At 38.1% G+C, this 136,925-nt stretch overlaps 6 protein-coding genes and 1 long non-coding RNA gene across 12 annotated transcripts; all 7 read right to left on the bottom strand.

Moving 5' to 3' along the window:
• Positions 1-16,932: 16,932 nt before the first annotated feature.
• LOC139117929 (fibrillin-1-like) lies at positions 16,933-76,267 on the bottom strand. Its single transcript, XM_070681167.1, has 56 exons — positions 76,103-76,267; positions 75,016-75,247; positions 74,425-74,532; positions 73,658-73,771; positions 72,686-72,814; positions 71,679-71,801; positions 67,584-67,694; positions 63,979-64,089; positions 62,194-62,307; positions 60,854-60,964; positions 60,324-60,461; positions 57,577-57,699; positions 55,120-55,280; positions 54,397-54,573; positions 51,740-51,973; positions 49,950-50,459; positions 49,454-49,619; positions 48,893-49,012; positions 46,139-46,344; positions 45,794-45,878; positions 44,910-45,107; positions 44,325-44,435; positions 43,551-43,817; positions 43,293-43,451; positions 42,999-43,180; positions 41,396-41,537; positions 40,818-40,949; positions 40,462-40,584; positions 39,574-39,825; positions 38,658-38,783; positions 38,093-38,218; positions 37,706-37,822; positions 37,296-37,412; positions 36,809-36,948; positions 36,017-36,155; positions 35,365-35,490; positions 34,959-35,081; positions 34,405-34,527; positions 33,344-33,469; positions 30,755-30,892; positions 30,231-30,476; positions 29,548-29,796; positions 28,555-28,821; positions 27,843-27,968; positions 27,070-27,324; positions 26,471-26,584; positions 25,582-25,709; positions 24,749-24,962; positions 24,558-24,656; positions 24,226-24,295; positions 23,913-23,965; positions 23,517-23,586; positions 22,652-22,704; positions 22,025-22,365; positions 20,877-20,996; positions 16,933-18,939 (listed from the first exon to the last, which is right to left on the bottom strand). Exons 1-56 carry the CDS (start codon positions 76,265-76,267, stop codon positions 18,865-18,867), a joined length of 8,685 nt encoding a protein of 2,894 aa, XP_070537268.1. The 3' UTR covers positions 16,933-18,864.
• Positions 76,268-76,509: 242 nt separating this feature from the next.
• On the bottom strand, positions 76,510-77,085 carry LOC139117928 (uncharacterized). The gene has a single exon (XM_070681166.1). It carries the CDS (start codon positions 77,083-77,085, stop codon positions 76,510-76,512), a length of 576 nt encoding a protein of 191 aa, XP_070537267.1.
• A 7,784-nt stretch (positions 77,086-84,869) lies between these two features.
• On the bottom strand, positions 84,870-88,850 carry LOC139116804 (uncharacterized). 6 transcript variants are annotated; one of them, XR_011548386.1, is made up of 4 exons: positions 88,423-88,850; positions 87,402-87,501; positions 85,461-85,509; positions 84,876-85,006 (listed from the first exon to the last, which is right to left on the bottom strand). It is a non-coding gene; the product is annotated as an uncharacterized lncRNA (long non-coding RNA). The 6 variants fall into 6 exon arrangements; XR_011548389.1 differs by having other exon boundaries at positions 84,876-84,999; XR_011548387.1 differs by having other exon boundaries at positions 85,461-85,505.
• Positions 88,851-102,780: 13,930 nt separating this feature from the next.
• Positions 102,781-113,357, bottom strand: LOC139117927 (hyalin-like). Its single transcript, XM_070681165.1, has 8 exons — positions 113,255-113,357; positions 110,155-110,250; positions 109,675-109,914; positions 106,584-106,823; positions 106,099-106,343; positions 105,587-105,824; positions 104,422-104,647; positions 102,781-103,141 (listed from the first exon to the last, which is right to left on the bottom strand). The coding sequence occupies exons 1-8, from the start codon at positions 113,355-113,357 to the stop codon at positions 102,781-102,783; spliced, it is 1,749 nt and encodes a 582-aa protein (XP_070537266.1).
• Positions 113,358-119,713: 6,356 nt separating this feature from the next.
• Positions 119,714-124,598, bottom strand: LOC139117926 (hyalin-like). The gene is made up of 5 exons (XM_070681163.1): positions 124,586-124,598; positions 124,053-124,292; positions 122,413-122,652; positions 120,255-120,494; positions 119,714-119,973 (listed from the first exon to the last, which is right to left on the bottom strand). The coding sequence occupies exons 1-5, from the start codon at positions 124,596-124,598 to the stop codon at positions 119,714-119,716; spliced, it is 993 nt and encodes a 330-aa protein (XP_070537264.1).
• Positions 124,599-125,157: 559 nt separating this feature from the next.
• Positions 125,158-127,996, bottom strand: LOC139117925 (hyalin-like). The gene is made up of 4 exons (XM_070681162.1): positions 127,726-127,996; positions 126,061-126,300; positions 125,545-125,784; positions 125,158-125,276 (listed from the first exon to the last, which is right to left on the bottom strand). The coding sequence occupies exons 1-4, from the start codon at positions 127,994-127,996 to the stop codon at positions 125,158-125,160; spliced, it is 870 nt and encodes a 289-aa protein (XP_070537263.1).
• Positions 127,997-130,671: 2,675 nt separating this feature from the next.
• On the bottom strand, positions 130,672-136,219 carry LOC139117924 (hyalin-like). Its single transcript, XM_070681161.1, has 6 exons — positions 136,066-136,219; positions 133,166-133,360; positions 132,200-132,439; positions 131,696-131,935; positions 131,230-131,469; positions 130,672-130,952 (listed from the first exon to the last, which is right to left on the bottom strand). The coding sequence occupies exons 1-6, from the start codon at positions 136,217-136,219 to the stop codon at positions 130,672-130,674; spliced, it is 1,350 nt and encodes a 449-aa protein (XP_070537262.1).
• Positions 136,220-136,925: the final 706 nt, after the last annotated feature.

The following is a 136,925-nucleotide window of genomic DNA, read 5'->3' as shown; positions in this document are numbered from 1 at the left end:
ACCTTCAAGCACAATGCATAAGGTATTTAACAGATATGTACGAAAGTTATTTTTAAAATGGAATGAAGGCCGAAAAGTAATAAATCAATGTCTACGTCATAATTGCCAAGCTTACAAGTTCATAGGGCAGTACAATAACAAAAAAAAATTGACTTTCAAATTGTAATGAAAATTTTATCATTCAATGATGGATATTAATAATATATCACTTAGGCAGATGATTGAAGATTGTATCAGTGATGTAGCTATAAAGAATCGGCCATTCCGATGTGAACGTGACATCGATTGATGTATGACACGCGGAAAATGTGCAGAACGATGCGCTTACAATTTTCGAAACAGCTGACATTACTTTTTGGTTGATGTTATGCCACGGGTCCATACATTTTTCTACCGCGAAGTTGACATTTTTGCTTATGATGTGTACGTGAAATTTTTGTTGTTCATGTTGTGCTGTTTCCTAGTTTTCTGTCCGGCCATATTAATTATCGTTTTTGAACTGCTGATTTGGGATGCTTGATGGGTATTGAAGTTATCTTCTCGTATAGAAGTTATGTCATCTCAAAGAAACTATATTATCAGTTTTAAAGATGAGAGCGGAGGATTTATGAAGAAAGTACACTTTTACCAGGCACGGGATGGAGGTCTTCAAAATAATTACTTATGCAAAATCGGTCATCATTTCATCAATGTACAGTTATCCCTAGAAAGACACATTCTGAATTTGAAAGCCATGACGATGTTTTACCAAATATTGAAGTAAGAACCCTTCAAATTTAAATCTGCAATTCCCCAATTTTTATCGAAAATGGAGGAGGTTTTTTTTGAGGAACCAACATCTAAAATCCCAAGACTGTGCAACCGGTACTCACGGAAAAACAAGTTTTGCCATATCCTGAAAAAAAATGGCTCATAAACTGGCTATATGCCAGTTTTATCTCAGTTCCAACAAATGTCAATAAAGTCAACTATGGATAAAATATACATATTTCATCCCTAGGCCCTTTCAGATAAGTAACTTTGGAGAAGATTTTAGAAGTTCTTTAATGAAAAAAGGACAAATTTGAGCAGTCTCACCATTTAGGGGCTATATAACGAATACTGATGAGTTTTGATACGCAGGAGAAGGTCCTTTTTGAAGTTCTTCTCAAAAAGTGAGAAAATAATTCTCGAAATATGCTTGTATTTGCAAATTTAACACTAATTTTAGAAAACCTGAGTGAGTCATGTGATATCCGATGCGTTGAATAAGAAATGATTCCGAATTTTAATGTTAAGGGTAAGTTACGTAAGTTCGGAACGCGCAAACGAAAACTAAAACACCTTAGACTGCATTAATCTGACAAACCTTCATGTTTTACCAATTTTTTTTTTTAAATCAGGTTCTTCGGTACTATAATTAAACATAAAAACTGATAAACACACACGCCATATGATCACAATAGCTTTCCCTGCTTTGCATAGGAGTAAAAAATCAGCTTAAGGTCAGTCCTGAAAAAAAATCTTTTCGTATTATGACGTAAAGAATGAATACATTTTATGTATATTTTCCATTTCCTGATCTATGGATGTGCTTGGTACACTGGCCGAATTATCATCTCTCTCGATGATGACAGATGTTGAGGGAGAAAAATTTCTAAAAAGCAAGGATGGAGCAAATGTCACATTTTTCCGTCCGTATCAACTTCATAAAAGTTTAATTGGCGCGTGATTTAGCGTTTTAAACATCATTGGTGATTACCATGGTAACCATCATCAGGCTTAGAATTATGTTGTTTCGATAAATAACAAATCGACTCTTTTTGAAAACCCAGCTAAGTAAGCCACTGATAAGTAAACAAGAAATGTTTTCTGTGTAGTTGAGCCTCGTAAACAAGTACCTGAGAGCCGACGAAAAGCCGGAAATCAAACAGGAAAGAAAAAAACTAACGCTTAAGATGTGAAGGAGGCATTCCTCACAAAGGAAAGTTTGAATACGGCTTTGTCGAACAGCCAAATAATGAGATCTCGTAAAGCCCGACGTCACCTCTCCAAAATTATTACCTAGTCAGTTTTTATCCACTGTACTCAAACGCCTATTAGAGTTAACATTACTTAATTTCAAATTTAAAAGGAAAGAGACCTTTGCAAAAAAATTAGCTATTGAAATTCTTGCGAAGAATAAACGCGCTAGGTAGAAATTACTATGATGGTTAAATTTAGATAACATTTGGTTGTGTTACAGAGGAATTGATAACTGTCAGCGTTAATAATCATCTACCATGATATGAAAGTGAGGAAAATCAATTTCAATGCGATCCGGATTAGATTGCAAAACCTTAGCTTTAAGTTTGTACGTGGCACCGAGGCCCCGAATCGCACAGTCATACATAATTCTTAGGACAATGACTTACCTGATCCGTACGCCCTACTCAGCAAAACTGTAATTCCAAAGATCAATTGAATAGCTCCCGAGGGTGCCATTGTGACACTACACCGTCGAAAGTTGCTCGAAATAGCCCAATGGTATACGTTCAAACATTTGATGCAGACAAAATGGACAGACCTGTCTAAAATTTTACACGCCACCCAAATTGAATGAGGACCATATGAGCGTCATCTGACTCGAATGCGCGACTGTTGTCCTCAATGACCCGTCTCCAACGATTGCGAATGTAGATTTGAATATCGACCTTTCTTTTTGTCACTTTGTTTGCCCTCTCTTCAATAGCGTTAACGTTGCTATTCGTTGAACATTTACAGAAAATGAAAGCTTAAATTGTCGAGCAGCGTATGTGAGTCTTGTCCTACTAACAGTGATGGTACCATGAGACTAAACACCAGATAATCGAACATAAAACGTTTCTTTCACATAAATAGAATATTAAATTGAAAGTTAATACTTCATGCAAGCAGTTTAGCGAATTTAGCAAATATGCAGCCATATTCCTTCCGCTGTATTCGTAACGATGACACATTTAGCAATAAATCACACCCAGCAACGGTATATAACGAGATTTTGATCAGTTGAAGACATAATGCACCCGCCAGGCACGAGCGACAGAGAGTTTATATATAAAGTGAACTGGTCAAATCGAAGGGTATACCGTCGCTGGGTGTGATTTATTGCCATTATATCATAACAGTATATTGAAATTCTGGCAGGAAACGTCAAACAGAATTTTTGCTCTACCCGAGAGCTCGCGCATGTACCATCTGGTACATCGTTCTGTTAACAACACAGATTCCGATTATTATTTTTTCATGAAATAGCTTATGCTCTCCCCCCCCCCTCAAAAATGAATGTAAAAAACACGATTAGGCGTCAGAGAAACAGCATCTGAGGTGAATAATCACCAAATTGAATGAAGTGCTCGCTCCTAAATTTCTCTTCATCGGCTAGCCTAACAACTCGGCCTGTCCCTCCTCAGTATCAATGCCCTTGGCGCTCCTTTTTTCCCATTATACCATCCAAAGTATCCTCTGCTACTTAAAGTCTTGGTCATACAGAAATAGAAAAAAAATCATCGTTAGTTAATTGTGTATGCCAATCACCTATATAACGTTTGGCAAGGATAATTGTTCATAGCTTTCTCTATCTATTTACCGAACGCAATAACCCCCGCAACAGGCGAGTATATACGCGAGTTATGTAGCACGAGCCAATAGACGAGTTCTACTATAGGGCGAGTTGTACCAAAATCGAGAGTGTACCCCACTGTGGCGGGGTTTGTGCTATCATATTGGCTCAACCCTAGTCTTTCATTTTCCTGGGGTATTCTCGTCACTTGAAGCCCAAAATGCAGAAAATGGATATCTGAGAGATCGAAAGTCGATAACTCACGTATTACGTTCATTCACACTGCATTGTATTCACATTACAACGTAAACACAGATTCACTTGAATCAAGTCAGCTGTTTCATTTAGGAAATATTTCTCAATCAGTTCGGCAATGGTTGATGTCCAGTGAAGCAGACGACAAACAGTAAAAATGCAAGTATGGCAAAGTGCCAAAAGAACGGTGAGATATTTACAAAACGAGGATGAAAAAGTCTGAACCTTTGTTTACAAAATACTAATTATTAAATTAACCACATATTTATTATAATTATTTACAAGATGCTTTGCAGAACCCTACTGAATGAAAAAGTTCCCGATTATGTTCTGTAAGAGTTTTGTGCGCTACAAAAATGATTGAGAAGCGTCAGACTCAAAATTGCTAAAATGCTTTTGCATGATGGGTTAAACGGTAGAATTTGTCGCCAACATAGAAATCCGAAAAGAAAATGCATAAATTTTCACAGTTTTCTTCGTAAATTGTAAAGTTGGTTCGTGAGTCATTTTTATCAGTAAGATATCTCACAAAATGATTATTCTGCCTGAATTATAAAGCAAGTTGACTACAAATGTGCATATTTCCAAAACAGCAATTAAAGGTAAACCGTTATACAACATTAGCTCCAAGACCAGTACATGATTAAGCCATTTACATGTATGATTGTTGTGTATTCTGTTTCTAATTTACAGAAATAGCTGGGTACTTCGGAATTTTCTCTCAATTCCCTTCCACGGTGATTTTTTAATTGGTTGTTAAAAATGATATTCGAGATCAGCGGGCTGAAAGTTGAGCGACAATGTACAACCAGGGAACTTTTTTATTAATAAGTAATTCAAGTTTCCTGCAAGCTTTATGTCCTTCCTTTATTTGCTTCCGCATCAACCCTCTGTCCGGGGGCCCGTTTACCACGGCGAAAACAATATTTTATCTCTCGTCCAATCAAGAAGGACTGGTAGCTCTGGAAGGGAGTCGCAAAAGGCGGCCGAAGTGGCTCACTGATACGTATGCGTCACTACAGGACGATAAGCTTAAATTATGGCGGTATGTCGCTGCCTATGCGGTCCAATTCTTGTGAATCGTACGTCAAGGCCAAGCTTAAATAGTTTTTGGAGCAAGATTTGCAACAAAAAAAAGTTATAAAAACGCTAAATTATTTTTGAGAATGAACATAAATCTAAGAGTATCCATATATTTTCGTTGGCCGCCGTTCGATAGCATGATAAGGGGCGGCGGATAAAACAAGCACACGACAAACGTAACTGCCGCGTTTAGGAGGAGGGGGTTAGGCTGTATTCGATTACCGTGCGCAAAAATCGTACTCCATGTTTTCATATCAACATCTCGGTCCACGTTTTACTATATAGCAGAATATCGCTATTATGTTTGGCGTGTACTAGGCCAGTGCGGCACCTATGCTACAACATTCTCTTTGACCTGTTCCGTGCACGGTGTAAAATAACCATTTTGGATACTTTGCAGTATTGTCGAGTTGACGCTGAACAAAGCTTGATTTTAGAAGAAAAATTAGAAGAAAAGTAAGAGAGTATTAGGATCCGAATACTTATTTACCGAATCACATTTTATCTTTTAAAAGTTCTATGATTTGATGTCGTAAAATGACGATGGAAAGCGTTAAAACACGAAACATTATTTTCAAAGGAATGTAAGTACATTTTTTTATTTCAAAATGTTTCGAAGTTGTGGTATTTTTTAAACCACATACAGGTCGAACTAGATTAATCTATGAAAGCCGATATCATTTTTTTAAGGTAATGTTTCATGGTCCATGGACACCTCATTTTAAGCTTTGCCCATCTTGTTGGGTATTTTCGACATGCTGGAAAGCTTATACTTGTACGGCACAGTGTAAAAGGGACACTGATTCAATGCGGCTTTTTCCTTTCAAGCGTCAATGACATTACACTTTAGAGTGATTCATGACATTGACTGAACTGCAATAACAAAAACATGATTATGTTTTGATTGCCTTTTGCAAAAGTGTGCATTCGACAAATGAATTTAAGTAGGCACTATGAACATGATAGGACCGCCTTCTCTGCAGGAAATTGTACAAGCAGGTCAGAATCACAAAGCGACTGCACGTGTTGACTATCTACAATGCGCGCTACCAGTGTTAAGCCTGGGCGCCATTCCCCGCTTTCAGCCTTCGTCCACGAAGGCCGAAAGCGGAGAATGGGGTCCAGGCTATACCAGTGTATTCCTTTCAGGTAAGATTTGTGCACTGCTCTGAGAACACAGTACACACGGTGGCGATACGGTTTACAGTCACAAGGTATGACCGACTTTGGCTTTGATGTACTTCACTTTCGTCGACAGAATGAGCGACTTAGAAAGCAAAAAAACTGAACTTGATTGGTAGTGCAATCACAAAGTTCAATTCATTTTTGAATTCAATAATCTCTATGAGACAGCTCACTAATTCGAAAGTATTCGTAGTTTGTAGAATGGACGTCGGTCTTCGAGTCTATCTGTCTGTCGGTCTCAAGAATTCGGCTGTTCCCTGACAACAGCAGGTATGCATCGCTGAGCCAGACACCTAGAGCTAAAACTTTCTTTTGGCCAAAAATCGAACGTATTTCTAAAGATGACCTACTTGCATGAGTATTTGCTGGAGTCAGTGATTTAGAACCCGAGCATATATACTCAGGTTTTCACTGACATTGAAGAAAACTTCAAACCACCAGCCTTTATTACCATACATACCAAACTATGAACTCGCCAGCCATCGGATAACAAGTCCGTCGATTAGACACCGTACAGCGTGACGCCCTTTTAGTTAAGAAAGCCCAGGTGAATTGGTTTCTTCTCCGAAAATTTAAACTGTAAACTACTTGAGAATTTATAGGGGAATTAGAACAGTCATACATTACCAAGAATTGGATCAGGGAAAACAATCTCTCAATTAGGTAATATACGCGATTTGAATGCTGTTGTGTAGTTATCGACTAAACCATCCTTTGTTGGGATATGAACTGCATTCATTTTTTTATTTAGACATTTTCGCGTCTTTGTTGAATGCGTCGATTTACTTGTGCTGACTCCGGCGGAGTTAAAGTTTGAAAATTATGTCTCCATTCTGTCAATTTTTTCTGTGTAATCACATTCAAAACTGACAATCGCATGTTGGAAAACCTGTCAAACTGACAAGGTCACGCGACTTAGGAGGACTTTTCAATCGGCGTTTGCATCGTATGTTAATTGAACAACGCGCCATCGTGTTGGGTCAAGATGTAAAGAGACGTGGTAAACTCTCTGGTTGAATAGCTTATCTGTTTGTCTTGTAATATGTTTGCCTAGCAATTTATCATGACCTGATAAGCAAGCCGTAAATGTCAACACAACAACTTGAAGGTCACAAATTCCCCATCTGTGCATGCGGTTGCCATTATAAAGTCATAAGGACAAAGAAGGAAAAGCATGATTTTGCGATGTATGTTTTTTCGGTAAAAGGGACAACGGAGCTTCACAGGAAGATCCAGGCACCAGTCTTGTAAACTGATCTCAAATTTATTTTCTCAAGTCGGCAAAAATAAATACTGCAATATTTTCATCATCTCAGTAGGCATATTCTTCTATTACATGGCAGCGTATTATGGTTTTTAGATAATGATGAAAAGAAAATTCCCAAGTTTGTAAAAGACAAGGGGACTTTGTCGTAAACTCTGAATGTTTCAAGCATTAAGCTGAATGATAAGAAACACAGAGGATGTCTATGTGAGGAACGTCATTGTTATCGGTGTGTTCAATCTATTTGACTGCATGTTTTCAACTTTGAACTAAAACTAATAGACGCTACACCTTGCTATTGCAATGTCCGACATGAGCAGAAACAGGCAACTTTGTGACAAAGTGGTGCTGAAAATTGTTAAACTGGGTAATTTGCTCTCATCTACATTAAGTACGCACAAGTTCAATCATTTCTGACGCTCACGCGAACGCTCATTGCAGCTCAAGGATATTCGCTCGTGACTCGATATTTAATTGTGCCGAGTTACCTGTTGCTGTAAGGCATTTTAACACTTTGCCGATGATGTGGAACTATTTGGTTCCACCCAGTATACTGTAATGAGCAATGCCTTTCTTGGTATGACATAAATCAATTTCTTTATGGAGAGGGGAAATTTGCCAGACTGGGAGTGTCCTTGAACTGATCAGGCGTCGATATAATGGCACTACTCGTTGAGACAAGGGGGCACTAAGAACACACAAAATGACGATCACGAGAGAGTATGCAAATTGTGAATTCCTGCCTACATTAGATGCTACTCATAAGTTTTACAAAATTGACAATACCGGAAGGTTGAAATATTTCATCAAATAAAGGTTTTAATCTCTGAAATTTTTAGTGTAATAATGGTAAATTTGGTAAAATTACAATAATTCCATTTAATCACGCATTTTTTCATTTAAATTAGAGTCTTTACTGTACAAAGTTTTACTTTTGTGTTATTTTACAATAATAATGTGAAAATTTACAAAATTTCGCATGGTGACCTCCATCTTTTTTCTTTAATATTTGATTATTCTCATATGCCAGAATTCAGAACTCAAGTCTCCTGGTCTTCCATGAGTTGCTTTCTGGCCTGCTTTGTGTACTACAAGTATGTTTCACTGTCATGAGCGTCACATGACCCGACCTCTTCTTCAGCTACTTCATACATCAGAACTATCTCTGTCACTGCTGGTATGCAGTGACAGTGACACTGCCCGTAGGCAGTAGCAGGGCAGTACAGTATTAACTTTGATAATTTTGACAATAATTTTGTTCAGTTTATACAACTGTGTTCTTGTTCTACTTCATACAGCGTGTTGAACTGTCCAGTGTTCAACTTGCGAAAACAGCCTGTGAATATGTACGCCGCATATGTATCATTGACAAATGACTTTCACTCTGGACTCGAATTCAATTATCACCCAATAATTCAAACGAAATGTTGTGTGTTTCAGCATGCTGTAGGGAGACAGTAAGAAACTGTATTTGATATACTGCATAGAAATATTGAAAAAATTTCAACAGTTGCAGCTTCTGCCCCAATACTAGGCCTACTTAAATGTTTTTTTTTTTAAAAAAATTTATACATCTTTAGTTTTCGGGACAAAAGTAATGAAATGCGACAAAATGCATCCAGAACTTGTTTACTTATTACTAACAATAGAACAGTTGGATGACATTAAAATGTTATCAGATTTTCATTGAATTACCCGTCAAATCTTGGGATCGTAAAAAGGGAACCAAAAATTTTAAGGTCCACCCTTTAGGCAGAGCAATATTTCAAGTCCTGCCCCCTCTTCTAACCCCAACATTTCGAATCCCCCGTGAATTCCTCCAGCCCCCTCCCCCCAACTGTTTTTTTGTGAACGCAGCCTAAGCGCCTGTCATACCCGTAAGGGGACGCAAGCTATACCGTGGTTCAATTGCTTGTTTCCACAACAATACAAGGGTCGCATGCCCCATAGCATGCCCGTCTTGAAGATCAGTATAGTAAATAAAGTGAGGCGTTGAAAAAGCCAACGGCACTACATCTCTCTAAATTCTTGAACGACTGACCTATGCCGAAGCACCTGGCATACGTTCAATGACCCATCCCATCCAGGCAAACAAACTACGGAACGGAACGAAGCACACAGGCAACACTTCGATTCCCGTTTTTACCAATTTTCGACAATCTTTACTAAATTTTAGTGTCTGTGCGTTATCCAGTGTCGGGCAAACGTTTTCGAGTATCAGCGTTCGTCACAGTCTGATTCCTAACACACTTGTAGTCAAAGATATCAAATGGTCCCGCACAAAGCATTTCTAGGTTAGCCAAACAATAAAAGGAAAACTTTGACCTTGTTTCACTTACTATCAGTGCACTGCAAGATATCAAGTGCTCGCTAATGGACGTAAACTAACATACAGCTCGAAATCTCTCGGTCTCGGGCCGTCGTAATTTCCTACGCTGGGAGCTAGAAAGTGTTCAACGGAATGGTTGTACCAAAAATTCATCATTCATGAGAAGAACATAGGAAGATATCAATTGGCAACGATCTATGACAGTTGGTTGTTAGAGCGTGTTGAAGTGATGTCGGAACGATTGACTCTCTCTAGTTGAATGCATAAAATAGCCTCTATACAACAGTTACTGCTGTGTTTTAGGATTGTGAAAAAGGTAATTGAGCGTACAAATGTCAAGTACAAATGCCAGATGCATATGAAATCTTTTTAGTCCCCACGGACACCGTCCGGGGGGACTTATAGGTTTGGTCATGTCCGTGCGTGCGTCCGTCCGTCCGTCCGTCCGTCCGTGCGTCCGTCCGTTCACGCAGATATCTCAGAGATGCAAGGAGCGATTTCATTCAAACTTGGTACAAGGATTACTTCATATGTCATACAGATGCACGTCGATTTGTTTTGTGATATGATCCAATATGGCCGCCAGGCGGCCATTTTATTACGATATTTTCATGTACAGAGCCATAACTCAGACATGTTTCAACCGATTTTATTCAAAGTTGGTACAAGGACATTGACCAGTGTCATAGATATGCATGTCGATTTGTTTTGTGATACGATCCAATATGGCCGCCAGGCGGCCATTTTATTACAATTTTTTCATGTACAGAGCCATAACTCAGACATGTTTCAACCAATTTTATTCAAAGTTGGTACAAGGACATTGACCAATGTCATAGATATGCAAGTGTATTTGTTTTGTGATACGATCCAATATGGCCGCCTGGCGGCCATTTTATTACGATTTTTTCATGTACAGAGCCATAACTCAGACATGTTTCAACCAATTTTATTCAAAGTTGGTACAAGGACATTGACCAATGTCATAGATATGCAAGTGTATTTGTTTTGTGATACGATCCAATATGGCCGCCTGGCGGCCATTTTATTATGATTTTTTCATGTACAGAGCCATAACTCAGACATGTTTCAACCGATTTTATTCAAAGTTGGTACAAGGACATTGACCAATGTCATAGATATGCATGTCAATTTGTTTTGTGATACGATCCAATATGGCCGCCAGGCGGCCATTTTATTACAATTTTTTCATGTACAGAGCCATAACTCAGACATGTTTCAACCAATTTTATTCAAAGTTGGTACAAGGACATTGACCAATGTCATAGATATGCATGTCGATTTGTTTTGTGATACGATCCAATATGGCCGCCTGGCGGCCATTTTATTACAATTTTTTCATGTATAGAGCCAAAACTCAGGCATATCTCAACCGATTTTATTCCAAGTTGGTACAAGGACATTGACCTATGTCATACATATGTACGTCTATTTGGTTTGTGATACGATCCAATATGGCCGCTAGGCAGCCATTTTATTACGATGTTTCCATGTACAGAGCCATAATACTCAGACATGTATTAAGCGAATTTATTCAAAGTTGGTACAAGGAGATTGACTACTGTCATACATATGCATGTCAATTTGTTATGTGATACGATCCAATATGGCTGCCGTGCGGCCATTTTGTTACGATTTTTTCATGTACAGAGCCATAATACTCAGGCATATCTCAAACAATTTTATTCAAAGTTGGTACAAGGAATTAACCTATGTCATACATATGTAGGTCTTTTTTGTATGTAGGTCATTCTTGGCCATTGAGCGCTATCTGTATCAAAGTATTTTTATCACAGACCTAATTAATGAAGAGGACTCTATCCTCTCTGAGGACATGTAATCAAAGTACCCATTAACAAGTGGGGACTGTGTCATCAACGATGACTTGTTAAGTCTGACATGACCAAACCACGGTACGGTCATGTGAATTGATGTGGAACGAAACCTCAGCAAATCACATGCACCACAGACATGTTCAATATTATTTTATCGTTAACAACTAGATTACGGTCTATCTCGAGATGATTTCAGATCGTCAATCATGCAAACATTGGCGTTTGTACTCTACACATCATACATGATTAGCCAAAGCAGCTGCTACAAAGAACATTTGTAAAGCACGACACATTATTTTCAGGGATTATAATAACGGGTTTTTTTTCAAAATTCTTTGAAGTTGCGGTATTTTAGCTCGTTAGATATTTTTAAAGCCACAAACAAAAGTCGATTAAGACATTAAACATTGACATAAACAATATGTTCGGATAGCCCTTTGCCGTATTAGGCAGAGTGTCTATCCGAAAGATGAATTTAAGACAGCCTTATCTGCATGAAATTATACTAGTACGTTAACGAAGCGACTGCACACGTGGTTTACGACGAGCAGGAATAGCACATTTCTTTCAAGTGGGATTTGTGCACTGCACTGTAAACACAGTATGCACGGTAGTAACACGCAGCTACCGTGACGAGGTACGGCCAACTTTGACTTTTATATACTTCACTTTCGTGAACAAATGCGCGCCTTAGCGAGAAAATACTGAACTTGATTTGGAGTGCAAACAGAATCTTGTCTATCCGAGACAGCTCATTCGAAAGTATCAATTTTTGTAGCTTGGTGGTCTTCCAGCCGGTCCGTCTCTCTGGGCTGTTTGTTTGTTTCCGCGATTCCCTAACAACGCCCGGTATGCAGCGCCGAAGATAAGCTAAACACCTAAAGCTAACACTTTCTTTTGGCTAAGTTTGAAGTGAACGTATTTCTAAAGATGACCTACTTGCATGAGTATTTGCTGGAGTCAGTGATTTAGAACCTAGTGTCATGACCGTGCATTCCTCTATGTTTATACTCAGGTTTTCACTGCCATTGAAGAAAACTTCAAAGCCGCGGCCTTATGTTATCATACATATCAATCTTTAAACTCGTCATCGGATAAAATGTCCGATTAAACACCTTGCTTCATGTATATCCTGCTACGCCGTTTTTGCTAAAGGAACCCAGGTTCACTTGTAAACCGTCCTTAACTTTAAACTAATCTTGACTTAATAATCTAGAGGAATTAGAAGTCCCGTAAAGTGATTGACCAAGAAATGGATCGGGGAAAAATATCTCTCAAATAGGTAGAATGCTGTTGTACGGACATCGACTTAATGATCATTTGATGGGATATGAACTGCAAAAATCTCTTATTAAAACATTTTTGCGACTTTACAAATGCGGTGATTCACTTGGGCTTATTCAGAATGTTTTAATGTCCACAAATGAATAATGTCTCCATAATATAAATGTATTTCTTGTTTAATCACCGTAAAAAATGACATTCGTGAAAACACATTGAACACGATTGGAACTAATTTGGGATAATTGGATGGTGAAGTAATGTCAGTTTAATCTACAAATGTAACCTTATCTGCTTTTTTTTTTAAGTTACATATTTGTTTATATGAGTAATTTGTAATATTGCAACATTCAGCTATATGGCACGTAGCATTTTTTGAGAAATTTGTAAAATATAAAGATCCAATTATCCCAAATTAGTTCTGATCGTGTTATTGGTAAGGCTATCCGACTGGCCTGTTGATGTCAAGGGGGTATTTTCAATCAGCGTTTTATTTACCATCAAACAAAGCGCCATTGTGTCGAGCCAAGATCTAGAGCGACGTCGTGAGCCCTCAGGTTGAATAGCTTGTTGTTTACCTTGTCTCGTGTTTCTCTAGCAATTTATCATGACCCGATAGGCCGCATTAAATGTCAACACAACAAGGTCACAAATTATTCGTCTATGCGTAGTGATGCTGTCTTTATAAAGCTGTAAAGAGAAAGAAGGGGAAGTATCTATGGTGTCAATTTTTCATGTAAATAAGAGGAGAAAGGAGGTTAACAGGAAGGCTCGGGCACTAGTACTGCAACTTGACCTCAAATTTACTTCCTAGAGTCAGCATAAACGAACCCTACAACATTTTCAATATCTCAACAGGCATATACTTCAAGTATAACGATTAAAAGAAAATGCTTAAGATAGTAAAAGACTATGGCGGAACTCGTCGTAAACTCAAATGTTTCAAGTATTAAGACGAGTGATGACAAACACATAAAAAATGTTAATATTTAGGACAAAAATTTGTATTGGTCTGATTAACCTATTTATTGGACTGCATGTCTTCCTATTTATAAAAATAACAGAAGCTACCCTATTATTTAAAATCTGACTTTAGCAGAAGCAGCCATTTCCTTAATAGAAGAGTGTTTAAAAGTGTTCAACTGGGTGACTTGCAATTACCTAAAACATCCGCAAAAGTTGAATCATGCCTAAAGCTCGCTCGAACGTCATTGAAACTCAAGGTTGCATTATTCGTTCACGACTCGATATTTACTTATGCAGGGGTACCTGTCTCTGTAATGCTCTTTGACACTTTGCTGATGATGCGGAACTATTCGGCTCCACCCAATGTACTCAACTGAGCAATGCATTTGTCTGTATGGAATAAATCCATTCCTTTATGGGGGAGAGGGCGTTTGCATGCCTGGTTTGTCTTTGAATTGAAGCATTGATATAATAGCACAACTCCTTGAGACAAGAAGGCACTTAGAAGGCACTTTTAGTTTTGTGTGCTGGCTAAATTCCGCATGCTCTACAAATTGTGATTCGATGGGGAGCTCTTGGTTGCCATGGACGCCATGGGCTAGCTAAATCGAGAAAAGGTTCTGAACCAGTAAATTGCACAGGGGACAAATTATTTTTTTTTCGATACAGACTGGGGCAACTCAATCATCAAATATGTCTCTCTCTCTTATCGACAGGTTTTCTTTTCAGTGATTCTCCGAGTGTATTTGTTCTTTAAAATACTCAATTAAACTATAAACGCAAGCAGTCTAACCTCGGAATGTCTACACAGTCTTATCGAGCCATAAATTGTGCCGGTAGCTTGGTTATGAAGGGTTTCTGGCAGACCTTTGCTGAGCTAAAGCAATCGACTGGTGCAAACAACATTATAAATTATTTTGAAACTGTACAGGAGAACGAATCTTACATATCAGAGCCAAGTATATACTATGCAAAGTATTGTACCAATATCAGTAATACTGATCGCAAAGCAAGTAATATGTGGGGAATCTTTTCAAGCTTGCGACATAGAAACAGTCCTGCTATCGTCTGTCTGTAATGGATCTCTAGGTGCACGATGTCGTAAAAGGTATTTTCTATTGGTTTTTTGATTGCAAACACAACAACATTTACACAGACACCAGAGGTGGCCGCTTCCTCGAAGGGAGTCATGTTTCGCTGGTCTATTTAAAAAGAACATGACTTCTCAGGCCTACCCCGTGTCATACTTCATTGATTATCGCTCGTTTGACACTTATGCAGTTAAACGCCTTTCTTACCCGTGAGGGAACGCAAGATATCGTGGTTCAATTGCTTGTTTTCACACTGAATGCATGGGTCACATGCCCCATAGCATGACCCGACTTGAGGACCAGTATTGTAAACAAAGTGACACGATGAAAATCATGCCAACCGCACTATACCTCTCTAAGGTCTGAAACTACTGACCTAGAACGAAACGCCCGACATAAGTTTAATGACCGATTCCAACCAGTCAAACAAACTGCGGACAGGCAACACTTTTAGCCCCGTTTTTATCAACCTTCGACAATCTTTACATAATCTGTACGTTAGAGTATACACTGTCGGTCAAACACCTTCGAGTATCAGCATCGTCACAGTCTCATTCCTACAATCAAGGTACATAAAGATATCAACTGGTTCTGCACACAGCTTCTAAAGATCGCCCACACCATAAAAGGAAAACTTTGACCTTGTTTCACTTCCTATTGGTGTCCTGCAAGATATCCTGATTTGAGGTGCGCGAGAACGGACATTAACTCCCACTGAGCCAGGAAGTGTTTCACTGAAAGGTTGTGTATGTACAGAAAATTCATCAACACGAGTAAAACTAATGTGATGAGAAGAGCATAGAAAGACATCAACTGGCGATGATCTGCGGTCGTCGGTTGTTAAGGAGGCGGAAGTGATGGATGGTGTCGTGAGCGATGGGCTGTATCTTAATTGAGTGTTAAAATAACCTCTATACAACTGCTGTGTTTCAGCATTGTGAAAACGCAATTGGCGTATCGATGTCTACGAACGTCTGACGTGACCAAACCACAGTCGATCATGGGGATTGACGTGGAACGAAACCTCAGCATATCAAGTGCACCATAAACATGTTCAAATATTACTTTTATCGTTGCCCACTGGATTACTGTCTATCCCGAGCTGATTTCAGATCGTAAATCATGCAAATTGAACATTCGAGTTCATACTCTGTACTCAATACAGGAGTAGCCAACGCACCTGCTACAAAGAACTTTCCCCTTGCTTCAACGACCAAGTATGACGCCTCCCCTAAAGGGAATGACGTCGAGGAATTTCCTACAGAATGGGGTCAAAGCAAGACTGCGATTTTCGGAATTTAGAACTCCGATGAAACGGGTATGGTCCGTTTGTAGATGATCCTGACTCGGCGAATCACATTTCTGGACAAATTATTTCACACAAAAAATTATTTCACACGTGAATTATTTGCAATGTTCATATTCAGACCAAAGGCCACCCCTTGTCCCGGTGCGACATTGTGATGAAGTAAAGAAGCTTTTTAGTCCCTGCTCACATATTTGATTGTACTGTCTCTGAATCATTGATCGACCTCCCTCTGGACAACTGTTAGAGTGTGAAGTGGACCAAGGCCGGACCTAAAGCTTTCACACATACAACTTTGGCCTCGTCTCAAATTTGTGTCGACTCTGAACCCACCCCTCAGACCCACCACAGCCGACATAGAGCGTGTACAACTGACTTTTATGATTTTTATCGTAAGTTCGTACGTAAAGAGAGCTTTCAGTTCAAGTGTCGAAACAAATGTCGCTCAAAAATCTTGAGCTCGCACAGGAAAAAAGTATTCATATTGCTCAGCTTTCACTCAGTCATTTACATTCATAGATAGATAGAGAGATAGTTAGATAGATGATAGACAGACAGCCAGACAGACAGACAGACAGACAGACAGACAGATAGAAAATAGACAGATAGATCGATGGATGAGTATAAGATAGAGAGATAGATAGATAGATAGATAGATAGATAGATAGATAGATAGATAGATAGATAGATAGATAGATAGATAGATAGATAGATAGATAGATAGATAGATAGATAGATAGATAGTAGATATATGGACTTCAAATAAAGAGTAATATTTATTACATAAGTTACTTTCATTTTACATTTCTTGAATAGACTAAGTTCTTAATATAAACATAACATACGATTTGAAAATGGCGCTATTAGAACAAATATAATTACCTTATCATATATTATACCCCAAACATCGGATTATGTGCCCGAGGGTAGGTGACCATTTGTCCGACTTACGGAGAGCAAATTGTCTCCCACCTCGAGGGTGCATGATGTCCCTTATTTGAGCTATGTTTTTTATATGTCTCTTTCACATAATTTTCATTTCAAATTGTTTGCTTTACACATAAATGTTGCCATGCTAGACGCAAATCTATTGAAAAAGATAGCACAAAATTCATCATCGAACGGCGCATTGATATATGTAAAACTCTGTTTTGCGGTTTATCCATTTTTAGCATGATTTTGTAAAAACGGTATCTCATGTACAGTATTACATGATATTTTTTTTTTAATTTTTCAAATACCTAAGTTGTCAAGTTGAAAACAGTTCCGATTCGCTTTCAGTAAAATGATGACTATGTGGCCTGCTTTTCAACAAGTTACCATTGCATCCTATGGAGAGCGAGACGTTCGATATATGAGGCATGCTATATAAACACTTTTATGTATTTAGGTCCATAAAACCATAAAAATGAAGGCCAGTCTGCAGGATTAAAACAATTGCGATTTGTGACCAGACTGACCACTTCTCTTACTTTAAAAATTTCAAACATTCAAACAAAACTAGAATGACTTCGCCTGTGAAGGCGCTACTTTATTCGCATTTGGTACGAAGTGCCCATGCAGCCATCATCTTCAATGACTGTTGTTCGGCTTTGGGGGAAAAATAATCTTTTCCAAAACTAGGATTTAGAGTTCGAAAATTTTAAATTAATGAGCGAGACAAATACAATTAAGAATCGAATAAGATTACATATATATATATATATATATATATATATATATATATATATATATATATATATATATATATATATATATATATATATATATCACCTTATGATATGTTGCCCAATATGTTCCTGCAGGTAAATTAATCATGACAACTCGATGTCAGGTGTGATTATTGCGTTTACCGAATCAACACTAACTATTACATTGTAATTAATTGCATTGATGAATACTTATTAAACTTACTGTTACAAAACGATATAAATTCAGAAACACTGTTATTTCTCTAGGGTATATAATAGAAACTGAATTCTTCATTAACTGCATAACATTTCTGGTACATCTTCATCCATAGGCAAGGAAGATATCGCCAGAATGATGGACACATGTGGTAAATTAACTGTACTTAACGGGCATGTCAACGCATTTCTGACTTCAACGTATGTTCAATAACCTCGGCTTTACAATAACAAGGACTATGGCTTCAATGAAACAGTTGATTTGATATCGTTATGAATTGAAACACTTGAAACAACCTGCAGATGGTGATCGTCAGTACGTTCAGTAATAACCTTGCATTATACAGTTAGACCAAAAATTTCATAGTAAACAAAATGACCGTAAAGGTCATGAAAAATTTTCACGAAATTATTCGTCCTTTCTACAGATCAATTACATAGATGATTTCTAATGTTGCCTTATTTTAAGGTCAAATTATACAAGGCAAATTTTTTGTCGAGGTAAACTGTAAAAGATTATACATACACTGTATAATAACCTAGATATAAAAATCACAAATGACAACAATAATAAGATTCGTGGAATGTACAATAATTGCAGCTTACTGTCTGGATGTACGAACAGGAAGAGTTCACGGTATAAACATCTCTAGAATTTCATAATAAGCACCACAGAAGCTACCGTGAAAGATAAAAACGTACTAGCAGAGTTATGAAAGACCACTCCGTTTTGATTGACATCTTGCCTTACATGCATGATGGCGAATTGGTCAGTGTGATGGTTAGTATAAGCGAGCTCTTGGGATCTTGAATTCTTTGTCTATTTCAATACCACCCATTTGGTCATACGATGCATCCTGTAAATGATCAGATATATATATATATATATATATATATATATATATATATATATATATATATATATATATATATATATATATATATATATATATTTATATATATATGTGTGTGTGTGTATGTATATATATATATATATATATATATATATATATATATATATATATATATATATATATATATATATATATATATATATATATATATCACAAATTAATGCAAGTACAAAGTAATTATAGATTGTTTCTCTGTCTGAAGATTACAAGATGCCGAAACATAAGTAACACATATCATTACTTTGTACTCGAAGTAATTGTGTTATTATTTATAACACTATGCTTTCCGCATCCAGCACTGTAATTTCCAACGAGGATATATATATATATATATATATATATATATATATATATATATATATATATATATATATATATATATATATATATATATATAAAAATATTAATGTTACAATATCTATCACTAAGAAAAACCCAGAACCGAGTTATTCAGACAGTGTGACAGCCCACGATTAGAATCATATGGTTTACAGAATGTCCGTATTCCCCTACTTCTGACATCAGACATAAGAAATAGAGTAATACTGAGAACAATTTTTTCTACTTTTTTCTGACGGGTTAGCACTGTTTGTCGTGTAATCACGAAGACGAAATGACATTAAATGGTTTGCGAAGATTAATTGCTAAGTCCATGATACAAATCTCCAGGCATTGATAACGATGGTCATGTCTGTTTATTTTGTCAAGTGAAATCGTTCACTATCGTCTACTACTGAAAGAGCAAGCTTGTCAACCATTCGTAAATCCTCGAGTCACCTGTCCAAATTGACCAATTTCTCACTAATCGGTAAGAATCTAATGTACGAAAATGAACAATTAATGCTGTCAAGCATTAATTTTCAATACAATTTTTGATGGTATCACGTTACCTTCGCGTACATTGCTGCATCTGACGATACTATATCATTGTCCTTTCACCTGTCTTTGATGCCTATGGCTGTAGCAACTAAATTTTTTGAGAATATTCGACAGATAACGATTTTTCGAAAATACCACTCGGGTACTCTGACTGAAGTGTGCGATATGAATCGTGGCCCGAATCATCTGGAACCGAACATCTTCATCTGACCCGCTGATGAAATAAAGGTCTACGTTATATACTACAGAATAAATGTGGGTATTCGGAATAAATATGAGACGTCATCGAAGACTAGTGTTCCTTCGTCATAGCTGTATCCCTCTTCGCATGCAGACTCGGAAGAGGGGAATAATGTATAATGTATCTATGTTAGGGGAGCCCTCGTCTTAACCGATGACGTCACACTCGCTTGAAATAGATAGACAGACAGATAGATAGATAGATAGATAGATAGATAGATAGATAGATAGATAGATAGATAGATAGATAGATAGATAGATAGATAGATAGATAGATAGATAGATAGATAGATAGATAGATAGATAGATAGATAGATAGATAGATAGATAGATAGATAGATACAAAAGATAGAAGAAAGACATCTAGACATATAGATAGATAGATAGATAGATAGATAGATAGATAGATAGATAGATAGATAGATAGATAGATAGATAGATAGATAGATAGATAGATAGATAGATAGATAGATAGATAGATAGATAGATAGATAGATAGATTGATAGATAGATAGATAGATAGATAGATAGATAGATAGATAGATAGATAGATAGATAGATAGATAGATAGATAGATAGATAGATAGATAGATAGATAGATAGATAGATAGATAGATAGATAGATAGATAGATAGATAGATAGATAGATAGATAGGTTACTTAAATGAAAATTGTAAACATTGCTTTCCACTTATGACGCCAGTCTCGGGCTCTGCTACACTTACTACTCTTTACATTCTACTGCTTTTCTGAACCCTTACCCTGTGGCCACGAAGTTCTGACCCATCAACGACAAACGGCCTTACAAATTCACTGTTCACTGACGAGTCTGACATATCTACAGTCTTCTCCGCCCGATGTCCACGGGGGTACAAGAACGCCTATGACAAATAAGAATAAAAGGGGAAAATTAAATATCCAGTTTTAATAAGCAAAATCCGTATGAAACAAACTTTGACTCTAGATATATTTCCGTACAAAATGCGATTCAAGTCTGATTAACAGTAGTGAATTGACCAGAATGTTCAAATTCATAGAGTGTGAAGAAGATTATCTACAGCCCATATGTTACGGTCAGTTTGAACTGTCTTTGCTTTGATCTTCCGTTGGTCTGTTAAGACGATATGAATATGTTATGCAGTCCTCTCGTAAAAAATGCAGTAACTACCCTGAAAAACCGTCGTGCTTATGTACTTTTATCACCGTGTTCGAGATTTACAATGCAACTTTGGGTACCGCTACCAAGTCTTTTTCCTACCAAAATTTAACTATCATTATATCTTGCTGAAATCAGGTATTAGGTTCAATGATGGTAGAATCCCATTCCAAAGAGACCGCTACATTTTGTTAAGGCTGACACAAAACATTGATATTGTGAAAGGTTCAGTAGCATGCATAATGCTGAACGATAAACATCTGAATTTGGATCTTCTCCCGCCAGCTGTCTTGTTCCATGAGATAATTCCAAATGCAAAAACGTCATTGTCATGTGGTATTAAATTTTCACCTCCAGCATAGACCGATCAAAATATACCGGTATCGTTTTTCATGTCAATTTAATACTTCCAGAGGGATGTTGTTCGGAATTCCAAATTCTTAAACACTGTGTATTTACCTATCATATCGAGCATATGTGATTAGCTTTCAAATATTATTTATCGTGACTTGTTGTATCATATATCTTGACATCAAAATTGTGTAGCATATTTGTCAAACTTCACTAGTAAAATGCACCATCTACATGAAATCGTCTCCGAAACAAAAGCATTGTTTGTAACAGATATCTGTTCCGGCAATGATGAGCACTGTAGTGAACGAAAATGTTTACAATGGAGTATATCGTTGCAATTAAAATATTTGTAGACATTTGACAGCTTAGCAATAAATGTAAGCAAGCAGCATGTGTTACCTGGAAATCCCTCGCCATAACCATTGCACTACGCAGTCTTTCAGCTCTGCCATGTGGGATACCCATATAAGTGCTGCTTGGGCTAGCCCATTCGTCTTCACCATAAGAACTGCTGCTGTAATTGTCCCAGTGCTCCTCTTCTTTGTAATAATCAGCTCCAGTGCGTTTTTGTCCTGACCAAGAAAGCGGCCACGGCCGGTGAGGATTTTCTACGTAAGGTTTTGGCTTTTTCTTCAGAAACCGTCTGTACAACACGAGGAACACAATCAAAGCAATCAATATGAAACCAGCTGTGAGGCCCGTGGATACTCCAATTATTCCCGCCAGACCTAAACCAGGTCCTGTAATACAAGCAAAATGTGTTTGAATCCCTCATTTCACATCTACACATACATGTAGCTTCTGTTCGGGTCTATCAGCGAAATGAAGATGGCATCAAGCTTTAAACAGTGAGATGGAGAGAAACATGGCAATCAGCATGTTACATTCTTCGCACAATCTACAATGCAAATTATAACTAGGTGATGCAGTGAATCGATAAACCAATTCCCTTTGCTTAAACAGCGTTCTGCGAAACACAAAATTCAAAAATAAGTATACATGGACAAAACAAGGAGGCTCACAAACCTTGTTCATCCTTTTCCTCTAGGCACAGATCACCTTCAAACCTGTCTGGACACCTAAAAACGAAAGTACATAGTGCAATGGGAACTAAATGACATCATTTTGTTCCACTTCTGTATAACATTGTGTAACAGATGTAATGTACCAATAAGTATTCAGTCTATATTTATACTAAATTTCAAAGGCAACTTGGTTTTGAGAATCTAAACCATTGTTCATCACGACCTTCCTTTTTTCGAAATTTACAGTGAATTGCTTTGAAGCATTGGCATTAGAAGAACTAGATATATTGTCGAAATCGAGGTGTTGAACAGCTAAGCGGTAACATGAGTCGATCATAAAAAATCAATTCTGCAAAAGTGGAAATATTGACTAGCGGGAGGTCAGACTAAGTCAAAACAACACCACACCATACACATCCACGCACTGTACAGCCCGCTAACTGTCAAGGACGTATGCTCTAAGGTTTACAATGCCTTTCGCATTTAAACTTTTTGAACTTTTGAATTTTTGTGTGACGGTTAAAAATTGCAATGCTAGTCGAAGTATATGTTTTGTTGATCTAAGCAGTGACTGCGTTCCAAGCAGACGTGATGTTTGTTGATTGGGTGTTGTTGTTTTGACTACGGTCTGACCTCCCGCTAGACAATGTTTCAACTTTTGAAATGTTGATTTTTTTATTATCGACTCATGTTACCATTTAGCTGTTAATTGCACCTGACAGTGTTGGCAACACCTCGATTTAGACAATATGTCTGGTTCGTCTAATGCCAATGCTTCAAAGGGATTCACTGTAATAATCATTTTCAGATGCGATTTTGAGCTATTATCGCTATATTGCAAGCGCACGAGATTTACTTGTACTTACGTGCATGAAAAGTTATCATCTGTTTCCGTACACGTTCCTCCATTTTTACATGGATTAGGGTTACATGGATCTATCATAAAGAATAGGGTACAGAGCCTTTTATAAAAGTATTGAACGATATGCCGAAGATAGAAATCAATTGTCTTATCTTTCTCATCACATGTGGAACTTTCGGCGCATGTTTGTAACAATGAAGCGAAATGAAGATGATATCAAGCTTTAAACAGTGAGATGGAGAGAAATATGGCAACCAGCATGTTACATCCTTCGCACAATCTGCAATGCAAATTATAACTAGGTGATGCAGTGAATCGATAAACCAATTCTCTTTGCTTAAACAGCGTTCTGCAAAACACAAAATTCAAATACATGGACAAAACAAGGAGGCTTACAAACCTTGTTCATCCTTTTCCTCTAGGCACAGATCACCTTCAAACCTGTCTGGACACCTAAAAACGAAAGTAAATAGTGCAATGGGAACTAAATGACATCATTTTGTTCCACTTCTGTATAAAATTATGTAACAGACGTAATGTACCAATAAGTATTCTGTCTATATTTACACTACAATTCAAAGACAACTTGGATGGGAGAATCTAAATCATTGTTCATCACGACCTCCTTTGCTCGAAATTTAATAATCATTTTCAGACGCGATTTCGAGCTATTGTCGCTATATTGCAAGCGCACGAGATTTACTTGTACTTACGTGCATGAAAAGTTATCATCTGTTTCCGTACACGTTCCTCCATTTTTACATGGATTAGGGTTACAATGATCTATCATAAAGAATAGGGTACAGAGTCTTTTATAAAATGTGCCGAAGATAGAAATCAATTGTCTTTATCTTTCTCATTACACGTGGAACTTTCGGTGCATATTTGTAGTTGGGATATTCGACATTTTGTTCAATATCGTGTATCTTGATGTGTAACTGTGATTGAAATCTGTCAATTTTTGTGTCGTAAATTGTTTGTGTCGTCACCGTAATTTTACTCGATATGTCTGCACTGGTCAGGCAATATTACAGCATAAACCCACCTGACATACAGGAAAATGTACCATCCTGCTCATCTACGCATGTCTGGTTATCAAAGCAATGATGTCTGTCTGGACTGGAACATACTTTATCCTCATACACTGAAATAAATAAAATAATGTCAGCAACGATAATTTAATGATAAGACCTGATGAGTGTTTCTCTTGACGTGTGAATAGAATCCGACGCTCACCTTCAAATGTGAAATCTTCAGCGATAGTGAAATTGTACAAATAAGTGCCATTTTCCACATTCTCCATGATAGTTTCCGTCAGATTTCCTGTTGTGACGTTCTGCTCGTCGCGAAAGGTGCTGGTGTAAGAGACTTCGACGCTGCCGTTTTTGAAACCAAGAACGGTTGATCCAATATATATGTATGGAAAGCGAGCGTTCATGATCATGTCAATCTGTAGAAAAGTTACATTTGTTTCGATTTATAAACTGATACAGGTACAAACATTCCGACAATAATATACTGAGTAGGCCTTTGAGTTAAAATGGGGGGGGGTAGTTCTGCCAGGGGACTACGTTGTATGGGACCCATACAACGGGTCTTTAGATATGCACAAAATGTTCAAACACCCATTATGCAGATAAAATAATTATTGTGGCTTTACTGGCAATGACCAAAGCAGCTTCAAATAAACGACGGAACGGAACCAAGGATTATTTGGCATAGTCTTGTGGTCATTAAAAGACTATAAAACTTGTGAAATATGAACAGGCATCAAATGCTGAGTTTCCTTAACATTTGCATGACATTCATCGCCAGTTTTTTGGAAGAGGCATTATTTTATCAAAAAGAAAGTCGCACAACCGCTGACGCGACAGCCCCTCCCTTTAACACTTTGAATAACATAGTTCTCAATTTTTTATTTGAGGTTTTTATTAAGCGATGCCTTATGCATTTTGAGATTCTGTACAAGTTGTACCGTGGCTTTGAAACATATATTTCGCCGGTGAACTGACGACCATCATACTATATTCATGTAATACAAATGATACATGTTTGATACTTTAACTCACCATTTCAATAAAGCTTTTGGCTAAAGATATGTACTCTGATGATGTTGGATCATTTAACTCAGGTGTGTAATCAGCTGGTTGGCCATGAGTTTGATGGATCTTTAGATAACCTTTGAACAGCTGAGTACCTGTTGGCAGAGTATGAAATATTACTAACCAGTGATATTATTTCCCTATTATCAGTCTTACACTGCAACTGATGTTTATCCCTTTTGAGGTCAACTTCGAAATTGTTTTGAATATTTTAATAAATCAGTTATGGTAACCGTCATGAGTATAAGATAACGCGGCGTAACCAGGTGTCCATGTTGAACATCTCGGTCTATGTGTCAGATGAAAAATACACGAATTGTACGCACATGTTCTGTGATGCGTGAAAGGTATGTATGTATGTATGTATGTATGTATGTATGTATGTATGTATGTATGTATGTATGTATGTATGTATGTATGTATGTATGTATGTATGTATGTATGTATGTATGTATGTATGTATGTATGTATGTATGTATGTATGTATGTATGTATGTATGTATGTATGTATGTATGTATGTATGTATGTTTCTATCTATCTATCTATCTATCTATCTATCTATCTATCTAGCTATCTATCTATCTATCTATCTATGTATGTATGTTTCTATCTATCTATCTATCTATCTATCTATCTATCTATCTATCTATCTATCTATCTATCAATACATGTTCGTAAATGTATCCTAGGGAACGTTTACAAAGTATATGTGTGTTATACTAAACAGAAATATGCAGGATCGCAACTTATTTGTCAAGAAACTAGAACAGTCGTGTACACAAACAACATATGGTGTTAGCCTTCAGGGAAGCACGTTCACTGTTAATGAAATGTTTTTGATATGCCAATACTTACGCACACATTCACCAACGACCAGTTGCCAGCCAGCTCTGCAGAGACACTTATGTCCCTCTCCTTCATTTTTACAATACTCGGTGTCTCTATCACATGAATCTTCAGCACAGTGGTCTAAAATGTGGAAGTAGACCGTAGGATTTTCTTATGATAATTGACACGTCTCCGGTACTACTTTTCAGCCGATAGACACGGCTATATTCATGCAAACTGAAATATGCTGTGTAAACGTGTCCGTTCAACTACCAAGGAACTGCTGGGCGATATGAACATTGCTACCGTACGACACCTGCATGATTCTGTTAGAGGAAGACCATTCGCATTGTCACTTCTGTCGCCACTTACTGTACAAATCTGTTTATCAATTTCATTATACCGCCTAGCAGAGAACCGCTTACTCTTCCAGAAATAAAGAAAATCTCTTTTTTCAAACGATATTCTGGTCAAATTATTCTCTAGATCTGTTGTGTTTTTATGCGTTAATGTTCGACTCGCCTTATCTTGCCTTATCAGCCGAAATGAGAATCCAACGAAATATGTTGTTGGTTGCTCAGTTCTAAAATTGATCATAATAAGTGGCTACATAGCCTACTCCTTACTCGTTTCTATGGTTGTAGTTAGCTTTGCGGTTGTAACGTCTGTTGTGCTGAAGATACTAGGTGGCTGTGTACTTTCTCGCTCTACTGTTGTTACTGTTGCTGTTTGTGGCTTTGCATTTGTAACTTCATTTGTCCTGAAGGTTGAGGATAGCTGTGTATCTTCTTCTTCTGTTGTTCCTATCGTTGTTGGTAGTGTTGAAGTTGTAACTTCTGTTGTACTGAAGGTACTAGGTGGTTGTGTCGATTGTTCGTCTGCTGTAATGGTAGTTGAAATTGCGACAGTAGTTGGCTTCTCTGTTGTCATTGTGGTTGACGATTGTTCTGTTGATGGTCGTTGTGCTGTACTTTCTCTTGTGACAGTGGGTGATTGTGTGGTTGACACTTCTGTTGCATTTGAAGTTCGGTCATATTGCTTTGAGGAGTTGACATAGTGGTTTGCTCTTTTGGTGCACCCGATGTCGTTTCCATCACTAGTTTGCAGCGTATAAAACATATTCTACGGTCAATTTTGTCATACGCATAAATCGATTATGTCTACTTTACCGTACACATAAAACAAATTATTTCCCTCCGTTAGAAGAATGGAGCCGATGGCTGTGTAGCTCGATTATGGCCAACAGCCTCTTTGTAATGTGCATGAATTAAGTCAAATCTGTGGACGGTTGAAACGCTAAAGCTGCCAGATCGACATTTCTGTATTTTTGTATTTCATATCACTGTTAGCGTTGTGGCCAAAATTAAAGCAGGGATTAAGCAGTGTTCAATATACTTACGTTGACAAATGCCATCCTGTTCAACATACCCGTTATCTTCATCACATTTGCATTCGTATCCGCCAAGAAGGTTAACACAAACTTGACTTATATTGCAATTATTATGCGAATCACATTCATTAATATCTAGAGAAACGAACGTCAAGATCAATTACCTGTCATACAATTATATAATCATTTAGAGATCTGAAACTCTATCTCGGTCTGAAGAGAGTACATTTGAGTGATGCAATTACTTAAGAAAGGCTTTAAGTATTCATTTAAATCTACAGGCCATAAAAAGGGTTTCCAATCGTACAACAGCACCACGTTTAAATTTTTAAAATATTATAATTGTCAGTTTAAAAATTCAGTAAAACGAAATTCGCCAGAGGCATTGTTGATGAAACCGTTATTGTTATAAACGTCTGAAAATGCAATTTATGTGACATTTGCATAACAACAAAAACGCTGGAAATTGCCATCTACATGTGAACTTTAATATCATAAAAATATTTATTCGCGATTAATGGACGTAGTTGGAAAAGTGCCTAATATGCACGGATGATAGAGAACATGAAAGACTGACAGGGATGAAGGGTAGTTAGCTCTCCATTAAACAATTCAAACCTATTAGCCTTATAAATTATGTGTTAACTTTATTGATATGACGTATTATTGCCCTATGAGTCGATTTTCTTCAAGAGATCATATTCGGTAGTACATAACCCACCTTTACAGGACGAGGTGTCGTTTTCGTAACCTTGGTCACATACGCAGCTGTACGACCCAAGAGTGTTTTCACAGTGAGAGTTCGTCGGACAGAATGGCGTTTCTTCCAAGTCAGTGCATTCATTTATGTCAGTACAACTTGTTCTACCGTCTCCTGTGTATCCTGTTTTACATGTACACTCATAACTTCCTGGAAGGTTGATACATTCACCACCATCATCATCGGACTGGCAGTTGTTATCATCATTTCTTGCACATTCGTTGTCATCTGGTATTAGGGAAAGTAAGTAAATATTTAATTGAAATATGAACAATTAACAGAAAACGCTGCAACGTAAATTGAAATTTAAAACATGCGTATGGCTATTATGAATGTCTAGAAATAACAAAATAAGGTTTAGAAAAGAAATTAGATAATGATGATCGGTAGTACAACATATTTTTCTCTAACTGGCAAGTGTCTATTTTTCGAATGGTAGAAGTAATAACTGGTTTGCAACAGAGGCCTAGGCAAACGTGGCACACTTGATTAGTTTGCCTTGTTATGGTAGCACATCAAACTGAATAATCTTCGACGCTAACAAATACTGTTTTCCTCCCATTCTATCCTTTACAGATATACGGTGCATAAAAGATGAAATAATATTACACATTGATAAAGAATCATTATAGCATAACCTTTTGCTAGTGAAGCAATATACAATCTGTATAAAGATATATTAATACACCAAACATTTGGCATTAAGATATAAATAACTTTCTTCGCATCAAATTGTTTTCGCAAAGATTATCAAAATACTTTGCTGTGATAAATATGCGATTAATGTTGCATAGCCTTCTCATCAAAAGTCATCTCCTTGCGGTATACTCTGGATACTAAAGCAATATCACTCAGTAAGATGTAACTCTGGTTGCAAACTCCAAAACCATTTACACGTATTCGCCAACCTCCGAAACAGCGATGAAATGCTTACATGAATAAAAAGGTCATTACCTTCGCACATCGTTCCGTTCAAATGATAACCATTAAAACATAAACAGTAAAATGATCCGACTGTGTTTATGCAGTCTGCTTCATCAGAGCAGTCGTCAGTTAGTCTCTCACACTCGTTTACATCATTACAGGTTTTGCCATCTCCATCGAAGCCGGCCTTGCACAAACATCCATACGAGCCAATCTTGTTGATACAAGTAGCATTGATATGACAGTCATTATCTTCGGAGCCATTACATTCATTAATATCTGCAGAATTAAGAAAAAATCACATCATAAAACCTGCATGCCTTTAACGTTATTTGATCATAGCAAACTGTAAGTACAATATTTGATGCATGATACTTTACATAGGCCTATCTCTTTCATAATAAGAATTACATAATTTTGATGAAAGTCAAAATAACTATAAATTTATCGCTATTTCAAATTCCAGTGACGCTAATATTTCAGGTTGAATTTACTGACAAAATTAATTACCGGTATTGCTCTTACAAATTATTATATGGTGGAAACATGTCATTTCTATAGTTCACAAAATAGGTCGTCAAAAGTTTTGGACTTATAAAATGTTTGCAATACATTTAGATATATCTATCAATGAAGTTGTTGGTTTTTCATCTCCTCTTGTCATTCGAACAAAAAAACTAGCATAATATTCTTTTGCATGATGCATTGCAAACCTTGGCAGTCTTCTCCGTCGCCCATGAAGCCTTCCTTACAGACACACGTGTATGAACCGACTGTGTTGTTACACGTGGAATCGTCATGACAGGTATTTATATTCTCTTCACATTCATTAATGTCAACACAAGAGTCTTCTCCGTCTCCGCGAAACCCCGTGTTGCAAGTGCATCTGTAACTCCCTGGGATATTCGTACATTCAGCATTGTCTGCACAATCATGACCGTTGAGACATTCGTCAATATCTATATACAAATGTATGAAAAAAATGGTCATCATTTTTCGGTTACATTGACACACGACACATATAAAAGTGAAAAGGCTCTTCTTTGCTCTGAAAATAGCCGTACCTCTTCCAGTTCGATAAGTTAGAAATAACGTTAGAAAGCCTATATATATCATTAATAGGTCTGTTCTACTTTTTCAAAGATGGTAAGACTAATAGGTAGTTTACATTCATATTCGGTAACTCATACTTGACATTAAAGTGTAAAAAGTACTGAACAAATGAATTATATTTTACCATCGCATTTGATGCCTGTACCGTTGTAACCGTCTTTGCAAGTACAGTTGAAGTCACCCTGTCCGTTTACACATACCGCATCACTAGCGCAATTATCGGCCTGGGAGTCGTCTCTTGGTAACTTGCATTCGTCAATGTCTGTAATAGTTATGCTATATTTTCATGTTTGCTAAATTACAGTGGTACAAAGGGCCATGACAATATGCTCTTTTTAGATCGGTAGGTTAGTGAAACAAAATATATATGAAAGCTAGAACTTTCAGATTTAAAGTAAGTTATGCTAAAACTGTAAATATAGTCCATACTGTCATGCACATTTTACAAACATTTAGTAACTTCGGAATTACATTATTGTCGATCACCTGCAAAGATATATGACAGAGATGGTGATTTGCACAATAAATACGTATGCAAATTCATCATCAGTTGAACAAATAAGAAACAGGTGATCTGTAGTTACCGCTATCTTATTTAAAACTTGCCTGTGAAATTCAGGAGAACATAGCTTTTTGAAGTTTGCTCAACGAAAATGCGCAAATCAAAATGCATGCTAATTTAAACACACTTAAAATGGTTAGCAAGAGAGATCTTTATGCCAAACACAGATGAAATCTGATGACAACGATCAAACTACAATAGGTAGTAATTGTGTTTGACATTAAAGGTCTGGTGAAATCAACCTGTACTGCTGAGCTATATTTAGCTTCCAGGTGGCAATATTGTTACACTCGCAACAAAATTTCTACATAGAAGTATGCGTGAGTGCTATTTTTTTATATTTCTATGTGCAGGGTCAATTCGCTAAACTTAGGCCACGCCCTTAGTTTGGTCATGGTTGGTACACTCTGACGTCACAACGCTGATCATTTAAATCAAATAGCGATCCCCGCGCCAGTGTGTGATCAGTGCAACCGTGGAGGTAATACCTCCACGGGGCAACCCACGCTAGCCGTCCGTTTCTCACAAGCAGACTCCCGCCAGCGCTACGTCTGATGCACAGTTACGTGTGGTTCGATACACAGCGGCCGCCGCATGGTATGCATAGAAAAATAGGAAAATAACACGCGGCGGCCGCTATGTATCGAACCACACGTAACTGTGCTCTGATGGAGAATTGCTCGACCAAGCGCTTTGTTACATGTAAACGAAATCCACGGTCAATGAAGGTCGGCTTTGCTCGTTCACGTAAATCGTATCAGTAATGACTCTGTACCGGCAATGTATATGATGCACACATGCATAAGAATAGCATGGGCAATCAGTATCGACTTGACAGACCACGTTTAGGCGCAAATTCACGACTAGAAACGAGATAAAACAACCAGACGTACTTCTCTGTGCTTCGATTGCTTTTTCGAACCAAAAAAATCATTTAGTGCCGGTAATTATCCCTTGTTAAAACGGGATCGACGACGGTATGAACTTCACGACGCCTTTGTGAAAAGCTATGGCAATTGACTGCGTTAAAAATTTTAGCAAATCAGAGCAGCCGATACATGTCGGGGATGTAAACGAACAAATCACAGAATACAATACATAGATTGTACATCTCATGATTGGATATATGGAGGACAAGAATGAGACCTCGATTGAGCCGTAAGTTAAGCGATAAACCCGGAAGTAACTTAGCGAGAAAAGAGTATGTCATCTATTTGCACCGTTCATCGCGTTAGTTACGTTTTCTTTTCAATTTTAGAAGGATTATTGCCATAAGAAACGATCTGTGCATATTTCACCCGGCGATCGTCCTGCTTTTAGGCGGCGATTTTCCGCCGCCTGACTGCTAGCCGCTTCGATCAATCTGCAAAACTTGTAGCTTTGGCTGGCGAAACCGAATTTCACGTCAAAATATATATTCGCAAGCGTGGAGAATCGTTTTGATAGAATTTTCGCCGCATTCAATTATTCATTTATCGCATTTTGCAAGTGTTGCGAGCGTTAGCGTGAACAGAGTATGATACTAATTATGCAAGCGGAAACCCTAGAAGTTAAGCTTACTCCCCGTGGGGAGCTTACGAAGGTGTGAAATACTTACTTCCCGTTATCAGTGTTATAAGATACGACGTCGGGCAAACTTCGGAAAACCGAAAAAAGTCGACTGGAGAGGGTTTGGGGACACGCCAATATTGCATTTTCCTTTTAATAATCGCGCGCTAAACGACAAAAGAAATAAACATAACTGTTCTATAGACTATCAACGGTATTTCTGTGATTTTGCAACATGGGCATTTCACCAGACCTTTAGCTAAACAGATAGAGCGTTTATAGATCTAATTCATGGTGTCTTTTGCATGCCGTTGTTTTTAATTTACCTTCCCACTAAATAGTAAGAGTTACAAACATACCTTTGACAATCGACGGAAAACAAATATTCATGATCAGTTACTAGGGCACATGGTAAAATACGGATCCTGAATTTTACCAGGAATTTTGTATCAGTGAATATCTGTATAGCAAATGATTCCTTCAAAATATAGTAATAACTGTTTGAGTTTTTGATAAGGTTATTAGGATTCAGGATGAAAAATTTTGAAGAAGAATAGAGATACACTATGTCCTTATTCAGTCACCATGGTAACACTTTCTTACCAAGACATGTCCTACCATCCCCCATGAATCCAGACTCACATCGGCAAGTAAATGAACCAACTGTGTTGCTGCAGTTGCCGTGTTTTTCATGACAGTCATGCATCTCATTAAGACATTCATTGATATCTGAAAGGAAGTATGGCGATCGTTAAATTTTGAACCCAAACACAAGAGCGAACTTCATTTTTATTCAAATGCCTGGTGTATCGGGAAATTCGAAAATGATAAAAAAATTTACTATCAAAATAACACGGTTTCTTTATTGCAATCTACATTCAAAGTGTTTGCTGGTATCAAATGTCACTGCAAGAATACTGAGATCAACATCTTATTTATTGTTGTGTAATTTACATTTATAATATTTTGTAATGACTGAAAACGATTCATGCCTTGGCGTATATTGAGAATAACCACCAAACTTCCTTTTGACTTTGTTGTAGTTTTTTCTTCGCTTGAATTGTTATGTATGTTTACGTGACAGCTAAAGTCATCAGTAATGACCGAAGATTGGATGCTACAGACTTCTGTGAGCAGTCAAGTCAGCATGGACTGATTTGGACTATGTCATTTTTGGCTAATTAAGACTTTCCAAGACATCGCGACCATTAGGGAGCATCGTGCTGAAACTCCCGTCGTCATTGAGTATCTCTCGCCTGTACATGGTTACAGATTTCTATTTATACACAGTATAGAACTACCATTACTAACAGTGTATGTAACTGGTGATGTGACATCACATATAACGTGTTTATATACAGAGTATAGAATTACAATTACTTACAGTGTATGTGATCGGCGATGTGACATCACATATAACGTTTTATATACAGAGTATAGAATTACAATTACTTACAGTGTATGTAATCGGCGATGTGACATCACATATAACGTGGTTAGATCTCAAAAGCAAGTTATCGTTGTGGCATACTTTGAGCAAATTCTATCCGATGAAGGCATGTAAATACATGTGTTACCTTCTATGCCTAAAGTTGGTCACACATTTAAAATTTGATGTTTGAAGGACTTTATATCATTCTCTTTTGAAGAAGGTTGGTTCACACCTTCACAACTTTCACCGGTACCGTTGTAACCCGTGATACAAGTACAATTGTATGACCCGGGAAGGTTTGCACATATGGCGTTCGTATCGCAGGGATCTTCATCTAATGAACATTCATTTTTGTCTGAAAGAGTAAAAAGTCGTAAAAATTCAAAGAGAGAAATATAATGGGATATTTAGGTCACGAGCACAATGAATATTTTTTACTGTAAAAAACGTGGGTTCTGTTATCATTGCCCACTCACTTTTCTCAACAATTTCCTCTGCCAGTTTTGTCTGTAAAGAAACATCCACGCATTTTGTTCACTAAGCACGGGACTAGCAAGCAATGAAACGATCTTATGGTATAGTAGAATGTGAAATGACTCGGGAAGACCAGCGTTGTGATTGGAGGGACTTCACAGACAGCTTTGGCAGCGACTCATAGCAGCAATAGGAGTAGTAAGATACCTAACCAGAGATCAAAGTTGACGGTGAGTAAAACGGAATGAAAAACGAATATCAATCGCTCTGTGTTACCGTTGTCGTTTCGTAAAGATTAGATTGATTACTCACCTACACATAGAAATCCATTGCCTTCATACCCGTCATTACATTTACAGGAGAAGGATCCTTCTGTATTGTTACAGCTAGCATTTGCATCACAGGCAGCCACGCCGTTCTCACATTCATTAATGTCTGTCAAGAAAACACGACAATGGGCAAACTCCAGTGTGACAAGTTGAAATAGGGTAGGGAAAACGTGTAAGAAGAGACTCGGATAGATTTAGTACCTTCCACAATGTCCGAAAATATTACGGATATCAAACATCAAAGTCCAAAACCAATTACGCATTATTGAAATAACATAATGAAAACTTGGCTAGTCAGAGTCTCAAAATCGTTGATACCGTTTACCGTCTTCGCTCTTGTAACTAAAAACTCAATCACAATTTCAAAGTGCGCCGTATTAAATAATTACCTTCACATTCCGAGGCTGTAGCGTTGTAGCCGTCTTTACATACACAATCGAAACCACCATCGTTGTTGAAACATATCTCATTGTCTGTACAATCATTATCTTCTTCCAATATGCATTCATCTTTGTCTGTGAGAACCAAATAAATGATTGAATTATTCTTATATGTTCTGCAAATCCAAGTGACGCAATGTTGATCGATTCATGAAACCTTGACGGTGTCATTATCTTTTACTATCAAATGCATAACTGAGAAATCCATATAATTAGTACATATGTCTACAAATAGCAATGTATCCATTCGAGCATCCTTCAAATTTTATTTTAGACACCAACTAAATATCTGCTGCTGGTAATCTTGTACCAAACAAAACGCTCCTATCTAGAAAAATTTCAATTAAACATTTCTTCATTACTAATACTTTGCACCAAGAAATCGATCTCTTCAAAATAAAGGGAGAACATGAAGGATCAGGATTGTGCAAATATCGATCAATATGATTTTCCATATTAGCTAATGTGTAAATCTCAGTTAAAATCACACAAAGCAAACATGGCATCGAGAGCTATCCCAGAAGTAATATGATTTCCATTGTGCACGATATCAATGAGAAAATATCTCTATACTAGACGCCATACAGCCATTCATCCTCACCAGAACAAGTCCTGTAGATCAGCTGTGAGTTCATAACCATCATTGCATTCGCATCTGTAGCCAGGCGTCTCGTCAATGCAGGTATGTTCACATGCCTGTTTATATTGCATTGGCTCATCCTCCGTGCCATTACACTCATTTATCGCTGAATATTGAAAATATAAGTGTCTCTTTAAATACGTTATTAGTCTTAAAATGAGGCTCCTCTGCAGCCTGTTGTTCATCAAAACAAGAGAAACGGAATTCCAGATCTAAGCTCTATTAGAGAGTACTTATATAAGTACATACGTGTACACAGGGTATCATTCGTGTCACTCATCCTGTATCCCCGATCACAGTAGCAGGTTTCCTCATCATTTCCATTAAGATAGCAGGTGCCACTGATACAGTCCTTGGAGCAACTGCGCGTTTCATTCACTGTAGAAAAGGATGAATTCACTTAACCATATCTTGTCGAAGACGAATACTATGAACTTCTAATGCTAAATGTAGATTCCTCCATCTAATCTACACGAATATGCAGGTTTCATTCAATGAACGATTAAATTGTTTGCCGTTATACTATATCACTAACAGTGTGTAATACGACGTTTGACATCAATTACGGATAACGGATGGCAATCATTACCATTTATTTACTATAGGCCCTTTTAATGAAGCATGAAAAAAAGCTCGATTGATCAATTTCTATGATATTCCGCGTAGGGTCTCCTGAAACATAGACAAGGCTTAGGTTATATGCCTTCGAACCTTAGAATGAATGTCTTAATTAATATTAATACACCGGCTAACCTGTACATGTAAGGTTATCATCATCAAGGTAAAATCCGTCCACACAACTGCATCTATACCCATATGAGAATCTTCAGTGCTGTTAGTATCCTCGCAAAGTTGAGAGCACTCGTCAGTTTGATACGAACACTCGTTGATGGCTACATGAAATACAAATTCACGTTAAAGGGCATCTCTCTCTCTCTCTCTCTCTCTCTCTCTCTCTCTCTCTCTCTCTCTCTCTCCCCCCCCCCTCTCTCTCTCTCTCTCTCTCTCTCTCTCTCTCTCCTCTCTCTCTCTCTCTCTCTCTCTCTCTCTCTCTCTCTCTCTCTCTCTCTCTCTCATGAATCCCAATTGTAACAATCAGTGCTCGAACGCCAACTCAGTCAAAACAGCTTCAATCAATGTGATATCTTCGATCAACGATGTCGTCTTATGGTAATTTATCTGCAACTAGGGATACCAGCTAACCCTTACGAATTATAAGGATATTTTCTATGCATCTTACAATCACAATTAATTCCATTAGGGTTAAGTATGTAGCCATTTCCACAGGAACACTGGTAAACACCGTCGTCGTTTGTGCAGTTCTGTTCACAAATATCCAAAGTGCATTCATCAATATCTGAAAAAGGCGAATGAACTCATATTGTCATTAGTTCTTTCACTATTCCCTCTTACTGATTACTGTTGTTGTAAGTTTATACATACAGTGGAACGATTGTTTAAGCTTCTTGGTAAGGTTTCATAGTGATATAAAAGTTTTAGACTTCTTAAGGGTGATTAGTATTATCATCACTGATTAAGTCGTAAATTGAAAAGTATCTTTAAATATCACTCTGAATCAAATATCTGAAACTCGTTGTTGCGTCGAAAAGTTTCTACGTGAAGTCCACGCTTAAAATGTGACACACTGACCTTCACAACTTGTTCCGTCGCCGGTGTATCCAGGATTACAGAGACACTGAAAACTACCAAGGGTGTTAGAGCAGGTGGCGTCTTCATGGCAATTATCATCAGCACATTCATCGATATCTAGTTTCGTAATCGTTCAGAAAATATAGATACTTGGTTTTACCAGAAATGTTATTGTCAGAAAGAAACTTGGTTTATTGGTTTCTCACATCGTTACACCATGATGTATATTTAACTGCAGACTAGTCAAATTCAGTGTAGCGATTGTTAGCTAGCCATTCAATAAAGGCGAAGACATCGCACGAGGAGGCAATTCTTAGTAAATGTGGATATTCAAGAGATCAAGAAATGAACATCAAGGAAAACATACATGTACAGCTGATATCTTACCGGAGCATGTTTGCCCATCTCCAAGGAAACCATTCTTGCAAATACATTGGTATGAGCCTGGTATATTCTCACACAAGGCGTAATCAGAGCACGAGTACGTAGAATTGTCCGCGCATTCATTGACATCTAAGACGAATTTATTTACATTAAAGCACTAAATTTAGATATATGAAGAGGAGGTGACATAAGTAAAGTAAATATGCATATCAGAATATTGTGAAAATATTGTACCTTTGCTGAAATATCGCAGGAATGTAAAAGCTAATAACGTGAAATTCATGGCAGGTATTCATGCTTTTCTTGATAACATATACCAAAGCTTGGAACAAACTTCCCCTAATAATTAAAACACGTATCTCATAGATATGGGTGGCCCGAAATTATACAGTTGAATGATATCAATAAATATTCAGTTTCCAGCAGTTGCCAATCCTGAAACCTGCATAATCTATACTCTCTAAAATTGTGTTAAATATGCATGACCCGGCAATGACAAAATACTTGTTGATTCTGTATTTTGAATGCGCAACACACAATGTGCCGTTAAACCTTAGACACATCTTACCGCTACAGAAGGTCCCATTACCAGTGTAACCATCCGCACAAACACATATATAGGACCCAATTTTATTTACGCACTGTGATCCCTCGGCTTTACACCTATGCTGTCCAGTATCGCACTCGTCCGTATCTGAAACACCATCAACACGTCAGTCTATTATGTTTTCATATTGACGGACACATATGTACACAAATACAGACGAGGTCAAGTTGTCTAAGACGACACACAATGACGCAAACTTGCACCAAAATAACAATATCTCGTTTTAACTAATTAAAAACTTCATAATTCTAATACAGTAACTGTAACATCAGTGTGTCAAATACGCCGATGCGTCACATTGATCGTACGAAAGCTTACACCAGCAATGGTAAAATATTACTGAGTACATGTACAAATAATGCCCCTTCAACTAGTACAGAAGGTCGACACCATAATACAAGGAGTTTAGATGACAAGGAAATTCTTGATTAGAGCAAATTAACAATCAAAAGACATGAACGTTGTTTTCAGAGGCAGAATAAACCCTTCAAATCGAGGTTTTAGGCTAAATTGGAACATTCGCTAGGGGTCAAAATTTCATCATGTGCTTAACTTGCACTGACATGTCTGAGTGGGCGAGAAAAATGTCCACATAACGCAATGCTCCTCTCTTGGCTCTAACCTTTTCGTACACTGAGGCGTATTCAATTTCGAAAGTACTACAACCTATTGTGGCACTAAAACCACCTTAGAACGCCATAAACTCATTATATAATATAAGAGAAATATCTCCTTCACAGGTGAGCACATTTTCGAATCAGATATACTTTTTTGTACAGCATTCGCCCACAGGCTTGTTCTATGTTTGGTGATTCACCAAATTCTTCTATATGCCCATCAACACCTGAGTTGGCTATTACTTATGATCTTACCATACCTTCACAAGTTGAACCATCTCCGATATATCCGGGTTTGCATGCACATGAATAGCTGCCTTCAAGTTCGGTGCAGGTTGCCCTTTTTACGTGACAATCGTTCATTGTGATGTCACTACATTCCTTGACATCGGAGCAGTTGACTCCATTTCCAGTCCATCCATCATTGCAACGACATTTAAAGGAACCAATCGTGTTGGTACAAGTTGATTGCGGACTGCAGTTGTCTGTGTGTCTCTCACACTCATTTACATCTAAAAATAGCAACATAACTTTACGTACTTTCTGTATACGCTTCCTTGTTTGATCGCAACTGACATGTGAAACGCAAATGAGAGATGAACAGTCCCCAATGATTATGCATTACAGTCGTAAGTAAACATTTACAGCCAAGGACGCCGTCAAAATTTTCAATTTAATCCTTAAAATAACCATTTTCTAAACTTCATCTTCAAGCCAGTGCCTTGACTGACAACAAAGTAAGCTTTGATATAAATCGTTGAAAATTAAAGATTAAAATGTTAACAAAGACTTTGCTAAAAACATTTTTTACCTTCCTTTCAACGTTTACCTCTCGTCCACAAAACTCCGCATCGGAGGCAAACGAGCAAATACGACTGACAAGAAGTGAACATTGCCTTTGCAATTTTAAATTAACGCCATTCTTTATACAATCCTAATGCTAAATGTGAAATTTTAACTTTTACAATATAAAACTGTGAAACCCATGTTATCTCGATGTTGAGAATTGATTAACAAGAACTGTGAATTTTGAAAGTCTCAATATTGGAGGCGCATTCTATCAAAACAGGCAATCGACACTGTCGCCCTAGTCCATCCGCATCCCAAAAACGTGCTTACAAAAGAGAAATAACTAAATGACGGCCTACCAGAGCAATTGAATCCACCACTGTCAAATTCGTAACCACCCAAACAGGTACACTTATAACTTCCAACGATGTTTGCACAGTCTGTGTTTTCACCGCAAGGCTCTTGCAAACATTCATTCACGTCTGAAACACAGTTAAAACTATTTATTCCCCTTGAATGCAAGATAAAAGCACTTTGACAAGATTCCGATTTTGAATGTGTAGCGGCCATATTTTTATATTTCGATATCCAAATAATTTTTATAATAACAACTATGATTACAAAGGGTTTATAGTAATTATATAATACTCAGTCAGGACCATTGTGCTTGACGCATTTCTACTAAATCCCAAAGCCTCGCAAGAGGAGCTATTACCTTCACACAGTGTTCTGTTGCCATCGACCCCAATGTAACCATCATTACAGGTGCAGTTAAATCCGCCGCCAATGTTAATGCATGTTGCCTTCTGGTGACAGTCATCAATGTTTTCCGTACATTCATTGATATCTGAAAATGAATGTTTATGAAAATTACCATATTTACACAAATAAGGCTGAGCTTATATAGCTCACATATATATAGCTTATATATATATTGATGATAACTATTTTATACAATGACAAAGATGGATTTGCCACACAGCGTAACTCACAGATCAGTCTTTCTGACGTGCTTGTGTGATTGATTTGTGTATGCTGCAGTGACTGTTGCAGTTTTGTATTCCAGCTGTGTGCAGTAGCTATGACAAAATTGCTACATGAAAGTGGGTCATTGAGCCGTCCTGTGTGAGGATTAGAATGTGACTCGGAGGCGTTTTCTACTGTCCTTCAGCGACCATGCTGCAAGTCTAACAATTGTATAGTATAACGTCGATGACACCAATGAAGGGCAAGTAGTTCAATTGACTTGATCATACTATGCTCTTCAGGAGAAAGAAAATATCAATTAATTACCTGTCACAGCCTTTCTCGTCAGTGTCGAGGCGATAGCCCTCTGAACAGCGGCAAACATAACTTCGAAGTGTATTTTCACATATTTGATCGCAAAATGGTTCACTTGAGTGAAAATCTCTCTCTTCTTCGCATTCGTCAAAGTCTGCAAATATACATGATACAAGAATGTGAAGATCATCACATACCTGGAAATTCCATTCCAACCAAGCGTTTAGGAAAACTGTCTCGTAATGGTTTATGAGAATGAAGAGTAATGGCATAAAAATCTTCTGATCACTGTAACAATATGATCAATTTCCTAGAGATAACTGTTTACGTTGATTGAGACAGCTATGTTATACGTAACTGTTTTACAGCAAGACTTCGTTTGTAGACTCTGACACGTAATGGGTTATTTCTTCATACACAAATATTAAAGGTATACTGTCACCTGTGTCAATATTGCCATAGTTACCATGGAAAGAGAAAATCTAACCAATCACAGATTTTAAGCGGGTGGCCGCTTTTTAAAAACAGCGCCCTCACATGGGCATTTTGAATACTAAGGAAGGCCCCTTTGACCATATATGGGCATATTTCGATTACAGGTGACTGTATACCTTTAAGCTGGTGCTTGTATTTATTTATACATATGATTATAATATGAATTCTAACTCATGAGAAGCCAATGAACTTGTAAACGTTCATACAAAGGTATACAAAGATATGGCACAAGACCACTAATTAATTTCCCATAGGCCACCACAGTAGCGTTGAGCTCAATTTTCCTATTTTAAAACATTCAGTGATACGAATCCTCTTAACATGTGTTAAGTCAATGTCAGCTTGACAACTGATGAATTTTTCGTGTTGGCATGTCCACGGAAATTTTGAGATAACGATAAAAATAGCGCCCTCAGTGGTGTTTTTGACAAAATTCGGGCTTATTATTATGATTTCTATGAGCCTTAGAACTCCACATATTACCACAGAATGCTTCAGCCATTATTCACAACAGTCTGCATTTTGATTCAAGCAGAAAAATATCTTTACAAAAATACTTCCATTTACAGTTCAAACCAAACAGGCATCCATGCAGGTATCAAAACTTCAAGGTCTGCACTATTTTTCTTCCGAACTATCTTCGTGGCTAACGAACCCGGAAGTGAATTAGTGGTCTTGTTCCACATGCCATACTCACCAAAGCATTTCGTGCCATTCCCTATCAACCCTGTCGGACATTCTCCACATTCAAAACCTATCGACGGTGCTTTATTGTCGGTACAATTGACACCAGGAAAACATGGATTATCTGCACATGCGTCGTAGTCGTCCTGACAAAAGTCACCGGTGTAGCCAGGTGGGCAATCGCACGTTACCACCTTTTCATTGCAAAGACAAGTTTCAAAGCTTTAGAGTTTGGGAGAGTTTCATTTGCTCTGAAGCCATTATACATGAATATACTAACATAACGTGATACATTATAACTTCAGATAGTTGCAGAAGTACATGCATTCTGTTATACTTGACTATATCAATCTCAGCGATAATACACAAAGTTAAAAATTATCGTGTTGTGCTGTCCATTTGCTGTTTCATGTTCAGAATAAATCTGGTCACCTACCTCAAATTTATCATTTACCAGATCTGACCCTTCTACAGATACATTGTAATTGCAACTGCCACCATTTCGGCAGTCGCATACTTTGACTTGAAGCACAACGGAAGTACTGGCTGAAGTATCGGTAACAATGATTGATAGATTGACTTTTTCAGTGTCCTGAGGGGTCCATGTGAAGTTACCATCTGTTGATCAGAAAGAATAAAATATTTGCTTCTATTTGGTCACTGTTTGATCTATTTTGTAACCAAGTCTATGTTGACAATATATTTTGAATGTGCAAAATTATTATCTTACCTTGGTTAATGGAAGCACCGAGCACGTCATCCGCAAGCATATATGTTATGGTGTCTCCAGGGTTCGGATCAGACGCATCCAATTTCAATGACACGGCCTTTCCAACTTCTACTTCTAATAGAGAACTGCCCTCAATCGTTACATTCGGAGGGAAGTTACCTGGTCATCATAGAACAAGAAAATGGCGTTGTCACATGTGTCTGCGACATTCTAGATTACTTCTCCATAAAACTAAAAACAAAATAAGATTTTACTTACCCAAATCCGTTTGCTGCTGTCGTATTTGTGTTGATGAGTTCCTTGTCAAGAGACCAATCTCTTCCCTCTCCGTAGCCAATGAATCAAACAGACATTCCTGATCGTCGCCACAATTAGATCGGACCTTACTCAAGTAAGCTGGGTCTTCCCTTTCATATTTGTCGATTAACTCGTCCAAGAACAACGGTTTGAAGGTTGGGTCGTTGTAATCTGACCACGACTTTCCTTCTTCATACCGGAAGAGCGACTGATCGGCTGATATATTCCCTACATGTGGAATAATTGTGTTAGGAATAAGTGATAATTTGGCACAAAAATGCGAGGCGTCCGATTGGAGGGGGTAACTGTAAATATTGGAAAAAATTAATCGAAAATACATGCATGTAACCCTGTATTGCCTGCTTGACGGTATTTTGAAATGCCACGATGAAAAGATGGACTTCTGAGCAATCTTATCATGGAGACGTTGAACGTGTTTCACATTCAATTGTCACTTGGAAATAGAAAACTCGTTCGCATACCGGTATAGAGTTGGTCTATTTTAAGAAACCAGTGATATCCTTTCTGGTGTGGACAAAGAAATTTGCTATCAAATATAAATCCAAAATCTCACTGAGACAACCATACAAAGAAATTTTAGAATCAATTTTAGAATCAATATCACATTAGGTAGCCTTCTGATGACTTGGTCATTTTTATGTCCATTTCCGACATCCCTCCGCGCACTCACATGCTTAAATATGCGATATCAAGATAAAACAATGATTTACTCACACTGCTGACCGAATGCAAAGTACTCGGCGTCTGTAAAGTTGTCACCTGTGGGTTGCTTTATATTGCCGTCTGGGAGTTTGAAGTCGTTTGTAGGATCTCCATCCCAGAATCCTTGTGAGAGGAAATGTCGACAAATGTAAAATTACAATAGCTGCAGCTGTAAATTCGAGGCAATGTGAAACATATTTGTTTCGCGATCGCTTGTTGAAAAAATCCAGATGTTCGCCAATAACAACAATTGCACTTTCAACGAGAGATATAGTTTTGTAAATATGTTCAACTGGTATTGTTGTAGTTAATTTAGCCGGAGTCAAAATGCTTCATGGCATTAGCAATGGTCAAAGAGCCTTGTTAGGAAAGATTGAGAACCTACCAATTGAATTTTAATTCCCCCCAAAAGAAAGCATAAAGTTAATCAAAAAGGTTATTCAGTTTTTGAACCAAAAAGGAAATTGCCAAGGCAGCGAACAGCAGCGCAAATTTTGAATGTGGTAAATGAAGTCAACTCTGTGTAGCTATGCTGAACCTCTCATAACAGTATACATGCGTTGTGGACTTTGGTCTACAGCATATTGTGCAATTTACCCAGTAAGCCTGTAACACGACCTTTGAACTCTTCTGGTGCCGAAAACAGGACATCAAGCATCTTCTCTGCGACTCCAATAGATATCGACATTTTGGATGTGAATGATGCGACGAATCTAACTTTCGCACCCGACCCTACAGTGGATTCTTCTTGTTTCAATGACATAGAAACGTTAGTGCCATTCGGAGTAAATGGTTCTGGGGGGATAAAGTAAAGTTGGAAGGTGAATCAAGTATATCAATGATAGCAAAAATCTTAAGTAAGTATGCTTATAATCCTCTATGAATGAGGTTCGATTCAATTGCTAAGCACAAAAATGATGATAAAAATGCACAAGGGACGATGAATCAAACGACATTTTAAAAGCATTGAAATTCGTGGGAGCACATCACCGAAACCAAAAAACTAATGCATGCATGTATGATTTCAGTGCCAACATGTGCATGTATGTGTGTATAATGAGACTAACTTTGGATTCAAACCCGAAAACTCACGAACACTTCGCAATTTGATAAAGCAGGCTTATGAAACCACATCCTTACACCTAAAACAATGTGATTAATAACGAAGGTAAGTTTAAATTATACAAGATCACTCCACTGTAGTTCAACTATTAATGCGTGTATATGTAGGTAGGTAGGTAGGTAGGTAGGTATCTATGAATCTACGTATCTATGTATCCACATAACTATATATCTACGTATCTATGTATCTATGAACAATCACATATGTAATTAAAATCATTCAAAAATATGTCTGCATGTTTTTTTACAAATACATTTATTATGTCTCAGTGTTTTTGTACCGCTATGTGTCTGAGTATTTGTGTTTGCCAACCCCGGAAAATATATTCAACTACATCAACATAAATTGTAACACTCACGATCATCCAGGAAAGTCTTATTGAACAGTTCGCCATCGACGAGAACGTCATAATCAGTACCATCATCTGTTAGCTGGACTTGAACCTATTTAGTGGTAAATGTATTCAATGCCTTTGATAAAATGACTATAAATTAACATCTTAAAAAGTTATTCCAAGGTTTATTTTAATGTCTTAAGTCTTCGTGTTTCATTTATAAGGGCATGTTCCGTTCAAATGTATAGTTGGATAACTATTGCTAGTTCTTTGGCCATTGAGACATCGCCTAATCAGGAATATGATCATTTACTTCAGTTAGTATTTATGGTATGACTGCATAAATATAAATTATGTCAAAAACCTTACCGTAGAACTGTTCTGTTGTTTTGCCGCAAAAGCTACAAACACCGTAGCTTGGCTCTGTGTGCCATTCTTTGTGATTGCTCTTGCTGTTCTTCCTTGTAAATTGAAGAAGTCGTCGTCAACCTGCACCAAGGTGTACTCTCCTAATCCATTAAAGGTGTACGAAACGCCATCAAGAGTTTTCAAATGAGGATCTCCAAGCATCCAGCCTATGATCAATGAAAATATTTTTAGCAACAAGAACATTATATTATATTATATTATATTATATTATATTATATTATATTATATTATATTATATTATATTATATTATATTATATTATATTATATTATATTATATTATATTATATTATATTATATTATATTATATTACGTTATGTTTCGTTATGTTATGTTATGTTATATGATATTTTATTATATTATATTATATTATATTATATTACATTATATTATATTATATATTATATTATATTATATTATATTATATTATATTATATTATATTATATTAATATTATATTATATTATATTATATTATATTATATTATATTATATTATATTATATTATATTATATTATATTATATTATATTATATTGTATTATGTTATGTTATGTTATGTTATGTTATGTTATAGCTTTGTCAATACCAGTGAATTTTTGACGTCATATCTCCACATTATTACTGATAATGTTTTCCATTATTCAGCATTGTGGCCCCACAGTGAGCATAACAAAGCAAGTTTATTCTTGGAAAACGAAAAAAGGACTGCGCATTTAAAAAGGGGGAAAGTATGAGATAAACCATGTAATCCACAAAACGATAAATCTTGATAATGGTGCGCAATATTGATAATAATGTCTTACTGTTCGATTTATCAATTTTCTGAGTCCTCCCGCATGCATTTCACAAATTGAACCGTGAAAATGCTGCTCATTTTTATGTTCAACATGCGTGTTCAGTACAGTGCAGTTGGAGTGCGTGTAATGTATACAGTTTACAGGGTCAGGGCCGATCATGCTGGCCGACGCTTACTTGCTTTAAACTCAATTTAACTTTAGTTTTTTATTCGTTTTCAAGTAGAGTATTCGTTTTCTACATCTATTAATTCACTAGCATTGCCAAAACTATAAAATAATAGCAATAATGTACCCCATCCCGGCCAATAATGGACTCAAGCAAACTTTGCATTCAATAATGAACTCGGCTTCACCTCGTACCTTATGTCGTGCAAAGTTTGATTTCGTCCATTACGGCGGAGGAGTAATATTACTAAAGTAATTTATTATATGTAATTAGATATTATTCCCTAATATTTTCTTCGTTCAGCGAAGGAAATACGAGTGACGTAATGACCGTGTCACCACGAGTCGAAGACGAGTGGTGACATGGTCATTACGTCACGAGTATTTTCCGAGCTGAACGAAGAAAAATATTAGGGAATAATATACTTATCACATGCACAAGCCAAGAATTCGTTATTTTTTGCAAAATAAAATAAGTTTTCCATGACGATTCCGCGTTTAAACTTTTGAACTACTTTAGGAATAATATCAGTACGCCGTGCACAAGTTGTCAATCATTTCCAGTCGTCCGTCGTGTGCGTTAGCGCTCAGTACGTTCGTTCGTGTGTGGAGCAAATGACAGCTCTCGGTCTACACGTAGGCTACCTTCCGCAAAGTTATACTCTATTTCAAAGATAGCATAGACCTAGAAATTTATCACAGACGAAGATACGCTATTTTTCGGGAACAAATATTGACTGAATCTCGACGGCGCGAACACTGTAAACGTCGCGCCTGACCCTGTTTACAACCTTGAATGCGTACGGAACCCACGGTATATGCGACCAGCTTCGAGTTCGTTGTTTCCGCAAATTATTCACGTAATTCCTTCAGAATATACAGGCGGTACACTCTTGTGTTTACATTGTTCGGATTATTAATGTCGTAGTCTGTGAAAATATCGATTTCATTACATGACTTTTGATCGTGGGAGAAACATCGGCCGCCATGTTGTTTGTCTAATTTACGAGCACACCGAAGCTCGACAAAAAAAGGTCCGACGCACCAAAATTTATGACATAGACGCGGGTTGTCGTGACGTAGAACGACCAGAGAATAAATCCCGTGTTTTTTGTTCGGAGACGACAAACTTGGCTTGTGCATGTGATAAATATGTATGGTATAATATGAATACTGCCGTGTAAAGTAGAGGAGCAAAGTAATGTAGTGAGTGGAGTAGTGTGTTAGTGTTGAGTGTAGTGTAGCTGTATGTGAGGTGTAGTGTAGTGCGTAGCAGTGCAATTAGTGTAGTGTAGTGTAGTGTAGTGTAGTGTAGTGTAGTGTAGTGTGGTGTAGTGTAGTGTAGTAGAGTAGAGTAGATTACAGTGTAGTATAGCAGGCCTATAGTATTGAATAGTGGAGTAGGGTAGAGTAGAGTTGAGTAGAGGAGTAGGATAGAGTAGAGTTTAGTAAGTAGGCTTAAAGTAGAGTAGAGTAGAGAAGAGTAGAGTATAGTATAGTGTAGTGTAATGTAGTATACCATATCATACTTTATGTTACCATATTTAGCAAAGATGTCGGTGAATATCTGTTGAAACAGGACGGTTCCAGCATTTCCGAAATACATCAGCGGGTATAAACAGATTGCTATTAACGGACATACAAGTGGGACCTGGCCTTACTCATTGTTAATGTTCAGATATAGTAATAGTCCTACAAGATACGTGATTGCATCTGGTTATAGTGTTTTACTTACCCCATATAGGTGGGAAATACCCATTACACGTTCCTGGTGGTCGTTTCTCGGCATACAAGTCACAAAAATATGGATCCCTTGAATACTGGCAGCAGTAATAACGTGGCAATATGTCTTCGTCTGGAAATTAGAATGACCAGATCTGATAAGTTTGCTATTGAGCCTTAGGTTCCTATTCATCCCATATTCTAATAGTTTTTCGTGAAATGTAATTGAATAACATTACTCTTGGAAACGTTTCACTTGAGCTTATCTTATCCCACTGGATTAAAATCTGTCGCGAAAGTTAGTTTCGTTTTTGTGTACGTAACACAAATTATACCCAAGCTGTACACTGAGTACTGTATAAATGTAATTCGGTCATCGAGCTGTTAGCGCGTTTACAATTTGCACGAATGGTGCACACATTTTTACCATATACCAATATTTTTATTTAATCGAAAGAGTGGCTGAAAATATTAACAAGTTACACTAATTAAGCTAGATAGATGCAGCACTGTATAATGCTTCAAGCGACTTTTTGAAACGAAATACTCACTGTACCAAAGCCTGTACAAATACCATCTCCACCACAAGAAACGACCACCAAATTGCCATCTTTCTGTAAAACTACTATCCCATGCATATCTACCGTAGCCTTCCACCAACGTGTGATCAGACCGGTAGCGACACCTTTGCCCTGCTCCCCAACGGTTGGGGAAAATGGTTTGGATCGTAAAACTTCGGCCTATGGGCAAAAAGCAGATATTTATTTTCTTATGACTCAACAACCTGTTGATGGAAATATTTCTTGCACTATGGTTATACTATGGAATTTTGAAACACATTGCATCCAACAGTAAGATTGTAAGCAATTACAAGTGTGTGAGTTTGGTCTTTTCGAAATTTTGAAACATATGAAAAACAAGAGTATTATACATATCATCAAATAGTGTATTAAATTTGACACGTAGTATCACGTGGTGTCGAAATTTCTATTGTGTCACATAAGATTAAGGAAATAAGTTTTAGGTAGGTACATTATTGACAAATGTTTGTGCTCTACAATAATACTGGCCTTGTCGTCGGTTGATCGCTGAAAGTAAATTTGGATCAATCTCGTCATCATTGAAGTTTTGTGCTGCTTCTCCATCTTCCTCTGTGCCACTACCGAAAGAATTATCTTGCCTTCCCTGTCCAAATCCACACGGGCAGGTTCCAAGTCCCCAACTCCAAGTGTCCGGATGAGGTTGTCGATAGTACCACTCCAGGCAATACTTTTTTGGATTAACTGTGTATCGGTAATGGTTTTCAACACGAAATATCCACCTTCCTTTCTTGTTTGTGTTTCCATCGTACTGATCAGGTCGGTATTTTTGATGAAGCAAGGAAAGTTCCGATTCTGTACGTTACGTACATAGTGATATTTATACGAGCTGTAATAGTAGCTGTAGATTCCATGGTAACCAATAATGACGTCATTGTTCTCGCGCACTTTGTAATTCCATTTCATTTCATCTTCCATATAATTAATGACAACGAATCCGTATACACCGTCTGTCACCAAAGCTGCTTGAAAAGTGTTAGTCTGGAAACAAAGAAAATCCAGAACACAAAATTAATGAGTAGAAATCATTTGTTGAGAGGTTCGAAAAGGGAAGTGATAGGATTCGGTATTCAATTTAGACTTCTCAGGAGAAATACATTTCACAGAAAATACAGATCAATCCACTGGATGAATATTTACGCTCCAGTACGATTATGTTCTCCAGAAAGGTTACCATTTGCTGTTCAGTCGCACTGTTTACTAAGCCAATACAACAAAAAGAATGATCGTAAATTCCAAGTCAGTTGTCATTCAAGCATGATTTATTGGAAAGGATGCTGTTCCTCAACATATCAGCGAGAGCCGTGGTCATCCTGGTTGATTCTGTTAACACTGCATCTGCTACTGTGACATAACTTCGTCAGGTAGGTAGCTTCATTAAACTGGTCCAAGTGTAAATGTTCGATCAAAATGACCCTGAGATTTTGTGTGTTGAGTTCTCAAAATCCCAAAATTAGCGACAGTTTACATTTGCTACGAGGAAGAAAAGTTCCATTTCGCAAATGCATATGTTTCACATTAATGTTACCATTCAACATACGGAGTCAAGTTTTCTGTTTGGGTATATAAAGCTTGGCTTTTTACATCAAATGTCTACATTCAGAAAACATACGCTATGGTATGATATATAAGGAAGTGAATAAAAGGTGGAAGGAATTATCAAACCGACGTTAACATCTTACATCAAAATATTTTTTGAGTTTATGCTATCTTAAATTTGCGTATGACGAAGATCTATGCTAGCAATATTCACATATTAATATCGTGCGTGCCATTAAATTATGTGACAAGTTTTACTTCGGAAGGCTACTTTAGTTGTTCTTATTCAATTAGAGCATCCGCTGTTTGTCGATTTTACGATCGAAATAAAACAATAACTAATCGTTAAGTACTTTGATTTGTGAATGTCGCATTAAGTCAAACATATTTGAACACAAGTCATTCATCATTAAATCAGCATATTGTCACTTTTAGACAGTAATAACTTGCACAAAGACGAATGAAAAATATATTTAAATCAGATTTCTCTAATCGGAATTATAAGAGGGTGGAGAAGCAGTCATGTAATAACCACTTTACACATGTGGCTAAATATCCAGTCGGTTGACTCTGGTTTTTACAGACGTTCCTGTATGAGCGATACCTTATTCAATTGAATTTTTCCTTTTCTAAAAGGTCGATATACGCAGCCAAATCACTCATTTATAGATTTGATTGTGACACAAATCGACAACACCATTTCAACGATATAATGTACTTACATTGTATTTGGTATAGGCCACTGGTACAGCCGCTACTTGGTACCAAGTTATTAATAGCATCCACTCTGCTTTGAACTCGTAAAATCTTGGATCATAATAATATCTATACCAATACCAATAGTAGTTCGGCGGTTCTGGGTATGCAACTCGGTTATCCCTGACATATTTACTCACTTTGTCCAGCATTTCTTCGTCTTTATCGGAAGCGTATTTCCCGGTACTTCGATCATATACCTAAAAGGGAAAGTTAGAGCGCTCATCAACGTCCAGCTCAGTAGGGGAATCGAGGTTGACTTCGTCCCATTTTAATCGTTCAGTAATATATCGCTTACAGAGGTTTAACACATAAAACATCATATTTTGTTCAAAATCACTTTTTCAAACATTCATTATATTTTTATTAACCTGTTGACCAACATTAAAACACTGGTAGGGTTCACCTTTGGACATGACAAACAGTCGTAAGATGGGTGAGATAGAAGTGTAAATTTATGCACATTTTGGCAAATCACCCGAATTCTTGGGGTTTTTTGTTTTCCCCGTTTTTAACATTTCAAAAACTATTGACGTCATTGGTCAAATTGTGTAAAACGTTAACAGTGTTCTTTAAATGCTATGTTGCATAACAACTTTGCACATCACAATGACGGTACGAGACGAAGCCGAGTATATTATAGAGTGTAAAATATTTCTATTATTATATAGTTGTTGCGATGCAAGTGAATTTTTAGATGAAGGAAACGAACAAAAAAATTTTAACTGAGTTTGAGCTAGTGAACATCGTCCAGCATGATTGGCCGTGAATCTGTATACTATTATACATTTACACACACTCCACACTGCACTGTACACGTGCGTCTGACACATAAAAATGAGCAGTGCATTCATGGGTCGATTTGAAAAAAAAAAACAATATATTTACGAAGGAAATGAAAACTCATTGCATTCCCAACGTCTATATTGAACTTGAAAGATCAACTTTCAATATCATGTCATTTAAAAAGCTGTAATTCGCAAAATGCCAGGCATAAAGAAAACGGAATGTTCATGCATCGACATTCTATACATATACGTCTGTACCCCGAGGGAGTGTGAGTCAGCCCATAAAACAGACTGTTTTTCCAAGGCCGAAGGCCGAGCGAAACAGTCTAAGACCGATAATACCACAATGCTAAACCCTCATAAGCCAGTTCTCTAGATATGTCGACTATCACTTACAACCCATCGTTTACATAAAAGATACAAACCACCACCTAGAAGATCTGCAAAACAAAGAAATTCACCAAACACAATCATGGTGTCCATGGATGCAGTATCTCTCTACAGTAACATCCCTAACGAATTTGGTATACAGGCAGTCAAGAAACACAGGATAGACAGAAACATCACAAACCAACCACCAGAACTGATAAGCGAGATGCTAACTTTCATACTTAACAGGAACTACTTCGAATTCAACGGGAAGTTCTTTCTACAAACAATGGGTACAGCAATGGGGACAATGACGGCACCATCATACGCCAACATCGCAATGGGGCAAATAGAAGACACCATACTGAAACAGGTAGAACACGAACCAGAAAAGTGGAAACGCTTCATCGATGATGTCCGAATTCTCTGGAACAATCTACACTTCTCTTCCACGAATATAGCAACACCATACATCCAACCATATAATTTACAATAAATTACAGTACAGAGAAACTGCCATTCCTGGACACAACAATGATCAACGAGAATGGCAAAATAGCGACCACAATATACACCAAGCCCACCGACAAACATTCATATCTATGGTCAAGGTTCTACCATCCAAAACACATTTTCAAATCAATACCATGGAGCCAATCCCTCAGATAACGACGCATATGCAGTGAAACAGTCTAAGACCGATAATAAATACGATACAGCAAGCGAGGCCCTACATAACTATTTAACACATCGCGGGTGCAATCATGAAGAATGCTATAGAGGGCGCTAGACTTAAATCAAGATCACAATAGCCACAACCCAGACATGATGCGTGCGAACCAACTACCTAAAGTAGTATCAAGTTTCTTACTTCGATTAAAGTTATCATACCAAAATTGACATTTTCTTCCCCAAATACGCTTCATCCTTTGGGTAAACTCGTACTACCATACAAAACTTAACATTCTCGGCGTTTTAGATATGCAGTACGAGGTGATTTCATGCAATATTTCATAGAAACATTGCCTTGAAAAAAGTGTGTTGTTAGGTGCAACGCCACGTGAGCTCTGGGTTATGATAGTGTAATAATTGTGTAAGCAGGCTATATGTTTCATTGTCTAATCAAACGAATGATATTCACTTCATATCTGTTTCGGTATGTTTCATATAAATTGTCGTGATAGGGTGGTGTGTGCGTGGATGTGTATCGCATCGCGGTGCAATCGTAGTTTATTAATTGGCAGAGGAATAAACAGTGTACACGGCATCCTTCTCACATTATAAATCTGTCTCGACATGCCGTTCCAACTTACAGTGTGACGGAGTACACCGTATGTCGAAAAATACTAATCGGTCAGCACTTTACAGCTTATGGACGCACTAGTATCCCAGCTGGGTTACAATCGGTCAAGTCGATAAACAATCCTTACAATGTGACACTTGCTTTTGAAAACACTTACACTTACATGGTAGTAGACTTCGCCGACAGTCGGATCAGAGACATCAACATCATCCCAAAACGCAGCCACCATGGGAAATGAATACGAGTCATTGTACGTTTGAAATCCATTTTTATAGGGATTCGGGAAGGCAAACTTTTCATCGTTTACATTTTTGAAGATAATCAAACCATTGTCCGTGAACTGTTAAGAAAGAATATATAATGAGTTAATTATTCCTCTAGCACACACACATTTAGATGGAGTTAACCCTACTTTCAATCAATACTATATTCTGATGTAAATATGGGTTAGCCAAGCATGCAATTTTTTAAAACTGAAACCTAGGGTTGTTTTACATGTTCATTTATCCGTATTATTTAAACAAAAACACAATTTAAGAGAAAATAATAGTTGTTTGTGAAGCCGCACTACAACTACTTTGAACAACCTTATGCCCTGGCTCTTTCCTGCTAACATAAAATTCTCCCCACTTCCGACTTAAAATATCAGAACTACTCTCTCCCTACTACAAAAATCCTCATTCAGTTTGCCATACCTTTGCAAAGCATGCCTCTCCACTCTTTCTGAATAAGTACGGGGAACAACCAAATGGTACTGATTGCTTGCCCTTCGCTTCAGGCTTTTTAAAGTTTACATGTGAGCAAGGTAATAGGTACTAAGACTTTCCTGTTTCACGGGGAACAGAGTGGAACAGAGTTAAAAGTGGCATTTTATCATAGTACTTACGTAAACGTTACTGTAGAAGTTCCTCCAGAATGGAAAGCCTGTCAGGTATGTAATTGTTTCACTGACAAGATCAAACGATGGTGAGGTGGATGCATCCCTATCGTATCGTTCTCTCAGTTTTAGATCACCCTCGTTTTCACCAAACGGAAACATTATTATCTCTGAAAATAGTTGTGAGAAAAACTATAGGCATACAATACATTAAGAAAGACTCAAATAAAATCCTAATAATCGCAAAAGTAGGCAAGTAATTTACAAATCATTTGTGTATTACCGTACCCCTGTGTTTAATAATTAACATCTTTAAAAAACCATATAGCCTATATATGCAGGAAAGGCAGTATCATTCCAGAAAATTGTGCCCGCAAAGTGTCCTTTTACAATGTATGATAAATCTTACTCAATAATAATAATGAATACTTTTTAATTATTGAGGAACATTAACTGATCAGCAGTAATTCAATAAAATGTACACTAAGGGACTGGGGGATAGTGGATTTATGGGGCAGGTCACCCTGTTTTTGACTTTGGTGATGGGGGATCATGTTTTTGAAATGCCCAATACGGGGCTCAGTGTGTTTTTCAATTTCGACACGTGGTCATACTTGCCTATAATAAATCTTACCAGCCACGAATTTCATCATTTAGTCTCATTTTTCGGTGCGCCCTTTGGGCTCGTAACTTTTAAAGAGGCACTCCCATTTTGTAACATTTTTAAAACACATTTTTTAAATGCCAATGGTCGATATGTGACGTGGCGACTGCGCGCGGATCGCAAGATATCGATAAAAACGTGTCCTCAAAATAGTAAAAGTTTGAATTCCGGTGGCCCACCTAAATTCAGCTTCCGAACATCGAACGTTCGGCACTGATGCCATTGTCAACTAAGCTATGGAGTACGAGTCTACGCTGACGCTGTTGTACGCCACAGTACTACTCGCGTCTGTGAACGGTCATGCCCCGTGGGAGAAAGTCTTACTGACTTGGCAAAAAAACGGAAAACAAAGTTTGATGTTTCCACCAGAATTCGCATAGGTGACTAGCACGGTTACGTGCGGTTGAGCGGCCGCCAGGTGGTATGCAAAGACGCATACCACGCGGCGCGGCGGCCGCTATGTATCGAACCACGCGTAACTGTGTGGCACACGACAAAATGTAGTCATCAGAGGCGGCTAATATTTGACACCTAAAAAGTGATATCTATGTGGTATTGGTTAAAAATATAGTAGAATTGACTAAGAATAATGAAAACGACAAAAACTAAGGAGAAGTTTTAAAAAAAAAACTTACATGAAGTGAAGGCATAATGCTGTATATAAAGTCTTCGCAGTGGAGGGGGGGTAAAATTGCGTCGTTCGAACTTATTATGGACTTCCTAGAATATCGTCAATCAGCACAACAACAACTCTTCGGGAGATTTCGGGTCATAATCAGAAACGATCGTAAAACTTCGGGATGTGAAAAATACGCTCGGAAAATGACATGTTTTTATCGATATCTCGCGATCCGCGCGCAGTCGCAACGTCAAATATCGACCGTTGGCATTTAAAAAATGTGTTTTAAAAATGTTACCAAGTGGGAGTGCCTCTTTAATATCAGACATATATTTTAATATATCAGACACATATCAGAGCTCCTTTCGGGCGCGGAACTTTAATATATCGTATATATACGTCAGGGATATCTTCATTTTTGCAAATTAAAAGTCTGCTTTGCAAAGAGTACTGATCATTATAAAATCTGCAGTTCATTTGAAACACATGACAAATTCCTGATACTTTTTTGTTTTCTCTATGAGAAGTCAGTATAAGATAGCAACATGCACTAATATTTCACAATACATTTGATACAGTGACATACTTTAGAAAGAGAAAAATAACAAGATGTGTTTCGTTTTCATTGATGCAACTTTTTTCCTTTGTGTCACAGGTTTTTAAGTAAAAGGTGTTAAAATGACAGTCAACAAAAGGCAGTTTTGTCATTATTAACTATGCTTTTATGGTTTTAACGTTAAGAGGAATGGTCTTCTCAGACACTTTGCACACAAGACTTGGCTATAACCTATAACAATGGCTCTCTATGTCTTTTCAGGAGAAGTAATTGGACGACTGACGACAGTCTTATTACAAAATGAAGTTTATGATTCACTGATGTTCTCTCTTTGATATTAGTGATTGACGTCCACTTATGCACAACAGTTCTGGATAGATGGTTACGCATAGAAAGTGTGGAATATATTTACATTTCATTCAAATACTGTATACAGACTTTTAGATTGAAACTTTAAAATTTCTATCTTAAAACTGACATGTCAACAATTTTATCAAAACACAGAATGAGTGAATGTTTAAAATATACCAAAAGGTTGTGCACTCTTACTTTATTACTTTGAACTTGAAGTAATTTGTGTCATCCAAAGAAACTGATCAGTCCCTCATTGAGAACAAAGAACCTTACCTTTACAGTCGAATCCGTCACCTCTATATCCCGTCTTGCATGTGCAATAATAGCTCCCCTCCGTATTGGTACAATATGCATGGACATGACAGCGATGTAAACCAACTTCACATTCGTCAATATCTGTGTAATAAAAACCATCAAATGCTTTATTTCGTCAGATCAATGTTCTTGAACGCCAAGGTCTCCTAGTAAAGGGGGATTATGGTAAGACTATGCACATGTTAAAAGCCACGCTACGGATAAGACGCACTCGATTTACTCCGAGATTTCCAGAAATTCGACGTGTGAACGGCATTAATTTCCATCTAATCTTAGATATGACGTCCGTGAATGTGTAGGGACTGACTTTAAAAATGTTGAAAAGCACTGCTATTTAATTCAGAGAACGTATTTTTTCACAAAGCGTGGTCCCAGAATGCCCAATTGACCTCTGTTCTAAATGTTAATGTATGCTGTCAATCATGATTGAAAAGAACCATTTTGTATGTGGTCCTGTAAAAGTTATGAACATTGAGAGTCTTGACACGTCTGTTGGAAGGCATTCCAAATTTCGGATATTGAAAGTCAATCTTTCCTCTCATAGTCTGAGTTATTACCTTTGCATTGTGACTGATTTGATCATTGCTTGTTTCAGTTTATTCAATTCAGTTTAGCTGACTCGACTTCAGCGTCGATTACATCGTTACCACTCTCACCGGCTACATCAACATTGCGTTTTTTTATCATCCGCACTCATCGATGACGGCCTTAGCCCTGCACTAGAGGGACTCATCACTGAGCCTCATTAACATTCTTAACCAATGTATTTAAAAATACTTGGCTGGTCATTTAATTTCCTTTTTAAAGTTTTCTGGCTTACAAATCGTGAAAAGCAGCGTATATGGTATTCAAATATGCATGCTCATCTTTCGAACTACGGACAACTTTTCCATTACGTCTCAGTCATATGTAATTTGCATATTACGAACGGTTGTCGATGTTTTCCGAGGTTACATATCCGAAGTAACCGGATATGCGACCTGCAATTACTTCGGGTCATGCTGTTACATGCCAAGCTCTAACTCAAGATCGTAACATTGTAGATCAGTTTTACTCAAACTTTCTTCACTCGTTTCTGTAATTGTTTCGAAATACCTAAACTTACACTGTGGGTGAATTTTTTTTTTTATTTTTGTTATGGTAATTTTTTCTTCCTTTTCTATAGCGAATCGCATTCAGAGCGCAGCCCGACTTTTTTTACCGAAGCTCGTAATATGTATATTTAAACGATCGGCTTCCATCACAGCGCCTCTACATTAAAATCACCCTTTGCTGTTGTAAGAAAGTAGTCATTTTGTGTTGAGAGCTGGGGTTGAAAGCAGAATCCCGTTGGAAATCGCAACGGTGTATGCACAGAAGATCGACTTAGACGCAAAAACGATAGCAGATGTGAATTCAGAGATGTATCGAAAGCCATGCATCGTTGCAGGTTCATTGAATAAATTGTTCAAGGTAAATCCGTTTCCGAACTCGGCGATACGGATGAATAGCGGCCATTCTGTTTCCCAACTTCCTATATTTCTATTGATACCACAGCGGCCATCGCCGTGTATCGCACAACAAACGACTGTGGTTTGAATTCATAATCAGTAAATTTTCGATGCGATTCGAACTCACTACGCAACGTACGGTACCCAGTCCCCTAGCGAAAACATCACACAGTCGAGAAAGGTATGTCAGGCCATCGGGAGAAAAAAGGTCCTTTTTAGCTCCATGGTCAGCCAGGCAATAGTCCCTCGGCAAGTCCACAAACTCTGGTTATGAGCCAGGCTTGAACCCCCTGCACATCTCCGTAATATTCAGGCAAAAGTGATCATCGGCAGCTCCTGGTGTGACAGATAGTTTATATTTCTCTGATAAGCCAATGACTAGGCAAGTGTTTAACCATCCCGCCCAGTGTTTGCCAACAACCAACGTCACTACGACATTGCCTTTTGTGCGCCCACGGCGCTGGACATTTCCCTTTACTGCTAGAACCGAGCCGATACTGTTGGAAATACAATGTATATTGAAGCCTATATTTCCAATGCGTTCGTCTTCATATTACTCAGAAGTGCTTCTCAAAGATACACTACTTAAGCCCAATTTCTGATGTCAGTCAAAGAGATGCTATAGTACAGCTGAGTTTGCTACACAGTCAATTTATGTTTCCTGTTATTTATTTCTTACTCCTACGAAGCTCTACCGCCACAAGATAGAACTCCTTGCTGTTTTGTACAACACAAGGCGCACTTGAACTAGTAGATATGTAAGACTGATTCAAAATGGGGTTCTGCGTTCTCTTATTTAAATTGTAGCTAAAACAGTCACTGTCAAATAGACATGTACAGAAAAAAAGAAAAAAGGAATTGCAACAAGTTTTATACGCCATAACAATATACTAGTTTGTCACTCCAAGTTGGAATGATAATTTCAAAGATCTATGTTATCGTTTTTAAAAGGTTGTACCGCATTCTGGATACAAGCTTACTGATATGCGGATGAGAAAAAATTATTGACATCAAGTTCTTCCAGCTCTTTCAATTCTCAGTCCCATAACAGCAGGGAAATAGTATTGAAAATTTAAGTGACAAAGATGCGCACTTAGCAAAAACAATCACGTATTTTAAGCATTACCGTTAAAATCAAGAAGCACTGACAGAGTCTACAGCGAGAAAGAAAATACATTTGCTGCTAATGTTTTTGTACCATTCAAAATAGCTTACCTATGCAAGTTGCGTCGTCGTCATCGAGTTGATAACCATCTAGGCAAAGGCAATAGTATCCCCTGGCGTCAATAGTACGGTCAACGTTGACACAAAAGTGACTACAGTCGTCAAGGTTCAATTCACACTCGTCCACATCTGCCGGGTTGAAATAAACAAAAACCAAAAGAAAACCATCAGTGGTACAATATCTGATGCAATGTTTCCAGCGTGTCTCACGAAAGTTTGTGGATTGGTTCAATTTGAAACATACCCAACTGATGAGAGTATTATCATAGGACAAATACATGCATTTTATATTTCTGGTATGACAATGTACAAGATGGGGTGGTGCCTTAGTGTCGTCGTCCTTAACTAAAAACTAGGAAAAACATTAAGAGCAGACGATAACTGGCGCCGCCAACGACAATTGGCGAACTTGCCATTGCTGTAAGAAGCACAAAGGCTGTAAGCGTAATCAGAGGACTACTTCAATAACAAGTATAATAGTTGTCAAATAGGCTCATATTCAATTGTAATTATATTCGTACCTATGTCACAGTTGTCTCCTTCCCAGCCTATATCACAATCGCAAGAGTACATGTTTATCTCATCTATACAAGTACCATGGACACACGGGTTACTGGCACATTCGTCGATTTCTGTAACGACAATGCAAAAATCAGTGCGTACATATACTATTTGACAGAGTCATGCTCGTTGTCAAAGAGCAGCGCATAAAACTTATATCAGCTATTTACCCCCACTCTTTTCTGTAACAATGACATCACAGCGATACCTAGCGTTAGACTCCATAATCTTATACGTACCTATGTGATAGCATAAATCGCAATTGATGACCTCTTACTAGAATGTGAAATCGTATGTGCAACTTGACTACAGCCGACAGTGATTCAGACTCTTCTGTTTGTTTTCTCTGTTACATTTGTAGTATAAACGTGGATCCTTTAGTACATGTTTTATGGTTAATGGTTGCAACAAAATACGCTTTCTGAAGGTAAAATTAGCCTCCGGTACAGATTCAGACTCTGAAAGTTTTCAAAATATTTTCATATCCACAGCTTGTGAGTGCTCACTTCGTAGCTCCTTGAGTAAGTTAAGTTTCCATCCTCTTAGTTTTTGTGAAAATCATTAATTTAATTTTCCCTTTACAGTTAAATTCCAAATATCGGGAAATGGTAGAAAGGGATCGTTGCCTATACATTATATCCAAATTTGTGTTTATTGCATCAAAATGTGTTCCCCTGTAGTTTTAGCATGAAAAAAGAGAGATAGCAGATTAAAATACTGAGTGATCGTCGTCGTAAATGCGGCGACCGGGACCGAGCATTGTTTGCAGGAAGGGTACATAGGGTGCATGACGTCCTTTCCTTTGCGGCAATGACGCAAGTGACATGGCTGATTTGCTAATTGCTCGAATAAGGCAGTTCTTAGCACGATATCCTATATGTTTACAAAAGAACACTGTTTAATCGTCGTCAATCTCAATTAATTATTAGATTAGCACTCCATTTGTGTTCAAATAGAATTGAAAGTTATTTCAATGGGAACGTTGTCGAACGCTTAACGTAAATTGTTACTTTGTACCAGTCTTAATCATCTGCAGACTTTTTATAGACTGGAAATTGTCATATAGCCTTTTTGAGTTGTGCAAAACCAGAGAGCGTCTTGCTTTAAGCAAGTTATTTCCATTGGCATGCGCAGTCTTCAACCTTAATAACAGAATGTTGACGTCATTAAAATATCCAAACATGCAGGAACATGTAATATAAACTCACATGTATGAAGAACTCGAAAATTCTATAAAATGTCTATATATTTCTACGTTTACAATATCAGAAACCATACGTATTTATGTTCGCCAACTTACCTATTTCACAATGAAAACCAGTCCAGCCAGACGCACATGTACACTTGTAGCGAGCAAGTAAATTATGGCAAGTTGCTCCATTCATACATGGCTCACTTGCACATTCGTCAATATCTACATACAAACAATAAAACAGGCGAGTAAATATATATTTTCAGGACGTCTTTCCCATTCATTTCTTTCGGGTCTTCATCTATTTTTTTAGTTTTTTTGTTATCATTTAATGTCTCCGCCATTGCAATGATAAAACTCATTTTTCTTTGTATTAATACTAGTTCATTCATTCCCACGTGTAATTACATCTAACCGCTAGACACCCATTAATAATATGCCATATTAAAGACATTGAGGAAGAAGACAGGCTCTGTCAATTTCACGGTCACGTTTCTAAATGTGTGTATTCGTTTAGTTTTTGTTAAAATATACAGTTTTTATGATTGATGTGATTTACAGAATATAACTTGTAGAGTACATTTTTATGGCATTAACTACCACAGTACGTGAAACTTTGATATTGTTGATTCCTTTTAGAATATTTAATCTAATATTTTCGATAAGGTGTAGTCAGCATGGTCAGATTGAGCCTACCTATCTCGTGGAACAAAGGAGGTACGATACGCGAACAGTACATGATTACGTGACTACAATCATGTGAACGATTTAGCTTTTACAGGTACCTATCAATTATGTAAATTATATTATATGTAAACAAAGCCACGGGGTAAACAACATCGTAAAACTCGTACACACAAGCTAAGTGCACACTTCCAATAAACTGCCTTCGTCTTCTTCAACTAGACCGTGTTTTGCTCATGGGCATTAGCACGCTCAGCAAGTTCACAGTGTTTGTCATTGGCTGCGGAAGGAGATTCGCTTTTTGGCTCATAGTTTGTCATGTTTGACCATGTGTTTATCGATCCTAAATCAATTCACATACAGTAGAAGCGAAATTCTCACATTATCAATCATGTTAGTTATCGTTACCTTCTCGGAGAAGTTGACGTATTCTTTACAAAATAGCAAAAGACACGTACCACAGAGAAACTGAAATTCATTTTGTCTCAACTAAAGTACCACTTAATAACTATATAAGAATGTCGCACCACGAGCAAATTATATACAAATTTATATTCTTTCCCTTAAACGAGTACTGCTTGTTGACAAAATTTACAAAGTGACGAAGGACTGGAGTTTGCTTCGAAAATTAGTTTATCATATGACATTTTAAATATCACGCAGGTTGTCGGAAAAGAGTAGGGACGAAAATGTATTTATACAATAAACGCATGTACCGTTACACTAAACATACAGTTAAACCGGTCTTAGTGGACAGCGTTACAGAGCTGTCACGTCTTTACAGTGGTCACTTTGCAGTGGTCCTGTGGCATTTTGCATGTGAAAAGCCCTCTGTGTGTAATGGTCAGTATATTGACTTTGAATGACCTCTGCAAAAATGCTTTAGATGGAAAGCAAGAAATGGGTCTATTCCAACTGACTTCACGGCTGCAAATTGATTCTTTGAGAAAGTGAATGTTTTAATCATGATTTTCAAGCGATTTGTGATATCAAACTTTATTACTGCTGTTATCTGTTCCTTTATTCATTACCAAGCACACCCCCTACACTCAAAGTAATGCAACACCCACCCACTATAGAAAGGTTATCTCTATATAATGGTCACTTTTTTGGTTCATTGGTGACAACTATACGCAGATTTGAATGTATTGTGACATTGTTTTTCATGCACAATAATGTAAATTGTAGAGTGTAATAATTGTGGCCTACCTTGATTACAGTTGATCCCTTCAAATCCTTCCCAACAATCACATCGATACGCATTGATCAAATCGATGCAGTCACCATATATACACGGGTCAGACTCGCATTCGTCGATTTCTAAAAACATAATATAGTTAACAATAGAGTACATTTTAGTGGTAAAAAGCCTGTAGTGTATGGTGAAGAACACATGCTAATGTGTCGCCGATTTCGATGGTAGTGGCAATATTGCCATAGTCATTGTCAACATCATTATCATCATCATCAACGTCATCGTCGTCGTCGTCGTCATCACCATCACCATCGTCACCATCATCATCATCACCACCACCACCATTCAGCTTGAGCGGAGATACCCCTATTTGCATATTTATATTAGAATTTCGTTCAAATGGAAGTGATGAGGGCGCTGTTCTACTTGACCGTTAGTGTGATTTTTCCTGTTTTTTGGGGGCAATTTCAGCCCATTTTTTCCCAACAAACGATGTCAGAGACATTTCTATGGTCATATAAAGCAGTTAAGTTTGTGCCTATGAATTTTTATCAACTTCTACGGCTTACTTTTGGTGCTATGTGTGTATTGTCGATCTATGGCTCGCTAAACATAGGCCTACTTTTGGGCTGCCGCAACTACATGCACAGCTGATTCTTGTGAATATTTTTACATAGTTAGACAGTCTAATCATTGTTTAAGCCCCCTAACTTAGTTTTATTCTTGTTCATGCCCTGCAAATCACTGCTTTGGCCTCGTAGGTCGTACACCGTCCCGCCATCAGAAGACAAGATGGCCGCTTAGAGTGAGGAACGTGTTGCACTCCGCTGACGCCTTGCTCACGTTTACAAATTGTTTAGGCCCAAAGATTGCACAATATCACATATTTTACTGTTGTCAATCCAACTTATGTTATATTTATATTTGATGCTTGGGTTACAATTTCGCGGTAGTCCTCGTAGGCATTGGCTACCAATATTCCATTGGGTAACCGGAGAAGTCGGGCAGTTGCGAACTCGGCCATCGCCAGCGCCGATGGTGCCGACCAACTCGGCCAGTGCAGTGGGACTCGGCCAGGAGAAGTCTGCCACTCGCAACAAAGCAATATGATTGCATACGCATTCTCTTCACAGTTGAATATGCCAAACAATTTTAACTTTTTACTACCATAGTTTTTGTTATTTTGTCGGTTTAATACTACCGGGTACTACGAACATTCAGAAAACAACTCAAAGTCGAAGAGCTCCCACGTCCACCCTGCAAAACATGTACGGTCTGCCTCCGTGTTTCTGCAGATCGCGCGCGTACCGTATTAAAGTTCAGGCAAACATTATGCCATTTCTTCAGTAAAATTCATGGCTTGATGACTCTTAACTAAGTTGCTTCGCCATCTCCTATGACTTTTTAACGAACTTCAAGTGTAACTATGACGAAGACTGCAAAACTCGCTACCAACGATCGCGATACACCGCCATCTTTTTACCCAATGGCAATGTGTGTTCATACGTGCGTTGAACTGTGATCTGTGAAGTTTGCAAACATTACGCTCATCTTATGAATGACATTTAGATCGCTTTCGTATATAACTTAAGTGAGACTTCAAAAAAAGAAACACTAATATGGAGCATATATTCTAATAGGGTGCATACTGTACTGGCCGACTTCTCTTGTATTCGGTCATTGTCAACTGTCAGTGTCTGTCTGTTTGGAGTCGATGCAGGATGTGGTGGTCGGACATTCCCACGCCTGATTTTACTGACCCCTCAGCCTTTCAAGATAATAATATCGTTGTAAGAGTGGATTTGAGTGACCGTGATTTGTCACAGTTTTCCTTTTCACTGGTAACGGGTAGTATATCACTGTTCAGTTACCATGTTTCAACTCGTCAATGTTGACTGAAGTCCGATAGCATAAAGGCGAGTTTCAGTGCCATAGCGTTGTACGCTGTACACGCGTACACTGGGCTGTACGATCGGCCTTGTACGGTAACACTAACAGCGCATACATGGCATCATGAAATCATGCCGCAAATATAGGCGCACTGTCAGAAATTCACGAAACTTGTCACAAGCGTTGTTCAATAGCAAGTGGTTTGACACAACAAGTATTATTTTTGTTCAAGACCTGTATCAGTGTGTTTCGGGTCACAGTCTAAAATTAGCACACAGCTGAGAGGTATAAACCATCATTGCAACGTACGAATTCAGTTGTCAATTATCATTAGTATTTATTTCTATCATGCATAGATACGATGAAATTACTCTCAAAAGTGTACATTACCTCATACCATCTTCAATTTTGCATTAAATAATCATATTTGTGAGCTTTCGAGCCCATTTTCACGACCAAGTCGCTCGAACGACGTGTATTCCGACATATTGCTTGTTTACATTCAGAACGAGGCTCTGCAGCCTATTGAATTATGCAAATTTCTATACGTCCGCTCAAGCTGCATTATTATCGATTGATGCAAAGATAACACTATATCAGTACAAGCAACTACACGAACTAAATCAAGAAAATTCACAACAATTAAAATTATAACACGACACATTCTCATCCAGTGTCACGATTGGCCAGAACACGTCATGTGACGAGAAAATGGCTACATCTAGTCCCCATTGGCTCCAAAACAGTGACGTCAGGGTTATTTTTATAAATACTCTTTCCATAGGGAAATAGTCTTTGAAAAAATTGCCGGTTACGTTACCGCATGCTTAGTGTCATTTGCAACTTTGAAACAATGGCGTGATGAGTGTTCGGGATAAGCGCCTCTACCCTGCAAGATGTTTCAGCATTAGCATTCCAACAGCGAAAAACATTGAAGAGCTCAATGACAACAACAAAGATTCGAGCGGAACAAAGGGCGTCATGCGGTATGCTAAGGAAATTATTGCTTCTTTGGGGAAAATTTGTACTACTTTTTCTGATGTGGGGAATAATAAAATAAACTTCTAATATTATATATTGCAGCGCCTCTGCATCAAAGTTCATCAAACACGATAGTATAGAATATCATAAGCATGTGGTGTGTTATAAACCACTTATAACCTAATCTTTATTCGAGCAATAGCGCACGTTTATGAACCTCCCCCCCCGCACTCCGACCGTGGCCTACGACCTCGACTAAAACCGTATTATGGTACAGCACAGGCCCTTGGGGACCATAAACGCGCTCAATAGCCCTCGTGAGAAGGTCATATACGTTTAATATAATTATCATCGCTATCGCCAATAATGCATTATCGTTCGCCATCAATATTGTCGGTTACAGGTAGTAACAGAAACTAAAGCAAAGCGAACGGAACACATCCAGAGAAAGGCGACAATTGCATGTTTATGAACCCCCCCCCCCCCGCACTCCGACCGTGGCCTTGCGCTACCTGAAACTCATCGCTATACCCCTCTGCCTACGACCTCGACTAAAACGAAAGGCGATCACTCATAACTGTAAAATGTTAATGTACAGCCAACAAGTTAAAAAGCTGCTAATGCTGAGTGTGAAAGTTTAACTATGGCCACTTTAGCACATATCAAAACAATGTAAAATGTGCGTATGTCAAGTATGTTTATTTAACTAGTCGTCAAATGGCTGTTTATAGACTTCTATCGCACTTACCCGTGTCACAGTGTTTACCCGTATAGCCTGGGCAACATTCACAGCTATAGGAATTGACCATATCCACGCATGTCCCATTTATACAGGGATTCGATGCACATTCGTCAATATCTGAGGTAAGGGAAAAATTTTACAGTGCATTGATTAAACATTTGGAATAAAGCAAGTTAAGACCTGATATTTTGGTATTTCAGGTTTATTCAGTGCTCTGATTAATCTGGTTGGATGTAAAAATTCGATCCATAAAGACACCTGCATAACACTTTTAACCTTAGAGCCATAGGTTAAACATCCTTCACATATTTGTTTCTATTGTACAACCACAATGATTTATGAAATACATTGGCATATTATGTTTACCGATGATTTGATTCATTAGGACCAGCAGGTGGCCATTTTGTTACATTTCTGAGATGTTTAACATGATTTCTCAGATTTAAATAACCAACTTTGTTCGAAGTTACTACTGGGACAATACGTTATATTATATAAACTATTTACGTCCCCAATGTAGTTGCAAGGCACTCATTTTCGTATCTTCGAGCACTATTTTTTCTATCTTTTAAAGGTAAGGCATTTAACACTTCAAAACCCAGACAGGAACTGAAACTGCTCGCGTGTTTCCGCATATATTTCGAATTTAACTTTTTGCCACATGTTTGCACCTTCATTGAAAGTATTATGTTCAACATCGTGAACAATATTCACCACAGATTAATTCAAGGTCATTAAGATATAAATATGTGATTAGCTTAATGAAAAATACTAAATGTTGTTGACTGCTGTCATTGTATTACCACTTTATATAGTAAATGAAATTGCCTTTGGTGAAGTCCTTCAAGCTATATATGCTAAACTGTGAAGGTAATTAAATATACAAAATATAAGTATCTAACATGAAAATGCAAAATATCTTTCACTTATACAACATTATTGTCAATCATTATATCAATATACATAGCGAGTTTAATTAAGCAATAACCCACGCCGCAGGAGGGTATACACGAGATTTTGGTACAATGCGCGACATATAGCACGAGCCGATAGGCGAGTGCTATATGGAGCGAATTGTACCAAAATCTCGTGTATACCCGACTGCGAAGGGGGTTATTGCTATTATATTATATCAACTTGTGTGTCTTTGTTGTCTTATTTGAGTATTTTCGTCACTTTAAGCCCCAAATGCAGAAAATGGACGTGTGAGAGATTGATCGTCGGAAATTCTGCGCCCGAGACCGAGCATTTTTATGTTGGGATTACGTACACGCACACAGTATCGTACAATAAATACGCATACGTCCATCAACATTGCATTTTATTCACATGCAACGCACGCGAAGACTATCATTAAAATACCTGCTGCAGACACAGAAAACAGGTCAAGAGTTCAAATCAAAAGAAAAAGTAACAATTTTTTCGTAAATTTACATATGAACAATAGTCCTGTTTTTTTGGCATACTAAAAATAGATTGTCTCATTCTGTACCGCTTACGCGCGTATACGGTGTACGTCGACCGTCGCGACATTTAGAGGTGGTACAGTGAAGTTACAGGATGTATTTTGATGGATAATTCGGACATACTAGAAACATGCCGTTTTGAAATAATCCAGACGTACGATGACTGCAATTGTAATGATGTACAGTTAGTGTTGCCCGATGCAGCGAGAGCTGGACGCTGATATTGTTCGTAGCATTTGATGTCAAATTTTGTCGCAGTCGCCAGGAGTCGTCCCATTTTTATTTTGAACTTCTTGGTCTACATCGTTAGGACACCCTGGTCTGTTGCAGCCCAAACTTTGGTAAAGAATATCTGACATACTGTTACTGTGAGGAAGTGTCAATTTATTAGTGTGTGTGGACGAATACTAGCTTCATTTTTAAAGAGCGGTAGGATATATCACGTCTCGATTCCCGCAATATCAAGAAAAGTGCACGGTGCGCTGTCGCTTCAATGCAATAATTCGTCTACATCACACTAAAATGTGCTGCTTCAGAGATGTATTTTATCATCGATCCCAACTTATTTTCACCAAGAGGTGAGTTACAGACCCACACTTTATCTGTGTATCAAAATTCGGTATTCTTTCTTTGAAACAAAGCGGACCGTTTCGGTTTTTCGCGGGGGTCTATGGTACGTTCAAATGCAGCGAGTGGGAAATTTTCGAAAATGCGTGTTTAGGGGCCCGTTTTAGCACTGCTATCAGTGCTAAAACAGTATTTTAGCATCGGTGGAATGAGCTCTCGTCCAATCAGAATGGCGCATGGTAGCATGATATAACGAGTATAATAATTTTTTTAGGGTCCTTCCAGTCTTATATGCCAAAGTTGGAAAGTTAGTTAAATATGCAAGTCGCAAGTTTTGTCAACTTTGGTCATGTCAATTCTGATATATTTCCCTAATAAGGAAAGTTCGTTCAGTATGCGAATTAGCAATACGTTTCTCTGAAACTGCTGAAACAACTTTATGATTGCTATATCAGTGTATCTCATACATACAGAGCAAGTTTCGTCAACTTAGATCCGGCAAATCCAGATATATATCCCTAATTTGGAAAGTTCGTTCAAGATCAAAATTAGGAATTGCCTGAAGTAAAAATGCTAAATGACCTTAAGTATTGTTTTAACCTTGTATCGTCAATGTACATAATCCGTGGCATTTTCGGGCCAACCGAATGTTCATGCCAAAATCGAAGACGCAATACTGAAATATCGTCAAATTTCTTCTCGTGATTGTCGTTTTAGGGTTAGCATATCCAACATTAGATATTACGTGAAACGCTGTGCATTACTCGGCCAGCTTATGTTCGAGGATGATATTGGAGAACTAAATGAGCATTGGCTCGAAATCCAGCACCATATGCATCGTTAGCAAGAAACAAGTGAGGAGATTCAATTATTCAAATACAATCGCTTTCCAATGTGCCTGGAATAAATGGAATGTCGAAATTTGGTGTTGAGCAGGAAGTTTTATTTGTCTATTTTTCATTGTGGTGTTGACTTTGAACTCACTCCTTCAGGATCTAAGGACACAGGCATTGTTTTAGTCCATAAGCTGGACCAGGCTCATGTACTCTGCAAAGCCAACATGAAAGTCAAGTTCAGCATGGAGATCGAAAGAGACCTCCATGAGTTCAGGGCACGACAATTGCCATGTTTAGCACAGTATATATATTCTCACGCTGCGTTCTGACAAGCCCGGTGCATCGGTATAAAGGGTGGAAATAGCTCTCTGTAACCTTTTACGGAATCAAGAAGTACCTTTTATTTAACCATCATCGACTGACAGCCGTTCTAGATCCATAGCTGTCATTGTGCCAGAATTTCAGATCAGCCTCTGGCCGAGTACTCGTTTCTAACATGAGGCAATACTACTGACACGCAGATATCTTGCTTGCAAGTGACCATAGGCGATTATGTCTAAGACCACTACTCATTTGTGAATTGTTTCAGTTCAAAGTTTACACGTGAACAATGAGTTCCATATGTATTAACTATATATTCACGTCATATTATTTTTATAGAGATGCTGTGTTTGAACAGATGCGACTGCTAGATGGCAACTTTCTCATGCCCTTAAGTCTTGAGCCATCTTTTAAAATATACTAGCTTACGAAGGTAATGGTAAATGACTAAAAAGTGAATATTCGTCAATACACATTGGAATATACGCTGTAATTTTGATTAGAGCTAGACGACAGCAAATTGCTGAAACCTTTTGTTAATAGTTAAAGCAATTAATTGACACAAAAATCTCTCTCGGGCAATTTAAATAAAGTGCGTGGCACTCTTGTCTCCTTTGGCAATAACAAGCACACGTAAGACGATATAGGAAACCCCAATAAAAAGATTAGTTATGACGTGGAGTTACAGTGGCTGTATGTTACTATCGTGTTTTTCGCAAACTGCCAATAGCGCCATCATTGTGTGTACTTCGAAACAGTCCTGAAAACAAACCATGTCAGGGTACACTACTTTTTGTTCGATCTTGGGTATTACTAAATCTACAATAGATGATTTAACTTTGTAGAACACCTTTAGGATTATAACATTTCAATAATATTTCCACTCTTTCAAGAAGCAAAATTCAACTTACCGGTACAAGATATTCCATCGTTTTCCGGGATATATCCAGGGTCACAGAGACAAATATGGGATCCAGGAAAATTAACACAGTGCTGAGAGCATTGATGCGATCCCGTTGAGCATTCATTTATATCTGATGAAAATACAATTCAAAAATATAATAAAAAGCGCTGTTTAATCCCCCCATATCGGTTGAATTATTTGGCTTTAATAAGTGTGAGGCCTGCACACTTGCAAAGTGTTGGTTCCGATGTAAACGAATAGTTTGCTAGTCAAAAATTATTTTTAGAATAGTATTCAGACTTGATCAGCCAGCTTTTTCAACTCATTTCACTGCTGATGCTCATACTATTTAATTTGCAATAATAATGAAAGAGATAAAACAGCTCATGAAAAACTCTGAGTGGTTTAAGCAAAAACAACTGCATCATACAAACATGGTGTCATTTCCCCGTTCCATTTTCGATTGCACTGTTGTAAATCATTGAGGCACTTCATACTGTCCTGATCGATCTTTTTTGTAGTTTTAGAAAAGTCAGCGATGAAGAACTGCTGATATTTGCAAAATTATATTGACATGTTCTTGCAAAATGACATGTACAGTTGTTTTCTAAATGCATATTAGAAAAGAAAAATGTTTTTAAAATATAAAGCAGGCCAAAAATTACCATGACAGCGATAAAGTTATGTAATTATACAATTGTCTGCTTTTGAATGAACTAAGACTCATCCTAGGATTGATTCTGTATAGCTTTCTAATACAGCCAGATAGTTAATGGAAAATATTTTCCAATTTTTGGCACAATTACTTGATGTCATGAATCTCCGGTCAACAAGCATACTTCAAAGATTTAATATTTTTTCAGTCAAGTGTAAACTTGTTGGAATGTGAATGCTTTCTTTGCAGGCGTTCGCATACAACCGATATTTTTTATGTTGCAATACTCGTGGTCAGACTATGCGCCATATCACATACATGTAACATTTGTATACATTGCGTCATTTAGGCTTACTTACCAACACAGCCATCAGTCTCGATACCTCCTTGGATCTTTTTTTCAAAACCACTGTTGCACCTGCATGATTTTTTGCCGTCAACTATCTCACAGGAGCCAAACATACAGTTTTTCGTGCAGACTGGGTCAACTGACCATAAAAATATACAGCATACGGTAAAGTAGAGTGCACTTTCGGCACAGATATTAGGATCCTCAAACTTTTACAATTATCCTTTTGACCCATCACTTATAGGGCTATTTCAAAGTTTATGGCGGAAATAAAGATTTCAACGGCTCAGTTTTGTAAATATTTGGAATTTATTTTCTACCATAGAAATAAAACAAAGAGCTCATTTTAATTTGAAATGTCGGTAAATATTTCGTAGTTAGTTTCTTCAGTACCAAAATTTGAAAATTTGCACGATGACCCAATTTTTTTATTATTGGATTGAATTAGAAGGCTTGAAAGTGTCCTCGAGAAAAAAGTAACCAAAGTTTGCCTTTCCTTAATATGTAATGCAAGGTAACAAGCAAAACAGGGCATAAACTTTTCATGGCGAGTGTAGCAGAAGAAATATAATTAAATTCATAGTTAATTACGAATGTTTGGATTGACCACAATGAACACAAAATTATTCAATTAATACTGTGTGTTTGTATGACTTACATGGATCAAGTTTGGAAACTTGCCTTTTTTTACCAATATTTTCATTTAATTTTACGCTTACAGCTCTCCATTACAAAGTTGATATTAAACATGATAAACTGTTTTACAAGTGAACTTATTTGTCTGTGTCATCAAAATATGTTTCAATGCCAACATTTCGCACTAGCGGTCTTAACCCATTGACGTGTGTTACACTGTTTGCTAAGAATATAACGGCAGATTGTCTTCTTTCAATAGTTTTATTTTGCAGTTGCCGCAGAACTCTTTTCTATTTACATATCAAATAAATGAGGTCGTTCGATGTATATGCATATAGGTACTCACCCTTTTCACAAGTATCTCCACTGTATCCCGGTAAGCAGTCACACTCAGGCCCATCTACTGTATTTATACAGGTACCACCATTTGCACAAGGTGCATTCAAACACCAATATCTCCCTAGAATCAGAAAACGTTTTTACGTGAAAAGTTTCAGGGGATTGTATTATGTTCCAAAAATAGACATTACCTAAACTCGTCACATGCAAAAATAGTACGGATTACTTCAAGAATATAAATTGATTGCAGTTGCACAACAATGAGTGCAAATTTATGAATGTGCTTCAAAAGTGCATCTACAGATACAGTCTGTTTTTATTATTTGATACGAAAACGAATTTTATATTTGTTAATTGAAAGGGACATTTATGATATTATCTAGGCCCTTTGGCTATAGAGTTCATTTTTACTAATGAGAAGTATAAAGTTACACGAATTAATTTTAATTTCCGTATAAATTGAGAATGAATTACTTGTCTTGATTCAATGTAATGATCTTGTGCGTTCACACATGACAAAAATACACAATACCATTTAAGGGGAATTGAATTAATGCATGATAATGACGTTTCTCAAAATTCATTAACACTACCAGCTCACAAAATTTACATAGAACAAGAATGCATGCAAATGAAACTTTAAGCAGTTTTTTATTCAGTGATCTATGAATCAAGGTGTGATTGCGGTCTTTATTCTCATCCTTGACAAGTATGTGTGATGTTTCCATTGACGACGAATATAAATAGTGCGCACATATGACATTATACACTTACTGAGGTGGCAGTTTCTTCCGACCCAGTCTATAGGGCAGACACAAAAGTATGAGAATCCGAGGCTGTAACATGTACCTCCATTTAGGCAAGGATCAAAATCACATGGATCTTTTGGTAGAAATAACGGTGAAATGATGTTTTAATAAATATAAATATAAATAAATATAAATATATAAATGCAATATTATCAAAATGTACCATTATTTATACATAAGAAAAATATTAGAGTGTCAAACTTATCAAAATGTGTATTAAATATGAAGCTTAATACTCAACTAAATAAAACATATAAAAAAGACTATTACTGCCGACATAATCAGGACAATCAGGAATAGTTGGTATATAAGTTTGGAAAGTTGACTCAATTGTTGTATGGGTTGTAGTATGCGTAATGGTTGTTGCTTCCTCTGTTGTACTGGGTGTGGTAGTTTGCACAGTTGTTTTTTCTTTTGTAGTGCTCATCGTTGAAGGGGAAAGGGTGGTAAACTGCTTCGTTGTGCTGATAGTTGTATGTAAAATAGTCATAGGAAGTGTTATTTCTTTCTCTATTGTACTGCTAGTAGTCGGACGTGTGTTTTTCCTCCGTTGTACTGATAGTAGTAGGAAATGCCGTTTCTTCCTCTGTTGTACTGATAGTACCAGGAGCTGTTCTTTCCTCCTCTGTTGTACTGATATTACCAGGAAGTGTTGTTCCTTCCTCTGTTGTACTTGTAGTGGTAATGAGCGTCTTTCTTCCTCTGTTGTACTGATAGTAGTCGGAAGTGTTGTTTCTTCCTCTGTCGTACTGATAGTAGTAGGAAGATTTATTTCTTCCTTCGTTGTACTGATAGTAGTAATGAGTGTTTTGTCTTCCTCTGTTGTTCCGGTAGTAATAATAAGGTTGTTTTATCCTTCCTAGTACTCATAGTGTTAGAAAGTGCTTTTTCTTCCTCCGTTGTACTGATATTAGTAGGAAGAGGTCTTTCTTCCTCTCTTGTACTAACAGTCCTAGAAAGTGTTGTTTCTTCCTCTGTTGAATTGAGAGTCGTAGGAAGTGTTGTTTCTTCGTCTATTGCACTGATAGTGGTAAGAAGAGTTGTTTCTTCTCGGTTGTACTGATATCAGTATGAAGTATTGTTTCTTCCTCTACTGTATCGTAGTCGTAATAAGTGTCTTCTCTTCGTCTCTTGTACTGAAAGTGGTAAGAAGTGTTGTTTCTTCCCCTGACGTACTTAATGAGGTAGAAAGTGTTCTTTCGTCCTGTGTTGTACTGATAGTAGTAGCAAAGGTTGTTTCTTCCCCGTTGTACTGATAGCAGTAAGAAGGGTTGTTTCTTGCTCTGATGCACTTGTTGTTGTAATGAGTGTTGTTCCGTTCAGTGTTATACAGATAGTTATAATGAGTGTTATTTCTTCTTCTGTTGTGTTGATAGTCATCGACAGTGTGATTTCTTCCTTTGTTGTATTGATGATGATAGTGAATGTCGTTATTTCTTCTGTTGTACGGATAGTTATAGAGAGTGTTGTTTTTTCCTCTGTTAAAATTATAGTCGTAGAAAGTGTTTTTTGTTCGTCTTTTGTTCTGACAGTTATAATGAGTGTTGTGTTTTCTTCTGTTATTGTAATAGTCGTAGAAAGTGTTGTGTTTTCCTCTTCTGTACCGATAACTATCTCGAGTGTTATTTCTTCCTCTGCTGTACTGATAGAATTAGAAAGTGTTCTTTCTTCCTCTGTTGTACTGATAGCAGGGGAAGGGTTTTTTCTTGCTCTGATGCACTGGTTGTTGAAATAAGTGTTGTTCCGTTCATTGGTACACATATAGTTATAATGAGTGTTGTTTCTTCCTCTGTTGTACTGATAGTCATCGAGAGTGTGATTTCTTCCTTTGTTGTATTGATGATGATAGTGAATGTCGTTATTTCTTCTGTTGTACGGATAGTTATAGAGAGTGTTGTTTTTTCCTCTGTTAAAATGATAGTCGTAGAAAGTGTTTTTTGTTCGTCTTTTGTTCTGACAGTAATAATGAGTGTTGTGTCTTCTTCTGTTATTGTAATAGCCGTAGAAAGTGTTTTGCTTTCCTCTGTTGTACTGATAACTATCTCGAGTGTTATTTCTTCCTCTGCTGTACTGATAGCAGGAGGAAGGTTTTTTCTTGCTGTGATGGACTGGTTGTTGAAATAAGTTTTGTTCCGTCCAGTGGTATACAGATAGTTATAATAAGTGTTGTTTCTTCCTCTGTTGTACTGATAGTCATCGACAGTGTGATTTCTTCCTTTGTTGTATTGATGATGATAGTGAATGTCGTTATTTCTTCTGTTGTACGGATAGTTATAGAGAGTGTTGTTTTTTCCTCTGTTAAAATGATAGTCGTAGAAAGTGTTTTTTGTTCGTCTTTTGTTCTGACAGTTATAATGAGTGTTGTGTTTTCTTCTGTTATTGTAATAGTCGTAGAAAGTGTTGTGTTTTCCTCTTCTGTACCGATAACTATCTCGAGTGTTATTTCTTCCTCTGCTGTACTGATAGAATTAGAAAGTGTTCTTTCTTCCTCTGGTGTATTGATAGCAGGAGGAAGGGTTTTTTCCTGCTCTGATGCACTTGTTGTTGAAATAAGTGTTGTTCCGTTCATTGGTATACATATAGTTATAATGAGTGTTGTTTCTTCCTCTGTTGTACTGATAGTCATCGAGAGTGTGATTTCTTCCTTTGTTGTATTGATGATGATAGTGAATGTCGTTATTTCTTCTGTTGTACGGATAGTTATAGAGAGTGTTGTTTTTCCTCTGTTAAAATGATAGTCGTAGAAAGTGTTTTTTGTTCGTCTTTTGTTCTGACAGTTATAATGAGTGTTGTGTTTTCTTCTGTTATTGTAATAGTCGTAGAAAGTGTTGTGTTTTCCTCTTCTGTACCGATAACTATCTCGAGTGTTATTTCTTCCTCTGCTGTACTGATAGAATTAGAAAGTGTTCTTTCTTCCTCTGTTGTACTGATAGCAGGAGGAAGGGTTTTTTCTTGCTCTGATGCACTGGTTGTTGAAATAAGTGTTGTTCCGTTCATTGGTACACATATAGTTATAATGAGTGTTGTTTCTTCCTCTGTTGTACTGATAGTCATCGAGAGTGTGATTTCTTCCTTTGTTGTATTGATGATGATAGTGAATGTCGTTATTTCTTCTGTTGTACGGATAGTTATAGAGAGTGTTGTTTTTTCCTCTGTTAAAATGATAGTCGTAGAAAGTGTTTTTTGTTCGTCTTTTGTTCTGACAGTAATAATGAGTGTTGTGTCTTCTTCTGTTATTGTAATAGCCGTAGAAAGTGTTTTGCTTTCCTCTGTTGTACTGATAACTATCTCGAGTGTTATTTCTTCCTCTGCTGTACTGATAGCAGGAGGAAGGGTTTTTTCTTGCTGTGATGGACTGGTTGTTGAAATAAGTTTTGTTCCGTCCAGTGTATACAGATAGTTATAATAAGTGTTGTTTCTTCCTCTGTTGTACTGATAGTCATCGACAGTGTGATTTCTTCCTTTGTTGTATTGATGATGATAGTGAATGTCGTTATTTCTTCTGTTGTACGGATAGTTATAGAGAGTGTTGTTTTTTCCTCTGTTAAAATGATAGTCGTAGAAAGTGTTTTTTGTTCGTCTTTTGTTCTGACAGTTATAATGAGTGTTGTGTTTTCTTCTGTTATTGTAATAGTCGTAGAAAGTGTTGTGTTTTCCTCTTCTGTACCGATAACTATCTCGAGTGTTATTTCTTCCTCTGCTGTACTGATAGAATTAGAAAGTGTTCTTTCTTCCTCTGGTGTATTGATAGCAGGAGGAAGGGTTTTTTCCTGCTCTGATGCACTTGTTGTTGAAATAAGTGTTGTTCCGTTCATTGGTATACATATAGTTATAATGAGTGTTGTTTCTTCCTCTGTTGTACTGATAGTCATCGAGAGTGTGATTTCTTCCTTTGTTGTATTGATGATGATAGTGAATGTCGTTATTCTTCTGTTGTACGGATAGTTATAGAGAGTGTTGTTTTTTCCTCTGTTAAAATGATAGTCGTAGAAAGTGTTTTTTGTTCGTCTTTTGTTCTGACAGTTATAATGAGTGTTGTGTTTTCTTCTGTTATTGTAATAGTCGTAGAAAGTGTTGTGTTTTCCTCTGTTGTACTGATAATTATCTCGAGTGTTGTGTTGAGTGGGTTTTCTTCCTCTGTTGTACTTACAGTCGTGAGAAGACTTGTTTCTTCCTCTGTTGTACTGATAGTAGTAGGACGGGGTGTTTCTTCATCTGATGTACCTGTAAAGATTAGATTTTTCAAACTGTGTATATTGCCAGGTAGTTCGTGTGCGTTATTATTGTATAGCTAGGCAGTTCCATGCGGGAACTTTCTAGGCAGTTACTTTCACGTCGTAGTTTGCACCTGAAGGTTTGAGTGTCAGTGTTTGCTTTTAGTTCCGATATTGCCGTAATTTGATTTTCACTCAATTCAGCAAATATATATGGAGACTGGTGAGTTGATAAAGATCAAACTTTCTGTTGACCGGACTGCACTACTTAGTCGGTGTAACGGACATCGCTCACAAGAGAAAGCCGTGCACGTATAAATGCGATATACACTGTACGCAGAGATGACAGTATTTCTATAAGTTGAAAGTTTGTATTTACAGAGCAACTTATGTGCTGATTACGAACTTAATGTAGTATATGAGTTCAGACAGATGTATGTGATTATCACGAAAACATTTTCTGTGACTGTTTCATTGAACATTCGTCGATTGGCTCAGTTTAAATTGTGAGGAGGACTTCAGATTTGCTATGTACCATGTGCTTGAGTTCGGCAGAAGTAAGAGTGTTTCCGAAGAGCCGATCAGAAGTAATCAAAGATCCAAGATAGCTGCGCCCATGCTAGCTGGACCAGACACTGCCTACACTGCAAATTTCTTCTAGCTCTCGGCAAGCTAAATTCGTGCTAAATTCGTACCGGCTTATTTGTCGCTGAACGGATTGCTTCATTTTCCCTAAATTGGCTTGCTTTTGGTTTGTTTTCAGTTTGCCTACAGGCCACTTGATTGAACAGACTGGCAAGTTAACAGACCACACAGAGTGTAGGACTTGGTTTGCTGGCAATCCACTACATGTCTCTAAAAAAGCTTGAATTTAGACCAAATTCAAAAAACATCAGTTTACAGGCAAGCCAGGTCTTCCTTGTTAGACTGGCATGAATGTGGTTTGCTTGCAAGCCATCCATAATACATTTGTGGTCTGTCGGCAGGCCGGGAGAGCATCCAGTTTTAGGTAGGGCGGGGCTGGGCGGGGGAAGGAGGGATATGGGGCTGGCATGGAGAGATTGGGCACTGACGACGCCTTTACTGTCTGTTGTCCTCTTAGAGTCAATTTAATCCTCTTTCTATCAGTTCCATAGACAAAGCTTGGATATTAATATCACTTAGTAGAAAGAGGATTAAAATGACTTAGTCTTGATGTATATACCCGGTACACTAAACACTGACAAACTGCATAATCCTGTAAGAAACACTACAGAAACCCCAATAAAATGGCATTTGTCCAGTGAAAGGGAGAGGGCTATGGTGGTAACCTGTTAAAGAAATCACACAGAGAAATGTTTTTAGTGTTATTATGATTATTATTGATAAAATGAAAATTCTTGACAAAGTTTTACAATTACGGTAAATATGACTTAACAAACATTTATGCTAATAATAATAATAATAATAATAATAATAATAATGATTTGAATATATATATGTACGCAAATAACAAGTGTACCTTGGTAAGAAATAAAATACAGCAAAACCTGTGTTATCTCAACTTTGCCTAAATAGAAAAGTCAAACTTTAGAGGTTTTCAAGTCCATTGCCTATCAGCACAATGACAAATATTCCTAAATATCATTTCAAAAAAATTCCAGTCCAAGTGGAGGTAGACAGGTTTTGCTGTATGTGGAAAATATTTAAAAAAACTACAGGACTCTAAAATGAGAAAGTGCTGATGAAGAATTTAAAAAATATACTGGCCAACTGTTCAATGAATGGCATAAAATAACATCTGATTCCAAAACATAGTGTCAATGACACTGTCACTCAAATTTAAACTAGGTCATTCCCAGTGACTAGAATACATTAAGGCTGTCAAATAAGTAGTTCTGAAGAATAAATTCTTTGACTTGAAACTGAAAACATTGCTTCAATGACACTTGGCTCACATTTGGTTTGATGTGGCAGGCCAGAGTGAGTATATTTAATGTTAACGCCTGAGAACATGCATTCCAAGTTTCAAAGCAATCAGATGAGCAATTTCAGAGAAAATGATCTTTTTAACAAAAAATTGGAAAAATTTCCCCAAAATACAAATACAAATATAAGAAAATTTCACCAAAATTTGAAGACATTCAAATAAGGTTTCCTCTAGGTACATGTATACCAAGTTTCAAAGCAATCAGAACAGTTAATTCAGAGAAAACGAATTTTTGACCAATTTATTGGATTTTCCCTTTATAACTTCATTAGATATTTTGTACACTGACATATTTGTTCGAACAAATTCACATCTCCACCCATGGGTGCACCTGTACACCAAATACTAAGAGAGTAGGTGCTGCAGTTTTGCATATTTAGATGTGGACGGACACACATTGCACATACTTACAGACATACAGATACCGACAACTACAGAAGCTCTCTGGTATTTGTGCATAAAACAAAAACAAAATGGAGGCACAAAACCTGCCAAAGAAATACAAATATGCTAATCTCACAAAAATCTGTAACCAAGCAACCTTGCAGCCGATAGAGCTCCGCTGTATTGTGTAGAGATTTAACTATTTGTGACATATGTTTTGACGAAGGTGGAAATCTTTCACAACCTTTGATATGTTTGAAGGTGAAGAAAGATATGGGACTCATTAGGATGAAAGGCCAAGCATCTCTGCTCAGGCTGAATGGCAGGAAAGATAACACTTTCCTGGCTGACCTTGACTTAGATTAATATCATCCGTAAGAACATTTATACCAAATATCAAAGCTATAAGACAAGCAGTTTTAGAAAACAAAGTTTGTGACAAAAATGGCAAAATTTGCCCTAAAAATACAAAATTGCAGATTTCAGCATAATTTCAGTATATCATATTAAGATAAACACTAGGAACTTCTACACCAAATATCAAAGCTATCAAACAAGTAATTTATGAAAACCAATTTTTCTGATAAAAATTGCACCCGAAATACAAAATTACAGATTTTATCATAATTTTCGATACACATTACATTAGGATAACCCTTGGTGACTGTATAATTAATGTCATGGCTAACAGACAAACACTTGTGAGGACATAGTGAGGTCATCCTTGGAAACAAAATCAATTTTAATTGCAATTGGTATTGGAGAAAAAGATCACAAAAATAAGTTGGAAAGTATAAAAAAATTCAAACAAACATATTATGCAAGTGCTAGATTGCTGAATTAGGAGTTCCTGGGACTGGTGGTATACCAACAATATTTTTATCATAGGAAATACCAAAAAACTTGCTGATAAAATGTGACCAACATTTGCATAAAAGTCAGAGTACTTGCAAAAGTTAAAATATCTATTCATGCTAATTTAACAAACACCTACCAATAGCATCCCTACAAAGCTAAAAGCTATACTTGAGAGCTGTCAGATAAACACTACGTGAGAAAATGCTTTTATGAGAAGTAGCAAATTTACCAAAACATTTTTCTAAATATTCGAAGTGGACAATTTCAATGATTTTTGAAGTAAGTTGAGCAATATAAAGAAATACTAACACATGTACATGTACAAAGTTTTTGTACATTTTGACATTAACAGTTGATAAGGACTCCCAAGGAAGCTGCACATTGACTTTGGAAGCTGTAAGACCAGCCATATCAGACAAGAAGCTGTCAAACCAACCACATTAGAAAAGAGGCTGTTTGAAAACACTAAAAAATCAGATAAAAAATTTGCATATGCAAGGTATTTATCCTTTGATAATATTATAAATCAGTCATTGTCAGTGGCTTGTAGTCCAAATATCACATGGTGAATGTCATCTGAGCAGTTTTAGTGAACACTAAATTTGAGGACAGACAACATGAATGAGTCAGCTTATCTGATCAGCTTCCCATCTCTGACAGCAAAGCAAAAAATAGTAAAAATGAAGTTTTCTTAATACTGCCATTGAAAAATAGGCATACCGGTACATACAAAGTCCTACTTTTGATGTTTCATGATTTTCAGAAGACATTGTCTTGCTATGACCAAATTACACATTTCCCATAATAGCAAGGCCTAACTGTCTCACCCACCCCGGATTGAATTTTTGTCTTTAGATGTGAGCCAAAAGTATTCTAAAAACTGACATGCACTCTTTACAGCTCGAGCATAGTCAAAGTTACACAGGAAATGCACTCCCATATAAGAAAGGAGTGCAAGAACAAGATTATTGCTTTCAACATTGCAAAAGATTATTCCTTCAAGGAAAATAACAAACTGCTTAACCTTCTCCTCATGTACCAAAACACCCAAACGAAGTAGTCTGCCATCTTTTCTTCCTTTCACAGAAAGTTTTTCAGCATCCTATGAAGAAAGAATAATCATAGCAAAAAATATATAACCAATATAAGACAAGGTTCTTTATATAACTCTGAAAGGCTTTGTTCTTAAATTTGTCCAGCATGTGAACACAGAGTTAAACCACTACTGTGGTGACAGAAGCTTACTCAAAAGAGACAAAGAGCATAATGAACATGACACAATATTATCAAGTTATCATATTACATTGAATTACTGAGAGATATGATACTTACATCAACAATGGTTACAATCTTCCTTACATAACAATGGTTACAATCTTCCCAGTGCACTTTGACCTCCAAAGGTGATCTCCAACACTCTGATAGACTGCCAATGTTCTGATCCCTATAGGATAAATGCCAAAAATATTGTGCATTATGTATCTTATCATTAAAATAAGTCTTTTTATACAATCATTCTAGGGCAAACCTGTTGATGATATTACATAAGTCCAGCATATTGCATGTCATTACATTTTAAATTTCAGGTGCATTTGACTCAAAATTGCATCGAAATGTAAAACAATATAAGGCAATAGAGAGTCAATGAATCATTGACTATACAACTATGTACTATGTACAGCACAATATTCTACCCTACTCAATACTGTACTACTCAATAACAAAGCAAACATGGATAGATTTATTGCAATGCCAACCTTTCCAACTTTAAAAACATAGGGCCAAAGTCCCTGAAGCTACTATAGACATGGATACAAAATTAAATATTTCCTGACTGTATGAAATCATCTCACTAAGGTCATCCTAGGGACCTGTAAACCAAATATTAAAGCTGTCTGACCAGCAGTTTTGCAAAACAAGTGACGCAACAGTCGACAGAGGTCTGCCGTGTTATGTAGAGAATAACTTTTTGTGACACATGTATTGATGTAGAAGGTGGATATCTTTGATAGCTCATTTCAGGATGGCCTGACCAAAAATGGCAAAATTAGTTGCAAAAATACGAAATGAAGATTTCATCATAATTTCAATATATTACATTAAGATAAAGCCTAGGAACCTGTATACCAAATATCAAAGCTATCAGATGAGTACCTTTTGAGAAACAAATATTTTGACTAAAAATGGCAAAAATTGACCCAAAGATTTCATCAAATTTCAATATATCACACTGAGACAACCCCTAGGAACCTGTATACCAAATATCAAAGGCATCAGACAAGTAGTTTTTGAGAAACACATTTTTTGACCAAAAATGGCAAAAATTGCACCAAAAATACAAAATTGCACATTTCATCATAAATTCAATATATCATATTGAGTTCATCTGTAGGAACCTGTATAATAAACATCAAAGCTGTCAGATGAGTGGTTTTGATGAAAAAAAGTCTTGACCAAAAATGACAAAAAAATTCCTTAAAAATACAGATTTGCATATTTCATCACAATTTGTTGGGTTATCCCTAGGGATCTGTATACCAAATAACAAAACTGTCTGACCAGCGGTTATGAAGAAGATTTTTTACCAAAAACGCCTTTCTTTAGCCTTATTTGCATATTTTCAACAATATCAAAAAATTAAAAAACTAGTTTCTCATAATCATATTTACCATCTACACAACGTATATCAAATCAGTAAGTACTGCGGTTCTCAAGATATTGGAGTGGACAGACACCTCACAAACGGACATACATACATAAATACAGACTGACGCCGGATTGATACCCATCCCAATAGCTTCTATAGACAATAGTCTATAGAAGCTAAAAACAGAGACCTTGAAGTAGTGTCTATTCATTCATGTGTACATTGTTTATGAAACTTCCTTTAAGGTACCAGAATAGCAATTTACGTGTCATTGCTTTGCTGTCTATCATATTATGTCCGTTTTTTCATGCTTGTAATACCTGGCAACAAGATTTACCTTGGCATCAATGTTTTGTAACAAGCCATACTTGATGAGACTGTCTTCAATTGCTTTCCAATCAGCCTGAAGCTCATCTCTGGTTACTTGTGGTGAATTTGGATTTTGCTGGATGATGTATATCATATCCTCTACAATCTGTACAGAGAAAAGATGTTGGATCTTGAAATACATAGTATGTATGCACCTCTTGCTCAGGTATTTGGACTCTGAAACATTCGCTAGTTCATCACTAATGAGCAATCACGATGATATTCACGGAGCAAAAGAAGATTTCGCCATACATATTTTTGTAAACATTGAAAGTTGACATGTAATTTCCCCCACAAACTTCATACACAAATGATGGCTTGTTGAATCTTAACAGTATGTAAAATGTTTACCAAGCTTGCCATGGAGGCCCCTGGCACTGAAGTATGTATAGTGAAATGTTTCCTGAAGAAAAGTTTGGGGAAAATGTATGCTTTGAATTTGTAGTTTGTATTACATAATTTAAACTCTATGGTTCACTACTGAAGGAAGTGACTACAGGATAGAGTGCTGTGTGAGTGAAAAACATATTACAAAGTGTAATACAAAATTAATTATATACTTATATGTCTTATTCTCCTCCTTCGCTTCTTCCTATCTTTACAAACTATCTTTCCATTATCAATCGGGAAACCATTTTAGAAAATAGAAAATAAAGTTGACGGCATTCACAGTTTGATATTGAAAATGGTAAATATTCATGAACACAACGTGTGCGGAATTAAATCAGTTTTCACTTGAGATTGAATCCAGCTACTTTGAAACTGAAGATAATTTGACATTGAGGATATGTGAACATATTTGTGTAATGCCATCGTTCCTTATGGATGTGTGAATTGACGCATAGGCAGGTGTAAAACCAAAACATAGGATAACATACATTGCACGCACAACACAGCCAAAAACTTATACATCGCGTGCAATCCTATTGGACACTATTTTCACTGGCAGCGACTCTATAATTACACAAATGTGTAAAGAATGGTGCATTCCGGTGGGTCAAGTGTCATAGGCAGCTACGCTTTGAGACACACTGCACATACACACACCTACACAACGTATCATGACGTGCAGTTGGTTTTCACACTGACACAATTTTGAACACTGGGTCCATCTGTTTTTTAAAAGTTCTCATCCATATTGTGCAATTGTGTTTGCTTCTTCCTATTTTTACAAAACTATCTTTCCATAATAATTTGGGAAACCCTTTTAGAAAATAGGACATAAAGTTGATGGCATTCATTGTTGGATACTGAAAATGGTAAATATTAATGAACACAATGTATCATGACATGTAGTTGGTTTTCACACTGACACAATTTTGAACACTGGGTCCACCTGTTTTTTTAAAAGTTCTCATCCATATTGTGCAATTGTGTATCAGTTATTTTACTCACTTATATGCAAACAAAACATTGTGTAAAGCTGTCAGTTGTATAAAAGCGACCTAGCGGGCAATATAGCTGTGCTGTGTTTTGTAGAGAATATTTTTTTTGACATGTACCGGTATTGATGAAGGTGGAAATCTTTGATAGCTCATTCAGTGGCTGGACAAAGAAAGGCAAAAATAGCTGCAAAAATACAAAATTGCAGATTTAATCATAATGTCGAAATACATCCCATTCAGTTTATCTGTAGGAACCTGTATACCAAATATCAAAGCTATCAGACCCATACTTTTTGAAAAATACAATTTTTGACCAAAATGACAAAAATTGCCCCAAAATTGTAAATTTCATCATAATGTGAATTATATTTTTTTGTTCATCCTTTTGAACTGTATACCAAATATCACAGCTGACAGACGAGCGATTTTGGTGAAACAATTGTTTTGACCAAAAATGACAAAAGTTGCCTTGAAAATAAAAATTTGCATATTTCTCCACTATTTGAATAAATCTGAAATAGATCAATCCCTACGGACCTATGTACAAATATCAAAGCTATCTGACCAGTGAGTTTGAGGAAGATTTTCAAATATTTTTTTAAACCAAAAATGATGAAATTGCCTTAAAACAAAAATGTGCAAATTTCATTACGATTTGAACAACTTATTTGAACAAGGTTATCACAAATAAGCTTCATATCAAATTTCAAAGCAATCAGACTTGCAGTTGCAAAGGAGAAAGCAATTGTTGAGGGATGATGGACGGACATATGGACAACGACAGAAAATCAGCCTGTTTGATAAGCTCATGACAGCGGAGCTAATTAGGCAAATGTGAACATCACAAAGTTTACAAAATTCTCTGTATGATATAGTTTTTTGATATTTCAAATATAAGTTTGATTATTTGCATATAAATTTTATGATCAACTTGGATTAAACGCAAAATAGGTTAGTTTAGCATGATCAATTATGATAACTGTTACAGTATACTGTAAATATTGGATTTAGATAGGGTGGCCTATCATCTCTGAGAAGATTATTCATTTGATAGAAGACACTCACAGAATACACAGTATAATACATTGCTATGGTGAGAAAGGAATTAAACCTTACCTTAACTTTCTCTAAGAACTGGAAAATGGCCATTCAGCCTAAAGGTTATTGATGTCATTTCATTGTAAAGAAAGAAAATCAGGCCCATCAATCTTTTGATCTGCAAAAGAAAAATAAAATTAGGAAACAAGTTTAATTTGCTTTATCATGTTGACCAATGAGATTGAACACATGAAGTATGAGACACTGAACCTTATGACTGCGTTGGCAGTAATTTAATCGCTTTTGGCGGGTAAGTAAGACGGGCAAATGCCTTTCATTGGTTACAGATAAATCTTGCGAGACTGAATTAGAATGAAGTGTAAACAAGGGACATCTGTGTGATGAGCAGATGAGAGGGTTTCGTATGTTCTACCATTACATTTCTCAGCACTCTCCCAGCTCTGCATTACTGACCGCAGAGCTGAAATTGTTGAGGAATAATCACCTTGCAAGTTTTTCCGCTGCGCAGAAAATTTCCTGCCGTGGAAATAGTAAAACGTATAGTATAACAATGACGTTTGAAAATCAAACACACGGCACACATTTATGCGAACCCAATCGTAACTTGATACCACAATCGGTGCGAAAAAGAATTTTGGCGGGTAAATCCCTTCTAGTTGAAGTTTGGCCGAGGTTGAATTTGATTTTTGTTAGCCTTCTACTCACATAAACCTACCTACTTAATAATTTTTGGCAAAATGAATTAGTATCTCATAAAAAACGACTTATCTTCTCTCCGTCTGTCTTACTGTGGTGGTGAAATGATGTATGAATTCCTTCACGGAATTACCTTAGTCATGGCCTCTGCTACACAATGTCGATGGATATGTAAAACGGTGACATGAAATGTGTTAGATATATAACAAAGCAGATTCGAAGACGTTTAAGATCATGTTGTAGTCCCGGTCAAGTTCAGCTGCAAGTTACCTATGCGTTGACGATAAAATGATGGAACACCCAACATTTTAGGAAACAAGAGTGAGAACACTGTAAATAATACCGTGGGGCCTGTCATGGAGGTCGGACGATCGTGACTTACCGTTGAGAATTTTCAAAACTGTCTGTGGGAAACGGTTGTCCTTTAGATGCAGCTGAAGCTCTTCCTGTGACACTGTTAGCGTCAGGCGGGCTTTTGGTCCAGAGTTGGCCATTGTCTTCACCGTATACCGGGTACAAAGGGCGGGCGGATAGTTTTGAAGAACACAGTGACTGTCCTGCGTCCGAGGCATCCGCAAGCGAAATAACAACTGAAAGGCGCGGTTGATCGCACTTATACTCATGGTACTTGATCATGTTTATGAGAGCGGATGCAGGGTCAAAGGTTATGAGACGCTCCCACACTTGGCCGATCAAAAATATAAAGTAACGTTATTACCATATTTTTTCTGTATCTTATTCAAACCTGAATGTTAACACTCATTATCGTAAATATGAACATTTTCTCATGATGATTTCAGGGGTAAAGTATCAAACAGTGGAAAGCAAAGTGGGCTACGTATTGACCTCTTACCCTCTTTACATATTCGTGCCTCCGCCCCTCCGTCCAACGAAGGTCGAGAAACTTGAAAGTTAAACATGTTGTGTAACTCAGTGTGTCACTTGGAAATGACATGCAAACGTGGCAAATCTTCCCGCTTAAAATATGACCCTATGTGCGCAATCGTGCAAGTTCCATTCCAGCCACCGCGCTCATGTACACGGCAGTCATAGCAACGTACCATCGGCATCGTTATTCTCCGCCGCACTTCGAATACGCGCTTCATAATTGCAGTAAATACGCGCTGGTAAGAACTTAGCCCTGCGTACGGTCTGTGTGTTCCCGGCGTTATACGGCCTCCACCAAGCTCGACAGAAGTTTGTTTACTCTTTTGGTACAAGAGAATTCATCTCTCACAGCACGATCCACATGAAGAATTTTTTTTATTCGAAAAATTTAAGTGTGACTACAACTAATATTGCTGCCATTGTTTTCATTTTGATCTTTGAAAGGTCTGTAATTCCGTATGCTGCTCTCACTGCGCTGCATGTAGCTGCAATAATTGTAGCCTTGGTTGTTGGTGGGGATTGGGCTTCTGTCGTGCGGCTAGCGCCTGCCCCGGGCAAGGCGCGAGCCGCACCAACAACAAAGGCTACAATTATTGCAGCTACGTTGCATGATACATGTACTAGACCTAGCTGTGATATCGCAGCGGTACTTGTGGCGTATATTGAACGCGCTCGGGTCATTGGGGTCATCGGACTGTGGCGATGACCCAATGACCCGAGCGCGTTCGATAAGCTTATACGCCAAAAGTACCGCTGCGATATCACAGCTAGTACTAGACCCACATCAGTTGAATTTAGACGTAAATGTTTGACGCTAAATCGTATTGATTGTTTGTCTTTTTTCCAAGATTAAATTCAAACTATATTTTCTCTGAGCTACGTTTTCTTCATCCGGGAACTGCATACGTTCTTTAAATTCAAACCTTGATGAAGACTTTTTGTCAGTTTGGTTGGGCTCGGAAACCGTCTCTATGTTTGCTTTGTGCTATCGTGAGGCAATACAGTTCTCATAGTAGCCTACTCCATGGCGTTTGATGCCGAATGACTTTGCTACTCTCCTAAACTACGCTAACCCGTCGGGCTTGTAGGCACCAACAATTAGTACTTGCCCGGCGGTAAAATCAGCTAGCCAGAGAGCTCTGGGTAGTGCATTTGCTCACCCTTGCATTCTAATACCATTCTGAACAGAGTACTCGGGTCGCTTCCAGAACCCGGAAGTAACAGTGCAGAAAGGCGGTCGCAATTGAGTGATCGATCCAACCAAACCGTTTTTCGGGTCGAAAATTTGAATTCGCATGCATGGCTATATAATGACTATCAAATAAAAAATCGCCAAATGAGTTTTATTCGCACTTTGCGAGTGTGGCTTCACTTGTTATATTTTCAAACCAGGGGACAATCCCGCATGTCATGAAAAACGGTCAAAAAATCAACAGCTGCAGTGGATAATAATCTCTATTTCAAAATGGAATAAATTCCCGCCAGATCATAGAATAGGTTTAGTTGGTCAACAAACCAATGATGACCAATTTTTGCACAGTGATCTTGTCGGGTGGAATACAAACCATTAATTTCGCCTCAGGTCAGAGCCTTTCACAAACCATAAGTTTTCTGGTTAAGATATTAATCAGTATTTCATGCTCAAAGACATAAGCTTGCCCGCAAACCTAATTGGTATAAATACAAGACAGTGTTCTGAAATTTCAATCCAGAAGAATTTGCAGTGTAGCGGTGGATCGCATGTGATGTCGCCGACTTCTTTTGTACCGAACATGCCATCTCGTTCATCGATAAACAAGAGTTAGGGTTTACTGTCACCTGTCCCAATTTTGCAACAGTTACCATGGAAAGAGAAAATCTAACGAAATCACAGATTTAAGCGGATGGCCGCTTTTTAAAATACAGCGCCCTCACATGGGCATTTTGAATTCCAAGGAACGCCCCTTTGGCCATATATGGGCATATTTGGATACAGGTGACTGTAAACCTTTAAAGTCGCCTGTGAATTCTATTCTTAGAGTTTCCGAGTCACGTGGTCAAGTATGAGGTACCTCAGTGCAATGTAATGTTTTGTAAGAAATTGTTGATTATTTAGAAAGAGTTTTGACATGTTGTTACACTGAAAGTGTGTTCAACTCCTGTTGTTTGGAGATTGCACAGTACGGTAATTGTTACTACAGTTTTAATGTGTGTAGTTTTGAAAAGTAGTACTGCTATTTTGTATGCAAACAACGATGATTTAATGTAATGGTAATACATGGATGTTGTTTTGTTACAATATACGATTTTGTGCTTGTTCCTGATTTCATGCCCTAAGCGTTGTTGCGGCTCTAAAAAGGTTAACTAGTATCAGACTAGTTGGCCCTGCTGGAGAAATAAATTTAATTGAGTTTTGGTCGGGTATTATTCTATCATCTCGAGACATCGGTTTTAAATTGGCACCCAACGTTGGGCCTTTTTAATGCTGGTTGGAATAGTTTGGATTTGTTTAACTATTGAGTAGCACTAGTGTGAGCTCAGCTTTAATACACACCGTCGAGTCGCATTCAGAGCTGTTGTTGCTTTCGAGTACAATCAGTATTGAGTAGCAATAACAGTTGTTTATAGACTGAAAGATATCCCTGCTGCTGTACTGTTTATTTTTGACAGCCGCATTGGTTTGTACTGTTTAGATATGGCTAGGGTCATTGTTAGTGATTTTTTTGTTTTGCTGATGTGTGTAACTCCCTTCTTGCCTACTTAAATGACATTTGATAGGGAGGGTTTTTGATACCCTTGTAGGCAGAGAACGTCCAGTAAAACAATGAATATTAATCAAGGTCAATGTTGGGAACTGTACCAAAAAGTGTTGGTAGAGGGGCATTGTCCAAGGCCATATTGAGAGATGATCAGCTGTTCAAATGCTCCTGGCGGTTTTAATGTAAAACAAGAGAGTAAGAATGCACACGGGGACAGAGATGTACCAGCTGTGTCTGCAGGTGGCAAAGGGAAGCCGTATATCTGCACAAACCAATTTAATTAAAGTTTGAAGTTTGAAACAGTGATGAATGCGTACCACCTCCACAGATGATCGCGCCGTCTGGAAACCCTTGACAACAGAGATATGCCAGTATGTTCACAGGTGTAGCCGCCCAGGTTCGATTCCTTATAAGGTGACCCTACTCGTAAGGGTGATGCCGATGTTGAGCAATGGAAAGACCAAGTAGTATTTGGTTGAAGCAAGGATTTACCCCGAAAGGTGTTGATCCCTGCCGTCCGGAGGTCATTGAAAGTTCGTGCAACTGGTATGCTTACCAGCATGCAGCATGACGCTTCAGTTGAACAAGTGCTTAAGAATATTGTGGTTTTAACAGGGTTTCGAACTCACAACGTACAGTACCCAGTCACCTAGCATAGAAGACACAGACAAAACAACTCGGCTAAATCCCCAATCTCAAAGATTGGTTCAATAACCGAGCTAAGTTGTTACAATTTTACTGCGATCCCTCCACAAGTTGTAGAGTTCGTGAAACACTCACACTCGTACGCTCACTAACATACAACGCACAAAACGTTAAAAACTAGAAAAGAGTTTTGGAGAAATGGAAGGTCTACAGAGACAGTAGACAAAAGAAGATGAGACAGCTTCTGAATTTGCAGACAGATTAGAGCAAGTGATCCACAGGTAAAGAGAACATGTGGGATCCGCGAGTCAGTAATTGATGAGGTTCTGAAGATCTGTACTTTTGTATAATTTGAGGAGGACCTTGTTGTTGACATTGCTTGGCCACAGAAAGGCGGTTGTTAAACGTTTGAAGACTTGAAGAGAGCTGTCCACATGTCTGAAAGAGAAGTACGAGATTGCAGCAACCAGACTTTATGTGTACCTATGAGGCAGTCACATATATAATTCACAACAGGGAGACTGACTACTGACAAATTGGAGTATTTGAGCCAGATAGAGAGGCGTGGCAAAGGCAATGGCAGGACTGATACAATTACTTAAGGATCAATTGGATGTTTAGAAAAGAGAGAGACAAACTCTAAGAATGGCATTGAGTAGCAGTGAGACGCCAATAGGCAAATAGCAAAGATGGATAGAGAATTGCGAGGGTTGAAGAATAGATCACACAGTGATAGAGAAGTTGAAGACCTGAGAAGAGAAATCATTGAGCTAAAAGACAAACTAAGTGAAATGAAAAAGCCGACAAAGAGGCAAGAGCAGTCTCAAAAATCAAGTAAATAACTATGCAAGTGGGGAAGAGGGTACATTGCCAAAGGATGCAAGTCCCCAAAAAAGAAAGTTGTCAAAAGCTGTAATAGCGACAGAGAAGGGCATATTGCTAAACATTGCAAAAAGCCAAGAAAAGACAAAATATCAGATGAGAAGAATGACTCTGTTCAATTTCAGATCATTTAGCAGTCTACGCGATGCTGTACTTTCCGAATTTCAAACCAGTGCCCATTACGGCCACAACACAACAAGAGTGACAAGGCTTGTGGGAGAGCCAAATGAGGAAGAAGTCTTTGTGAATGGTATTCCCTATAGATGCTTGACTGACACAGGATCACCTGTGACCATGGTGAGTTTTCCTTTTACAAAGTGAATTTGAAGTCAGTTCCGATGGATCAAGTCGACGGACAACTAAAGATAAGAGGAGCCAGAGGGCAAGAAGTGCCATTCCTGCATAGAAAAGCATTTCCACTGTAGGTCTTTGGGGTTAAGAAAATTTGTTGTCCTTGCCTTGGTTGTACAGACACTGACTACTCCAACGGGTGCCATTGACTGTTGGATTATTCACCGTCAGTGGTATACACTGGGCTAAATGCTTGATATACAACAATATATACACATATACTGATTCTGTACATGTGTCAAATACGTTAGTATACACGTATGTATACTAATAAAATGCAAATCTACAGTGTACACTTAGTGTGCAAAGATCTGCATTACGTATACTCATGATGTGTATAGAAATACGCCCACGCATATCAACATATTGGAATGTTCCATATACAAAGATATACGTTGCGTATGCTATCAATATTGTGTTCCATATACGTCAACATACGTAAATTGCTAAGCGCATATCAAGCATTTTGTTCAGTGCTGTTTACACGATAACTCTAAAACACCAAAACGGATTCATGTCAGATTGAACAGGCAAGTGCCTTATGCTAATGGTAAGAACCTGTTAGATATTTGTTAGTATGGCTAGCATACTAATGAAGTAAAGAAATATCTTTTTTTTCACGTAATAGTTTCAATGGAGACGGTAACGGGAGTGTCGACATATATAAAGTAATACTGCACAAAATTTCATGAAACTTTTAACATATGACAATCTCAGAACATTATCATTATACTGTGAGTGTCATGTCAATTTTCGTCTCATTTGCATATTAACGAACTTCAGTTATTAGTGATATAACTCCGAAATTCCTACACCAAATTTGTTTGATACATGCAATACAGATTGATTTATTATATATGTAATTGGACTTAGAAGTATTTGGCAGTGTCATGTTAATAAAATATCTCACTTGCATATTAAATTATGCTTTGTAATTAGTGACTTAACTCTGAAAGTACTGTGTGAAAGTTGATGCAACCAGCTACATATAATGATATAAACAGATATCTGATTGTTCTGTAAAGCACATTACTGTTAATGAACCTGTTGTAAAACACGTGAGCATAGTAGTTCACATCTTGTTTTCAGGAGAAATAGTGGAACTACATCATCCTTTCAGCACAAAGTTCTTTTTTAGTTTAAAACTTAGTACTCATTACAACTACGCACAACAATATATCAAGCATAAGTAAAGTCAATTTTTAATTCAGTCTTGGGCATACTCTAATTTTCAGCCATGGCATCTTAGGCTACAATAGAAACAACAACCTACCAGGTACTGTCACATTGAACTGACATGAATCCACATTTCCAGAAGGATCACTTGCATTATAATGGATAGATGTAGAACCGATGCTGAACTCAGTTCCTGATTCATAGTCACTCGTTACTGTAACATATCCTGAATTATCAGTAGCATTGGCTGTGGACCAATTGACAACAGCTGTAGCTTCTCCAAGTTCAGGGGCTACATCAATATTTTCAGGACACAGGATAGTCGGAGGTTCATCATCTGTGCAAGAGATACACAATTCGGGTCTATTGATCATCATCATGGTTTTGCAACATTAAAACTTAACACCATGTACAATCAAGAATGTGGTTTCGACAAACTGACAGGTGAGATAAATGTACCATAGCATCAAACTACGTTTCCAAAAGTCACTTCAAATCACATTTTACAGATTGACTCTACGAGCTTGACATTCAATATTCACTGATTATGTTCTATCGCTGATATTTTTGCAAATAATGATACGGGCCAAAAGGCCCTCATTTTTTTTAATATTAGCGTGTCACTTTTTCACCACTCATACGTCGAGTACGCGTACAAGAGTCAAATCCGCCTTTGACGCTATGTTTAAATTTCGCCGAATTTCTCGCTGCACAGCTTAATATTGATGGAAGAGTTGCATATTCAATTTCCTCATATGTTGACCTTTCCATTACTGATATGTTAGCAATAATTTCATAAAGGAATTCTGAAAATACCTAAGCAATAATAATTCATATAGCAAAAACTAGGCGAAAACCAGTCAATAGCCAAACGATCGTTAACTCGTCATTTCATAGAAATTAGAGGGAAACTCAAAAAAAATAAAACGATAGAGTTTTAGTTAACTTCATGAGATGTGTTATTTCAAATATCGTAAGAAATTAGAGCGAAATGAAAAAGTTAAACCAACTGGTTTTTTCAGATATATTTTTAATTTTACGTGCGGCGAATAAGCTCGATTTCCCGTAGAAAACTATGGCGTCTAATACACCGAACAGATTGTACACTTCTCGCCGGTACAAATTCCTCAATTTTGAACGAATAATGATGAAAATTGGCATGGTGATCCTTTGATTAATATACAAAATTCCTATCGTTTTAGATTTTGGAATTTCTTCACGAAAATTGTTTTATTTGCATTTTATTTATTCCGATCACTGAAATATACTGTTGCCGTCAATAATTAGGCGATCTGACGGCGTGTACATATGCAGAACAAGGGTCTTAAATTGACGCATTTTAATCAATATGCGTCTCGTAAGTTGTACAGACTGAATGCATGTCATGTATGTAGTTGTAATTTACACCAAATTTGGGCGAATATCAACGATAAAATTCCAGTAAATTTATAAAAATAACAAAGAACGGAGGCGAACGGGGCACAGACACTCTCACTGTAATCGTGCAGTGAACGTTATCGATCGATATTCTTTTTATGAATGATACATTGTTGTGGGTTCGAACCCGATTGAAAACTAGCGTATTTTATCGGAAATTGATACATTGTTGTCGTGCTCACTCGCAGGTCGTTCGCAGCTTACAGTGGCGCAAAACTTGGCAAAAGTACGCCAAAAGTGTGCTGAAACATAAACGTATCACCAAAACTGAAAGAGTGTCGTCGATCCAATTAAAGTACACGAAACCAACAGATAAGTTGATGTTATGCGATATAAGTCAATATAAACGGGTAATGTGGACATATTCATGATGTGACCTGAATACATGACCGGTACGACAGCAGATTTCGATCGATATTGTATTAAAAATAAATTGATGCATGTTCGCTGTCATCACTAGCAACCGGCAGAAAGCGCTATCAGGTAGAATATATGCTTCTCAGAATACGAAACATTCTGGCATAGTTTTGTCCCGCAGTGCCGGATCATGCAGCTAGATGTGCAGACTCAGAACAATAGCCAACCTTACCAATGACTGTCACGGTGAACAGACATGTATCCACATTTCCAAAGGATCACTAGCATTGTAGGAGACTATTGTAGACCGATGACAAACTCAGCTCCTGGTTGATAGTTACTGGATAGGGTCACACTTCCTGAATTATCAGTAGCTTAGGTGATGTCCATGTGACAACTGCTGTGGCTTCTCCGGGGTCTGTTACTACTCCAATATCAGCAGGACAGATGATGTCAAGATTTACAACATCTATTGAACCGAATAATATTAAAAATACTGTATCATTTTCCATTTTAGCTCACGTGTTCACACACGTGAACTAATGTCGAAGCGATGTCTGTCTGTCCTTGTCTGTGTATCTGATTGTGTGTATGTGTCTGTCTGCCTGTTTACACGATTACTCAAAAACGCCAAAACGGATTCAAGTCAGATTTAACACGACAGGTACCCTATGCAATGGTAAGAACCTGTTAGATATTGTTAGTATGGCTAGCATATAATGAAGTAAAGAAATATAGTTTTTTTCACATAATATTTTCATACGGAGACGGTAATGGGAGTGTCGACATATATAAAGAATACTGCACAAAATTTCATGAAAGTTTTGACATATGACAATCTCAGAACATTATCATTATACTGTAAGTGTCATGTCAATTTTCTTCTCATTTGCATATTTAACGAACTTCAGTTATTAGTGATTCCTACACCACAATTTGTTTGCTTCATGCAATAAAGATTGATTTATTATATATGTAATTGGACTTAGAAGCATTGGCAGTGTCAAGTTAATAAATATCTCACTTGCATATTAAATTATGCTTTGTAATTAGTGACTTAACTCTGAAAGTATTGTGTGAAAGTTGATGCAACCTGCTACATATAATGATATAAACAGATATCTGATTGTTCTGTAAAGTGCACATTTCTGTTAATGAACCTGCTGTAAAACATGTGAGCATATTAGTTCACATCTTGTTTTCAGGAGAAATACTGGAACTGACATAATCATCTCAGGCACAAAGTTCTTTTTAATTTATAACTTAGTACTCATTACCATACCAACGCTATTCTAACAATATATCAAGCATAAGTAAAGTCAATTTTTAATTCAGTCTTGGGCATACTCTAATTTTCAGCCATGGCATCTTTAGGCTTCAAAAGAAACAACAACCTACCAGGTACTGTCACATTGAACTGACATGAATCCACATTTCCAGAAGGATCACTTGCATTATAATGGATAGATGTAGAACCGATGCTGAACTCAGTTCCTGATTCATAGTCACTCGTTACTGTAACATATCCTGAATTATCAGTAGCATTTGGCTGTGACCAAATCACAACAGCTGTAGCTTCTCCAGGTTCAGGGGCTACATCAATGTTTTCAGGACACAGGATAGTCGGAGGTTCGTCATCTGTGCAAGAGATACACAATTGCGGGTCTATTGATCATCATCTGTTCATCTGGTTGTTTTGCAACGTAAAAATTTACCACCATTTACAATCAAGAATGTGGTTTCGAAAAACTGACAGGTGAGATAAATGTACCATAGCATCAAACTACGTTTTCCAAAAATTCACTTCAAATCACATTTTACAGATTGACCCTATGAGCTTGACATTCAATATCCCCTGATTAACGCAAAGAAACGACACGGAGACAGGGCTTGGCCGAAACCCAGGGGCGATGGAACATCCGGGCGTCGTGGCGGCCTTTCCCGTGAAGCCAGTCGCAGATTTGAATGACCTCAAGGGAGGGCAACGTGTTACCCAGGATGCACCTACTGCCACGGCAGGGGATGCACGGCGTCGTGGCGGCCTGGAAGATGACACGGACCCCTTGCGGGATCATGCCATGCATCGGGCAACGTGGTACCATGGTCCCTCCGGATCCGCGACAGCAGCCCCATGGAACTTTATTGAAATTTAATCATCCAAATAACATCCAGATAGAAATGTGACAAACTGTAATATGTCTGTACTGTATGTGGGTTGCTAATGCCGCAGCTTGCTTTCATTTTTTTTTTGTGGTGGGTGGGAGGGGATTTGTGATGTGTACGTTATCGTTGCAGGAGCTGAAGTGGCGGCAAATGGCTTTGGCCAAGGGGGGTATGCATGGATAGCTGATGGTCAGTGATGCGAGCAGATAACGGGTTGGACGTCATGCAAGGCATGCATGGCATTCATATTTGATAGTGAGGGTGGACAAGAAGCAGCTGTGATTCGGGAGGCAAGGGTTCATTGTGTGTTAAGCGAAAGTGCGAGGCGTGGTTGTGAGGCAAAGGTAGAATGGCCTGCGTCTCCGTGCCCTTCCCCGCGTTAACCATGATTATAGCAAGCCATAATCATCCATTAACGCAAAGAAACGACACGGAGACAGGACTTGGCCGAAACCCAGGGCGATGGAACATCCGGGCGTCAGTGACAGCCTTTCCCGTGAAGCCAGTCGCAGATTTGAATGACCTCAGGGAGGGCAACGTGTTACCAGGATGCACCTACTGCCACGGCAGGGATGCACGGCGTCGTGGCGGCCTGGAAGATGACACGGACCCCTTGCGGGATCATGCCATGCAAAGGGCAACGTGGTACCATGGTCCCTCCGGATCCGCGACAGCAGCCCCAAATTAAAGCCAGCCCTCAGACCTGGCAGTCGTACAACTGATTAAGGAACATCCTTAGGCGACTGCCATTTCGTGTACTACAGAATAAACCACCATTTAATTGTGAATAGTTCATAGTTCATAGTCCACAGTTCGATGTTTAATCAAGTCACGCGTACTGTTCCACATATTGTATGCCCAACTTTGCTAACATAAATAGTCATGCAGAGTTTGTACTGTAGATCGAGCGTCGTTAAAGTCCCAATAACTAGTAGGTGTTTCTAACACCTCATGTCCTAGAGACTACTTCCTTGTAGCAAGCATGCGAGGCACAGAGTCCAGGGTCTCTTTCGCTGTCTTTATGTAGACCTGGTACGCGTCACTCCGCCATCGTCCTAGGGTCTTTATTAGCCAATCTGGTAGGCCAGCCTCAGCGGCGGTTGTGGCAGCACCACTTCTAAAGCTATGTGTGGTATATAGCTCCGCACTTTTAATCCCTGAATGCACGAGCAGCTTTCTCAGGTAGTGCGTCAGCCTTTGACGCGTGAGCCACGTGCCATCGGCAAATTGGAAGACCGGCACTGCTGTATTCGTAAGGCAATGTGATCGTCGATATTTTGCAAAGGCGTTGACCGCACAAACAGATGTCCCGGTTGGCGCAATGCGGAGTACGTACCCACGTCGATACGGGTCAGTCTTAGAGGATTTCAGTCTCACTTCTAGTACACTGGTCAACACTATGTCTCGAACAAGCAGCGTTGTGGCTGGGTCGAACTGCAGTGGCCCAGCAGCAGTGAATTCACTCACTCTCAAGAATCCAAGAAGGAAAAGGTGAAGCTTGCCCATAGCATGACCTTGTCGTGATCACACAGGCCTTCCCACGATCGTAGGCTCTCCTTTAGGTGGCGAAGTACGTTGATTGTGATTGGAAGACGCGGCCGGCGCACATCACCGATACTCCTCCGAATCCCTTGTAGCGTGCGCTGCAGCAATGCATGGGTGGTGACATCGTCTTCATAGCCTAGCTCGACGTGCTTGTGCATTGCCCCCGCAAGGTACACCTTGATAGTCTTATATGCGAGGCCCCGGTCTGCAAGATTGGTGACAAATAGGATGGCCACCCTAATCGTGATGGCCGTTGGTCACAGGTGCTGCTGCGGTACTGGCATGGGTGTGCTTGTGCCTCGGGTGCCAGCGTTCTGAATCTCGGCATCTGTGAACGAGAAAGTGAGTCAGCAATTGAGTTATCAGTTCCGTTAATGTGGGCTATCAAGACATGGAAGTTACCTTTGGCTGCCTGATAAAAGATGCCTCTGACCAGGTGCATGATCTTCGGGCATCTGGCTGAGCCTTTTTTCCAAATATGCACTACCGTTTGGTTGTCACAGTGAAAGAGGATACGGCGGCCGTGCCACGAATGCCCCAAATTGAACAAGCCACTAGTATGGGTACATCTCTTTCCAGGCGATTGAGGCAGTGAGTGAGGTGGGCCAGGTGACGGTAAACCAGTGGCCCTTATGGTAGCCACCACAGCCAATGGTACCGGAGGCGTCGGTGAATAGATCCAGGTCGCGGGATAAGGTCCAGTTTGGCTCCAGGAATGAGGCAGTACCATTCCACGTTGGCAAGAAGTCGCACCACCACTTCGCGTCGAGGCGGAATTCACTGGACAAGGTGATGGTGGAATTGAGTGCTTGAACTGTCACACTGAGGTCTAACATACGACGGAGGAATATGCGGCCAGCTGGAATGCATTTGCACGCGAAGCTGAGGGTGCCAATGAGGGAGAGTAGCTCTCGTTTGGTGCATGTTTGCCGCTGAAGCCAGGTCGGGAGAATATCGAGGAGGTCTTGTAATTTGTCATTGGGAAGCCGCAATGTCATGGAGATGGTGTCAATGATGATACCGAGGAACGTTATTACCGGGCATGGCCCTTCAATCTTCTCTGGTGCAATGGGGATGGCTAGGTCATCACAGGTATTGAGCATTGTGTCCAGTAGATGCTGGCATTGTCCGGAGTGTGGTGGGCCGGCCCCAAGGTAGTCATCCAGGTAGTGCAACAAGTCCTTCGTCCCTGCCCTAGATTGAATGATCCAAAGCAGGGCTTCGGCAAAGCGGTTGAAGAGGAATGGAGCAGAGCGTAAGCCGAAGGGTAACACGCGATCAAAGAAGTATAGTCCTTGCCATTTGAAACCAAGGAGGTGCCAGTCTGCCTTTCGAACGGGGCATAGGCGGAATGCATTTTTAATGTCCACCTTGGTAAGCAAAGTGCCCTTGCCATGTCTGTGCACCATGGCGACTGCGTCGTCGACACGGGAGTAGGTGAGGGTGTAGTCATCCTTGTTTATGTTGTGGTTGACAGAGTCATATCTCGGCCGTGATAGGTCCATGATGATTCGATGGCCCCCAGACTTTTTGGGGCGCAACCGAGGGAGTTGATGATGAAGTTCGGTAGTGGTGGTGTGCGGAATGGGCCAATTGTGTGGCCTGATTGAATTTCCTTTTGTATGGCTTTGGTAACAACCTCAGGGTCTCTCATGGCCGAGTTTGCGTTGCGGGTGTAGCGTGGGCCATTGGTCCCGGTGAAGCCGATGTTGGCGCCGTAGGTGAGGTCATGGAGTAGGGTGGCAGAGTCTGGGTGGCCTTCAAGGGCTGTGGCTAGTTTAGCGAGGTTGATTGGTGTTGTTGGCTGCAACGTTTCGAGTATCGCCGGACTGGCGATCATTCCCTCGAAAGGGCTGGGGTGGCTGCTGACCTGTGACCAGGTGGTGTTGTTGAGCGTTGTGGTCAGGTGAGGCGCACACTGTGCATTTGTGTATTCTCCCATAGGGACAGGGGGTCTTGCAAGTCCCACGGTTGAAGGAACGACATACCTGTTGCTGTTGTTGTTGAGTGGATTCAGGCTGTTTCTTGGCATTGGTATTTTCCCAGTAGTATTACGGTTCGTGGTGCTGTTCGGACATCTGTTGCACTAGGTCTTGACGTGACCTCGTTGCCCACATCCGAAGCATGTGGGGAATAGTAGGTGTGAGTGTTGTTGGAAGTGGAAGAAGTGCAGCTCCGGATCCAGCTTGCCCCAGTTCACCTGGTCAGGGTAGCGTGCCGCATTCAGGCGGAAAGCTTTGTCGTAGTTTAGCCAGGCCTCAGGTTTATAGGCAGCTGCCTGTGCTGCTATGAAACGGTGGTAGTTAGCCAGGGGGATAGCTAGGTGCGGATGGTAAAATGATCTATACATCAAGAAGGTACTTAACTGGACCAGATCTCAAAGTTGTCAATGTTCTTTCGTTTGACTTCGTGGTGAACGTAGCTATACCCGGGTTGTCAGGATCAAAGGCTATTTGTGTTTTTGTGGCCCTTGATGCGCTTGGGGCAAGGGCATCGGGTGTAGCTCACTGAGGTCGATGAACTTACCGATGTTCGCCAGATTGTTCAGAGTCGTTTGCTCAACGTACTGGTAGAAGGAGGTCGGCTGGCGGCGTAGCTGCTGGTGCGTTAGCCGGTGTTCCTGAACGAGGGGGTGGACGCCGCGTTGTTTCTGTGGAACTGGGAAGCTGGGTCCGCTGCAACATGGGCGCAGCCATGTTGGCTGTTATGTTGTTATGAGGCGCGCCTCCTACGGTGGGTTGATCCAGGAAGTGATGTACGCCATCAGCGGTGACCAGGTCAGTTGTGTGGGTCGCTGTAATGGCTGGTTGTTGTTGTGTTACAGCGTACGCCTGCTGTTGGTGAGTCTGCGAGTGGCCGGTCGGGCTGCCCGCTCCACACTGGTCTCGATGATCGAAACAGGCGACAGAGGTCCAGTATCTGTGTGAGCGGAAGTGATAGGGTGGCTTGATGGGTGATGCGCCGTCAGGCCAGCAGCACCGGTCGTTTGGACTTGCAGGTCACGTCGGATCGATTCGACGGCTGTGGCGATTCCGGCCTCAATGAGTTTGGAGAGGTCTGTCTCCCTGCATTGGTACTGTATCGGGTTCGAAAAGGTAGGGCGCGGGTCATCGGGTTGAGCCTGTTGTCTCCGTACCAAGTAGGGATCAAGGTGCTTCGGAGTCCTCTTCGGTCGCAATGAAGATCGGCGGGCAGCTTGCCCGGTCTTTTTCTTTGTTTTACCCATGGTCGGGATGCGTGAAGGATTTGTGATGTGTACGTTATCGTTGCAGGAGCTGAAGTGGCGGCAAATGGCTTTGGCCAAGGGGGGTATGCATGGATAGCTGATGGTCAGTGATGCGAGCAGATAATGGGTGGACGTCAGGAGCTGAAGTGGCGGCAAATGGCTTGGGCCAAGGGGGGTATGCATGGATAGCTGAATGGTCAGTGATGCGAGCAGATAATGGGTTGGACGTCATGCAAGGCATGCAGGCATTCATATTTGATAGTGAGGGTGGACAAGAAGCAGCTGTGATTCGGGAGGCAAGGGTTCATTGTGTGTTGAGCGAAAGTGCGAGGCGTGGGTGTGAGGCAAAGGTAGAATGGCCTGCCTCTCTGTGCCCTTCCCCGCGTTAACAATGATTATAGCAAGCCATAATCATCCATTATGTTCTTTCGCTAATAATTTTGCAAACAATGCAAACTCAGAACAATAGCAAACCTTACCAATGACTGTCACGATAAACAGACATGATCCACATTTCCATAAGGATCACTAGCATTATAGTAGACTACTGTAGAACCGATGACAAAATTAGATCCTTGTTGATAATTACTAGTTACAGTCACACTTCCTGAATTGTCAGTAGCATTAGGCTGTGACCAAGTAACAAGTGCTGTATCTTCTCCTAGGTCTGTGTATTCTTCAATGTCTTCAGGGCAGATGATGCTTGGATTTTCAACATCTATACCATTAGACAAATGTTACAAATTATTCATCTTTAGATAACGACATTTTGACAAATATTAGAAAAACAGTGCTCTTACACATCAGGACTTTGTCTATTTTTTCCATGTCTTCAGTGTGATCAAAACATTTCTTTTGCACTGCAATAATGCAATTTGAATATAGAAACCCGTCCAATTTAAATCCTCGCCGTTTTAATCTTCATTTGCAATCAAGCATTCAAATGAAACACAACTTTACCTGTTACAGTCACATTGAAATCACATGAATCCACATTGCCAAAAGGATCAATAGCATGTAGGAGACTATTGTAGAACCGATGGCAAACTCAGCTCCTGGTTGATAGTTACTGGATAGGGTCACACTTCCTGAATTATCAGTAGCGTTAGGTGATGTCCATGTGACAACTGCTGTGGCTTGTCCGGGGTCTGTTACAACTTCAATATCAGCAGGACAGATGATGTCAGGATTAACAACATCTATTGAACCGAATCATATTGAAAATGCTGTATCATCTGCCAATTTAGCTCAAGTGTTCACACATGTGAACTAATGTCGAAATCGATGTCTGTCTGTCCGTGTCTGTGTATCTGATTGTTGTGTATATGTGTCTGTTTGCCTGTTTACAAGATAACTAAAAACACCAAAACGGATTCAAGTCAGATTTACAGACAGGTACCTATGCTACTGGTAAGAACCTGTTAGATTTTGTTAGTATGGCTAGCATACTAATGAATTAAGAAATATCATTTTTTCATGTAATGGTTTCATATGGAGACGGTAATGGCAGTGTGCCATATATAAAGAAATACTGCACAAAATTTCATGAAAGTTTTGATATATGACAATCTCAGAACATTATCATTATACTGTGAGTGTCATGTCAATTTTCGTCTCCTTGCATATTTAACGAACTTCAGTTATTGAGTGATATAACTCCGAAATTCCTACACCAAATTGTTTGATACATGCAATAAAGATTGATTTATATATATCAAATTGACTTAGAAGCATTGGGCAGTTCATGTTAATAAATATCTCACTTGCATATTAAATTATGCTTTGTAATTAGTGACTTAACTCTGAAAGTACTGTGTGAAAGTTGATGCAACCTGCTACATATAATGATATAACAGATATCTGATTGTTCTGTGAAGTGCACTACTTACTGGTTAATGAACCTCTTGTAAAACGCGTGAGCACATTTACTTCACATCTTGTTTTCAGGAGAAATAGTTGAACTCACATCATCCTTCAAGCACAAAGTTCTATTTAAATTTACAACTTAGTACTCATTACCATACCTACGCTATTCCAACAATATCTCAAGCATAAGTAAAGTCAATTTTAATTCAGTCTTGGGCATACTCTAATTTTCAGCCATGGCATCTTAGGCTACAAAATAAACAACAACCTACCAGGTACTGTCACATTGAACTGACATGAATCCACATTTCCAGAAGGATCACTTGCATTATAAAGAATAGATGTGGAACCGATGCTGAACTCAGTTCCTGATTCATAGTCACTCGTTACTGTAACATATCCTGAATTATCAGTAGCATTTGGCTGTGACCAACTCACAACAGCTGTAGCTTCTCCAGGTTCAGGGTACATCAATGTTTTCAGGACACATGATAGTCGGAGGTTCATCATCTGTGCAAGAGATACACAATTGCGGGTCTATTGATTATCATCTCTCCAACTGTTGTTTTGAACATTAAATTAACCACCATGAACAATCAAGAATGTGGTTTCGACAAACTGACCGGTGAGATAAATGTACCATAGCAACAAACTACGTTTCCTAAAAGTGCACTTCAAATCACACTTCACAGATTGACTCTACGAGCTTGACATTCAATATTCACTGATTATGTTCTTTCGCTGATATTTTTGCAAATAATGCAAACTCAGAACAATAGCTAACCTTACCAATGATTATCACGGTAAACAGACATGAATCCACATTTCCATAAGGATCACTAGCATTATAGTAGACTACTGTAGAACCGATGACAAAATTAGATCCTTGTTGATAATTACTAGTTACAGTCACACTTCCTGAATTGTCAGTAGCATTAGGCTGTGACCAAGTAACAAGTGCTGTATCTTCTCCTAGGTCTGTGTATTCTTCAATGTCTTTAGGGCAGATGATGATGGGATTTTCAACATCTGTGCCATTAGACAAATGTCACAAATTATTTATCTTTAGATCACGACATTTTGACAAATATTAGAAAAACAGTGCTCTTACACATCAGGACTTTGTCAATTTTTTTCATGTCTTCAGTGTGATCAAAACCTTTATTTTGCACTGCAATACTGCAATTTGAATATAGAAACCCGTCCAATTTAATTCTCGCCGTTTATCTTCATTTGCAATCAAGCATTCAAATGAAACGACAACTTTACCTGTTACAGTCACATTGAAACTACATGAATCCACATTGCCGAAAGGATCAGTAGCATTGTAGGAGACTTTTGTAGAACCGATGGCTAACTCAGCTCCTGGTTGATAGTTACTGGATAGGGTCACACTTCTTGAATTATCAGTAGCGTTAGGTGATGTCCATGTGACAACTGCTGTTGCTTGTCCGGGGTCTGTTACAACTTCAATATCAGCAGGACAGATGATGTCAGGATTAACAACATCTATTGAACCGAATAATATTGAAAATGCTGTATCATCTGCCAATTTAGCTCACGTGTTCACACACGTGAACTAATGTCGAAGCGATGTCTGTCTGTCTGTGTATGTGTATCTGATTGTGTGTGTATGTGTGATTGTCTTGCCTGTTTTCAAGATAACTCATAAACACCAAAGCGGATTCAAGTCAGATTTAACGACAAGTACCCTATGCTATGGTAAGAACGTGTTAGATTTTGGTTAGTATAGCTAGCATATTAATGAAGTTAAGAAATATCATTTTTTCATGTAATGGTAATGGCAGTGTCGCCATATATCTAGAAATACTGCACAAAATTTCATGAAAGTTTTGACATATGACAATCTCAGAACATTATCATTGTAATGTGAGTGTCATGTCAATTTTCGTCTCCTTTGCATATTAAACGAACTTCAGTTATTAGTGATATAACTCCGAAATTCCTATCACCAAATTTGTTTGATACATGCAATAAAGATTAATTTATTGTATATCTAATTGGACCTAGAAGTATTGGGCGGTGACAAGTGTATAAATATCTCATTTGCATATTAAATTATGCTTTGTAATTAGGTGACTTAACTCTAAAAGTACTGTGTGGAAGAAGATGCAACCAGCTACATATAATGATATAACAGATATCTGATTGTTCTGTGAAGCACATAACTGTTAATGAACCTGTTGTAAAACACGTGAGCACAGTCATTTCACATCTTGTTTTCATGAGAAATAGTGGAATTTACATCATCCTTTCAGTACAAAGTTCTTTTCTAATTTACAACTTAGTAATCAATACCATACCCACGCTATTCCAACAATATCTTAAGCATAAGTAAAGTCAATTTTTAATTCAGTCTTGGCCATACTCTAGTTTTTCAGCCATGGCATCTTAAGCTCAAAAGAAACAGCAACCTACCAGGCTACTGTCACATTGAACTGACATGAATCCACATTTCCAGAAGGATCACTTGCATTATAATGGATAGATGTAGAACCGATGCTGAACTCAGTTCCTGATTCATAGTCACTCGTTACTGTAACATATCCTGAATTATCAGTAGCATTTGGCTGTGGCCAATTGACAACAGCTGTGCTTCTCCAGTTTCAGGGGCTACATCAATGTTTTCAGGACACAGGATAGTCGGAGGTTCATCATCTGTGCAAGAGATAGCACAAATCCGGGTCTATTGTCATTATCTCTTCATCTGGTTGTTTTGCAACATTAAAATGTACCACCAGTACAATCAAGAATGCAGTTTCGACAAACTGAGAGGTGAGAAAATGTACCATAGCATCAATCTTCGTTCCTAAAAATTTCACCTAAGTCCACATTTTACAGCTGCCTCAACGAGCTTGACATATCCGGTCTATGTACATCTCTTCATCTGGTTCTCTGGGTTAGCCTAATTCACGTGTCGTGTGCCACGAGCTATGAGCCACAATCCGCGTGCCGCGACCCAAAGTTCACGATGTACGATTAGTATGTTAAGCTAGAAACAGGTGCATTTTCACTCCAATTCACTTTATCGAATTCATCTTCACTGTTATAAATCACATTTAATAGACGCCTTGTATATACATAAAGTGGTGACCTGCGATGTGTGTGTTCACGAATTCAACATGTGCTGGCCGGAAAGGGACTGGAAAATAATTATAGGGAGCAAGGGGGATTTTTCAAATGATGCTGAGAAAGTGCTCTCCCCAATTGTTATGCCGTCCCTGTACGTGCTATAGTCAACATCAATAATATTTTATTTGACAAATATTACTAATTCATAATGTGACGCCTCATCCCACCAAATATGAAGGCTGTTGCACTAATATACTAGCAAATAAGTTAAATTCAGGTCAAAGGTCATCCTGGTTACTTGATATTTTTGCTGTACACTTTCCTCCCATGATGGCCGTCCAGCAAAAATCAGACCTATAGCAATATTGGCTAGGTCAAATGTCATCCTGATCGCTTGATATTTTAGCACAAATTTATTTACATAATCATCTGCCACCATTAAACTTCAGACATCCACCTCTGTTAGCTAGCTATAATTTATAGATGTGCATAATTAATTGAGATGTTGAACGAGTCGATGTCCCATACCAGTCACAGTTCGATAGATACCAGCCGTCTTTGACTCTTACGTAGGATAAGCCAAAGCTTAGTTGCAGAGGGGGATAGGGCAGGTCAAAGGTCATAAATTCTCAAAAATAATATTGTAAAAATCTTCTTAATATTATCATGGCTTAAGACCTAGATATTTGAAATATAGCAACCTTACCATATGGTCTACAAAACTAATGTACAGAATTTTGATTGATCAATTTTTAATGTTACAATTTTACGGGCAGTGTGATTTTGAAAAATACTGGCCCTCCCTCCCTATAATTTCTCTCGAGTCCCTTTCTGCATATGCCCCTTGATGTAGAATTCGTAAACACACATTCGCTGGTCACCAGTTCATGCATTTAGAAGGCGGCGTTGAAGCCCGAATGTTGATTTACAATGAAAATGAATCAATGAATTAAAATGCACCTGTTTCTAGCTTAACATGCTAATTCGTGCATCATGAACTTTGGCTCGCGGCAGGCGGCACGTGAATTAGGCTTACCCGGTTGTTTTGCAACATTACAATTTACCACCATGTGCAATCAAGAAGGCAGTTTCGAAAAACTGACAGGTGAAATAAATGTGCCATAACAACAATCTACGTCTCCTAAAAATACACTTGAACTCACATTTTACAGATTGACTCTACGAGCTTGACATTCATTATCCATTCATTGTTCTTTCGATGTTTTTTATGCAAATAATGCAAATTCAGAACAAGTCCAACTCTTACCAATGACTGTCACGGTAAACAGACATGAATCCACATTTCCATAAGGATCACTAGCATTATAGTAGACTACTGTAGAACCGATGACAAAATTAGATCCTTGTTGATAATTACTAGTTACAGTCACACTTCCTGAATTGTCAGTAGCATTAGGCTGTGACCAAGTAACAAGTGCTGTATCTTCTCCAAGGTCTGTGTATTCTTCAATGTCTTCAGGGCAGATGATGCTGGGATTTTCAACATCTATGCCATTAGACAAATGTTACAAATTATTCATCTTTAGATAACGACATTTTGACAAATATTAGAAAAAAGTGCTCTTACACATCAGGACTTTGTTATAATTTTTCATGTCTTCAGTGTGATCAAAACCTTTATTTTGCACTGCAATACTGCAATTTGAATATAGAAACCCGTCCAATTTATATTCTCGCCGTTTTATCTTCATTTGCAATCAAGCATTCAAATGAAACACAACTTTACCTGTTACAGTCACATTGAAATCACATGAATCCATATTTCCGAAAGGATCAATAGCATTGTAGGAGACTATTGTAGAACCGATGGCAAACTCAGCTCCTGGTTGATAGTTATGGATAGGGTCACACTTCTTGAATTATCAGTAGCGTTAGGTGATGTCCATGTGACAACTGCTGTTGCTTGTCCGGGGTCTGTTACTACTTCAATATCAGCAGGACAGATGATGTCAGGATTAACAACATCTATTGAACCGAATAATATTGAAAATGCTGTATCATCTGCCAATTTAGCTCACGTGTTCACACACGTGAACTAATGTCGAACGATGTCTGTCTGTCCGTGTCTGTGTATCTGATTGTGTGTGTATATGTGTCTGTTTGCCTGTTTACAAGATAACCAAAAAACACCAAAACGGATTCAAGTCAGATTTAACGACAGGTACCCTATGCTACTGGTAAGAACCTGTTAGATTTTGTTAGTATGGCTAGCATACTAATGAAGTTAAGAAATATCATTTTTTCATGTAATGGTTTCATATGGAGACGGTAATGGCAGTGTGCCATATATAAAGAAATACTGCACAAAATTTCATGAAAGTTTTGACATATGACAATCTCAGAACATTATCATTATACTGTGAGTGTCATGTCAATTTTCGTCTCCTTTGCATATTAAACGAACTTCATTATTAGTGATATAACTCCGAAATTCCTACACCAAATTGTTTGATACATGCAATAAAGATGATTTATTATATATCAAATTGGACTAGAAGCATTGGGCAGTGTCATGTTAATAAATATCTCACTTGCATATTAAATTATGCTTTGTAATTAGTGACTTAATTCTGAAAGTACTGTGTGAACGTTGATGCAACCTGCTACATATAATGATTTAACAGATATCTGATTGTTCTGTGAAGTGCACTACTTACTGTTAATGAACCTCTTGTAAAACACGTTAGGGGTGGACCATTTGATATCCTGGGGGGGCTTGGAAGATTTGGGGAAAAAAGATGCCATTTGGAGTTGCTCGAAAAAAAAATCTGGCTTAAGTGGCTGATGGAAAAACAAATATGGACCATTGCGACTCGGAAAAAAAATCTTGACAATTGTTCGATGCACACTGCAGCATCAATAAAAATCAAGCAGTAGCTCTGGAGTTTTATAAAGCATAAACCATTTCAAGCTTGAGGAACAATAACTGAATATGAACAATTGTACAGTATACATGACCTTCTGATTAGAGGAAAGTATATGCTGAAATTGAAATTGCTCACCAGTGTTTTCCAGAAATGTGTAAATCTGAATTTATGGATTTTGTCAAAATACCACAAGAAGAGAGACAGCCTGCCATGAACTGGGTCAAGTGGACTCAGTCAGTCAAGTGGACTGTTCAACTTGCTAATATCACTCAAACCAGGACACTTGTCAACAATGACATATTTTTTTCAAGCACAGGTAAATGCCTGGACAGTGTTCTCCCTGAATAAGGTAACGAGGGCGTGGCGCGCTCTTGTAAATTCCGAGCGCCCCCTTGCCAGAAATGAAAAAGATTTATTTTTTTGAAAAATAAAACAATAAAATGTACGGGGAAAAAAGTTTACAGTGATTTACTAGCAAAATGCAAGTGTGAACGTCGATCCTGCAGGCTGCAAACGTAATTCTCATCGATCTTGCAAATCTCGCGAGTTTGTGATGTCATCCGAGATCATAAGCCCATGTGCAACTCATTCATTGATGCACCGTCCCTCCTCCCTCGTGGGTGGAGGGACGGTGATTGATGGCAGCCATATTTGCATGGCACAGGCCATAATCGTTAGCCACGGTCAGTCTCTCCATAGGGGTCGTGCATTAGGTAACCGACTTAGCTGTATAAACATGCCTAGGAACTTGAGGGTAACCAAGGACAGCAGAGTACTCTGAAGTTTTTATAGGAGGTTAGAATTTCGCTTGTGTATTCCTTCCCAAAGCAAAACGACCTATTGTTAGACTCGGTCGGACGTGTACGTGTATCAGGCTGAGAACACATAAGCGTAAGTGTTATGGTGATAATTTTGACATCGATGAATAAATGTATGTCTGTCGCTATGTTTTCGTTTTCAAAAAATATAATCTTCATTGAAATCAGTGAACTGGAATAAAAGTTATGGAACACTGTCTCAGATTTCTTTTCCTTTGAGCTTTTTTATATGAAAAAAATCTGAAAAAATACTCCCCAAGTGCCACAAATAACACTATTTTAATCTCTTTTTTTCAAAAGCTCCAATGGCACGAGGGGGGACACCGCCCTCCTGACCTCCCCCCGCAACTGCTGACGCGGTCGCTTGTGGTGCTTCGCACCACGTCTTCGCCCTCTTTTAACAAAATCCTGGGGAGAACACTGCTGCCATAAATGTACATGATTTTACAAATATATGTAGGATACCATCATCTCTTCTGATGACACCAGTGATGTTCTCAGAAAAGTTTTCACTGTAAGTTTGTTAATGCTTAATGTAGAACTCAGTAATCAGGTTGTTTGATTTGTATTTTCAGTGTGTTACCCATGGTATAAATAAGATCTATAAACTGATATTTTTGTAAAGTGAATCAAAAATGTACATGTATTTACATATCTTTATTTAGTTTCTTGAATATAGTCTGTGTGCGATAGAACAGCATCTTGTTACTGGGTGTGAAAAACCAAGCAAACAAACATTGCACCGAAATTTGTTTAAAAAAAATATATCTCGAAGAAGGAAAGTGAAAAAAAAAGTTGCCAGCATATGCCCTGTAGAAAAAAAATAATTCATGGTGAAGCAGGTGGGAAAAAAATAATGGCTCTCCACCAATCTTCCAAGCCCCCCCCCCCCCCCAGGATATCAAATGGTCCACCCCTAGCACATTCATATCACATCTTGTTTTCAGTAGAAATAGTTGAACTCACATCATCCTTCAAGCACAAAGTTCTATTTAAATTTACAACTTAGTACTCATTACCATACCTACGCTATTCCAACAATATCTCAAGCATAAGTAAAGTCAATTTTTAATTCAGTCTTGGGCATACTCTAATTTTCAGCCATGGTCATCTTAGGCTACAAAATAAATAAACAACCTACCGTCACTGTCACATTGAACTGACATGAATCCACATTCCAGAAGGATCACTTGCATTATAATGGATAGATGTAGAACCGATGCTGAACTCAGTTCCTGATTCATAGTCACTCGTTACTGTAACATATCCTGAATTATCAGTAGCATTTGGCTGTGACCAATTGACAACAGCTGTAGCTTCTCCAGGTTCAGGGGCTACATCAATGTTTTCAGGACACAGGATAGTCGGAGGTTCATCATCTGTGCAAGAGATACACAATTGCGGGTCTATTTATTTCATCTCTTCAACTGGTTGTTTGGAACATTTAAATTAACCACCATGAACAATCAAGAATGTGGTTTCGACAAACTGACCGGTGAGATAAATGTACCATAGCATCAAACTACGTTTCCTAAAAGTGCACTTCAAATCACACTTTACAGATTGACTCTACGAGCTTGACATTCAATATTCACTGATTATGTTCTTTCGCTGATATTTTGCAAATAATGCAAATTCAGAACAAGTCCAAAACTTACCAATGACTGTCACGGTAAACAGACATAAATCCACATTTCCATAAGGATCACTAGCATTATAGTAGACTACTGTAGAACCGATGACAAAATTAGATCCTTGTTGATAATTACTAGTTACAGTCACACTTCCTGAATTGTCAGTAGCATTAGGCTGTGACCAAGTAACAAGTGCTGTATCTTCTCCTAGGTCTGTGTATTCTTCAATGTCTTCAGGGCAGATGATGCTGGGATTTTCAACATCTATGCCATTAGACAAATGTTACAAATTATTCATCTTTAGATAACGACATTTTGACAAATATTAGAAAAAAGTGCTCTTACACATCAGGACTTTGTCTATTTTTTCATGTCTTCAGTGTGATCAAAACATTTATTTTGCACTGCAATACTGCAATTTGAATATAGAAACCCGTCCAATTTAAATTCTCGCCGTTTTATCTTCATTTGCAATCAAGCATTCAAATGAAACACAACTTTACCTGTTACGGTCACATTGAAATCACATGAATCAATATTTCCGAAAGGATCAATAGCATTGTAGGAGACTATTGTAGAACCGATGGCAAACTCAGCTCCTGGTTGATAGTTACTGGATAGGGTCACACTTCTTGAATTATCAGTAGCGTTAGGTGATGTCCATGTGACAACTGCTGTTGCTTGTCCGGGGTCTGTTACTACTTCAATATCAGCAGGACAGATGATGTCAGGATTAACAACATCTATTGAACCGAATCATATTGAAATGCTGTATCATCTGCCAATTTAGCTCACGTGTTCACACACGTGAACTAATGTCGAATCGATGTCTGTCTGTCCGTGTCTGTGTATCTGATTGTGTGTGTATATGTGTCTGTTTGCCTGTTTACAAGATAACTCAAAACACCAAAACGGATTCAAGTCAGATTTAACAGACAGGTACCCTATGCTACTGGTAAGAACCTGTTAGATTTTTGTTAGTATGGCTAGCATACTAATGAAATTAAGAAATATCATTTTTTCATGTAATGGATTCATATGGAGACGGTAATGGCAGTGTTGCCATATATAAAGAAATACTGCACAAAATTTCATGAAAGTTTTGATATATGACAATCTCAGAACATTATCATTATACTGTGAGTGTCATGTCAATTTTCGTCTCCTTTGCATATTAAACGAACTTCAATTATTAGTGATATAACTCCGAAATTCCTTCACCAAATTTGTTTGATACATGCAATAAAGATTGATTTAATATTGGGCAGTGTCATATTAATAAATATCTCACTTCCATATTAAATTATGCTTTGTAATTGGTGACTTAATTCTGAAAGTACTGTGGTAAAGTTGATGCAACCTGCTACATATAATGATTTAACAGATATCTGATTGTTCTGTGAAGTGCACTACTTACTGTTAATGAACCTCTTGTAAAACACGTGAGCACATTCATATCACATCTTGTTTTCAGTAGAAATAGTTGAACTGACATCATCCTTCAAGCACAAAGTTCTATTTTAATTTACAACTTAGTACTCATTACCATACGTACGCTATTCCAACAATATCTCAAGCATAAGTAAAGTCATTTTTAATTCAGTCTTGGGCATACTCTAATTTTCAGCCATGGCATCTTAGGCTACAAAATAAACAACAACCTACCAGGTACTGTCACATTGAACTGACATGAATCCACATTTCCAGAAGGATCACTTGCATTATAATGGATAGATGTAGAACCGATGCTGAACTCAGTTCCTGATTCATAGTCACTCGTTACTGTAACATATCCTGAATTATCAGTAGCATTGGCTGGGACCAATTGACAACAGCTGTGGCTTCTCCAGGTTCAGGGGCTACATCAATGTTTTCAGGACACAGGATAGTCGGAGGTTCATCATCTGTGCAAGAGATACACAATTGCGGGTCTATTTATTATCATCTCTTCAACTGGTTGTTTGGAACATTTAAATTAACCACCATGAACAATCAAGAATGTGGTTTCGACAAACTGACCGGTGAGATAAATGTACCATAGCATCAAACTACGTTTCCTAAAAGTGCACTTCAAATCACACTTTACAGATTGACTCTACGAGCTTGACATTCAATATTCACTGATTATGTTCTTTCGCTGATATTTTTGCAAATAATGCAAATTCAGAACAAGTCCAAAACTTACCAATGACTGTCACGGTAAACAGACATAAATCCACATTTCCATAAGGATCACTAGCATTATAGTAGACTACTGTAGAACCGATGACAAAATTAGATCCTTGTTGATAATTACTAGTTACAGTCACACTTCCTGAATTGTCAGTAGCATTAGGCTGTGACCAAGTAACAAGTGCTGTATCTTCTCCTAGGTCTGTGTATTCTTCAATGTCTTCAGGGCAGATGATGCTGGGATTTTCAACATCTATGCCATTAGACAAATGTTACAAATTATTCATCTTTAGATAACGACATTTTGACAAATATTAGAAAAAAGTGCTCTTACACATCAGGACTTTGTCTATTTTTTCATGTCTTCAGTGTGATCAAAACATTTATTTTGCACTGCAATACTGCAATTTGAATATAGAAACCCGTCCAATTTAAATTCTCGCCGTTTTATCTTCATTTGCAATCAAGCATTCAAATGAAACACAACTTTACCTGTTACGGTCACATTGAAATCACATGAATCAATATTTCCGAAAGGATCAATAGCATTGTAGGAGACTATTGTAGAACCGATGGCAAACTCAGCTCCTGGTTGATAGTTACTGGATAGGGTCACACTTCTTGAATTATCAGTAGCGTTAGGTGATGTCCATGTGACAACTGCTGTTGCTTGTCCGGGGTCTGTTACATACTTCAATATCAGCAGGACAGATGATGTCAGGATTAACAACATCTATTGAACCGAATCATATTGAAAATGCTGTATCATCTGCCAATTTAGCTCACGTGTTCACACACGTGAACTAATGTCGAATCGATGTCTGTCTGTCCGTGTCTGTGTATCTGATTGTGTGTGTATATGTGTCTGTTTGCCTGTTTACAAGATAACTCAAAACACCAAAACGGATTCAAGTCAGATTTAACAGACAGGTACCCTATGCTACTGGTAAGAACCTGTTAGATTTTTGTTAGTATGGCTAGCATACTAATGAAATTAAGAAATATCATTTTTTCATGTAATGGATTCATATGGAGACGGTAATGGCAGTGTTGCCATATATAAAGAAATACTGCACAAAATTTCATGAAAGTTTTGATATATGACAATCTCAGAACATTATCATTATACTGTGAGTGTCATGTCAATTTTCGTCTCCTTTGCATATTAAACGAACTTCAATTATTAGTGATATAACTCCGAAATTCCTTCACCAAATTTGTTTGATACATGCAATAAAGATTGATTTAATATTGGGCAGTGTCATATTAATAAATATCTCACTTCCATATTAAATTATGCTTTGTAATTGGTGACTTAATTCTGAAAGTACTGTGGTAAAGTTGATGCAACCTGCTACATATAATGATGTAACAGATATCTGATTGTTCTGTGAAGTGCACTACTTACTGTTAATGAACCTCTTGTAAAACACGTGAGCACATTCATATCACATCTTGTTTTCAGTAGAAATAGTTGAACTGACATCATCCTTCAAGCACAAAGTTCTATTTTAATTTACAACTTAGTACTCATTACCATACGTACGCTATTCCAACAATATCTCAAGCATAAGTAAAGTCAATTTTTAATTCAGTCTTGGGCATACTCTAATTTTCAGCCATGGCATCTTAGGCTACAAAATAAACAAAACCTACCAGGTACTGTCACATTGAACTGACATGAATCCACATTTCCAGAAGGATCACTTGCATTATAATGGATAGATGTAGAACCGATGCTGAACTCAGTTCCTGATTCATAGTCACTCGTTACTGTAACATATCCTGAATTATCAGTAGCATTTGGCTGGGACCAATTGACAACAGCTGTAGCTTCTCCAGGTTCAGGGTCTACATCAATGTTTTCAGGACACAAGATAGTCGGAGGTTCATCATCTGTGCAAGAGATACACAATTGCGGGTCTATTTATTATCATCTCTTCAACTGGTTGTTTGGAACATTTAAATTAACCACCATGAACAATCAAGAATGTGGTTTCGACAAACTGACCGGTGAGATAAATGTACCATAGCATCAAACTACGTTTCCTAAAAGGCACTTCAAATCACACTTTACAGATTGACTCTACGAGCTTGACATTCAATATTCACTGATTATGTTCTTTCGCTGATATTTTTGCAAATAATGCAAATTCAGAACAAGTCCAAAACTTACCAATGACTGTCACGGTAAACAGACATAAATCCACATTTCCATAAGGATCACTAGCATTATAGTAGAACTACTGTAGAACCGATGACAAAATTAGATCCTTGTTGATAATTACTAGTTACAGTCACACTTCCTGAATTGTCAGTAGCATTAGGCTGTGACCAAGTAACAAGTGCTGTATCTTCTCCTAGGTCTGTGTATTCTTCAATGTCTTCAGGGCAGATGATGCTGGGATTTTCAACATCTATGCCATTAGACAAATGTTACAATTATTCATCTTTAGATAACGACATTTTGACAAATATTAGAAAAAAGTGCTCTTACACATCAGGACTTTGTCTATTTTTTCATGTCTTCAGTGTGATCAAAACATTTATTTTGCACTGCAATACTGCAATTTGAATATAGAAACCCGTCCAATTTAAATTCTCGCCGTTTTATCTTCATTTGCAATCAAGCATTCAAATGAAACACAACTTTACCTGTTACGGTCACATTGAAATCACATGAATCAATATTTCCGAAAGGATCAATAGCATTGTAGGAGACTATTGTAGAACCGATGGCAAACTCAGCTCCTGGTTGATAGTTACTGGATAGGGTCACACTTCTTGAATTATCAGTAGCGTTAGGTGATGTCCATGTGACAACTGCTGTGCTTGTCCGGGGTCTGTTACTACTTCAATATCAGCAGGACAGATGATGTCAGGATTAACAACATCTATTGAACCGAATCATATTGAAAATGCTGTATCATCTGCCAATTTAGCTCACGTGTTCACACACGTGAACTAATGTCGAATCGATGTCTGTCTGTCCGTGTCTGTGTATCTGATTGTGTGTGTATATGTGTCTGTTTGCCTGTTTACAAGATAATTCAAAACACCAAAACGGATTCAAGTCAGATTTAACAGACAGGTACCCTATGCTATGGTAAGAACCTGTTAGATTTTGGTTAGTATGGCTAGCATACTAATGAAGTTAAGAATTATCATTTTTTCATGTAATGGTTTTCATATGGAGACGGTAATGGCAGTGTCACACTATATAAAGAAATACTGCACAAAATTTCATGAAAGTTTTGACATATGACAATCTCAGAACATTATCATTATACTGTGAGTGTCATGTCAATTTTTAATCTCCTTTGCATATTAAACGAACTTCAGTTATCAGTGATATAACTCCGAAATTCCTACACCAATTTGTTTGATACATGCAATAAAGATTGATTTAATATTGGGCAGTGTCATATTAATAAATATCTCACTTCCATATTAAATTATGCTTTGTAATTGGTGACTTAATTCTGAAAGTACTGTGTGAAAGTTGATGCAACCTGCTACATATAATGATGTAACAGATATCTGATTGTTCTGTGAAGTGCACTACTTACTGTTAATAACCTCTTGTAAAACACGTGAGCACATTCATATCACATCTTGTTTTCAGTAGAAATAGTTGAACTGACATCATCCTTCAAGCACAAAGTTCTATTATAATTTACAACTTAGTACTCATTACCATACGTACGCTATTCCAACAATATCTCAAGCATAAGTAAAGTCAATTTTTAATTCAGTCTTGGGCATACTCTAATTTTCAGCCATGGCATCTTAGGCTACAAAATAAACAACCTACCAGGTACTGTCACATTGAACTGACATGAATCCACATTTCCAGAAGGATCACTTGCATTATAATGGATAGATGTAGAACCGATGCTGAACTCAGTTCCTGATTCATAGTCACTCGTTACTGTAACATATCCTGAATTATCAGTAGCATTTGGCTGGGACCAATTGACAACAGCTGTGGCTTCTCCAGGTTCAGGGGCTACATCAATGTTTTCAGGACACAGGATAGTCGGAGGTTCATCATCTGTGCAAGAGATACACAATTGCGGGTCTATTTATTATCATCTCTTCAACTGGTTGTTTGGAACATTTAAATTAACCACCATGAACAATCAAGAATGTGGTTTCGACAAACTGACCGGTGAGATAAATGTACCATAGCATCAAACTACGTTTCCTAAAAGTGCACTTCAAATCACACTTTACAGATTGACTCTACGAGCTTGACATTCAATATTCACTGATTATGTTCTTTCGCTGATATTTTTGCAAATAATGCAAATTCAGAACAAGTCCAAAACTTACCAATGACTGTCACGGTAAACAGACATAAATCCACATTTCCATAAGGATCACTAGCATTATAGTAGACTACTGTAGAACCGATGACAAAATTAGATCCTTGTTGATAATTACTAGTTACAGTCACACTTCCTGAATTGTCAGTAGCATTAGGCTGTGACCAAGTAACAAGTGCTGTATCTTCTCCTAGGTCTGTGTATTCTTCAATGTCTTCAGGGCAGATGATGCTGGGATTTTCAACATCTATGCCATTAGACAAATGTTACAAATTATTCATCTTTAGATAACGACATTTTGACAAATATTAGAAAAAAGTGCTCTTACACATCAGGACTTTGTCTATTTTTTCATGTCTTCAGTGTGATCAAAACATTTATTTTGCACTGCAATACTGCAATTTGAATATAGAAACCCGTCCAATTTAAATTCTCGCCGTTTTATCTTCATTTGCAATCAAGCATTCAAATGAAACACAACTTTACCTGTTACGGTCACATTGAAATCACATGAATCAATATTTCCGAAAGGATCAATAGCATTGTAGGAGACTATTGTAGAACGATGGCAAACTCAGCTCCTGGTTGATAGTTATGGATAGGGTCACACTTCTTGAATTATCAGTAGCGTTAGGTGATGTCCATGTGACAACTGCTGTTGCTTGTCCGGGGTCTGTTACAACTTCAATATCAGCAGGACAGATGATGTCAGGATTAACAACATCTATTGAACCGAATCATATTGAAAATGCTGTATCATCTGCCAATTTAGCTCACGTGTTCACACACGTGAACTAATGTCGAATCGATGTCTGTCTGTCCGTGTCTGTGTATCTGATTGTGTGTGTATATGTGTCTGTTTGCCTGTTTACAAGATAACTCAAAACACCAAAACGGATTCAAGTCAGATTTAACAGACAGGTACCCTATGCTACTGGTAAGAACCTGTTAGATTTTTGTTAGTATGGCTAGCATACTAATGAAATTAAGAAATATCATTTTTTCATGTAATGGATTCATATGGAGACGGTAATGGCAGTGTTGCCATATATAAAGAAATACTGCACAAAATTTCATGAAAGTTTTGATATATGACAATCTCAGAACATTATCATTATACTGTGAGTGTCATGTCAATTTTCGTCTCCTTTGCATATTAAACGAACTTCAATTATTAGTGATATAACTCCGAAATTCCTTCACCAAATTTGTTTGATACATGCAATAAAGATTGATTTAATATGGGCAGTGTCATATTAATAAATATCTCACTTCCATATTAAATTATGCTTTGTAATTGGTGACTTAATTCTGAAAGTACTGTGGTAAAGTTGATGCAACCTGCTACATATAATGATTTAACAGATATCTGATTGTTCTGTGAAGTGCACTACTTACTGTTAATGAACCTCTTGTAAAACACGTGAGCACATTCATATCACATCTTGTTTTCAGTAGAAATAGTTGAACTGACATCATCCTTCAAGCACAAAGTTCTATTTTAATTTACAACTTAGTACTCATTACCATACGTACGCTATTCCAACAATATCTCAAGCATAAGTAAAGTCAATTTTTAATTCAGTCTTGGGCATACTCTAATTTTCAGCCATGGCATCTTAGGCTACAAAATAAACAACAACCTACCAGGTACTGTCACATTGAACTGACATGAATCCACATTTCCAGAAGGATCACTTGCATTATAATGGATAGATGTAGACCGATGCTGAACTCAGTTCCTGATTCATAGTCACTCGTTACTGTAACATATCCTGAATTATCAGTAGCATTTGGCTGGACCAATTGACAACAGCTGTAGCTTCTCCAGGTTCAGGGTCTACATCAATGTTTTCAGGACACAAGGATAGTCGGAGGTTCATCATCTGTGCAAGAGATACACAATTGCGGGTCTATTTATTATCATCTCTTCAACTGGTTGTTTTGAACATTTAAATTAACCACCATGAACAATCAAGAATGTGGTTTCGACAAACTGACCGGTGAGATAAATGTACCATAGCATCAAACTACGTTTCCTAAAAGTTCACTTCAAATCACACTTTACAGATTGACTCTACGAGCTTGACATTCAATATTCACTGATTATGTTCTTTCGCTGATATTTGCAAATAATGCAAATTCAGAACAAGTCCAAAACTTACCAATGACTGTCACGGTAAACAGACATAAATCCACATTTCCATAAGGATCACTAGCATTATAGTAGACTACTGTAGAACCGATGACAAAATTAGATCCTTGTTGATAATTACTAGTTACAGTCACACTTCCTGAATTGTCAGTAGCATTAGGCTGTGACCAAGTAACAAGTGCTGTATCTTCTCCTAGGTCTGTGTATTCTTCAATGTCTTCAGGGCAGATGATGCTGGGATTTTCAACATCTATGCCATTAGACAAATGTTACAATTATTCATCTTTAGATAACGACATTTTGACAAATATTAGAAAAAAGTGCTCTTACACATCAGGACTTTGTCTATTTTTTTCATGTCTTCAGTGTGATCAAAACATTTATTTTGCACTGCAATACTGCAATTTGAATATAGAAACCCGTCCAATTTAAATTCTCGCCGTTTTATCTTCATTTGCAATCAAGCATTCAAATGAAACACAACTTTACCTGTTACGGTCACATTGAAATCACATGAATCAATATTTCGAAAGGATCAATAGCATTGTAGGAGACTATTGTAGAACCGATGGCAAACTCAGCTCCTGGTTGATAGTTACTGGATAGGGTCACACTTCTTGAATTATCAGTAGCGTTAGGTGATGTCCATGTGACAACTGCTGTTGCTTGTCCGGGGTCTGTTACTACTTCAATATCAGCAGGACAGATGATGTCAGGATTAACAACATCTATTGAACCGAATCATATTGAAAATGCTGTATCATCTGCCAATTTAGCTCACGTGTTCACACACGTGAACTAATGTCGAATCGATGTCTGTCTGTCCGTGTCTGTGTATCTGATTGTGTGTGTATATGTGTCTGTTTGCCTGTTTACAAGATCATTCAAAACACCAAAACGGATTCAAGTCAGATTTAACAGACAGGTACCCTATGCTACTGGTAAGAACCTGTTAGATTTTGGTTAGTATGGCTAGCATACTAATGAAGTTAAGAATTATCATTTTTTCATGTAATGGTTTCATATGGAGACGGTAATGGCAGTGTCACACTATATAAAGAAATACTGCACAAAATTTCATGAAAGTTTTGACATATGACAATCTCAGAACATTATCATTATACTGTGAGTGTCATGTCAATTTTTAATCTCCTTTGCATATTAAACGAACTTCAGTTATCAGTGATATAACTCCGAAATTCCTACACCAAATTTGTTGATACATGCAATAAAGATTGATTTAATATTGGGCAGTGTCATATTAATAAATATCTCACTTCCATATTAAATTATGCTTTGTAATTAGTGACTTAATTCTGAAGTACTGTGTGAAAGTTGATGCAACCTGCTACATATAATGATGTAACAGATATCTGATTGTTCTGTGAAGTGCACTACTTACTGTTAATAAACCTCTTGTAAAACACGTGAGCACATTCGTATCACATCTTGTTTTCAGTAGAAATAGTTGAACTCACATCATCCTTCAAGCACAAAGTTCTATTAAAATTTACAACTTAGTACTCATTACCATACCTACGCTATTCCAACAATATCTCAAGCATAAGTAAAGTCAATTTTAATTCAGTCTTGGGCATACTCTAATTTTCAGCCATGGCATCTTAGGCTACAAAATAAACAACAACCTACCAGGTACTGTCACATTGAACTGACATGAATCCTCATTTCCAGAAGGATCACTTGCATTATAATGGATAGATGTAGAACCGATGCTGAACTCAGTTCCTGATACATAGTCACTCGTTACTGTAACATATCCTGAATTATCAGTAGCATTTGGCTGTGACCAATTGGCAACAGCTGTGGCTTCTCCTTTTTCAGGGGCTACATCAATGTTTTCAGGACACAGGATAGTCGGAGGTTCGTCATCTGTGCAAGAGATACACAATTGCGGGTCTATTGATCATCATCTCTTCAACTGGTTGTTTTGAACATTAAATTAACCACCATGAACAATCAAGAATGTGGTTTCGACAAACTGATCGGTGAGATAAATGTACCTTAGCATCAAACTACGTTTCCTAAAAATTCACTTCAAATCACACTTTACAGATTGACTCTACGAGCTTGACATTCAATATTCACTGATTATGTTCTTTCGCTGATATTTTTGCAAATAATGCAAATTCAGAACAAGTCCAAAACTTACCAATGACTGTCACGGTAAACAGACATGAATCCACATTTCCATAAGGGTCACTAGCATTATAGTAGACTACTGTAGAACCGATGACAAAATTAGATCCTTGTTGATAATTACTAGTTACATTCACACTTCCTGAATTGTCAGTAGCATTAGGCTGTGACCAAGTTAACAACTGCTGTATCTTCTCCAGGGTCTGTGTATTCTTCAATGTCGTCAGGGCAGATGATGCTTGGATTTTCAACATCTATACCATCAGACAAAGATCACAAATTGTTTATCTTTAGATAATAAGAATTTTGACAAATAGTAGAAGAAAGTGTTTTTACACATCAAGATTTTGTCCATTATTTCGTGTCTTCAGTGATATCAAAAACTTTCTTTTGTTCTGCAATACTGCAATTTGAATATAGAAAACCGTCGAATTCTCTCTCATTTGCAATCAAGCATTCAAATGAAACAAAACTTTACCTGTTACAGTCACATTGAAATTACATGAATCCACATTGCCGAAAGGATCAGTAGCATTGTAGGAGATTATTGTAGAACCGATGACTAACTCAGCTCCTGGTTGATAGTTACTGGATAGGGTCACACTTCTGAATTATCAGTAGCGTTAGGTGATGTCCATGTGACAACTGCTGTGGCTTGTCCGGGGTCTGTTACTACTTCAATATCAGCAGGACAGATGATTTCAGGATTGACAACATCTATTGAACCGAACAATATGAAATATGCTGTATCATCCCTTTATTTTTCCTCGGTAGAAATAGTGGAATACACATCGTCCTCCAAGTACAGAGTTACTGACACGTTAAAACCTCCACTTAAATTTACAACAAGGTAATCATTACCGTACCTAGGCTATGCCAATAATATCTCAAGCATAAGTAAAGTCCATTTTCAAGTCAGCCTTGGACATTATCTAATTTTCAGCCTAGGCCGGCGTCTTAGGCTTCAAAAGAAACCACAACCTACCAGGTACTGTCACATTGAACTGACATGAATCCACATTTCCAGAAAGATCACTTGCATTGTAATGGATAGATGTAGAACCGATGCTGAACTCAGTTCCTGATTGATAGTCACTCGTTACTGTAACATAACCTGAATTATCAGTAGCATTTGGCTGTGTCCAATTGACAACAACTGTAGCTTCTCCAGGTTCAGGGTCCACATCAATGTTGTCAGGACACAGGATAGTCGGAGGTTCATCATCTGTGCAAGAGATAGAAAAGTTCCCAGTCCATTCATCATCTTCAACTGCTTGTTTTGCAACATTAAAATGTACCACAACGTACAATTCAAGAATGCAGTTTCGACAAACTTACACATGAGATAAATGGACCATAGCATCAATCTACGATGCTTAAGAATTCACTTGCAGTCATATTTTACAGATTGACTCTACGAGCTTGACATTCAATATCCATTCACTGTTCTTTCACTGATATTTATGCAAATAATGCAAATTCAGAACAAGTCCAATCTTACCAATTACTGTCACAGTAAAGAGACATGAATCCACATTTCCATAAGGGTCACTAGCATTATAGTAGACTACTGTAGAACCGATGACAAAATTAGATCCTTGTTGATAATTACTAGTTACATTCACACTTCCTGAATTGTCAGTAGCATTAGGCTGTGACCAAGTAACAAGTGCTGTATCTTCTCCAAGGTCTGTGTATTCTTCAATGTCTTCAGGGCAGATGATGCTGGGATTTTCAATATCTATGCCATTAGACAAATGTTACAAATATTCTTCTTTAGATAACGACATTTGACAAATATTCGAAAAAAAGTGCTCATACACATCAGGCCTTTGTCTGTTTTTTTCATGTCTTCAGTGTGATCAAAACATTTCTTTTGCACTGCAATACTGCAATTTGAATATAGAAACCCGTCCAATTTAAATTCTCGCCGTTTTATCTTCATTTGCAATCAAGCATTTAAATGAAACACAACTTTACCTGTTACAGTCACATTGAAATCACATAATCCACATTTCCGAAAGGATCAATAGCATTGTAGGAGACTATTGTAGAACCGATGACAAACTCAGCTCCTGGTTGATAGTTACTGGAAAGGGTCACACTTCCTGAATTATCAGTAGCGTTAGGTGATGTCCATGTGACAACCGCTATGGCTTCTCCGGGGTATGTTACTACTTCAATATCAGCAGGACAGATGATGTCAGGATTAACAACATCTATTGAACCGAATAATATTGAAAATGCTATATCATCTGCCAATTTAGCTCACGTGTACACACACGTGAACTAATGTAGTAGAGATGTCTGTCTGTCCGTGTCTGTGTATCTGATTGTGTGTGTATATGTGTCTGTTTGCCTGTTTACAAGATAACTCAAAAACACCAAAACGGATTCAAGTCAGATTTAATCGACAGGTACCCTATGCTACTGGTAAGAACCTGTTAGATTTTGGTTAGTATGGCTAGCATACTAATGAAGTTAAGAATTATCATTTTTTCATGTAATGGTTTCATATGGAGACGGTAATGGCAGTGTCACAATATATAAAGAAGTACTGCACAAAATTTCATGAAAGTTTTGACATATGACAATCTCAGAACATTATCATTATACTGTGAGTGTCATGTCAATTTTTAATCTCCTTTGCATATTAAATGAACTTCAGTTATCAGTGATATAACTCCGAAATTCCTTCACCAAATTTGTTTGATACATGCAATAAAGATTGGTTTATTATATATCAAATTAGACTTAGAAGCATGGGCAGTGTCATGTTAATAAATATCTCACTTCCATATTAAATTATGCTTTGTAATTAGTGACTTAATTCTGAAAGTACTGTGTCAAAGTTGATGCAACCTGCTACATACAATGATTTAACAGATATCTTATTGTTCTGTGAAGTGCACTACTTACTGTTAATAAACCTCTTGCAAAACACGTGAGCACATTCGTATCACATCTTGTTTTCAGTAGAAATAGTTGAGCTCACATCATCCTTCAAGCACAAAGTTTATTTAAATTTACAACTTAGTACTCATTACCATACCTACGCTGTTCCAACAATATCTCAAGCATAAGTAAAGTCATTTTTAATTCAGTCATGGGCATACTCTAATTTTCAGCCATGGCATCTTAGGCTACAAATTAAACCACAACCTACCAGGTACTGTCACATTGAACTGACATGAATCCTCATTTCCAGAAGGATCACTTGCATTGTAATGGATAGATGTAGAACCGATGCTGAACTCAGTTCCTGATTGATAGTCACTCGTTACTGTAACATAACCTGAATTATCAGTAGCATTTGGATGTGACCAATTGGCAACAGCTGTGGCTTCTCCAGGTTCAGGGGCTACATCAATGTTTTCAGGACACAGGATAGTCGGAGGTTCGTCATCTGTGCAAGAGATAGACAATTGCGGGTCCATTGATCATCATCTCTTCAACTGGTTGTTTTGCAACATTAAAATTAACCGCCATGAACAATCAAGAAAATGGTTTCGGCAAACTGATCGGTGAGATAAATGTACCATAGCATCAAACTACGTTTCCTAAAAGTTCACTTCAAATCACACTTTACAGATTGACTCTACGAGCTTGACATTCAATATTCACTGATTATGTTCTTCCCTGATATTTTTGGAAATAATGCAAACTCAGAACAATAGCAAACCTTACCAATGACTGTCACGGTAAACAGACATGAATCCACATTTCCATAAGGGTCACTAGCATTATAGTAGACTACTGTAGAACCGATGACAAAATTAGATCCTTGTTGATAATTACTAGTTACATTCACACTTCCTGAATTGTCAGTAGCATTAGGCTGTGACCAAGTTACAACTGCTGTATCTTCTCCAGGGTCTGTGTATTCTTCAATGTCGTCAGGGCAGATGATGCTTGGATTTTCAACATCTATACCATCAGACAAAGATCACAAATTGTTTATCTTTAGATAATGAGAATTTTGACAAATAGTAGAAGAAAGTGTTTTTACACATCAAGATTTTGTCCATTTTTTTCGTGTCTTCAGTGATATCAAAAAGTTTCTTTTGTTCTGCAATACTGCAATTTCAATTTAGAAAACCGTCGAATTCTCTCTTCATTTGCAATCAAGCATTCAAATGAAACAAAACTTTACCTGTTACAGTCACATTGAAATTACATGAATCCACATTGCCGAAAGGATCAGTAGCATTGTAGGAGATTATTGTAGAACCGATGACTAACTCAGCTCCTGGTTGATAGTTACTGGATAGGGTCACACTTCCTGAATTATCAGTAGCGTTAGGTGATGTCCATGTGACAACTGCTGTGGCTTGTCCGGGGTCTGTTACTACTTCAATATCACCAGGACAGATGATATCAGGATTGACAACATCTATTGAACCGAACAATATGAAATATGCTGTATCATCTTTTATTTTTCCTCGGTAGAAATAGGGAATACACATCGTCCTCAAGTACAGAGTTACTGACACGTTTAAACCTCCATTTAAATTTACAACTAAGTAATCATTACCGTACCTAGGCTATGCCAATAATATCTCAAACATTAAGTAAAGTCCATTTTCAAGTCAGCCTTGGACATTATCTAATTTTCTGCCTAGGCCGGCGTCTTAGGCTTCAAAAGAAACCACAACCTACCAGGTACTGTCACATTGAACTGACATGAATCCACATTTCCAGAAGGATCACTTGCATTGTAATGGATAGATGTAGAACCGATGCTGAACTCAGTTCCTGATTGATAGTCACTCGTTACTGTAACATAACCTGAATTATCAGTAGCATTTGGCTGTGTCCAATTGACAACAACTGTAGCTTCTCCAGGTTCAGGGTCCACATCAATGTTGTCAGGACACAGGATAGTCGGAGGTTCGTCATCTGTGCAAGAGATAGACAATTGCGGGTCTATTGATCATCATCTCTTCAACTGGTTGTTTTGCAACATTAAAATTAACCGCCATGAACAATCAAGAATGTGGTTTCGGCAAACTGATCAGTGAGGTAAATGTACAATAGCATCAAACTACGTTTCCTAAAAGTTCACTTCAAATCACACTTTACAGATTGACTCTACGAGCTTGACATTCAATATTCACTGATTATGTTCTTTCCCTGATATTTTTGCAAATAATGCAAACTCAGAATAATAGCAAACCTTACCAATGACTGTCACAGTAAACAGACATGAATCCACATTTCCATAAGGGTCACTAGCATTATAGTAGACTACTGTAGAACCGATGACAAAATTAGATCCTTGTTGATAATTACTAGTTACATTCGCACTTCCTGAATTGTCAGTAGCATTAGGCTGTGACCAAGTAACAACTGCTGTATCTTCTCCAGGGTCTGTGTATTCTTCAATGTCGTCAGGGCAGATGATGCTTGGATTTTCAACATCTATACCATCAGACAAAGATCACAAATTGTTTATCTTTAGATAATGAGAATTTTGACAAATAGTAGAAGAAAGTGTTTTTACACATCAAGACTTTGTCCATTTGTTTCTTGTCTTCAGTGAGATCAAAACGTTTCTTTTGTTCTGCAATACTGCAATTGAATATAGAAAACTGTCGAATTCTCTCTTCATTTGCAATCAAGCATTCAAATGAAACAAAACTTTACCTGTTACAGTCACATTGAAATTACATGAATCCACATTGCCGAAAGGATCAGTAGCATTGTAGGAGATTATTGTAGAACCGATGACTAACTCAGCTCCTGGTTGATAGTTACTGGATAGGGTCACACTTCCTGAATTATCAGTAGCGTTAGGTGATGTCCATGTGACAACTGCTGTGGCTTGTCCGGGGTCTGTTACTACTTCAATATCACCAGGACAGATGATTTCAGGATTGACAACATCTATTGAACCGAACAATATGAAATATGCTGCTCATCATCTTTATTTTTCCTCGGTAGAAATAGTGAAATACACATCGTCCTCCAAGTACAGAGTTACTGACACGTTTAAACCTCCATTTAAATTTACAACTAAGTAATCATTACCGTACCTAGGCTATGCCAATAATATCTCAAGCATAATAAAGTCCATTTTCAAGTCAGCCTTGGACATTATCTAACTTTCTGCCTAGGCCGGCGTCTTAGGCTTCAAGAGAAACCACAACCTACCAGGTACTGTCACATTGAACTGACATGAATCCACATTTCCAGAAGGATCACTTGCATTGTAATGGATAGATGTAGAACCGATGCTGAACTCAGTTCCTGATTGATAGTCACTCGTTACTGTAACATAACCTGAATTATCAGTAGCATTTGGCTGTGTCCAATTGACAACAACTGTAGCTTCTCCAGGTTCAGGGTCCACATCAATGTTGTCAGGACACAGGATAGTCGGAGGTTCATCATCTGTGCAAGAGATAGAAAAGTTCCCAGTCTATTCATCATCTTCAACTGATTGTTTTGCAACATTAAAATGTACCACAATGTACAATTCAAGAATACAGTTTCGACAAACTGACACATGAGATAAATGAACCATAGCATCAATCTACGTTGCTTAAGATTTCACTTGCAGTCACATTTTACAGATTGACTCTACGAGCTTGACATTCAATATCCATTCACTGTTCTTTCACTGATATTTATGCAAATAATGCAAATTCAGAACGAGTCCAAGACTTACCAATGACTGTCACAGTAAAGAGACATGAATCCACATTTCCATAAGGGTCACTAGCATTATAGTAGACTACTGTAGAACCGATGACAAAATTAGATCCTTGTTGATAATTACTAGTTACATTCACACTTCCTGAATTGTCAGTAGCATTAGGCTGTGACCAAGTAACAACTGCTGTATCTTCTCCAGGGTCTGTGTATTCTTCAATGTCGTCAGGGCAGATGATGCTCGGATTTTCAACATCTATACCATCAGACAAAGATCACAAATTGTTTATCTTTAGATAATGAGAATTTTAACAAATAGTAGAGGAAAGTGTTTTTACACATCAAGACTTTGTCCATTTGTTTCGTGTCTTCAGTGAGATCAAAACGTTTCTTTTGTACTGCAATACTGCAATTTGAATATAGAAAACCCTCGAATTCTCTCTTCATTTGCAATCAAGCATTCAAATGAAACAAAACGTTACCTGTTACAGTCACATTGAAATTACATGAATCCACATTGCCAAAAGGATCAGTAGCATTGTAGGAGATTATTGTAGAACCGATGACTAACTCAGCTCCTGGTTGATAGTTACTGGATAGGGTCACACTTCCTGAATTATCAGTAGCGTTAGGTGATGTCCATGTGACAAACTGCTGTGGCTTGTCCGGGTCTGTTACTACTTCAATATCACCAGGACAGATGATTTCAGGATTGACAACATCTATTGAACCGAACAATATGAAATATGCTGTATCATCTTTTATTTTCCTCGGTAGAAATAGTGGAATACACATCGTCCTCCAAGTACAGAGTTACTGACACGTTTAAACCTCCATTTAAATTTACAACAAGTAATCATTACCGTACCTAGGCTATGCCAATAATATCTCAAGCATAAGTAAAGTCCATTTCAAGTCAGCCTTGGACATTATCTAATTTTCTGCCTAGGCCGGCGTCTTAGGCTTCAAAAGAAACCACAACCTACCAGGTACTGTCACATTGAACTGACATGAATCCACATTTCCAGAAGGATCACTTGCATTGTAATGGATAGATGTAGAACCGATGCTGAACTCAGTTCCTGATTGATAGTCACTCGTTACTGTAACATAACCTGAATTATCAGTAGCATTTGGCTGTGTCCAATTGACAACAACTGTAGCTTCTCCAGGTTCAGTGTCCACATCAATGTTGTCAGGACACAGGATAGTCGGAGGTTCATCATCTGTGCAAGAGATAGAAAAGTTCCCAGTCTATTCATCATCTTAACTGATTGTTTTGCAACATTAAAATGTACCACAAGTACTATTCAAGAATGCAGTTTCGACAAACTGACACATGAGAAAATGGACCATAGCATCAATCTACGTTGCTGAAGAATTCACTTGCAGTCACATTTTACAGATTGACTCTACGAGCTTGACATTCAATATCCATTCACTGTTCTTTCACTGATATTTATGCAAATAATGCAAATTCAGAACAAGTCCAAATCTTACCAATGACTGTCACAGTAAAGAGACATGAATCCACATTTCCATAAGGGTCACTAGCATTATAGTAGACTACTGTAGAACCGATGACAAAATTAGATCCTTGTTGATAATTACTAGTTACATTCACACTTCCTGAATTGTCAGTAGCATTAGGCTGTGACCAAGTTACAACTGCTGTATCTTCTCCAAGGTCTGTGTATTCTTCGATGTCCTCAGGGCAGATGATGCTGGATTTTCAACATCTATACCATCAGACAAAGATCACAAATTGTTTATCTTTAGATAATGACATTTTGACAAATAGTAGAAGAAAGTGTTTTACACATCAAGACTTTGTACATTTTTTTTCGTGTCTTCAGTGAGATCAAAACGTTTCTTTTGTTCTGCAATACTGCAATTTGAATGCCATTTTATCTTCATTTTCAATCAAGCATTCAAATGAAACACAATTTTACCTGTTACAGTCACATTGAAATTACATGAATCCACATTGCCGAAAGGATCAGTAGCATTGTAGGAGACTATTGTAGAACCGATGACAAACTCAGCTCCTGGTTGATAGTTACTGGATAGGGTCACACTTCCTGAATTATCAGTAGCGTTAGGTGATGTCCATGTGACAACTGCTGTGGCTTGTCCGGGGTCTGTTACTACTTCAATATCACCAGGACAGATGATGCTTGGATTTCAAAATCTATTGAACCGAACAATATGAAATATGCTGTATCATCTTTTATTTTTTCTCGGTAGAAATAGTGGAATACACATCGTCCTCCGAGCACAGAGTTACTGACACGTTTAAACCTCCATTTAAATTTACAACTAAGTAATCATTACCGTACTAGGCTATGCCAATAATAGCTCAATCATAAGTAAAGTCCGTTTCAAGTCAGCCTTGGACATAAAAATATTATATAAGGATTGGCTTATCCTTTTGATTGGTGTGAGCAGGGGAAAGCTAGCCACCAGTTTTGCTTACTTATATAACCAAAGTATTTTTCGAGGTTTTGAATTGTTTCTAGGCACCAATGAAAGCACTGTTTACTTATAACGTTGGGGGAACTAAGGAGTAATTTGAAATATGTCTAATAGAAATATCAACATTGTGGGAGTACTGTTAAAAATTAGGTATGGGAGGAAAGGCAGAAGACATTTGGTCAAAGTTTGCACCATGTCTTAGTTCAGCCCTCGCCTTGCCCCAATGGTTAATGCCCTAAGTCGAGCCCTGAGCTCGAAGCGCAACTAGGAAAACTTGAAGACTACATCAATTGGCTCCATGGCGAGAACCAGAGAGTTCATAAAAGAATTGAGTGTGGTTAATCTGTCAGTAGATAGAAGCAGTTACACAGGTTCAGTGGAATAACCTCAGGACGGAAGTGTGTCGTGGTTATGTAGTGCAGCAGTTCAAGTACTTGTCAGGTACGCGGTTACGAACTAAAATCCGACGACCGCATCGAGTGGCTCCATGGCAAGAACCAGGGAGTTCACAGAAGAATTGCTCCAACAAAACCACTAAAAGAAGTTTTCAAGGATCCAGAACTGGGGCTGAATACGAAGTTGACAGGACAGTTAAAACGGAAAGTCTCACCATTGGAGCACTGCTAACCACCACAGAACTGGTGGTCAAAGCACTTGCTGTCAGTCAATGAAAAGTCATCAGTCCACGATATGGAAAAGGTGGTAGCCAGATTGATGGTCCCATTGAGAAAGCATACGATGTGACAAAACGAGTTTATAAACAACTGGACCAGTGGCTGAAGGGACTGGCAGCAAAAGGTGCTGCAGCTATCCCAGGATTGATCAGCACCATTGTCAGTTTCATCCTGAAAACCGCTGGCACCATGGTGGGCTTTGTTGGCAAACAGCTGTAGACTTTCATGACGGCGCTTTTATTCTACACAGTGAATAGTCTGACAGTGTAAGATGAGGATGTTAGGCGAAAAAAATATCCCAAAGTTTCTTCAGAAACACAAGAAGTCTGGCTTCAGCATTGATCTAGAATGGTGCCCCATGCAGAGAGCAAACAGATATTTCCTCAAAGCAAACCCCCGGCAAACGGCTACGGTAAGAGCTCTTATACTGCACCATCGTCGATTTTGTGCTAAAGTGTGAGAAGGCCAACTTTTTCAAGGGGATGGACTTCAAAGATGTGTTTGAAGACCCAGAAGATAGTGAATAGGAATGTTATGTGAACGAATAAAGGGTACTAAAGCTGATCAACGATACATAGAACGATGCATATTTCAACGTAAGGACATTTGCTTGTAAAATTATCGAACCATATGCATGTCTCAGCCTAAACAGAAGCCCCCAAGCTGGCTGATTGTCGAAAGAACAGCTGTTGCTTACTGCCACAGCTACAAGTTTATGGGCTGAATCAATATTGGCCTGAAGATTACAAAAGGCATGCTCCTCAGCTACGCACTAGTTGCCATCATTCCTGCCCTACTGGTGGCCGTTGGGGCAGTCGCCCTTTCTGGTATTGTCATCGATGTCATTCAGATGAGCACTGGGGTGGCAAGGAAAAGAAAAATATACAAACTGCTCTACATCTGGTACAAGCAGCTGCTCACGGAAATAAAAACAGAGAATGGCGCGCCTAGCCAGCGAGCGGCTGGACGATCCAGACTCAGCCGTTTTTAAGGAAATCTTCTCAAAGACGCTCAAGATTCAGAAGGGAGAGAGCTTCACCCCACCTTTGGAATGGTATACGCGGAAGTAAGGGCTCAACGGCTATACTGAGGAAGAGTATCCAACAACTTCTTTAGAAGATAAACATGCTTAAGGACATACAGGCAGGAGGGCTGATTACCCAGACAGCTTCAAGGTCAACAAGGATCTGCCCCCAGTGGTCCCAGCGGCAGATGAGACACGGGCGGCATCTGTGGGTGATCTCAAGGTGTTACTGACGGGGCTCTAAAACTACATGACCAGGAAAGCAAATTTCGTCACGGACGCCAGAGACATAATCAAGAACATTATCCTTGCCCACAAGCATGCAAAGGAGGCCAGTGCTCGGTTGGCTGTCCCTCATATCCAAACTGGGTCAAGTAGTTAAACTTCAATGTTAGCTTTGCCAAGGACAGTTGTAGTGTAACTTTTCAAGACCACTTGTTGGCCTCCGTCCTGCACCCTCAGATCGGTTCTGTTCTCCGTTTCCATATGTATTTACCACTAGGCACATTCTCAATGAGATGGGGGTTGCACTGCCTGACAATTGGGCTTTCAAGGTTGGAAAGGTTATGACAAGGTCAATTACGAATCCCTCTGCCGGAGTTCGGCATCCGTGACAATGGAGACTCCAGGTACAATAGGGGTCAATCAGGGGCCATGGCAATGGCTACACGTATGTCACCAACAGCGGCCAATTGGACACTGATAAGAACACTGGTGGCCAACACTCCCTGGCCCACATATGTGCCACCTTTAAGCCAGCACGCCAACTTATATAATTTCTCATACTCCACCAGTATGGCATCCAAGGATGCAAAGAGCCTGTCTTTGCCCATCGCCCTATAATGACAGAGGCATCTTAGGGCAAATAAATAAATAGCCCTCCAAGAGCCAACCCGGTGGCCAACACTCTAGTCATTTTTGCTTCATGTTCAACGTCAGGCTGACAAGTCTCAGGAGCGTGGCCCGGCCTTTTGTCGCCTAATAGCAGAGCACGGTCATGGAGCCCAGACTCTGCAGCGAGAGGATTTGCAGCGCAACCTGAAGGCCTCGTAGCTCCCATCCTGTGTGCTTTGTGGCAAAGCGCCACATCCCGACCTGCTTGCCAGCGATGTGTCCAATCTTTTCCACAGGGCTGTGCAGCGCTGCTTCTACCTTGCTCCTGCCAGTCTCCCATCCTCCTTGGTATCTGCCATCATGCATTCATGAGGTATGCAGTTGAAGACTAGTCCCTATTTATTTTTTTACAAATAGTTGATCTGGTACTCAAATGGTGTTAGGGGCCCATTTTTTTATGACGAACTCATTCAAGGTTGTTTCACTATACAACTGAACATCAAGAATACTTGTTGAAATCTACTACCAAGCTATTTTGCCAATTTTTAATATTTTGAAAAAGATTCAAAACTAGATGTAGCATTGCCGTGGAACAGTGTTCATTTTGTCTTACGTTTTTGAAAGTTAACGAAGAACAAAGGCAAGGGGGAAAGAATGAAGCTGATTGTACGGTAAGTTATGCTCAGCTTTGTTAGGGTGCTGTTT

This window comes from Ptychodera flava, chromosome 18 (assembly GCF_041260155.1).
Source record: "Ptychodera flava strain L36383 chromosome 18, AS_Pfla_20210202, whole genome shotgun sequence".
Lineage (NCBI taxonomy): Eukaryota > Metazoa > Hemichordata > Enteropneusta > Ptychoderidae > Ptychodera > Ptychodera flava.
Note: the sequence above shows the minus strand (reverse complement) of the source record. Positions and strands in the feature narration are given on the sequence as shown.

Excerpts from the sequence above, each read along its gene's own strand:
- LOC139117929 (XM_070681167.1), bottom strand. The coding sequence starts at position 76,267 with ATGACTATCAGTACAACAGAGGAAGAAACAACACTCATTATAACTATA. Across the intron at positions 64,090-67,583 it reads GGGTAAACACTGTGACACGG|AAATCGACGAATGCGAGTCT; the intron begins GTAAGTGCGATA and ends TTATGTTTTTAG. Across the intron at positions 45,879-46,138 it reads AACAACAGAACAGTTCTACG|GTTCAAGTCCAGCTAACAGA; the intron begins GTAAGGTTTTTG and ends ACCACTAAATAG.
- LOC139117928 (XM_070681166.1), bottom strand. The coding sequence starts at position 77,085 with ATGACTATCAGTACAACAGAGGAAGAAACAACACTCATTATAACTATA.
- LOC139117927 (XM_070681165.1), bottom strand. The coding sequence starts at position 113,357 with ATGAATCAGGAACTGAGTTCAGCATCGGTTCTACATCTATCCATTATA. Across the intron at positions 105,825-106,098 it reads CCGTGATAATCATTGGTAAG|ATGATGAACCTCCGACTATC; the intron begins GTTAGCTATTGT and ends TCTCTTGCACAG. Across the intron at positions 104,648-105,586 it reads GTTCAATGTGACAGTACCTG|ATGTTGTTAATCCTGACATC; the intron begins GTAGGTTGTTGT and ends TCGGTTCAATAG.
- LOC139117926 (XM_070681163.1), bottom strand. Across the intron at positions 122,653-124,052 it reads GTTCAATGTGACAGTACCTG|ATGTTGAAAATCCCAGCATC; the intron begins GTAGGTTGTTGT and ends CTAATGGCATAG. Across the intron at positions 119,974-120,254 it reads GTTTACCGTGACAGTCATTG|ATGATGAACCTCCGACTATC; the intron begins GTAAGTTTTGGA and ends TCTCTTGCACAG.
- LOC139117925 (XM_070681162.1), bottom strand. The coding sequence starts at position 127,996 with ATGGACCCGCAATTGTCTATCTCTTGCACAGATGACGAACCTCCGACT. Across the intron at positions 126,301-127,725 it reads GTTCAATGTGACAGTACCTG|ATATTGAAAATCCCAGCATC; the intron begins GTAGGTTGTGGT and ends CTAATGGCATAG. Across the intron at positions 125,277-125,544 it reads GTTCAATGTGACAGTACCTG|ATGTTGTCAATCCTGAAATC; the intron begins GTAGGTTGTGGT and ends TCGGTTCAATAG.
- LOC139117924 (XM_070681161.1), bottom strand. The coding sequence starts at position 136,219 with ATGGGCAAAGACAGGCTCTTTGCATCCTTGGATGCCATACTGGTGGAG. Across the intron at positions 131,936-132,199 it reads GTTCAATGTGACAGTACCTG|ATGTTGTCAATCCTGAAATC; the intron begins GTAGGTTGTGGT and ends TCGGTTCAATAG. Across the intron at positions 131,470-131,695 it reads TTTCAATGTGACTGTAACAG|ATGTTGAAAATCCGAGCATC; the intron begins GTAACGTTTTGT and ends CTGATGGTATAG.